Raw genomic sequence first — 110,283 nt, forward strand, 5'->3', positions numbered from 1 at the left:
CACCCATCCTTCCTTAGCCACCCCCAAAACATCCTCACACCATGACACCCCCACCCCCAACACACCAATTCTTCTATGAAACTCCACTCCCCAAATCTCACCATGCCCAAGACATACCCGCCACTCTTTGACCTCCTTTCTGCACCCTGAGAGAGCGTCCCCAGCACTTTCAGCCTCCCTGGGAAATGATCCTGGCAGAATGGCACACAGTCACCAAAGGTCTCTGGGAGAACCAAGGAGTTGGTGATATTTCCCCAATCAGTTCCTTTAAGTCTTGATCATCATCCTCAAGAGCTAGGGGATGCTGAATGAGGGCTTTCTCCAGGCCAGTCCTGTGCTCAGCATTCCCAGTAACCTCAGGAGGTGGGGCTGCTACAAATTGCCCAAGAGAAAACTGAGGCACAGAGAATCTAGGTAACTTGCCAGCAATTGCTTGGGGGTTGAGCCCAGGCAGAAGAGATTAGGGGAACTCCATGCCTTTCCTGCTCTGATGGCCTAAGTGTCCCTTCTGTGCTGAGGCCTCTAACAACTTTCTGCATGCCCAAATGGCGTCTCAACTTGGGAGGGAACTGTGGTTTCACAACAAGTAGGGATGGACCTAGAACAGGTGACCAGTTTCTGAAAATCCAGCTATCTTCTCCAAAGACCAGAAATTGCTGCTCCCTAAACTCATGAAGGGATTCTGTCCAGAATTTTCTAAAACTTTCCCAAAGCTCCCCAGATTCTAGACTCCCTCACACTTCCCTGAGATCCCACACAACAGGGTCCTTCTCCCATCCCATTGTACTAACCCTTTCCAGTGGAGTGAAGGTGAGCCCGACTCACAGAAGCACTGTGGTGGAAAGTTGAAGACTTTGAAAGTAAGATTGTCCTGATACGTTCAGGGATATAAAGTTACTTGAGGTGGGCAGGCTGATGGAGATGCCAGAGAATTGCCTTCAGAGTAGAAGATCTGTGGTGAGTGTGTTTGGTAGGTTTCCAGAGGTCTTGGAAGCCTTATGCAAGTTGTTTCCTCAACTCAGAAGTATTTCTTCTGCAGTCTCACTTACTCTGGTTTGGCCAATCCTATTTTCTCATAGACGGTACCAAGGAAACTTCACCTTGGTCAGTCATGATTATAAATAGAGTTGGGAGAAACCTCAAAGGTCATCTAACCTTTCCTCTAGACACCTATTTACTTGACACCCAAGGGCGTGATGTACATTAATACCTCCTTTACCACCCTCCCAGGTACACTTATTATACCCATTTTACAGATGGGAAAACTGAAGCTGGCAAATGGCATGGCTGAGGTTCTGGGAGGCCTGCCAAGTGTCTGATCTTGTGAAGTGCTCTTTTTACTCCACTCCTTCAAAATTCCAGAAGACAAATTCTTAATTAGCTGGGCTAAATTTAATGACATTTGTTGTGCTACCCCTGGTGGAGAGGGTCCCTTACCAACTACCAAAGATAAGATGGCAGGATGAGTCCCTGCTGGGATGAGGGGCACCTGGTGGTGACCTAGGTCTAGAACAGATGAGGTCCACTGGGACCTCCTGCTTTCTGGGCAGAAGTCCATGCAATGGCCCGGGTCGAAATTCTGGTTCTGTCCTATGTTTGCTGGTGGCTTTGGTCGCTTAGTATGTCTGAGAGTTTCCCCATCTGTGATGTGGGCACCCTAGTACCTATCTGTTAGTATGATGTCGATATTAAGAAGAAGAAAAGCATGCTCACTCCCTAACACAGGGCTGGTCCCTAGTAGGCATACAATCCATGTTAGCTGCTGTCATAGGAAGAGACGGCTGTCTGAGGGCTATCACAGGGATGCCCCAGTAGTAGAGAGAGGAGATGCTGCTGGTAGGGAGTTAATCCCCTACCCCCACAGCATTAGCTGCTGACCTGGGCCAAGAGGTGGGGGATTCCCACCATCTAGCAGCGCCAGTCTACTGAGGATGAGGCGCAGTCTTGGACCTCCCACTGGCCCTGCTTCGGGCCGGGGACGATAAGCCGATAAGCCATGTGATGGCACATTAAAGGCGTGGTGCAGGGCTTGGAGCCGGATGATAACCTGGTGGAGGGCGCTATCTGGAGAGGAAATAGGCTGGAACTGGGTGGGGGGGCGGGTAGGTAAGGGAGGCCCAACCTCAGGAGGCCGCTTACAGCCCCAGGGCTGGACCCAGCCCCAGGGGTCATGTCATCCATTCTCTGCCACCAGGCACAATTGCACTGAGTAATCCATCACTGACCTCTGGCTGTCTTTTTTGTTTCTCCCAATGCATTAATGCATTCTCATACTAAAAGTCTGGAGCAATTCGGAAGAACAGCATAAAACGTGAGTGCCCTCCCTTATCCGCTTTTGTCCCATTAGTCGCACCCCACCCCCGGAGGTCACTCAGGGCTCTCCTGGGTGGGTATCACATAAATCCCTTTGGGGCATATTTATAGACACATAAATGTGCATGTGTGATAAATATAAAATTGTGTGTATGTAGAGTCATGCCATATGTGAAGTTTTCCTCCACCTTTCTCCTCTCCTTGACGTGTCTTGGCCATGTTTCTGTATCAGTAACTAGAGAAGTGCCCCATTCATTTTAATGCCAAAATAGTAGTTCATGAAATGATTGTGTCCTCCTTGACTTATACCTTCCCCACTGCTGTGCCTTTAAGTTGTTCTCAATGTTTGCTGTTTGGTATGGCAAACATGTTGCTGTGAAAGGTATGGTACATGCACCTTTGGGGCACGTTTTAGGGTAGAATAAACTTCTAGGAGGACAACTGCTTTATCACTGAGTATATACATCTCCAATCTGGGGTGGTGCTGTCAAAAATGCCCCCCCAAAAGACTTTATCCAATTACACTTCCAACAACACTTGATGAGGAGGGGAACCATTCTCCCACATCATCCCCAATATGGTTGAATATTAGCAGTATTGCCATTTTGCCATTCGGATGGCAAAAAAATATTGCATTACTGTTTAATTTGCATTTTTCCATTTATTGCTGTGGTTGGGCACATTTTCCTATGTTTATTAGGTGTTTGAAGTTCTTTTTCTATGCAGTCCTGTGTCTCATCATTTGTCCATTTGTTTTAGGTTGTTGAGACCAGGAAGAGCTCCTTAGGTTTTCTTTGCAGTAATGCTTTTGATATAAGTACCATGAATGTTTTTTCCTGTCTAATACTTATTTTTAACTTGTTCCTATGTCCTTCATGAGGGTCTCCTCTGTATCCTATGTTTCTGAATGTTTAACCCACATTTCTCCAGGGGAAATCTGGTAAAAATATTAATGGTTACCCTTATGTTGACTGTCCATCATGTAGAGGGCTAGAGAGGCACCATCTCGTCCACTTTGGGCAGGGACCCTGACTGGTGGATGCACCTGATGGGTGAGGAATCAATCACTCAGCTGAGCCGAATTTGAGCCTCTGGAGCCTTGACCACTGTGCTCTTTTCTTCCCAGTCTCAGCCTCCTTGGCTAACGTGGCTCAAACCATCCTTGCCTGACTTTCATGGAGCATGTTTTGGCTTGTATGTTACTATCTAGGGGCATGTGGGCAAAGAGCAAAATTTGTCCCCAATCATTCATATATTTGACAAATATCCACTGTGCCCTTCCCATGTTCCCTATGTGTCTTCCTGTGCCAGGAGCTGGGGACATGGTGGGAAATGACACAGCTCAGCCTAACAGAGGGGACTGTCTGGCCAAACCATTCTTTGTTTTGCTTTGTCATTTGCTCCCTCACTTAAAAAATATCTGTGAATCTCCTGGGATTCAGGTGTGGTGCATGTGGGTGGACTGGGCCTACTGTTTAAAGCTAGAACTATGCAGGAGTGAGATGATGTCACCAGATGTCACATGGGAGCCTTGGAAGTAAGAAATAAACAGCACAATCAAAGAATGATGCCAGGGGTGCCTGGGGGGCTCAGGTGGTTAAGCAGCTGACTCTTGATTTCAGCTCAGGTCATGATCTCAGGGTCCTGGGATGGAGCCCCATGTTGGGCTCTGCACTCAGTGGGGAATCTGCTTGAGGATTCTCTCTCTTCCTCTCCTTCTCCCCCCCATCCCCCACTCACTTTATCTCAAAAAAAAAAAAAAAAAAAGAATGATGCCAATGATTAGAAGCTTGCATGACTCTAGGGTTTAGACTTCTTCCTGGGTCCCCTGGTTTGGTTGGTTATATATGCCTGCATACATGTGTGAACACTCTCATGCACACACCCCACCTCCTGTCCAGTCTCCTGAATGGAAACAGGTGCCCTGTTTGCTCTCTGGAGAATAGAGAGCACAGCCCAGCCCCTGTCTGTACAAGGCCAAGTCCTGGTGGTTCATGGGAAAAGGCCATTCAGTCCAGAGTAATGAGCAGGAAGCTAATTTTAACTAAGAGATGCAGTGATCTTGGCACAGAAGGGAAGGTTCCAGCGGCGATGTCCCCAGATGGTACCCTTTCCCTTCCAGAAGACATCAGGTGAGATTAGGGATTCCCCCTTACCCTCTTGCCTTCCCATCTTGCCAGGCAACTCTGTTAGCTCATGGCAGCTGTCCCTCTTCACCTCATCAGTCCTCAGTAATCTGCCTTCAGACCCCTTGGGACTGGCTCCCATCAGCCCCTGTCAGTCTCTGCTAGCCACAGAGATGTGGTAGCCTTGGGGCCAAACTGCTGATTGGAGATGGAGGCAGATGGGGTCGGGGTGGGGAGGCAGAGCTCCCACACTGGCTCCCAGGTGACCCAGGGAAGACGCTTTCTGGCCTGAGCTCTAACAGGGGTACGGGAACGTGCATGTGCTGCTATCCTACTGTGGGCACAACCCTGTACCCAAAGGTTCATGTACATTATCTCAGTTCATCCCAGCTTCCCTTTGAGGTACGTTTGTGTCCACTTTAGAGATGATGAAACTGAGTTTCAGAGAGTTTAAATAATTTGTCAGGGAATTCCATAGCCAATAAGAGGCAGAGCCAAGAGTTAAAGTGAACACACTGCCCAATTCTTCCAAAACCTCTCCGTCCACAACATGATTGGTGACTGGCAAGGGAGAGAGGCCAAAGGGGTGTGGGCAAAGCCCCTACCAGTGGGTTCTGGGGGCAGCTCCAGCTCTGCCTCCGGCTTGCTGTATGGTGGGCAGCCTCAAAGTCTCAGCTAGCGCCCTCTCCTAGGGAATTCTAGCTGGGAGAGGCTCTGCTCAGAGGCTGATCTGGGCTCGAGCCTTAGTTGCGTGTTCTTGGCAGATGACCTCACCCGCAAGAGCCTGAGAGCCTTGGTTTTCTCATCTACAAAAGGGGACTAGTATCAGAGCCTGCTTCTGATGGTTGTCTTGTGGGCTAAATGAGTTTGTGCACATAAAGCTTAAGGAGAGCGCCTGACACGTAATGTCGGTAAATGGCATTGCTACCAGCATCCTTGATCATGAGCATGAGTGGTATGAGACTTTAGCTTCCATGGATGAGGGCAGACTTAAGGGTTCTTTGGGTGTAGCTTCTCATCTTACCCATTGCTGGATCCCTTCACGGTCAAGAAAGGACCTGAAAGGTCGCTAGTTCTCTGCAGGTGCCAGTGAGACATTTTCCATGTGCAGCCACTATTCTGCCCACAAATTTTGACTTTCCCCCATTATCTTCTGGACATTCTCTGGTGGCTATTTTTAGGTCTCTGGCTGATGTCAGGCGGAGTTGTTACTCTATGAATCATCAGCACAGTTCCTGACCTCATGCCTGGGGGCTGTGGCCACCTCACCTCTCCAGGGGCCACATTGCTGTCTCAAGGATGAGAATCCATTAAGCCTGGTGGCCTCATCGGTGCCAGATGTTTCTTTCCCCTGCTTCTTTTCCACCAGGCATTCACAAAACTTCCCTGTCATCCTCTTGGAACGGTTTGCTTAACCTTATTAAAAGGATTGCCCCTCGAGGGCCACTCAGCGGGCCCTGCACAGGCTGTGTCTGCCCTGTTCCTCACTTCTCAAGAGCACATTTAATCTCAGTGCACTTGCTGGGTCCCTCAAGTGCTGGGCATGGAGCCAGGAGCCCGGGATTTGCGTTCCAGCCCCTCCACTCTCTCTGATGTGATGGCGGGGAATGTGCCAGCATCACTGCCTTCCTCCTGGCCTGAAGGAAGAGAAACCAGGGAAAACATGCCAGGAAACACAAAGCGAGGACACCCCTTTGTAAATGGCAAGTGCTGCATCCATTCTGAGGGTAACTGTGTTAAAGGCTCTATGATCTATTCCAAGAAATAAAGATCTCTTCTGGCATGGCTACGGAATGGGGATTTCTAGGGAATCAACTAACCTGATTTGGAGAGTGCTCGGATATGAGGATTTCTATTTCCAGAAAAACCCGGCGTCAACGAACATCTGCCCACCAGGAATCTGAGTGTGTTGGCTGGACAGGGAAAGGACCTGGCCAAGTGTCTGGAGGGCTGGGCCCTAGTGTGTGGCCTCAGTTTCACATTTGTGAGATGGAGAGGGTGAAAGGAGCGTTGGACTAGGTGACTGACCTTCAAAACAATTTTAAAACCACGCTGTGTTCAAATAACCCTTGTAGGGTAGCTGAACATGTGAAATAGATTGGAAGAGGGACCTTGGTGCCTGAAGTGGGTGAGTGGGGTCTTCTCAACTCCCACTTCCATCCTACTGGGAGCTTCCTACTCCCAAGACCCACCACAGACCCCCAAGGCTCCCAGGAACCCAGTTTGGAACATCTTGACCAGATTCTTTCTGGAAGAATGGTTAAGTAGTGAGTCCTCATGCCACCACTTATCGGCTGTGTATCCTTGGGCCAGTTACTTACCTCTCTGTGCCCCAGTCCCCTCATGTATAAAATGAGGATCATAGGATCTACTTTTCCAGGTTATGATGGCACTTCAGACTCAATAAATGTTGACTGATCAGGAAGGTTTTGTTCAGCTCTCTAAGATTCTCAACATGGTATCAAGGTTGGCTGTCCATTCCAGAAAAATTGAAGAGCCCAGTTTGGCTACAGGATTCACCACAAGCCCGTTGGAGGTCCAGGTGTCTATTGTCTTCCCTGATCCGCCAGGTGGCCGATGCCTTCTGCTCTCTCTCCTACGGCCGAGTGCCCCAAGCTGGACATGTTTCATTCCAGTGAAGACGGAGATGCTGCATGTCCTGCAAACCCTTGTGAACACCTGCACATGTGTCCACCAGGGTACAGGCCCACCTGGGGATGGCTGGTGAGAGTCCTGGGCAAGTCCAGGTCACCCTGAGGTGGTGCTGGGGTGGACTCCCCTGAAAGGAAGCTGAAAGGTTTTTTCCTCAGAATAGAGTGCTATTCCCTACCTCAGGACCTCCACCCACCTGGACCTCTCATCCAGGCCCACAAAGGCCCCTCAGTCCCTGTGTCCCGTAGGAGACAACAGAGGCACCATCCTGGAGTGGTTTGTCATGAGCATACACAGGGAACAACGCACCCCTAGAAACTCAGAGTCACCTGAGGGCATGTCAGAAGGGCCTGAGGTTCTGTGGGGCCCAGAGTCGAACGATGTTGGGTGATTGCTGTTAAATGACAGTGTCCACCTCACACCCAGTAAGAGGGCTGGGTCAAAACAAGCAGAAGACATCAATGGGGAGGAGTTGGAAGCCTTGTGCAGGTGCTGCTGGGAATGCAGAACAGAGCACCTGTTGTGATAACACTACAGCAGTTCCGTAAAAAATTAAAAATAGGGTGCCTGGGTGGCTCAGTCCATTAAGCACCTGACTCTAGGTTTTGGCTCAGGTTATGATCTCAGGGTCCTGGGCGGAGCTCCACCCTCGGCAGGGAGTCTGCTTAAGACCCTCTTTCTCCCTCATCCCCACCCCCTACTCAAGCACATGGGCTCTCTCTCTCTAAAAAAAAGAAAAGAAAAGAAAATAGAACTACTCTATGGTCCTGGCTTGGATCTGGTTTTTTTTTTTTAATATTTTATTTATTTACTTGAGAAAGAGTGAGAGAGAGAGAGAGAGAAAGAGATCGAGTGCACAAGATCGGGGAGGGTCAGAGGGAGAAGCAGACTCCACACTGAGCAAGGAGCCCGAGGTGGGACTCAATCCCAAGAGTCTGGTATCATGATCTGAGCCGAAGGCCGACACTGACTGAGCCACCCAGACACCCCCAGGCTTGAATCTTGAAGAGATATTTGTACCCCCATGTTCATAACAGCATTATTTACAACAGCCAAGAGATAGAAACAATACAAGTACATCAACAGATGAATGGATAAACAAAATGCAATACAGACAACACACAGTGGAATCTCATTCAGCCTCAAAGGAGGGAATTCTGACCCAGGCCATGGTACAGATGAACCTGGAGGCCATCACGCCAAATGAAATAAGTGGACACCAAAGGACACATGCTATATGATTCAAATTTCCATTTACATGAGGTGCTGAGAATAGCCAAATCCCCAGAGACAGGAAGTAGAGTTGAATGGGAGCTTGGGGGGGGGCTGGAGAAGGGGAGTGGGGAGCTGGCACTCGGTGGGGACGCAGTTTCAGTTTGGGAAGATGAACAAGTTCTGGAGGTGGAGGGTGCTGGTGGCTGCACGGCGATGCGAGGGACTGGGACACCGCGGACCAGCACACTTGGAAAGTGCCTTGGCTGGTAGGGACATTTTATGTGAGGGGTGTTTTACCACAGCCAAAACCAAAACCGAGGGCGACAGGAGGCCTGAGGAACCTCGAAGACTGCTTTTTAAAGCACCTGCAGGAATATGTGGTGGACCCTTCTATAAAATAAATCATTTCATTTTAAAGACAGATTTATCTTTTGTGTAAATCTAGGCTGTCCACAGGAAGCCAGTCAGTCCTCTGCTGGGGCTCCTGGCTGGCTCAGTCGGTAGAGCAAGAAACTCTCGAACTCGGCTTGGAGTTCAAGTTGAGCGGAGAGATTACTTAAAAGCAAAACCTTAAAAAAAACAAAAAAGGAGCTGGTCCACTGGTGTTCCAGCTTCTCTGTGGATCTTACTTATTTGTAGATGAGAATTTTACTCACACCAAATAGGCTTGTTTCTGAAACAAGCATCCCAAGCTATGGGTCAGCTGTGGCTGACGTCCCCCGCTCTGTGGTACTTGTTCCGGCAGCACAATCTACCATTCCATTTTTAAAGTACTCTTTAAATCCTTAAAACAACCTTGCAAGGGAGTCATTGTTCTCACCTGTTCACAGACAAGGAAGTGGAGGCTCAGAGAACTTGAGTTATTTACCCAAGGTTGCACAGTTGGAAAGTGCTGCTAAACCTAGGTCCTTGACTTCAAATCCCATGCGTTCTTTTTGAAGTCCTTCCTCGAAGGTGGGAGGGGTGTGAGAGAAGACAAAGAAAAATCATGGCAATGAGTGGAGAACAGAATACTGGTGGTATTAGAAGCCCAAGTCTGGAGACAGATCACAGAGGACAGGGAAACCCAGATAAGGTGTTGGAGGTTGTGACTCAGTGTCTTTAAAGGCCTTTCTTTGGGGGCTATCCTAAGAATAATAATAACAAGAGCTAACATTTCTGAGCATTTGCCAGAAGACAGGCACAATGATAAATGCCTTGTATGTACTATTTTGTCTAAACCTCGAAACAAGCCTATATTTTAGGTGTTTTTTAAAAAGATTATTCATCCATCCATCCATCCATCCATCCACTCATTTATTTAGAGTGTGACTGGTATCGGGGAAAAGGAGAGGGAAGGAGAATCTCAAGTAGATTCTGTGTTAAGCTTGTGAAGCCCAATGCCAGGCTGCCCAATGCCACTACCCCAAGATCACGACCTGAGCCAAAATCAAGAGTTGGAAGCTCTAACCACGGAGCCACCCAGGTTTCCCTATTTTGGGTATTTTTATTTTATGTCCATTTGATAGATGAAGAAACTGAGGCTCAGAGAAATCAAGCCAAGGGTCCAAGGTCACACATCCTGGGAAAGGAAGTGCTTGGATTTGAACCCAGGTCTATGTAACCCCAAAGATCTTGCTGTTCTTCATTTTCCAAATGCTGCAGCAATTCCATTGCGGCACATGTGTCCTGCCTCTGTGGAGGAAGAGCGAAAGGAAGGCAGGGTTTCCATCACAGGCAGGGAGACATCTGGGTCCAAGGCCAGGTGTGCTCCTCACCAGAGCTCTGGGAGACGGGCAGCAATCAAATGTCTCAGGCCTGGGCCCTCCCTGCAATCTGCTCCCATTTGCAGATCCTGGCGGGAGAATATGACCTCCACAGCCCTGAGTGAGCAGCCCTTCCACTCGGAAGACAAATTCCCGGAGCAGGAAATATCGCCTCTGCCCATTCAGGCTCTCTCTGTGTCTCTGTTTCCCTCTGTCTTGTCTCTCTCTGTATCTATCTCTGTATTTTTCTGTCATGCTGCATCTCTCTCCACATCCTCTCACACTTCACTTTCTGGCTGGGAATTGAAAAGCTTCTGGGTCTTTAGAAACTGAACGATTGTCCTAACAAAACCTCCTGGGGCACTCAGGCTCAGTTCTGGGCACCGCTGAGGCAAGGGCGCCTCCTGGTGGTGAAAAGTCTCTCTGGTCCCTCAAGGTTGGGCTCCAGCCTCACCCCCAGAAAACCTCTGTGTGCCTGACAAGGTGGGTCTGAGAAAGCACTGGGCTCATGGGTTTCTTTTCTAGTTTCTGCAGGTTAGGGCTTGCATAGAGAACTGGGAAAAGCAACAGACATGAGCTGGTCTTGCAATTCCAGGACCTGAGCATCAGACTAGGAACCCCAGGTGCCTTGCAGCTTGCCATCCTGGGAAGAGTCCTTCCTAACCCCATGCAGCCCAGCCCCATGGTTCCCAATCCTGGCTGAACTCTAGTATCAGCTGCAAACATCTAAAATGTGCCAATAGTCGGGACCCTCCTGAAATCCTGGCACTGGTATTTTTAGATGTTCCTTCCCCTGTGTCATGGTCTGACCTCTACCACACCGTCATCTGAATCCCTTCCAGGGTTGAGGGGTCTAGGAAAGATGAGGTTTCCAGATCCTACCTTAGACCTGCTGGGTCAGAATCTCAGAGAGCGACTAGAAGCCTGTCTTTTATTTATTATGTTTTCCCAAAGGTTTATTTATTTGAGAGAGGGAAAGAGAGAGAGAGCACCTTGGGAAGGGTGCAGAGGGAGAGAATCTCAAACAAACACCCTGCTGAGCACGGAGCCCAGTGCTGGGCTTGATCCCACAATCCATGAGATCATGACCTGAGCTGAGACCAAGAGTCACTGAACTCACTGAGCTACTCAGGCACCCCAAGAAACCTGTTTTTCAAAACAAGGAGCTGAAGTGATTTTTAGAAGCAGTGCAGTTACAAAGCATTGAGAGAACCCACTTCATCTTTATGGGAAGGTGGTGGGGTCCAGGGAGGTGACAAGCCAGCCCCAGGCCTTGCAGCTCGGGACAGCTGGAGCCCAAGTCACTGGAAACCACTTCAGAGGGGCCGTGAAAGATAGGGAGGTGGTGCCCAGGCTGTAGGTCCAGGCTGCTAAGCAGGAAGGAGGGAATCATTTTCTATCTGGCTGATAGGACTCCTTCCAGTCCTACATCCAGAGTCACATCCAGTCCTACATCCAGTTAGGTCCTCTCAGGACCCTGCTCATCTGTGAGCCTTATGGGCTCAGATCTGTCTGTCTGGTGCCCTCCCCAACCCTCTACAGATTGCCCTGAATTCCAGCTTAGTTCCCTCCAGCCATGTTCCCTCATCTTGGGGTCTGCCCTGACAGCCCCAATTCGCAGAGATTCTGAGGAGATGGGGCGTGGGCACTAGGCCTCCTCCAGAGTGGGGGAGGCTGAGCTGTGAATTTTTTTTTTTCCTGAAAGACTCAGCAGTACTCTCTCCCAAAGTGCCCATGGTTCCTGGGGGAGCTCAGAGGTGATTCTCTGCCCCTCCCTCTCCCCACTGCCCTGAGGACAAGGTTTCTTGTCCCTAGAGCCCTCTACCTCCCAAATCCTGGATGGCCTAGAGGAGATCTGTCCAAGCCCCAATCTGACCATGTTGCCTGCTTCACACACACTCACTAGGCTCCATGTGAGCCTGCCTGACCTCCGCGTACCAGCATCGCCTGCTCCTGGGAGTGTCGTGTTCACCTACATAGTAGTTTGTGGCGAGGGGCTGGGGGTAAAGAATGGGTTCAAATCTGGGGTCCAGCACTGGCCAGCTAAGAGCCTCTTAATAAGCTTCGTGGTGTGGAGTCTCTGTCATTTATTTCTTGTATGGAAAGGAGTATAGGCTTGATAACAATGGTGATGCCTCCCCAGAGCTGTTTGAGAATCCATAGACAGTATGGGAACACACACTAGAAATCCCAAGGAACTTACAGGAATGCATACTGGAAATCCCAAGGACCGTACAGATGTTTGTCCTTCTTTGCCCAGTCACCTCTGTTTCCCTGCAGGGGCAGCTCCTGCGGTGAGGTTCTCCCAGCCCAGCAGCTCCCGGCCAAGACTCTGCTGCCATAATCCAGCAGCTGTGCTTGCCTCCACAACCCCCTCCCATCACTAATAAGCAGTGTGACCTGGGAATACTACCCAATCTCTTTGTGCCTGCCTTTCTTCCTCTGTACACAGCATCATAATATTCCTTGGGTTACTAGGATCAGAGGGGTCAGAACATGGCAAGTTGGTGGCAAGGGGTTCAAAGGGAGGAAGGGGTGAATAAAAGCATAAGGGATTTTTAGGGCATTGAAACTATTCTGTATGGTAGCATAATGCTGGAGGCAAGTCATTATACATTTGTCCAAAACGCATACAACATAACACAAAGAGCGAATCCTAATGTAAACTACGGGCTTTAGCTAGTAATGATGTGTTAATTTGGCCTGTCAGTTGTAACAAATGAACCACACAATTGCAAGATGTTAATAATAGAGGAAATAGAGGGGCGGGGGTGAGGGGTAAATGGACATTCTTTATTCTTTCCACTTATTTTTCATAAACCTAAATTACCAAAAAAATCTATCGTAATAAATCTATTTAATAATAATCTATTATAATAAATCTATTATAAATAAAAACAAACAAACAAACAAAAAAACCATGACAGATAGGGAGCTTCCTGAACAGTGTGAAGCCTTGAATGTTTTCTGGTGTTACCATCCCATCATCGTCCGCACATCGTTGCTGCACCTGGTCGCAGGACTCAGAGCCCAGGGCGCTTGCTCCCCGTGCACGCACCTCCAACAAGTGCGGCTCGCACCCTCCCACTGTCAGTCCTCAGCAAAGGGTCCTGGACTCAGACCAGAAGCCCAGGGATTTCTGAGGTGAGGGCGCCACCTGCCGGCCCCGCTCAAGCCTCCCCTAAAAGGCAATGACCCTTGGGTCTGCGGTGTTGTCCTTGAGGCTTGGGCTCGGTTTCCACGAATCCGCGAGTCCCTCACCGCGTCACTCATTCAAACCACCTGTGCCACGTAGCGAGGTCCAGGCTTGTCCCAAGTAACGACACGGCGAAGGTCAGATCTCGTGACTTTATTATGGAAAAGTCCCCAAAGTGCTGGACGCTTCTCTGAACGGACATCTCAGAGGACCCAGTCCTGCTTCTGGGGTAGCAGAGAGCGAGCAGGACAGGGGCGCGGACGGCGCAGGTGGGAGCAGCGGAACTCCCCAGTCACCTGTAGCCGACTTCTTGCTTACGGCGCCAGCTCAGGGTTGTTACACGATGCCAAACGTTTAACGGTGTGCCAGGCGTTTGCCAGGCACTATTCTTAACATCTTACTGGGGTTAACGAATGTAATCCTCTTGAGGAACATACGAGGTAGGTGCTATCATGGTTCTTCCCTCATTGTACAAGTAAGACAGCGGAGGAACAGAGAGGCTGAGTGACTCACCCAAGGTCACACAGCCAGAGAAGGGTGGGACTGCCATTGGATGTCCAGAGTCCGTGCTGTGTGATCCACCCGTCAGGCCACCTCTATCTCTACTTTCCTCATCTGAGAAATGGGCGTACCAATTCCTCCCTGCCTTTCCAGGCTGCCTGGGGCTGGAATAAAAGCTGCGAGGTGAACATGCCTGGTCAGTTCTACAGGATGGGTCGCAGGTGTAAGCCAACCCCGGGCCTCGCGGGCTCCGGACGCGTGTCCCTGCGCCAGGGCCTAGGGCTGCAGCTCGTACTGCTGCTCCGTGGCCGTGTGGAAGTCCTCGAGCACTGACTGCAGGAACTCAAAGGTGGGCCGCTCCTCTGGCCTGCTCCGCCAGCACTCAGCGATGACACCGCGGTACAGCTCTGGCGGGCACGAGTCGGGCCGCGGCATGCGGTAGCCGCGCTCCAGGCTGCGGATGACCTCAGGGTTGCTCATTCCTGCAGGTGGAGGGGACGCAGAGCGCGGCTGAGCGGTGGCGGGAGCCCGTGAGGCCCAGACCACCACATCCTCCCTCGCAGGTCACTGGGCTACCCAGCTGGTGCCCCTGAGAAACAACCCTTTATTTACATGTCATTCCTCCGACAACAGCTGGAGGGGAGGCTCTGGGTTGTCTCCTTAGTGCGGGCAGTTCCTCCATGTGTGGGACCCTGTCTTGCTTACCTGCCATGGGCACACAGCCCAAGCCCGTCCCTCACTGGCCAGGTGCTCTGTGAAGATGCACCAGCTGGCGGAGGGAGACCGCTGGCTGTAGGCTGCTGAGTTGGCCAAGCCCTTCAGCGGCCCGGTGGGGGGCAGGGCTGGGAAGTTGTACAGTCTGAACACGGCTTCCGGAACTACACCCAAGGTGCAAGGCCAGAGGAGAGACAAGCTGTCCTCAAGTGAGAACCAGTTTGGAGTGAACTTGAGTTCAGACACTGACCTTCACTTAATTCCTGGTTTGGGGGTTTACTGACCTCTCCTGAATGAAGGGGCACAGCCCTGTTGCCAAAAGCAATGTTGAGGAAGGGGCACAGAGCCTCTGTCCCCAGAGTGACATGCATGAGTCTCTGTTCCAACTGCGGGGACCCCATCCTGGCATAGATGTGGGCAACTCCAGGCACCAAGGATGGGATATCTGTCATCGCAGCCATTTCTGGAAGGCAGGGAGCCCATCTAGTCACTGAGGGACCAAGCCACCTACCTGGATAGGGTACACGCCCGTAAGTGACGATTTCCATCAGGAGGATTCCAAATGACCACACATCCGCTTTAATGGTGAACACCCCAAAATGGATGGCCTCTGGGGCAGTCCACTTGATGGGGAACTTGGCGCCTATGAGAAAAGCCACAGGCAGCTTTGTGAGGCCATGACCGACTGTCCCTATGCACTTTCCCTCCTCCTCTTTAGCAGGCCTTGGACCACCATCTCTGTACACAACAGAGATGCTTCCAGAGAACCACTAAGACCCACTAGAACACATGAGTAGGCATGTTGAAGACACTAGGGGTGCACAGCCCAAGAGACAACCTCTGTCACCCTGTTTGTGTTTCCACCTGGGACAGAAGAGTCATTTCCACCTCACATGTTTAATAACAGAAATCCATGGTTTGGGCAAGTCATCTTAACTGGTCCCTGCCTTTTAATCCCTACCTGCAAAATGGAAATGACAAGGGACTTGTGTGCCACCTCGGGTCACGGTGAGGAGGGAATTCCAATCCCGCTGTCCCGTGAAGCCCCCTGGAAAGCTGCAGCCTGGTCAGCATTTAGAGTAGACAGCATACAGCTCAGCACGGGATTACCTCCTTCCTTGCCCTGCTTTCTCGGTTTCCCCAGCCAGCCTGAAGCTTCCTCAGGGAACAAGCCCTATTGATCCTTCTCCTGTGCCAACTGATTAATATGCTCAGCTAATATTGCTTGCTAGCTTACTTGATACATGTATTTGACCATTTTAAATCCTCTCATGAAGAAGTTTTTTTTTTTTTTTTTTTTTCCCCTCATGAAGAAAAGCAGAGTGCTCTGTGGAAACCCTAATTCGGGTATAAGCATTTGCTCCCTGCTCATGCTTCAGAAAAATGCTTTCCATAGTGTGTTCTGGGAAACCCTAGATTTGTGGGAGGCTTATAGAAGCCAAGTGAAAAAAATACCTTGGGCTCAAATTAGTTTTGGAGAGACAGGTGAAGCAAATATATGCTGTTTCTTTGCTGCAGGACTTGTCAGTGCCTTTCACATGTTGGTGTGCACCAGGGGTCTCCAAAGAGGGTCTGAACAGCCTAAGCAGCATCTCCAAACCTACTTCATCACAAAGCCATTCCTCATCAGACACTAGTGAAGCCCCTTTACGGAAATGCTGATCTACCTGGGAGTGAGGCCAGAATTGGGAAAACCACAAAGCTCTGCTCTGAAGTGGCAAGGAGAAGCACAGGGGGTTAAGGGAGTTGGGGAAGGTGAGACCCAAGGTCTCCCTTGTAGATGGGGGCTCCGCCCACCTTCTTGAGCGGTGTATTCACTGTCAATGATGCGGGCCAAGCCGAAGTCTGCGATCTTGCAGCACAGGGTCTCAGACACCAGGATGTTGGCTGCCCTCAGGTCGCGGTGGATTGAATTCATTTGCTCGATGTACGCCATTCCTTCAGCAATCTGAGGGAACAAGCCACACAGTGAAGAACAGCGTAGGGACCTCCAGGCAAGGATGGAGCCCAACCAGAGTGCCCTGCAGAGCTGCTATCAGAAGAGGAGGGACCTGCCCATCTATCTGGAGGGCCGGTCCTCACCCCCTCATAGCCTGGAAGGGGCAGGAACACTTGGAGGTCTGTGTTTGTGTTTGTTGGCAAATGCATAGGGGGCGAGGGGTGCTGCTGGAGAAGGAGAAGAAGCAGATTCCTGAGTGGAGAAAACTGGCTTCCACCACTCTTCAGCTGAGTAAGCCATAGACCCCAGCCCTCGAAAAGCCCAGAAAAGCAGAGACGTGGATGTCAGAGCCAGAGCTGCCTGAACCCCTCACCCACTTCTCTGTCCTTCCAAGTGTCTGCGGGGGAGGAAGACAGCAGAATGAAAGCAGGAGAAGAAGGTTTTTTGAGGGGCCGGGGAAGAAAAGGGCAGGGAAGGAAGGAAAGAAAGGGTTTTATCTCCTTGCCAAGTCAGCAGCACTGTTCAGGAGCAGGGAGCCTTGGATTGGAGCTGCTTAAGCTCTCTGAGGGGTCCCTGTCCTGACCTGGAACATGAGAAAAGGGGTCTCCAGGGTGCGGAGTTGAGGTGGGCATTACACAAGACATGTGGCCAGGGAGCCAACCAGGCCCTCAGATGGCATGCGCGAATTCCAGTGGACCAGAGGCCGTTTCTGTTTCTGTCCCCCATCACCAGCCCTGGGCCAGGAATAGCTGCTCGTGTGGCGCTTGTGTCTTGCAGTCGAGGAAACTCATTTAGGCTTTATTCTTCCCACTCCCGCTTGATGGATGAAGGAATCGAGGCGGAGCATAAAATGCCAGTGTACCCCCAGACCAGCAATGGCAAGAAGGCGGCACTGGATTTCATCCCACTTCTCCGTAAGTGCCCATCTGCCCTGGTTTATTCATGAATCCATTCCCTTAGTCATTCCTGTATTCCTTTGCTAAATCATACATTTATTGGTATGCTACTGTGGGGGCTAGAAAGCTGAATACCAAATATCTTGGATCCGGATAACATTTACCAGTACTCCTCCCATTAACAAATGCGTACTGAGAAGTACTGGAAATCATACCGAAGGGGGGGAAGTTGCGAGCGAACCAGATGGGCTTTCAAGACGACTACAGCACACACAGTGCTAACAGAAACTCATGCAGAAAGTGTTCTCTGCTCCTTTCCCATCCAGGGAAATCTGAATTGAATTTAACTTGGATCTTGAACGTTGGTTAGGATTTTGCTGGATGAAATGCTAGGATTTTGCCCAGGCATTCTGGGTGAAGGGGGCAGCCTGAGTGAGGGCTCAGGGGTGTGACAGGACATCGGCGGGGGGGGTGGTGGTGGTGGTGGTGGTGGTGGTGCTGTGGGGCTGCAAAGTAGGGCACATGAATTATGGTTGTAGGCAGGATTTGCATTTCATCCTGCAAAGCAGGAAAAGGAGCGCCCAGAAGGGTCGTGTGTATGTGTGTGTGTGTCCACACACGTGTGTGCTGAGATGCAAGCATGACTAGAATGGGGTTTAGAAGCTGTTCACTTGGAAGGTTCTGATTTTCTGGTTTCCTAACCCTTAGATTCTTGGCCACCCCTAGGTATAAATGCAGGTGGCTTTTCACATCCTTTGCCCCCGGGAAGACCCAAGATTTCCCCGGGGACTGAGAAAGAGACAGAGGAGAGTGAGAAAGGCAAAGAAAGAAAGAAAGAAGGGGTGGCCACTCTTATCACTGTTTTGTGGTTTGAGGCTGGTTACCAGTGTTAATTTTCCGAGACCACTCAGCACCCTACCCAAACCCAGGTGCGCTAACCTCAGTGGAAAAAGGGCATGGTGACATCAGTTCCTGCATTGATACTAATAACAGATAATACCAGATAAGGTGGGGATGGGGTGGTGGTGTATGGTGAGGGGGAGGTTTCCTCTCTGGAGGCGGATGTGTGAGCGTTTCCGGGTCTCACCGGCTGACCACAGACCAGAGCTTTTCTGCTGAGAGTTCCAGTTTTAGCAGACACACACACTCAGGGCCATCAGATGTGTTTCCCTGCCAGTTAGAACCCTCGGCTAACATCCCCGGGGAGGAACGACCCCTTCTCTCCCTTTCGCTCTTCACCTCATGAAGCCTGGACTGTGATTCACCTGCTGGAGAAGGCATTTGTGGGCATAATCTGAGGAAGAAAGGAGGTCACGACATGCCTGCCTACACTGTCACGTGGAATTCAGGTGAACCCTCCGGGTTTCCCACACCATCCGTTCTCCTTCTCTTTAGGAATAATTGGACTCACCTCACTTCATCCCAATGGCCCAGAATAAAGACTGCATTTCCCAACCTCCCTCGCAGCCTGGGTGTAGCCAGGTGACATGGTTGGGGGCAAGGAAAGAAATGTCAAAGTAAAGATAGTAGGTGACTTCAGGGACATGACGTGTCTTTAGAAGGAAGAAGGTGGGAAGGCTGAGTGGCTCAGCTGTTAGAAGGAAGAAGGTGGGCTTAGATGACATGCTAAGTGCTGAGCAGATGGAAGAAATGTGGGTCCCTGTGTCTTTGAGGGAAAGACCCACTTATTGGCCCCCACACAGAACACCTCTGGATGCTTACAAATTTAAACCGTTATTACTCTGTGTTTTCTGCCCTTCCCAGCCCAGCCTTAATTGAGTGGCTACAACCTCTGAAGAGCCAGTTTCATGAAGCCACAAGGCACAGAGGAGAGGGTGGGGTTCTGGGTCCATTTGGTCATCACTACTCCTGAGCTTTGCTGTACTTGATAGCTCACAAACCTGGGCTGACATGTCGATCAGTCTGGGGAGGGACAATCTGCTACCTTCATCCGTCTTCAGGAAATCCAGCAAGCATCCTAAGGAAAGAGAAGTTGCAACCACTCTTGTGCAAAATGAACCAACCCCGGCTGTGCCGGTCCCTCCCATGTGTGCGCTGCCCCCAACCTGGTGTCAGGAAGCATGGGGCACCCTGTCAGATCTCCGGTACACAGAGAACAAAACCACCCACAGCTGCAGAGTGCTTTCTGCTTTACAGAAATTCTAGTCTCGGTCGTCAGAGCATCCCAGGTGGCAGCCACTGTGCTCCCAGTTGCTCAGAGGAAGTTCAGTTTCAACAAGGGTCAGAGCCACCCAGCCGGGGAGCCAGGAGCAGAACCTGATCTCCCGACTCTGTATTCAGTGCCTGTTCCTGGCATGATGTCCCACAGCGTCTTCCTGTCCCCTTCACCCTTTGTTGGCAGAGATTCTGTCTCTGAGGACCAAGGGTGCAAAAAATGCCAGCACGGAGACCCCTGCCTCCTGGGGTTTGGTGCGGGGGACAAATGCAGCTCCACCGTGACATCTAAGAACTGGGAGGGATGGCCACCTGAGGGGGGGCTGGGTGGGCGGCCGAGGCATTGTGCTCCTAGCTCAATGTGGGACCCCCTTAAGGATGATTTCTAAGGAGTTAGGTTAACATGGCAGGTTAGGATCCTACAGAAGCGTTGGGCAATCAGGGTCACAGGAAGGGTGGGAAGGAGCTCACAGGCTGACCCCCACCCAGTGCTCCATGAGATCTTGGCTCCACTGTGGACTTCCATGGCCAGCTGGCCTGATCTCTCTTTTCACCCATGATGTCATTTATGGTTGTCAGAGGTCCACGGCTAGTGAGTGGCAGAACTGGGGCCAGAACCATCTCTGGATGCCCAGTCGAGCACTCTTGGCAGTGCTCTGCCCTCCCTAGTGGGCATCAAACAATGCTGGGCATAGAAGATGCCTTCCAAAAATGTTGCCTGAAGTGTGTCTGAATGGGGGACACAGCTCTGGAAGAACCATTGACCCATATTGTTTCCCACCGTCCTTCCTTCCTGCCCCTCAGTCCCGTGGAAAACCTAAAATCTGTAGGATATTGGCTAATTGGTGGGGCCCATGGCCCAGGGATCCCCCATGGAGGTCCCCTCACTGGCAGACCCACTGCAGCAGATCAGCCTCAGCCTTCTGGGCTCCTCAAGCCTTGACCCTGCCCCTCCCCACCCCTGTCTGACGATGCAGCCCCATGCAGGGCACCACCTCTGGCCATGTACTCGGTCACGATGTAAATGGGTTCCTTGGTGACCACGGCATAGAGACGAACTAGCCTCTCATGCTGGAGAGTTTTCATCATGTTGGCCTCTGCCAGGAAGGCCTCTGGAGACATGGTTCCCTCCTTTAAGGTCTTGATGGCCACTTTCACATTGTTCTTGTAATAACCTGCGACGGGTCGGAGAGAGAATAAAGAAACCATTCAGAAGACCCGGACGCTATGGGAGGTGATCACTTCACTAAAATGTCTATAAGCTTCCAGGAGCCATCCTTATTCTATAGGTGGAGGACTGAGGTCAGAACTGTCCCCTAGGGTGGAGCCCTGGACTCGAACGTTCAGGTCCTATAGGTGACAGATGAGCTGGCTTTTCCTGCAGGATGCCAGCCTGTCTCAGCCTCTTGTGCCTGACTGGAACCTCAGGAAGTTGAGAAACTTCCCTGCCTGGAGGGAGGCTGTTTTACCTCCTAGCCCGTGCACCAGGTCTGTCCTGGTGTGCCGTGTGCCTTCTGTCCTCCCTATAGCCTGCCTCCTCTCCCGACCTGAGTCTCTTCTACCACACAATAGCTTCAGCATGGAAATGGGCATCACAGCCCATGGCAACACTGCTGAGGAGGCAGAGGTGGCTTGTAGACCTCTTTCCCTCCTTTCTGTGTCCTGAAACTTTCCTTCCCCTGTACCTCCACATTCTCCCCTCCCTCCATCAAGCTCCCCCATCCACACTGAAAGGTAAAAGATAAATCATAATTGACATGCCCTTCTCAGGGGATCTTTGCAAGGACCTATGTAGGGCTCCACACATAGGTGTTTCAGGCATCAGTCCCGGGTGCTGGAGGAGGGTTTGGGGACACAGTAGGATCTCACCTGGGTATCATGCCCCAGAGCTATGGACCGGTCCAGGAATAAAATAAAGCACTGCCTTTCATAGTTTGCTAGTGCTCTTGGTGAGTACAAGAGTGTCGTCAGCTACACGTACAGGGACCGGGGAGCTCAGTGACCTAGCTCGTCACCCAGCTACAAGCAGTGGCTTGGTCTATTATTCGACTTCTGGAATTCCTGGGTCACGTTGACCATGTTGAACAGGTCATTTCCATCTGGCAAACCAAAGCTAAGAGGAGTTAGCCAGATGTTCAAGTTCACACACCAGTTCATGGCAGGCTAGCCCCGGGCAGTGAAAAGTGAGGGAGGGAACCAACTAATGTGTTGGGAGAGCTGGAGTCTGTTCCTACTGCACCACCGTGGTGTCCTGACAGCGGAGGGCAAGTCACTGCAGTGTCTTAGACTTGCCTTCATTACCTCATCTGTAAAATGGGTACCATCGCCTCTGGCCCTTCTCCCAAACAAGCTTTCTGCAGTCAAATGCTCTACCCCTGAGCTATACCCCCCCAAACAAGCTTTCTGGAGAAGCACAATACAGTGTGCATGTCCCGAGCCTTCTGTGCTTCAGGACACAGGGCAGGGAGAGAGAGGCTTCTGACTACCACATACTCACCCATCCAGACATCGCCAAACTGCCCAGACCCGAGTTTCCTGACCAGCTTGAGAGACTGCCGGGGGATTTCCCATTCATCCTGGGCCCAGGGGTTTTGAGGAGCCAGGCTCACACAGGGTTGGGTCAGCCTCTGGCATAAACCATCCCCTTTCTCTGCATTAGGGAAGAAGAGATGGGGCTGGAGATTACCACAGTAGCCCGATCACAGGTCTCCCTCGGGAACCATATCCTTCCCAGCTGTGTCCCCTTCTTGTTTTTGCCAACCACACTCCCATGTCCAAGTACACATATGCCTGTGTTCACATTTGCTATACACACTCTCTGCTATTTGCATTCATTTTGCATAAAGCAAGGCATGCTGTCATTGACCTGCTCTAAGACTGAAAATCCTAGTTATGCTCCAAGTGGTCACATGCTGAGTGAGTCAGTAGAAAGGATTGGGGAAATCGACTTTGAATCACTGTGCCGATATTTGCCCAGCTTTGGGATAACCCCCTACCCTAAGATGGCACCAGTGATTCACATGATCTTGAGATCTAGTGATAGATCCAAGGGCTCCTCTGCACCCCTGTCACATCCTCCCCTCTTACGAGAATAATGTTGCACCAAAGCCTGGAGTGTAGGGAAGGTGATGCGGGGGGAGATGTAATAGCCCCCTTCATCCAGGGAGCGGATCTTGTAGTGTTTGATCATCTCCCCCTGGGTGGTCACATCCTTCACAGTCAAGGAAAAGGCACCTAGAGGAGTAATAAACACACAAGGCATACAGAGGGAAAATCAGGGTTGAGATTTGGGCTTCATTTCAAAACCACCAAAATTCTGCCCTCCCTTTTAACTCTTTCCACCATAAGTTACCTTTCTTTCATCTCAACCTCAACCCTCCAGAAAGCCTTCCCTATCCTTGCCACCCAACTCAGACCTTGATGTTTATCTCCCAAAACTCAGGCAGGGAATCCCAGAGCTCTGAAGCAAACATGCTGTCCCCTACTTGGGCATCTGGTCATCCAGGTACCTCCCCTTTGCCATGGACTATTTATTGAGAAATGTAGAGTTATTGGAGGAATTAGAGGATTGATTGATTCCTGGATTCATTCAACTCACTCATTCTAGCTGAAAAGGCTGGCTCTGCCCCCACAAGGAATAGCAAACACCAAACTTAAGCACTCATGTCCGTGGAGGAGAATATAATAAGCTATTTCCCAGGAATTCTATTCAAATTCATAAACATCTCTGCACCTTGTCATGTATATTACTGTCTGCCTGCAGACAGGGATAGCAGATGCTAAAGGTTAAGATCAATTTAGGAGGCAAGAGTTTCCACTGGAGAAACGTCTTTCCACGACTTGATATTCTTATAAAATGTCTCTGTCCAGCTCTCTGGGTAACACGCCCGCTACTCTTAATGGGAAGATGAGGAAACTGAGGTCAGGAAGAGGAATGCTAGTGGACGGTTGAGGGTTCCCCATCCTCGGGAGAGGACGTTTTTGCGGTAAGCGATACAAAGCTCCACCGCTAGGTGTCAGGCTCGGACGCCTCTTCTTCTGGGTGTGCATGCCTGGTTTTTCCGCGGTGCTGTTAGTCTCCCTCGCAAACCACCTTTCCCTCTCAGCTCCCTTAGCTATTGTGCCTCTCATCACCTACTTACAAACCATGCAAGATGTGTGTGCACCTTGCTGTCGCCAGGCCCATCCCACGCCCGCGACCGCAGCTCCGCCCTGCTCGCTGCAAACTGTCTCCCCTGCCTCGGCCCGGTAAGTGCAACCGGGTCTCACTATCTAAGAAACAGGAGAATGGCTCTAATGAGTTCATTGAACCTTGCACCACCCAGGTAGTGAGGAAGAGGGCCTTTCTTCCCCACTCCTCTTTTTTTTTTTTTTTTTTTTCTCTTTTCAGCTGGACGTCGTGTAGGCTGCATCATAAGAAGCCTAGGAGACCCTGCTCTCCTCCCCACGATGCTGCTACTGGAGCTCATGATTTAGGGCTTCCAGCTTGCCCGGGGTTCATCCAAGGGCCTGTCCCCCTTTTCTTTTCACAGTTTAATATCCTTCTTATTGTTATTCCTCCAAATACTTTCAACTGCTGGTTCAGGGCTCCCAGAGATTGAGATTTAATGCCCGCAGAACTGTGCCTTCAGATTGGGAAACTAGCTGATCCTCACCCAGGTACCCATAAACAGAGGTTTGAGAGGCTAAGAGACGACAGAGGCAATACGGAGTGAGAATTCACTTCCCCAGCTTCTGTGGGCAGTGTTCCTTCCCTGTCTTCCATCCGCTGGCTGCAGTTTTCAGATGCAGAGGGAGGGCACTTGCTTCGGAGTTCTGAGGAGCATGTGTGCACATGTGTCTATGTCCGTCTGTGTGTGTGGGCTTGATGATGCTGGGGCAGTCCTGTAGCCCTGCCTCCAACTGGCCAATTTCCAGCTTGGACTAGCTTCTCCATGGTGGGCAAGGACAAGAGGGGTACCCCCACCTTTAGAGAACCCCTTCCTCTATCCTGAGGTTGGGGGGGGGGTCCCTTTCTTCTGAGGGCACCTTAGCAATAGACAATGACTAAGACATCATGTCCAGGGTGAAATCACATGATTCTGGGACTTGTGTCAACATAGTAGGTGTGGGTGGGAATACACAGAAAATAGGATTGACTGAGAGATCACTGTCCAAGCAGAATGTTACACACAAGGGGTTCCATTATACTATTCTCTCTACTTCTGTACATGTTTGAAATATTCTCTAAAAACAAAGAGGTATGTCATCTCCAGTGATTCCCAAATCGCTTCTTGGTCAAAGGTGCTTTGCCATTAAAATGGAATAGTGGCAATATGGCAATATCCATATATAGATATATATATATGGATTTAATTTATCCACTGGTACATTTCTGGAAATTTTGTATAGACCACCCAACTTACCAATGCACACCTCCTACTCCTCAACCTGGCCCTGACCCTTTGAAGGGCAGGGAGGCATCGGGATCTCCCCTGAGCGTCCCAGGGTGTAATGAGCAGCCCTCTTTGTCCCTTGTTTGCTGCTCTGGGGCTTCCACTCGCTGTGGTTCTCAAGCTGTGATGGAGCTGGAGGACAAGGCTGGCGGGGTGCTCCCACTAAGCAGAACCTCTGTCTCCTCTCATTGCCCCAACCACAGGGAACCAGCTTGCAGCCCAGCCATCATCTCTCCCCTTCCTCCTCTGATGTCACTGTCACCACCTCTCCTCCAGTTAAAAATTGGTCACAAGGATGTACGAGGTCCTTATGTGCCATGTCATGATGAACAAAGGCTTCCTTCATGTTACTCAGGGAAATTTGCCTCCATCAGCTCACGACAGGCCAACTGGACACACTGTAGACCTTGTAAAGTCTCTTAGATGACTTGGGTTCTGATCCTCTGATCCCTGTTCACTGTTGGCCTCATGGGAGTCATTTCTTCCCTTAAAGACTCAGTTTCCTCATCTTTCAAATGGGGCTATTGGCTCAGCATCCCAAGAATGGCAAATATGTACCAGGAAGCATATATAATAAGGTTCAGAGCAGCAGGTTCATAACAGCCACAAGCTGGAAACAGCATATGTCTCCCAACGTTAGAAAGGAGGAACAGCTTACAGAATATTTATATGCTGGGCTCTGTAGAGCAGAGAATGTGAATGGATCACTGTCCTCAACAACACGAGGGCACCTGTTATGGGCTGAATTGTGTCCCTCCCAAATTCCTATATTGGAGTCCTCCAGTAGCTCAGAATGTGACTCTATTTGGCAATGGGATCTTTAAAGAGTAACTACTAAGGTCATTAGCGGGGGTTGGGAGTTGACTAATCCAACATGGCTGGTGTCCTTGTTAGAAAAGATTAGGACACAGACTGAGGACAGACCAGGTCAGGACACAGGGAGAAGGTGGCCATCTACAAGCCAAGGAGAGAAGCCTCAGAAGAAACCAATCCTGCCGCCACCTCTATCTCGGACTGCCAGCCTCCAGCACCACCACGACACAATATATTTCTGTGAAGCACCCCCAGTTTCTGGTACTTTATTACAGCAGGCCTAGTAAATTAATATAGACTGTAACAAACGATGTCAAGTGGAAGGGACAAGACATACAAAAATAAAAATAGGATGATTCCACTTGCATCAAGTTGAAGAATACGTGAAACATGGGTGCTAAAACCATAAGGAAAAGCAAGAAAGGATTTCCCTAAAATTTGGGGCACCTGGGTGGCTCAGTCCGTTAAACATCTGCCTTCAGCTCAGGTCATGATCCCAAGGTCCTGGGATAGAACTGGCATCGGGCTCCCTGCTCAGTGAGGAGTCTGCTTCTCCTTCTGTCCTTTCCTCTGTTTGTGAGCGCGCTCTCTCTCTCAAATAAATAAAATCTTTAAAAAAATAAGAAAAAGAAAAGAGGATTTCCTTAAGAGTTGAGATAGCCATGATTTCTCTTGGCGGGGGGGGGGGGGGCGTAGGTTGAGTCAGAAAGGGGCACAAGTGGAGTGGTGAGAGGGGCTGTGGATGTTTGGAATGTTCGCTCTGCTGTGGCTGCACAGGTGTTTCCTTGTTATGACTCTGTAATTATACCCTCACTTATAATTTATGCAAGTTTTGTATGTTTTATATGTCATAACAAAAGTAACTTTAAGAAGGAAAGAAGGAGAGAAAACCAAATGAAAGAGAAAGAGAAAGCCCGGTGGACTGCGGGCGGTGGCAGAAATGTTTTGGTCAACGGGGGTTTGAATCCATGAGTGCTCCCCATTCTCCACAACGGCTACCCCAGTCTTTCATACCCAGCCACGGGCCTTTCTCCAAACTCTGTCACCTTCCAGGTGACTCTAAGTGCCTCGGCTGAGATGATTTCTAAGGGGTCTATGGGCTCCCAAATCCTTTGATTCCAAAACATGGCTCTGGGTCTCTCCCTCTCTTCAGACCCCGCCAGCCTCAGTGTCCCCACTGAGCCAGAGATGATGCACAGTAGCCTGGGTGGGAGCAGCCCTCTAGCTGCCTCTCCTACTTGCACCCTGTTCATGTCCAGCCCAGCCAATGGAGACCTGTTGAACCATAGCCTCACACCCAGCTTCTGGACACTAGATGGGCTGGCCAGGCAGGGCCTGAACTGAAAGAGAGACAGGAGGCCCGGAAGCCTCTAGGTTCCCCTGGTTGGCATTCCCAGAAGCAGCCTGGGGTGGGGTGGGGGGGCTTCCTGAGGACTACACAGGAAGGGTGCACTGGGCACCATGCTTACCTTTGTTGGTTTCACTCTCTCTGATAAGAAAGGAGCCCGACTTATTGATTGGAGCCAGAAGCTGCCTCTCAGCATCTTTCCGGCTAATTGATCTAAAGAACCATCTGGAAAAGGGAAAAGGCAGGCAAACCTCAGAGGCCGACCATACTCCTTGAAATATTCTTATCCATGCCTCCCTTCTAAGCTGTACACCCCCCCGCCCCCAAAAATAGCGTTTTCCTGTTTTCAGGTTAATCCTGAAATAACAACGCTCCTCACATCTTGATTCATGAAATGCCCTTTGGGACCTGGGCTCCCTTTTCTTTTTACTTCCCATCAGCGGATGGACTTACTGCTTTCTTGAACTGAGAACATTTTTGGGTGCCCTTTGTTAATTCTACTCTGGAAAAATGTACCCAACCACCTTCCCTCAAAGCAGCCCCTCCTTGAGGTCAAGTCTGAATTCCACAAAGTGCTGAGACCCTCAGAGCACAGATTCCTGCCATGTTCCTCTCAAGCAGGGACAAATCAGTGTGGAAGTTAGTGCCCATGACCCCACACACTGTTCCAGGGAGAGGTGCAGGCCTGGGAGTGCCAGACAGAGAACCCTCCCAAGGGCGACCATCACTGGATGAGGGATACCAGGTGAGGCCACTAACCCAGTTCCAGCACTTTGCTCACGAGTTTAACAGACTCTCCGCTCTTTCAGGGAAAAAGCCCCATCCTACTCATTTCTACAGCTTTCTCCACATGTGGACAGAGTCAGAGTCTGGGTTCTGTTTGTTCAGTGCATGTTGTAGGAGGGAATGAGTGACTGGTGCTATGCAGAAGTGGGTTATGAGGGTTCTGGGGAGTACTGCTTTCTGGAGGCCAATTCTGAGCGAGGCCACCATGCTGTGAGTACCCCTAAGTCCTGCCCATCGGAGGCCCTAGAGGAGAGGGAGCTGATCATCATGACTCAAGGTTAGCTTGCAAGGTCACGGGCCTGTAGGGACGTTTACATCCAAATAAATCAGGGGAGGAGCAGTTCCATTTCACAGATGGGAAGAGTGAGGTGAGCACAGAGGAGTGGTTCCCTGAGCACCAGGCTGTCTGGGTCTGTGGATAACACTTCCCAGCAGCCCCAGTTATGCCCCTTTCTAGCTCCCTCCATGCTATGCTCCCAGAGTCTCACCTTTCAGTCCCTTTCCGACCCCTCCCTGCCCAGCAGCCCCCAGGGCAGAAGCAGCAAGTGGGCCTTGGCTTTGAAGGGCCCTCCGTGTGTCCACCTACTTTTCCACTTCCAAGGTCTCCACTCGGGCCACAAAGTTGCTGGGCACATAACCTTCTCTTCCAGTGATGAGAGACCTGGCCAACCACCAGTCTCCAACTCTACAGAGGAGGGAAAACCAAAATGGCATAGTGGCTCCTGTGGGTATCTCTGGGGGGCGCTCACAGCCCTTCCCCAACTCCGATCCCATCTCTGAGGCAGAAGATGCACGGAGGGCAAATGAGAAGGACTGGTACGAGTTGCTCAGTGCGGGCGGGGGGGGGGGGGGTGGTGGTGGTGGTGGTGGTGCAAACTTGCTGAGCATCTCACAGACTGGTCCAGGGAGGAAGGGGTTGGTGAAGACTCCAGAGGAAGAGTTTGTCCAGACAGCCTGACCACGTCAGAGGGCCCCTGTTTTCTTTGAGTAGCCTTCCTCTTGGTTAATGGGACAGATTGAGAGTTTAGTGAGGGAATTGGGACCAGACAGGAAAGACAATAGCAGGAGGAGAGATGCTGCCCAAAGGAGGAGCCGGGCAGCCCACGTGTGTGCCCAGAAGGTCGAGGCTTTTGTGCTTTGGGCTCAAGGCCATCGCAGAACTTCAAGAACAAAAGCAGAACCTCCGGGCTCCACAGAAAAAGCCCGACGTTTGAGAGAAAGCAGATTTTGGAGGAGTTTCTGAGAGGGAGCCCTAGAAATTAAGTAAAGATGATTTCATGAGCAGAATCCTGTGCGAGGTCCTGACTGGCAAGGGAGACACACAAACCTGTGGCGGAGCAGCCAGGCAAGCGCTGTGCCCGTCAGGAGGGCTTTATGGAGGAGGTGATGTTTGAGGTAGTTTTGAAGGAGAAGTACGATTTTGACAGTGGAGTGGGAGATAGTGAATGGAAGCCACCTTGTAAGAAAGACTTTGGAACAGTAGATAGAAGGAGAAAACTGGGTCAAGGTAAAAAGAAATGGTGGGTGACTGGACTGGGGAATGGAGCGATAGAGGAGATACTCATGGAGAGCAGGGATGGGGTGGTGTGAGGAGGTGGATGGCTGGGTGGCTGTCCCACTGTGATAGGGAGGCTCAGAGTCCCCTGACCACAGGACCGCATTCCAGGAACTTACTCCTTCAGTATCTGTAGCTTCTCCCCCTTCAGCATCTGCAGGTCTCTGTCATTCACTGAGCTGTAGTCATACAGGGCCACCACGAAGTGCTCCTCTAGAGGGAACAAGGAAGAGATGTGCACCACTTGGGCCCAGCAGAGTGAGGGCAGGGGCTGGGTGAGTCTGTGTTGTGGGCCATTTCTGGCTGCCATGAGGTCAGGAGGACACAGGGACAGAGGGGAAACTGTGGTGTGCTTTCTTGCTCACCGAGGCAGCAGGGGATCTCCTGTCTACCAGACTGACGTTCTAACTTTGCTGCCGGGAATAAGGACAGGCTGCCCCTAGAGTCCACCCTGTCATCCCTTCTGGTCTCCACATCAAAGCCCTAAGGCCTGGCCAGAGCTACCCTCTCAGGGAGTAGCTAGCCCAAAGATTTAGAGAGATTGGCTGCACTGGGCTGAAGGCTGCCATCCCAAGTTTGGGAATGAGCGTTGGCTGATTCCTTATTGCCTCAAAGTCACATCAGCTTCCTTTCTCTTCCCCTTCCTCAACTGCCCCTCCCTACCTCTATTCCAAAGAGGGTAGTGGTCTTGGGAACGTGGCTGCTATAACCTTGACCTGTAACTGTGGCCTTGTGCTCCTGGCAGGCGGTACCCTGACTTGCTGCTAGTCCCAGGAATGGACATCCAAATGGCCACTGCGAGTAAGGAGGGCTTTTCTGCCAGCTCTGGAGAGCCAAGAGCCACTGGAAAAGGTCACTTGGAGACCACTTTGATCACCTGGGAGCGGATGACTCAGCTTTGTCACCGATGTGTGGTGTGACGGCTAGTCACCTCCCCATGGGGGGAAGAGGGGATTGGAATAGATGACGATGCCCCACACCTCCAGTTCTAAGATTCAAGTCTTTGCATCGAAGGAAGTTAGTTTATTGCTTTCCCCAGGGCTTCCTTGCTGGGGCCGTGAACCGCCACCCCTCCCCCCCAAGTAGGAAATGAAGGACGAGCCTTGTGGTAATCAATCGTGAGTTCCAGCAGGATGAGAAACACCAGGATGAGAAACATCTGGTTTCAGCACTTTGTTTGGGAGCTTGACAGACTCTGAGCTCTCTCAGGTTGAGGAGCCACGTCTTTTTCAATTTTATAGCCTCCCCAGTATTTGGACAGAGTAGGTACTGTTTGCTCAGTGCATGCTGGGTGAGGCCATGAGGGACCCAGGCTGTCAGAGCTCCTCATGCTCCTGCAAGCCAGTTCTGAAGGAAGCGACCATCCTGTGAGCCACACCCGCCCCCCAGGCTCCAAACCCCTGACCCAGAAGGGCCATGGTCACTCATTACATGATCCCCCACTGTCCTACCCACCAGCAGAGACGGGGTGAGGGAGGGTGGCATGAGTGGTCAGAAGGCCAGCAGCAGCTTTGGAAAGTGGGGAAGTTGGGAAGAAAGATAGTGCTTTCTATCTTTCTTGGAACAGACTCAGGGCAGGAGGGAATACTCAGACCCATCGGCCCTCGCCCTCAGTCAGTTGACTGAGTTAGAATCTTTGAAAACTTGGTTTTGGGGGCACCTGGGTGGCTCAGTGGGTTAAGCCTCTGCCTTCTGCTCAGGTCATGATCCCAGGGTCCTGGGATCGAGTCCCGCATCGGGCTCTCTGCTCCGCAGGGAGCCTGCTTCCCCCTCTCTCTCTCTGCCTGCCTCTCTGCCTCCTTGTGATCTCTGTCTGCCAAATAAATAAATAAAATCTTTAAAAAAAAAAAAGAAAACTTGGTTTTGTTTTTTTTTGCTGTTTGTATTTATTGTAACATTTTTCTTTTTGTCTCATTTATAGTTTGTAGCTCTTTTTTGAAAAACAAAACACAAAAACCACCCAGGCTCAGTTACAGGAACTGGGTCTTGGTTCCCGGAGGGGCCGCCGGGGGCAGGTGAAGCCTGGGGCAGAGTTGGGCCACACCCCTCGCTATGCCTGGTTTAGTGGCCTCCCCCCCATAGCCTCCGCCTCTCTGACCCTGGAGGGCCTCCCCTGTCCTCTCCAGGAAGCTGCTCCCAGCTGGGCCCCTGTTCTGCCTGCACAGAGCCTGGGCCGAGGGCAGATGGCCTGGAGAGCCTCGGTTTCAAAAGCAGCCCCTTCTTACCTTGGTCTGGACACGTGTCTGGAGGTGCAGGAGCCAGGTGGTTAAACAGCACCTGCAGCAGAAACACACACACACACACACACACACACACACACACGCTGCAGTAGTTCCACACCCCCAAACCCAAGGCCTGGGCTGGGAGGCTGTTGCACCTGTCACCCAGGGGCTCTGTAGGGCGTATTTCCCTAAAATTCAACAAATACATCCCTAGGTATATACCCTGTAGAGAAACTTCTGTATGTGTGTATCAGGAACCATGCACGAGAATGCTCCCAGCAAAACTACAATAATACAGAAGAATTGTAAAAGGTGGAAATCGTCCTTAGGACTAATGACAGAAAAATAGGCAAACTGGGGCACAGTCATGTAAGGAAATGCTACGCTGCTGTGGGAACTTCTGAGCTCCAGATATGCACATCAACGTGGATGAAGGTCACAGACGCAACGGGAGATCTGACAACCACGTCTCAGAAGAATACATGCTGTTTGATTCGATCAAAAGTTCACAACCGGCTGAAGAAACTAAACAGTCTTTAGGAGTATATGCACATGTGATGATACAACACAGCAAGCTAAGGAATGATGGACACATTCAGGGTAGGGGCCTGGGGTGAGGGATGGACTTGGGTGGGGACAATGGTCACTGCTCCTGAAGACCAAAGGGGCTGTGCTGGGTATTCATTTCATTATCCTTTTAATCTGATGGACATATTATGAGTGTTTTTTGTTTGTCTTCCATATTTATTGAACACAATTTTGAAGCAGCATTTTGCCACATGGTACATACAGTATGGCTCCATTGAAAATATAAACGCGTAATATAAATAACATCGACAATAGGGTCTGGGAACAGGGCTTCTGTAGTGCTAACTCTGGATATCGCTGGCTAGTGGGATAATGAGTGTTTATAATTTTTCTCCACAATTAGAATATATCATATGACTTCTCTTTTTAAAGTTAAACACTCTGGGGCACCTGGGTGGCTCAGTCAGTTGAACATCTGCTATCGGCTGGGGTCGTGATCCTGGAGTCCTGGGATCGAGTCCCGCGTCAGGCTCCCTGCTCAACAGGGAGTCTGCTTCTTCCTCTCCCTCTGACCCTTGCCCCTGCTCATGCTTGCTCTCTCTCTCTCTCAAATAAATAAATAGTCTTTAAAAAAATAAAGTTTAAAACATTCCAGCCTCTATAACTTGTTAGCATGTAACTTTGGCAATATTACTCAGTCTAAGTCATCTGAGCCATCATTCACTCATTCAACAAGCATCTCATTGTTCTGTGCTAAGTTGAGACACAGATAAAATGCCTTGTTTGTCTAAGAAATGGGATTAGCAATCCTAAGTCCCATCAGGTCACTATTGGACTAAATTGATGAGCAGTTGAATGTGCCCCCAGAGGCAGAGAGCAAGAGAGCAGGTTCCAGGCATGACTCCCAACTGCCCCCAACCAAAAAGGGATAGGTGGCCAGGTGGGGGAGGGGAGTGTCACAAACAGACATCTAAAAATGCCTCTTTGGAATGTAGTAGCCTCTGTGGAAGGGTTCTAAGTGTTCTGTAAACAAGCCCAGAACAGCATCTCAGGCTCCACGGGAAGCCAAGGGTTTGCTGGAGAGATGTGGCTAGTCTTAGGGTTCCTCGTTCCTGGAGAGTAACTCCTTGGAAGGTGGGCAGCAGTGCTAGGAAGGGGACTATTGTCCAGGAGCTTCTGGGTAGGGGTGGGGGCAGCAGACGTTGCTACGTGCCTCAGACCCATTCCCACCACACCCTCTTCTCGAGCTGATCTTTTTGATTTCTTTTTCTCTTCAAGGCTGCCCTTGTGAAATGAGAACTGGCTAAGAATTACTGGGAACTACACATGCCCCGTTCTGTGCTAAGGGTAGTATGCTATGGAATTGCATGGTTGTATATACATCACATGTTGTTACCTCCCTATCAGGAAGGCACTTTCACTATACCCATTTTACAGATGTGGAAACTGAGGCAAAGGGGAGTTAGTAACCTGCTTCAAAACACACAGCTATTCAATGTAAACACCGGCACTCTGGCTGTTAAACATCTTCTACTATATTGCCACACCAGCATGAGGTGGCTGCCACGTTTGGTGGCAGGGGCAAGGGGTAGATTTGTCAGAGCCTTGAATTATCTAGAGATGGCCCTGGTGCTGGCTGGAGACAAGCATGTGCTCTCTGCTCTTCTTCCTCCCCCTCCCTTTCCAGCTGGGAACAGCCATCACTCACCAAGGGTGGCGGTGGTGGGGGATCTTTGCTCTGGGTGCTGACCTTCACAGGACTCCATTGGGCCTTACTCTTCTCCTTCATCTGCTTTTTGCTGCTCACCACTCCCATCCTGTCAGAGAACACACAGCAGACTGGTGATGTGAGTAGGCCTTCGGAGCCTCAGTACAGAAGAGCTCCCCCAGCCCCTTCCGGATGGCCAATTAGAGAGAAGAGGAGGAGGGATGGAAGTGGGAGGGCAATGAAAGTCAAAATCAGAACATGGAATCAGTTTAGGGGATCTGGCAGGCTAAGCTTGCATTGTCTTTTTTCCCCCAGAGCAGGAAGAAGAGGTCCAGAGAGAAGGAATGACTGGATTTAGGACACAGAGATCATCTGCCTGAGCAAACTGCCAGAAACTGCTGGGGTGGACCCCAGTGCCCTAGGGACAGGAACCCTGGCATCCGGGAAGTGTTGATGATAATTCTGGTGGTCTGGGTTCTAGTCTTCACTTTGCTACAGTCTGCATTACATGGGAAGGTCACGTTCCTCTCCCAGCCCGTGTAAGAACATGTCTGAGGTTCTTTCCCGCTCAGATTTTCAGGTGAGAGGCTATAAATTCAGGGCCCAGGGATGGTTCAGGCATCTGAGGCCAATTGCCTCGTCTCAGGAATCTCAGAGAAACTTCCTTAGAAGTGAGAGAAATATAGCCAAGATTCTTGGGTAAAGGATCATAGAATGACGGAAGTGGGAAAGATGCTAGAGACCACAGCCACATCACCAAGACATCAGCACTGCCTCCGTTCCAGGGCTGGTTCTTTAAGAGGGGCTTACACTTGACTGGGAACTTCACAAACCCTGTCTCTGTCATCCTTTTCACTTTAAAGTAAGCGTAAATAGGCGCTATCACAGTCCCAGACTGAGGTTTGACATGTTCCGTAGCTGGTTCATGGTCACTTAACCTTTGAAGAGCCAACTCTGGAGTCCTGGCTGACCACTGGCTACTACACTCCACCTCACACCTGGCCCATCCCCAACAGGCAGACATTTAGAGGAAAGGACCTTGCGTTCCTGCTCTTGTCTGAAGGGCCGTGCAGTTGGTGGAGAGTTCCTGACTGCTTTCGGATGTGTTCACAGCATTTCTTTGATTCCAAGTTACACCCCCCCCTTTTTTTTTTCACATTTCAATATCTCTGAAACCATGATGTGTTTTAGTGATGGTTCATAAAGTAATTAGCAGCATCTTTTTTCCCTATGTCAGTCATACATAAAATAAATGCTAGCCTTCCAAACAGTGGTGTCTTAGATTTAATGAAATGCAGTGGTGCTTTTCTTCCAGAAAGGTGAAAGCACATGTCTCATATTACTTTTCCTCAAATCTCCTTGAAGAAAAGGAAGACTATAATAATCTTAAATACAGGACAGAGAGCCACAATAAATTATCCATGAATACTTAGTTGAGGTATGCCTTGGGTACAGGGCTTGCAATACTTCACATTTGTAAAGAACGGGATTTTTAAAATGAAATTTGGTACCAAAGTTATGGTCCAATATTTCAGTTTTCAGAGATTTTTTTTGGTATCAGAATTTTGCATAAGGGATTATGGGTTTTTATTAAGAATTGATACTGAGGCTCATGTCACATCGGGTTCTCTGCTCAGCAGATGGTCTGCTTCTCCCTCTCACTCTTCTTCTGTACTCTCCCTGTCTCTCTCTCAAATAAGTAAATAAAATCTTTAAAGAGAAAAAAAAGAATTGATATTAAATTTTATCAGGTACTTATTGAGTATCTTTTAATATGATAATTTAATTTGTTGATGTGATGAATTCTGTTGATAAATTTTCTGCTACTGAAACTTCTCTTCATTCTGAAATAAAAGCTGTTTGGTTACAGTTCACTAGTCTTTTTGATACATGGATGGATCCTATTTGCCAATATTTTATTTCAAATGAGAATCAGTATTCCTGAACGGGTTCTGTGTATGAGGAGTTAACACCAAGATAATGCTGGCTTTATAACATACAAGGGAGCTGTCCACCTTTTTCCTATGGTCTTGAACTGTTTAATAACCTTGGGACTCTCTTCTTTAAAGGCTATTTGGAACTCCAAGGGGTCCTTTTATAAAAAGTAGGTCTTTAAGTAAATTTCCAATTTCTTCTACAAGAATTTGTCAGTTCCCATTTTTCCTCTCCCTTGCACCATTTTGATGATTTATATGATTTATAGATCTTTGATTTCCTCCATTTTCCAGTTTGTTGCCATAAAGTTTTATGTAGTATTGTCTTGTAATTATTTCAACCTCTTCTCTTTCTTATGTCCTCTTTCTTGTTCCTAATATAAATTAAATTAACTTTTTAAAAAAGATTTATTTATTTATTTATTTGACAGATAGAGATCACAAGTAGGCAGAGAGGCAGGCAGAGAGTGAGGAGGAAGCAGGCTCCCCGCTGAGCAGATAGCCTGATGCGGGGCTTGATCCCAGGACCCTGAGATCATGACCTGAGCCGAAGGCAGAGGCTTTAACTCACTGAGCCACCCAGGCGCCCCTAAATTAAATTGTTTTAATAACAATTACAATTTTTAATTGGATAAAATTATCTGAAATTTTCTCTGACCAAATGAAGTTTTAATCTAGCTTTAAAATAATGATAAAGTAGACTGTAATCAAAACAGCATAAAATTGGAGTAAGAATAGACATATTATCAATAGAGCAGAATAATAAGCATGCAAGCAGATTATAGTGCATTTGGAATTTCATATATGAAAAAGGTACATTTTACTTCAAAGGAGAACTGATGGTTGATTTTAATAAGTGACATTTAACAAGTGGCTGTCTACCTAGAAGAAAAAGCAATCGAACCCCTACCTCACACCCTATTAAAAAATAAATTCCACGTGTACTGAAAAAATATTAAAAAGTTAAAAAAATTTAATTGAAAGAAAATTTAGGAGACTATATATATGACCCAGAGTTTGGAAATAACAATGAACAATGATAGAATAGTCAGAAGCTGAAAGGACAAAAAGACATATTGATAGCAAAAATACAAATTTATAAAAGTGAAAGGTATTCTATAGTTCAGATTTCCTTATTATGAAGTCAGTACCTGAGTAATAGATTGGGAAAATGACTTGCAAGGCATACTGCACATAAATGTGTATTTATAATATACACAGAGCTCATGTAATTAAACAAGAATATGGTCTAGCATACGACCCACTCAATAAAAAAATGAATAAAGATTGTGAATGTCAGTTCATCCAACACAAATCCCACTAGATAAACAAACATGTGAAAAATGTTTAATTAAATGCAAATTAAGATAAAATAAGCACATTACATCAATAAGATTGGGGAAAAATAAAAGGAATGATAATACCAATTGTTGATGGGAAAGCAAGGGAGAATTACATTTTTATACATTCGTGGTAGAAAAGAATTTAATATAATTACTGTTCTTTCATTCATCTCTTCTTCCCCATTGTATTTCTAGGATCAACACTCAGTGAAGGCTGGGATCTTTATCTTAACTCATTTTTGAATCCAAATTGCCTGGCAAGGAGTAAGGACTTAATAGATATTTATCAGACAAATAAAATATGAAATATTACTGACTGTGTAGAAATTTTTCCAGTTTTATTAAAATTAAAGAATACATATATCTTTAAATTTACAGTCCCACTTCTGGGAATCTCAGAGACTAATCGAACATCATTATGTAGGAATATACGCGATATAAAAATGTTTATTGCAGCAATACTGGTAGTTACAAAAAGCAAAACAAAAAAACTCTGTAACTGCTCACCATTTGGGGAATTGTTGAATAAATATGCACTCTAAAAGTCTCTAATATATTATACAACTCTTGAAAAGAATGTACTACACCTTTACAAGTGAAGCTAAGAGAACTTTTCTAGAACATGCTGTTACATGAGAAAAGCAAGATGCACAGAGGTGCATAAAATTATTCCATATTTGGAAATACCAAAGAATGAGAAAAGTAACCTCTATGCAGACACGCATACATTTTTATGTTACATGAAGAGAGGTTTAGGAGGACGAACGCAAAGTTGTTTACTTTCATTATTGGTGGGGGAGGTAGAGACGGACAAGGGAGGTGGAAAATGAAAAAACAAAACAAAAGCAAATTACAAAAATCCTGTGTGTGTGTGTACGCACGTGCACGTGCATATTGTGGCCCAAAAAGATATTTCCTAAAATGTTAATGTTTATTTCAAGTGATAGGACTTCATGTAACTTTTACATTCTTTCATATAATTTTATATGTTCCTTGAATTCTTTAATAGGAAGCATATATTATTTGTACCAGCGGAAAAAGAGAATACCAGTGCCTGGTTCAGCAACAGAGAGGCATAAGGCCTGGAGCCAGGGCCAGCCCCAGTTCTTAAGAACAGCCACTGAGTAGCCACGAGGGCTGCCTGAGCCTCACGCCTTTCCTGACTTCTTCCGACCTCCTGGCTCAATGAAGGGTCAGCAGGCAGCAGCTCCTAGAATTTTTCCAACTTGGACTTCTGCTTCTGCCACGGCCCAAATGATCAGCCATATCTGGTCAGCCATATTGCCACCAATTTTAAACTTCCTGACAAATGTTTTTGTCCACTTAAACAACATAACCGAGTATTTAAACAACTTGACAAAAAGTAAAATTCCTGAAATCAAATCACCCACTACTTATAGTTCTTTGTCCTTCACCTCCTTAGCGGTGTATATACAGATGACTTTCCACGGTTTCTATACATACATAGGTTCTCTATGGGTCCCTCTACCCCAGTGACTGACTGGAGACTAGAGCTACTCAGGAGGCCATGTGGCGACTAGAGCTGTGTCTGGGGGCTGGGGCTGCCCCCCTGCTGTGATATTTTAACAGTTTCAGGCTGGGCGGAGCCAGGAAATGCAGAAGTCCATGCAAAACCAAAGTGTAACACATGCATGTCCTGGGTGGCTCCGGGTGGTTTTCTTGCACTGAGAAGACACTGGCCTCCTTTCCAGTGGCGAAGGACAGAGGATGGGTGGAAGAAATGTGTGAGTCTGTGTGTCTGTGTGGGTGTGTGTGAGAGAGAGACACAGAGAGGGAGAGAAGGTGAGAGGGTGTACACATGTGCACCTGTGCATGTATCAATGTCGCGAGTGTGCCCATATGCGTGTGTGTGTGTGTATGTGTGTGTAGTGGGGGACGGCTAGCAAGAGGATGGGAAGGTGAGGCAAGGAACTTCTGTTTGTTTATTTGGAATGGATTCAAGCCCCCCGTGCAGAATTTGACCAGAGCAGGGAGGTCAGTGTTTGTCTCAGGGGAGATGCTCAAAGCCTGACAGGCCCACAGCCTCAGCCTGACAGGGGATGTGGTGGAGGGAGCAACTAAAAATAGAGAAATTAGAAACCCTGTATTTACAGTTGCCCAGCAGTCCACAGGTGGAAAAACACTTGGCGTATATGACTTATTTGATATTCATGAAAGCATCGATAGGTTGGTTACAAATATCCTCATTTTATGGCTGAAGATAAGAGTGGTGAGGTGGCTTGCTAAGGTCACACTGAGGTGGAAGGGCCAGGAACTGGAGGCTGTTCTCTGCCTGGTACTGTCTGGAACTCACTGTTCAAAGCAGGTGCACAGGTGGCCCTGCCTGAAGCTCCCTCACCCTTGACCCACAGTTCAGGTTCAGGTTCAGATACCCTGTTGTCTTCTCCCTGGGGGCTGCCAGGTGCCTCAGAAGCCCTCTATCCAGAGGAGAAACCTCTGGGGTTGCTACTGGAGTGGAGAGGTCTGGGGGCTGTGTGCCCCTCTGGAGTTTGGGCACATTCAGGCAGATTTCTCCCGACTCCCTGGTGCAGTGCAGGTAGCTGGGGGTTCAAGGAACCTGGGCTCAAAACTACCTACATATGGCCATGTGAACTTGGGGAAACCCCTTTATCTCTCTGAGTCTCAGTCTCCTTATCTATAAAATGGGGAGGTATGAAACTTTTCCTTGTTTCATAAATAAAGGTTTCCTGAAAAAGCGTACTCAACGGTGAATGCTGAAAAAAATCAAACAATTGACTTTGCTGTTCTGTGGGAAAAGAGCAGTTTTCTGCAGAATTAAGCCATGTTATGAAATTCTCAATTATGTCTTGTCTATTTGGCATATCTTCACCATCTATTTTCAGCCTCTCACAGATGTTTTTAAATTAGGAGCTCACCCATCATTATGGACGTAATTTCCATGACTATTTGTGTTAAATTAGAGAAAAATGCACCAAAGTATTAAACCAATTGTGCAAACACTACTACCCAGGCAAAAATGGTTGCCCTGCCAAGACTGAGCTTTTTTTTAGTGATGCTGAGAATGTTCTTTTACCGGCTGATGTGCTCAAGTTCCAATGCAACATATGGAAAATGTTTTGGGATAGTGAAACAAATATGTAGGTTTTCTAAAGGTCAAGACTAACAGCTTGTACATAACTCTCATGGTTGTCATGCAAACCAACAAGATGAGAGCAGGAAAAGAACAGAGGATAGAGAGTGCTAAATAAATATTAACTAGAAGACGCCCAGAGCAACTTGGGTGACACTTTCGCTCTCCAGAGTCTTATGATGCCCAAAGATGGCCCTGGGATCCACTGGGATTACCACCTCTTTTTAGGAGGGGTTTCTGAGGGCCTGGTGTTGGAAGCCAGGGTGTTTGTTGGTGGTGGTGTGCAGGGGCACAAAGCCAAGGTAGATGGTGGCTGTTGTGTGGTCCAGAAGAGTGTTGATGGCTCTGAGTCCCTCCACCTACACTTGTTGCTCCAGAAGCCCAGACATGTTATTTTAGAGGCAGGGGGATGATTTGGTTGGAAAAAAAAAAGTCTCATGCATGAAGTTGTCAGGTTAACTCTGGTTTATGTTTTTAAATAGCAAGTACTATAACGTCTTAAGTATTTCCCGGGTGCCAGACACTAAGCCAGACATGCTACATTTGCTGTCATGTTTGAGGGAGACCACACAACACAGGGGACAAGAATACTGAGCTCTGAATCCTGGTTTTGCTATTTCCTACTTGCATATCCTTGGGCAAGTTGCTCAACTTTTCTGTCTCTTAGTTTTGTGAAAATAACTACTCACAACAGAGTGTTGCAAGGATTAAATTAGTTATTACAGGCTATTAGGTCATCTCAGAAAGTGTCTGGTCTGAAGTCAGTGTCTGATAAATGATTTACTATTTTTCCGCATATACAATTTATCAGTAATAATCTCTTCAGTAAAGGTGTGAGATAGGCACGGCTACTTTCCTTCTACAGAGAGATGAACTTGGGACATGAAAGCGTCTGTCCAGGTCAAGCAGCTAGTAAGCCGTGGGGTGGGCCTTACATGCAGTTCTGACTGGCTCCTAAGTCTGCAGTCTGGAAACCTTGCCTTGTTATTTGCTAAAAACTTTACCTTTCTGACTTAACCTGTCAAGCATGGGTGGGCAGCATCGAGGGGGAACAGGTGAGCCTATCTGCAAAGCCAGGGCTCAGCCCAGGTGTTGCCACCAGGATGAGATACTGGCTTCCCTTCAGTGAGTTCTCTCTTCCTTTATGTCTTTTCCAACATCTAGGAATTTCAAGTCCTGCCCCCATGAAGTCATTAGTGCTTCATCCATTTCCTAGTTGAGAAAAGTATAGTAATGGCCCTGTGACTCTGAATCAGTAAAGGAGCCAAAGAACTTGAATTGAAACCCATTTTCCGAGTCTCAACTTCAAGATAACTCAGCTTGAATGAGGCTGCCTCATATTTCCCTCCACATGTGAACATGAAATAGCAGTAGTGCTGGCTCTTAGAGCTCTAAATTTTTGTGTTCATTCAGTTGCTGTCAACCATGTACTGTGTCAGGCAAAGACGGAGAGAAGAAACGACAGAGTCCATCCTTGTGGCAGGATAGAGGTGAGACATATACCCAAGTTACAACAATCCAAGGTAGACAGAATTACACACTGAAAAGATGTTTTTTGAACTCAAGCAAGAAGAAATCACTTCCACGTGGAAGGAAACACAAGCTAGATCTTAAAGGACAATTCAAATGTAATTTTTTGAGATTAAAATGATTTTTAAAAGATTTTATTTTATTTATTATTTTGACAAACAGAGATCAGAAGCAGGCAGAGAAGCAGGCAGAGAGAGAGGGAGGAAGCAGGCTCCCGGCTGAGCAGAGAGCCCGATGCGGGGCTAGATCCCAGGACCCTGAGATCATGACCTGAGCCGAAGGCAGAGGCTTAACCCACCGAGCCACCTAGGCACCCCAAGATTAAAGTGACTTTTTTTTTTTAAAGATTTTATTTATTTGTCAGAGAGAGAGGGAGAGAGAGCGAGCACAGGCAGACAGAATGGCAGGCAGAGGCAGAAGGAGAAGCAGGCTCCCTGCTGAGCAAGGAGCCCGATGCGGGACTCGATCCCAGGACGCTGGGATCATGACCTGAGCCGAAGGCAGCTGCTTAACCAACTGAGCCACCCAGGCGTCCCTTAAAGTGACTTTTAATGAAAATTCTCAAAGTATAAAAAATATGGAGTATAATGAACACCCACATACTCATCACCCAATTCCATAATTGTACATTACTTTCTTGACATTAAGACAAATCATTTTATAAATAAAGGATTGAAACTTTCTGAAATGAAATGAAACAAATGGCTTGAAACATGCCATGTCACTTTCACATACTTTGCATACATCACTAAAACGTGGAGACATTTCTCACATAACCACAATGTCATTATCACACCTAACGAAGCTGTCAATAATTCCATGGTATTATCTAACAGCCTATCTATATTCACATTTCCCTAACTGTCTCAAAAATGACTTCTTGCTGTTCGTTTGTCCTATTTGGGATTCAAACAAACTTCATACATCACATATGATTGTTCTGTCTCTCCCTCTACTAGAGTAGCCCACACCCCCCACTTTGGTTAGTTTCATGCCATCATTTGTAAAAACCAGGTTGGTGGTCCTATAGAATATTCTGGATTTTGGGTTTTGTTCTCTTATAATGACTTGTTTCTCTATCTCCCTATTCCTTGTACATAGAGTTAACTCAGTGGGTTCCATTAGATCCAGGTTCATCTTTTTCTCGTAGGGATGCCTTATGGAAGGACTATGTGCTCCACATCACATACTATCAGGAGGCTTACACTGTCCGGCTATGCCACTTTAATGATGCTAACATAGATCTGGGTTCAAGTGATGTTGGTCTGATCTCTCCATTGCCAGGTTCCTCATCAACACTTCAACTAATGTTTTCATTAAGGGGTATTAAATATTACTAAATACTGATGCTCTAATTCCAACATTCCTTCCACATTTGTTAGTAGGGAGTCGAGAAATTAAAGGATCAGAAAGAAAAAAAAAATGCCATGTAGAGTTCTACCAGGGTTGGGTTGTATTTGGATATAAAGAAATAGTGCTTTTCCAGAGACATAGAGATAGAAACCTTGCTCAGGAAAGAGTATTTTCCACTGGCTGGATTGTAGAGGGTATGATGGAATTATTCAAGAAACCGCGGTTACCACTTTGGGTGATACCTTTAAGTACTAGGAGCATATTTATCCCGTACTGGTATAGGACCAGATACAGAGCTGTAACTCCTGGCTGAGCACGTGGAGCCCCTGCAGCACAGACGAACCCCTGCTAGGGGGCAAGCTAGAAGTGATTCAACTTGCAACGTAGTTGTGCTCTTGGTCAAACTGACTGCCAATTCAGGCACATTGAGGAGACACACATGTGGCTATTTCAACTTTGTAGAGTAAAAATATTTCCACAGTGGAAATTTACTCCCCACTGTGGTAGGGTTAATAGAAAAGATTTTTGAGTGGTAAAATGTTTGAGGGTGCTGAGCAAGCTTCAGGAAGGAAGACGGCATTCTTGTGAATCTGTGTTAAGTAAAATATAGACACATGTTGACTGAGTCACCCACATTTGATTCTGCTGACATAGAGAAGCTTGAAATTTGGTAGGCATTTATGAGGAAAAATGGCACCGTGTTGATATCTAAGTTCTTGTTATAATTCCTAGCCTGTGAATAAAATTCCCTTATTTGGAGACAGCACGCAAATTTATATTTTTAAAAAACCCACAGTAATGATAATTAAAACATGTCTCTGTTATCCCAAAACATAAATACAACTACTGTTGCCCTTTGTATTGATGGGACTATGGGTCTTAATCTACTTTTTAATTTCTAAACTTGTTGGCATTGTTTTCTTTAAAAAAATTGAACAAAAGATCAAATCATGAGTTCACTACTGCCTGATGGGAGTCAATCATGCTTCCTTAGCACAACTGTTCTCAACCTTGGTTTGCAGTACAACCAACTGGGAGTTTGCAAATTCCTGAGGCCTAGCCCTAGCTAGCAGTTCTGATATTTGGGTCAGGGTGGGGCGCCAGGGTCTCCATTTTTTTTTAAAGATTTTATTTATTTATTTGAAAGAGATCACAAGTAGGCGGAAAAGTAGGCAGAGAGAGAGGAGGAAGCAGGCTCCCCACTGAGCAGAGAGCCCGATGCGGGCCTCGATCCCAGGACCCAGGGATCATGACCTGAGCCGAAGGCAGAGGCTTTAAGCCACTGAGCCACCCAGACGCCCCGGAGGTCCCCATTTTTAACAAGTATCCCCAGTGATACTGATGCAGACAGGTTCACCAAACCCACTTCACAAAGACCCTTTCTTTATTTGGCTACACTTTTGTAGTATTACTTGTAAAAAAGATTAAAAAGATGGCCTGCTTGGATATTTCTTCATATGAACCCCTCATAAATAATGCTTGTAGTTTTCCTGCCGGTGATCTTGTTTTTAAATGAAATGAATTTTTTCTATCTTCCCTACAGATATTCTTCATGTATTAACATATTTTTGCAAGTTTTTGACATGGGGAAATAATTCCTTTTCTGTAATAACAGCTAACCTCCCTATGGTACTTGCCAGTTTGTAAAGCATTTTCACACTCTGTACCTTAGAAACCTCAAAATGACCCTGTGAGCTAAACGGAATCACCATCATCCTCCTCGTCCTCAGACAGGACACTGAAGGTAGGGGGGTAAAGAAATTGAGGTGCAGAACAAGGATTTGAGTCTCATCTCTGTCTTCAAAGATTTGTTCTCTCTTACTGAGTTCACAGGTATTTTTCCATGTCTGTCTATTCATGACTTGCACTTCTTCTTCTTTTTTTTTTTTTTAATTTTATTTATTTATTTGACAGACAGAGATCACAAGTAGGCAGAGAAGCAGGCAGAGAGAGAGGAGGAAGCAGGCTCCCCGCTGAGCAGAGAGCCTGATGCGGGGCTCCATCCCAGGACCCTGGGATCATAACCAGAGCCGAAGGCAGAGGCTTTAACCCACTGAGCCACCCAGGCACCCCTTTAACTTGGACTTCTTTAAAAAGACACTATCTGGGGCCTCCTGGGTGGCTTAGTTGGTTAAACGTTCGACTCCTTGATTGGGCTCAGGTCATGATCTCAGGGTTGTATGATCTAGCCCTGCGTTGGGCTCTGTGCTCAGTGTGGAGTCTGCATAAGATTCTCTCCCTCTCCCTCTGCCTTTCCCAACCTCCCCACCCCATTCCCACTTGTGCATGCACATACACACACACTCTCTCTAAAAAAAAAAAAAAAAGACACTATCCATCATTCAGTCTTTTTGAGCCACCTCTCCAACATTTATTAAGCACAACCCAGAGATGGAATGTGTAAACAGAAGGGAAGGTTGTGCAGAGAAGCACCTTTATCTATCAGGTTTCAGGGGGTAGGGAGCACACACTTGAACTGGAAAAAATTGGCTTTATTTTATGCTTTCAAAGATGAAGCTGGAAAAGATTAAAGACAGAAAAAGAAACAAAGAAAAAAGTCTCAGACCCCTGATGTTTTGGGGTTAATTGTGATTATTGAATGGATTTAGAGACACAGATGTCCAGAGACACAGAGATTTAAAATTAATATATAAAACTCTTCATTGTAGGATTTGCCTATTACATGAACATATGTACTAGTACAGTGCCTAGTACTCCTTCTTTCTCAAGGTTGGAGGCTGTGCCATGTGCTTTATATGTAGTATGTCTACGCCTGACAGCAGACATATTTCCTCCCATTTTACATACAGAGCAACTGAGGTTCAGTGAGGTTTAAGGACTTGCCCAAGACCATACAGGGAACCACATATTTGAAGATTTTATTTACTTATTTGTCAGAGATCACAAGTAGGCAGAAAGGCAGGCAGAGAGAGGAGGAAGCAGGCTCCCCGCTGAGCAGAGAGCCTAATGCAGAGCTCAATCCCAGGACCCTGAGATCATGTCCTGACCTGAAGGTAGAGGCTTAACCCTTGAGCCACCCAGGTGCCCCATGGGAACCGCATATTTAAAAACCAATTCTACCTGGCTTTGAAGTCTGACTGATGCCACTCTGTTCCAAAGCATGGGAAGTAATAAAAATAAGACACTTGTGATGAGATTTTTCAAGTTATTCATTTATTTATGATTCCTGTTGTAAGTCTCATTCTGGGCAAGTTTTGTTATTCCAGGGCCAGGCAAATTTGTCTAAGTAAGCTACCTTACTGAGTAGTGCTAAATAATAGATTACTCTCACATCAAGGAAGGACTATAGTGGCATGCTTCAGGGTTCTAACTTCAGCCTTTCTTAGTCAATATTTTCTCAGCAATTTGTATGCAGACTCAAAAATTTTGTTCATTAGATTATCAGAACATATAAAATGAGGGGGAAAACTAACAGAGCCAGATTAAAAAAAAAAAAATCCCTCAGAAATGAAAGCCTGAAACTAACAAGTTGAATTAAAGTAAGAGGAAAAAAGCATGCAATTAAGGTTCAAAAAATCAACCAGTGAGGCATCATAGCAGAAAGGCCAGATTCAGTAATAGTGTGTGAGGGACAACACAGTGGGTGTGGTGGAGAGAGCACTTCCTGACTTTGGAAACTCACAGAAATGTGTGGAATTCTGGCTTTGCTGCTTAATAGCTGTTTGAAAGGCAATGTGATTTATTTACTCCAAACCTGTTTTCTCATCTGCATAATGGAAATAGTATGCTTACCTTGAATAATTACTGTAAAGAATAAAGATAGTATATATACGAGGTTGGCATGTAGATTGGGCTACATAAAAATAGTAATTTTTGCCTGGAAAAGATTTAGATGTTCTAGTAGGTATGAAGTTCACAAATCTAGATACAACCACCATCACTACCACCATGGCCAATAATAGCAACTAATATGATTATTGGTCCCAGGCAGTACAATTAGCTTTACAAACCTTGTATCACTTTTTAAGGAAGCCAGTCTTATTACCTTCTTACTTATTTCTTGCACCTTCAGAAGACCCCACATGACTTAATCAAAATGCATAGTCTGTCATTCTATTCAAGGAAGCGGTCAATGGAGAAACAGTCTCACATAGCTTCAGAGGAAATCTATATCAACTATCAATACAGAACAATGTCCTTTATGCATAAATATAAACAGTCAACCAAGTGTCAAAAGAATCAGAAGAAATTGAGCAATATTGAAGAGATGATTAACAATAAACAAATGGAATAATTCAGAAGAAAGCAGAGATAGAGTGCAGAAAATAACTTTTAAGAAAACCTAAAATTAGTGTCCTCAGAGAGATTATACATTATATAGTATAAATTTAAAAGGAATATGTTGATGTGAAAATGAAAAATCGGAAAAAAGGAGTTCTTATGAACTAAAAATGTGATTGAAAAATATTAAGATGGATACAGTGGGAGTTCCAAGTTAATGATCTAGATTATAATGTCAAGCAGCATCCTAGAAAACAGCAAACAGTCAAGAATGTTCACTGCCACCATTCCCATTCAACACCATACTATAAGTCTAAGCTAATGCAATAAGACAAGAAAAGAAAATAAAAGGCTAACAGGTTGAGAAGGAAGAAAGACAACTGAAGGTTGCAGAATAAAGATTAATAAACAAAAGTCATTTGCTTTTTTTTTTAAAGATTTATTTATTTATTTGACAGACAGAGATCACAAGTAGGCAGAGAGGCAGGCAGAGAGAGAGGGGAAGCAGCTCCCCGCTAAGCAGAGAGCCTGATGTGGGGCTTGATCCCAGGACCCTGGCATCATGACCTGAGTCGAAGGCAGAGACTTTAACCCACTGAGCTACCCAGGTGCCCTGTCATTTGCTTTCTTACATAACAGCAATAAAGCATTGAAATTTGAAGTTAAAAACACAGTACCATTTACCTCGAACAAATGAAAAACTAAAGTATAAACTGAGCAAAATATGAACAAGATGTATATGAAGAAAGCTACAAAATTCTGATAAAAGAAATAAAAAAAGATCTAAATAATAAATAAATAAATAAAGATATGTTTCATTTACAATGACAGGAAGACTAATATTATTATCATCTCAGTTCTTTCCAACATGATTTACAGATTTAAAGCAATCCCAATTAACAGAACAGGGGACCAAGAAACAGATGGCCACAAATATAGCTAACTAGTCATTGACAAAGGAGCCCAGGCAATTCAGTGAAGAAACTATATTCTCTTCAACAAACAATGCTGGAACAAATGGACATCCACACGACAAAAAAAAAAAAAAAAAAAATATATATATATATATATATATTTATATATATATATATATATTTATATATATATATACATAGACCTATACCTTTCACTATAATTAGCTAAAAATGGATCATGACCTAAGCATAAAACATGAAATTATAAACTCCTAGAAAATAATGTAGAAGAAAATCCAGTTGACCTCGGTTTGGTGATGACTCTTTTTTTTTTTTTTTTTTTTGGTTCAAAATGATGATTTTATTTCTATCTTTAATGCTAGCAGAGGAGTCCAAAACAGACTGATGTACATTGATATGATTTCTAAGAATCAAAAAAGCAAGCCTTGAAATGATCAGTTTGATCCGTAAGAGCCTTAATAGTGTGCCATAATGAAGAAAAACACTCTTTAAATGAACAATATTCAACTTCACTATAAAAATCAGTATCTGGCACCCAATAAAAATTAGTAGGCACACCATCTGCAACAACATAGAGGGATCTAGAGGGTATAATGCTATGTGAAGTAAGTCAGTCAGGAAAAGATAAATACCATTTGATTTCACTCATATGTGGAATTTAAGAAACAAAACAAATGAACCAAGGGAAAAAACAGACTCTTAAATACAAAGAACAAACTGGTGGTTACCAGAGGGGAGGTGGGTGAGGGATGGGTGAAATAGGTAATGGGGATTAAGAGCACACTTATCTTGATGAGCACTGGGTAATGTATAGAATTGTTGAATCATTATGTTGTACACTTGAAACTAATATAACACTGTATTTTAATTATACAATTTAAAAAGAGAAAAAATTACTAAGCCTGCAAAGAAATAGGAAAACATAGCTTGTAACCAGGAGAAACACAAATCAACAGGAACAGAACCAGAAATTATGTCTATATAATCAGTTGACAAGAACATTAATACAGCCATTACAAATTACATAAATAGACTGGAGTGTATAATTGAAAATCATGATATATGGGGCTTCTGGATGGCTCAGTAGGTTAAACCTCTGACTTCAGCTCAGGTCATGATCTCAGGGTTCTGGGATCGAGCCCTGCATTGGGCTCCCTGCTCAGTGGGGAGCCTGCTCCCCTCCCCGCCTGCCTCTCTACCTACTTGTGATCTCTGTGTGTGTGTGTCAAATAAATAAATAAAATCTTAAAAAAAATAATGAAATAGAATAGGAAGAGAAGAAAAGATAAAAAGGACGTGAATCAACCGTCTGGAGATGAAAAATGTGACCTGTAAAATAGACAAAAAAACACCTCTAGAAGATAATAATAATACATTACACCCTGTAGAAGAAAGACCAGTGAGCTTGTGGGCACGGCAATAGAAACTATCCACAGTGAAGCACAGAGAGATACAAAACTGGGAAAAGGGAATTGGGCTCTAGTGAGCAATGAGACAGTATTAAGTGTTCAAAAAATGTAACTGGATTATCAGAGAGGGGCTGGAAGAGAAAAAGAAATCTTTGTAGATATGAAAGATGGAAATTCCAAGTGTGTGAAAACCATAAACCCAAAGATTCAAGAAAGTCAATCAGCCTCGTGTATAGAGAAAACAAAATCAAGTTATATCATAATCAAATTGCTGAAACCCAGTCAAAAAGAAAAAAAATCATAAAAGTTGCTAAAAATGGATATGTTATATTTCTAGAAAAAGATCATAGCAGAAAATCTTTGTGATTTTGGCTTGGTTAAAAAAATCTTTAGGAATATAAAACCATACACCATAGGGATGCCTGGGTGACTCAGTCAGTTAAGCATCTGCCTTCAGCTCAGGTCATGATCTCAGGGTCCTGGGATTGAGTCTTTCGTTGGGCTTCTTGCTCAGCAGGGGTCTACTTCTCTCTCTCTGCCTGCTGCTACCCCTGCTTCTGCTCTCTATCTCACTCCCTGACAAATAAATAAATAAAATTTTTTGGTAAAAATTTTATTTATTTATTTGACACAGACAGAGAGATCACAAGTAGGCAGAGAGGCAGGCAGAGAGAGAGGGAGGAAGTAGGCTCTCTGCTGAGCAGAGAGCCCGATGTGGGGCTCGATCCCAGGACTCTGAGATCATGACCTGAGCTGGAAGCAGAGGCTTTAACCCACTGAGCCACCCAGGCACCAATAAATAAAAATTTTTTAAAAATACACAAAAAACCCCATAAATCATAAAAGAAAAATTGATGGACTTTTTCAAAGGTAAAAGCTTCTACATTTTAAAAGATACTATTATTGGGGCACCTGGGTGACTCAGTCAGTTTAGCATCCAACTCTTGATTTCAGCTCAGGTCATGATCTCATGGTTGTGAGATGGAGCCCCATGTTGGGCTCTGTGCTGAGTATGGAACCTGCTTAAGATTCTCTCTCTCCTTCTCCCTGTGGCCCCCCAGCCCCACTTGTGCACACACTCTCTAAAAAAAAGAAACATACATATGTATACATATATATATATGTATGTGCATATATATATATATATAGAGAGAGAGAGAGAGAGAGAGAGAGGGAGAGATGACTATTATGGAAATGAATATGTAAACCACAGACTGGGAAAATATTTGAAAAATATATATCTGATATAAGAATATGTAAATAAATTTTATAACTTCATAAAAGAAGACAAAAATTCAATTGAACAAATACTAGAACAGAGAAGATAGATGAATGGCAAGCAAGCACGTGAAAAGGTGCTTAATAGTATCGACTTCTAGGAGAATGGCATTTAAAAATCACAGTGGGGGGACGCCTGGGTGGCTCAGTGGGTTCAGCCGCTGCCTTCGGCTCAGGTCATGATCTCAGGATCCTGGGATCGAGTCCCGCATCGGGCTTTCTGCTCAGCAGGGAGCCTGCTTCCCTCTCTCTATCTCTCTGCCTGCCTCTGTCCACTGTGATCTCTCTCTGTCAAATAAATAACTAAAATCTTCAAAAAAAATCACAGTGGGAAATCCCTACACACCTGCGAGAATGGCTAATATCAAAAGACTGATCACATCAAGTGTAGCAAGGCTGTGGAGAAACTGCCACTTTCTTACAATGTTGATGGTAAGGTGAAATGGAACGGAAACTTCAGAGAACAGTCTGGGAACTTATCTTGTGGCCCAGAGATTTCATTTCTAGTTACTATTCAAAGAGAAATGCAACCCTATGACCTCAGAGACTTGTATGCATCTGTTCTTAGGAGCTTTACTCTTATTAGCTCCCAACTGAAAAGAACTGAAACGTGCATTAGCTGATGAATGGATTTAAAACATTTAAGGTTGTAACAGACAACTGATACCTATAAGAACCTGTTTGGGGATGCCTGGGTGGCTCAGTTGGTTGGACGACTGCCTTCAGCTCAGGTCATGATCCTGGGAGTCCCGGGATCGGGTCCAGCATCGGGCTCCCAGCTCCATGGGGAGTCTGCTTCTCTCTCTGACCTTCTCCTCGCTCATGCTCTCTCTCACTGTCTCTCTCTCAAATAAATAAAATCTTTAAAAAAGAAAAAAAGAACCTGTTTGAATCTCAAGAGCATTGTGCTATGACAAAGAAGCCGAACACACATGCAAAAACATGCTGTATGTTTCCATGTATATGAAACTCTGTATGAGGCAAAACTACAGTAACCGAAAGCTGATCGGTGGTTCTCAGGGACAAGGGGATGGCGTCAAGGGATTGAACAAAAAGGGCCTTGGGGAAACTTGTGGGGGTGATGGAAATAGCCCACATTTTGACTGTGGTCTTTACCCAAAGGCATATATTTGTAAACCTCATAATTGTACACTTAAAATGGGCAGATTTTGTGAAATGTCATTTATATCTCATTAAAGCTGATTTTAAAAAAAGAGCATTTGGAGGCCATGGAAGGGTGTTGAGTTGCATATTCCATGGTGTGTTGAGTTCTTAGCATGGTGGAAAAGACTTATCCCTGTTCTGGCATCTTAAGTTAAGCCTTTAGAGCATGAAATCTCCTCTCGTACATGCACGAGGCACACACACCCACAGGGGAAAATTAATGATGCTATTAGGCATGAAACAAATGCCTCTAGAAAAAATGGGGGGGAATATCCAAGAAAGAGGATGGCATGTGAGACAAAAGAAATAGTGGTAGAGGGGCACCTGGCTGGCTCAGTCCATAGAGCATGTGACTCTTTTTTTTTTTAAGATTATTTATTTATTTATTTGACAGACAGAGATCACAAGTAGGCAGAGAGGCAGGCAGAGAGAGAGAGAGAGAAGAGAAAGCAGGCTCCCTGCTTAGTAGAGAGCCTGAGGCGGGGCCCTGAGCATGTAACTCTTGATCCCAGGGTCATGAGTTTGAGTCCTACATTCGGTGTAAAGATTATTAAAAAAATTAATAAATAAACTTTAAAAAAAAGAGAGAGAAATAGTAGTAACTGAGTGTGACTCCAATTACATAAGGGAAAATTAAAAAGACTTCTGGCCGGGGCACCTGAGTGGCTCAGTGGGTTAAGGCCTCTGCCTTCAGCTCAGGTCATGGTCCCAGGGTCCTGCGATTGAGCCCTGCATGGGGCTCTCTGCTCAGCGGGGAAACTGCTTCCCTTCCTCTCTCTCTGCCTGCCTCTCTGCCTACTTGTGACCTCTGTCAAATAAATAAATAAAATCTTAAAAAAAAAAAAAAGGTTTCTGACAAAGGAAAAGGCCCAGAATACATGCTTGTGAAGTGGAAGAGCAAATTGCAGGAGCTTTGTATAATATGATTTCTGTTGTGTTGATCTTTGTTGGTGGGAGCAGGGGAGGGGTGCAGAGGCAGGCCGTGTATAAATATATCTGCAAATGAAAAGAAAATGTCTGGAAGCCCTTCATATAAATGAAACTGCTAACAGAGCCACTTCTTGGGAATGAAATTCACAAGCCAAAGGATTGGAGGACTTTACTTTTATTCTTTTTCTTTTTTTAAGGTTTATTTATCTATTCTAAAGAGAGGAAAGAGAGAGAGAACAAGTGGGAGGAGCAGAGGGAGAGAGAATCTCAAGCAGTCTCCCCTAAGTATGGAGCCCAATGCAGTGCTCAGAGGAGGCTCGATCTCAGGACCCAAAACCAAGAGTCCCGGGCTTAACAGACTGCACCACCCAGGTGCCCCAGACTTTACATTTTTGCTTTACATACCTCAGTGCGATTTGGATTAAACACAAAGCAACATGCTCAAATACATAATACCGTTAAATATTATTTTAAAATGTGAAGTTAAAAATAAAAAAGAAACTAGGCAATTATCTACAAAAAAATAAAATACATGGGAACATGTGCCCTTGAGCAGCATCAGAAAGCATGAATGACATGATGGAATTCTGTCCTTTCTGTGCTCCATCCAAGCTTGGAGCACTCGCCCTCCTCTTATGAATCACATTAAATATGCTTTTCTCTTTACACAAGGAATCTGCTTCTGTTATAGGAAATCCAGTAGCAAGTAGAAAGTAGAGAGGAAGACAGAAATTACTTACAACACTGTCATCCAGAGAGATAACCACTGTGAACATTCTGGTACATAATTTTCCATTGCCATTTGAAAAAAAAAAAAAAGCAGAGCTGGGATCATTATCTACATCCTGTTTGGTGGTGACCTGCTTTTGAAAGAGTGTATCATGTCCATCTGTTCCTGGCATTACCCATTCTGCCTGTAGTATACATTACAAGGCTGCAAGGCATCTTATCAGTAAGTTGTACGGTACTTACTTTACCCATTGCTTTTGTACACACCCAAGCTGTTTCCATCTTTTAGTATCAGAAAGAATGCGGCAAGGGTGCCCTTTGCTCAGATACTTATCCTTGTTCATGTCCCCCGTTAATCTTGGTTGAGGTTAAAAGTTCTGGAAGTGAGATTGCTAGGTGCTGGATCGTAACACTTTGAAGTCTTCTGATCTGTTTTGCCAAATTGGCCTTCAGGCATTTCATACCTCAATATATGAGTATGTATTTCCCTGTACTTTATCTGAAAAATGTTATTATACTCTTCATGCTAAGTTAATTTATTTTTTAAAAGTTGTCCTTTACTTTTTAACCTAATTTTTCATAAGCAGGTAATACATACCTGTTGAAAGTCAGAAAAATTCAGATCCATGCAAAGAACAAAATAAAAATCACCTGTAATCCCACCACATACAGAGAATCACTACGAACAATTTCGTGGTGAATTTCCAGAGTTTTTATAGAGTTTTTCATAGATGTATCTACACTTTTTAAAAACTGGGGCTTGGGGCACCTGAGTGGCTCGGTTGGTTAAGCATCTGACTCTTGATTTCTGCTCAGGTTATGATTTTGCTGGGTCGTGAGATTGAACCACACATGGGGCTTCGTGCTCAGTGGGGAGTCTGCTTAAAGATTCTCTCCCTCTGCTCCTCCCCCTCTTGCATGTTCTCATGCTCTCTCTCCCTCTTGCTCTCTCTTCAAAATAAATATTTAAATCTTAAAAAAAAATAGGGCCAAACTGTGTATACAGTATTATAGTTATTTCAGTAAAGAGTACGGTAAACTATATATAAGTAAATGCAATTTTGGAGCCAATATTAGTAACTACATGCCATTGTGCAGACTCAACATTAATTTATTTAACCACTATCGGTCAAATAAGTTATTTTCAATCTTTGATCATTACAAATAAATCCGTAACAAACATCTTTGTAAAAGATATATTTAGTCGTTGGTCCAATATTTTTAAAGCTGTTTTTCTCTAAGTGGAACTACTAAATCAAGGAAGATACATCGATGTCAGGGTCTTCATCCCTGATGCTGAATTGATCTCTATGAAGGTAATGCTCATTCACATTCTCACAGCGATGAAGGAAGCCCATTTGTCTGGCCTTTTATCAAATTTTAAAGAAATCTTTGTCAACCTGCTCAACTCACAGTTAACATTTAAAATTTAAACTGAGGGTTTTGGAAGGGAGGGGTGTAGGGGGATGGGTGAGTCTGGTGGTAGGGATCAAGCAAGGCGCCTATTGCGTGGAGCACTGGGTGTGATGCACAAATAAGGAATCTTAGAACGCTGGAAGAATAAAATAAAATTTTAAAAAAGAGAGAGAGAAAAAGAAAAAAGAGGAAAAGCTTTTCATAGTTTTTTGGCTAAAAACTAAAAAAAAAAAAAAACCCCATAATTTTAATTTCATTTTCTAATAATATTTATCCTGTATTTATCAACCTCACTTTTACACTGAGGTGTTTATAATGTTCTTTTTTTTTTTTTAAGATTTTTATTTATTTATTTGAGAGACAGAGATCACAAGCAGGCAGAGAGGCAGGCAGAGAGAGGAGGAAGCAGGTTCCCTGCTGAGCAGAGAGCCCAATGCGGGGCTCGATTCCAGGACTCTGAGATCATGACCTGAGCCAAAGGCAGTGGCTTAACCCACTGAGCCACCCAGGCGCCCCATAATGTTCTTAATGATATACAGAATCACTTTCTATGGTAAATATATTTAACTCATATATTAATTTGTCATGTATATTGTAAATATTTTTCTCGACTCATCTTCTGCTTTCTAATTTATGGTATTTATTGTACATAGAAGGGTAACATCTTTATCCAGTCCATCTATTCATCTTACCAATTTTTACCTTTGGTGTTCACACTTAGAAATATCTTCCCCACCTCAAGATGAAAGAAATATACAACTTGTTTATATTATTTTCACTATTATTTATGAATATTTTATGTATTTGCAAAGCACACTAATGTAACAGGACTAATATCAAACAGATACTTATATGATGTACATCTACATCAGTTCCCTTTCCTTCCTCCCTTCTCTTTTTATGTCACAGATAAAACTAAAGCTTGATCATTATTTTCCTCTTCCTTTGTCTCCAAAAATAATAATTTCTTGAAGTTAGTGAGTGCTATTGCCATGTGCAAGTTTATATGTTTGTGACATATGGATAAACAGCCACAAACAATGTATACTTTTGCTTGGTATGTTTTGCAAAAGTGACTTCATAATGTGTGTCACCATTTTGCATTTTTTTGACCCCAAATTGTGTTTTTAAGATTTGTTCAATTTGCTACATAGATCTCTAGGTCTTCTATTTTTTTTTTTATCTTATTCCATTAGTGAATAAACCTCATTTTATTTAACCACTTATTCAGTTTTTAAAAGATTTTATTTATTTATTTGACAGAGATCACAAGTAGGCAGAGAGGCAGGCAGAGAGAGAGAGGAGGAAGCAGGCTCCCCGATGAGCAGAGAGCCCGATTCGGGGCTTGATCCCAGGACCCTAAGATCATGACCTGAGCCGAAGGCAGAGGCTTAACCCACTGAGCCACACAGGTGCCCCCCATTTATTCATTTTTTACTGAAGAGAAGTTGTCTCCACTTTTTCATGATGACAAATTGCACTATGATGATCATGATCCTTTGTGCCCATCTGGGAGATTTCTCTCAACAACATAGCTTTGATTGATTTTGTGGACTTAGAGGGCAGTAAGGCAAGCTCCTTCCTCTCTACTGTGAATTCCCAAAATGGACTTCAATCAGGTCATGATCCCAGCGTCCTGAGATCAATCACCTCACTGGGCTCCTTGCTCAGCAGGGAGCCTGCTTCTCCCTCTCCTTCTGCTGCTCCCCCTGCTTGTGCTCTCTCTCTCAAATAAATAAATAAATAAATAAATAAATAAATAAATAAATAAATAAAATTTTACCCATGAGCAAAGACCCAAAACAGGAAATATATCCCTGAAGAAAGAGAATAATGTAGAAGACCCCTATGAGATACAAATGCTTATTAAAAGCAATTAAGAGTGGAGATGTATGAATAGAACAGGGAAATGGAATGGAGAGACCCAAGCTGACCTTCACCCATTTGGAAAATAGTACGTTCCAGAAGAGATATAGAAGATTACCAAGAAAATGATGAGCCATTCAATGCATGATGCTAGGACAACTGGTTTTCCATACAGAAAAAAAAACATGAAATTCTATCCTTACCTTACAATTGCTCTCAACTGTCCAGTTCAAATGGATGGAAGAACTAAATGTCAAGGGCAAAAATTAAATTTTTGAAAAATATATAGAATATTTCAGGAATGAAGAGAAACATTTTTGTTGACAAATCAAATACTATATGATAAATTGAAAGAAAATACATCTTTCTCGGGGCACCTGGGTGGCTCAGTCCATTAAATGCCTGACTCTTGATTTTGGCTCATGTCATGATCTCAGGGTCGTGGGATCAAGGCCCGCATCAGACTCAGTTCGGAGTCTGCTGGGGACTCTTTCCCGACCTCTCCCTCTGCACCCACCCCTGCTTCTGCATTCTCATTCCCTCTCTCTCCAAAAAAATTAGTATTTTAAAAACCCATCTTTCTCAATGATTTGAAACGCTTACTTGTCCAATATTCAATTTCCACGTATTCATGGGCCTGTTTCTGGACTCCTTTGTTCCTGAGTAGAACCACACATACTAATTACTCCAGTTTAATAATGCAGTTCAATTTCTTCTTTTAAGACTTTCTTTCTTTCTCACTCACTTTTCCGATATAATTTAAGAATAATTTTGACAAGTTAAAAATGGTGGTGCTAATTTTTGTTGGTGTTACATTTAAATCCATACATTAATTTTGGAACATGGGTTTGTTAATGTTAGTATCGAAAAAAGAAATCTATTGGTGTTTGTGTATTTGAGTTATTTTATTAATTCTGATAGTTTTTCCATTACTTGTCTTAGATTTCTCAGGAAGACAAATATGTCGTCTGTTACATCTTTTCCTTAAATATGTAATTTTACTGCTTTGTCTTGTTACATTATACAGGGTAAAATTTCCAAAACAAAGCTAACTGATATCAATATTAGGCATGTCTCATTTATCTCATTTATCTTGGCTGTTGGCTTTCAATAGATATCTGGAAACTTTTCCATTTCTCTAGGTTACAAGAAGCTTTCGCAGGAATGTCACTGAATTCTGTATAATGTCTTTCAAAATATCTATCTGGACAATTATCAACAATTACGTTTCTATTTTGACTTGATGATGTGACAGATTAATATTTTTCTTAATGTTGAATTCTCTCATGATGGAATGAGCTTCACTTAGTGACAATATATTAAATATCATATTTGACTCGAATCCCTTTTTTAAAAATATTTTTGCTTCTATATTTTTTAAAATTTCTTTTTAATTTATTTGACAGAGATCACAGGTAGGCAGAGAGAGAGGAAGGAAAGCAGGCTCCCTGCTGAGCAGAGAGTCCGATGCGGGGCTCCATCCCAGTACCCTGGGATCATGACCTGAGCTGAAAGCAGAGACTTTAACCCACTGAGCCACCCAGGAGCCCCTTTTTGCTTCTATATTGATAAGCCAAATTTATGTATAGCTTTATGTGTGACAACTTATTTTTTAATAAAAAGATAAACTTTGTATGAAAATAATATGTACTCATAGCAACAAATTTAAATATAAGACTTTAAAAAGAAGAAAGTTTCCTATAATCCCAACATGCAGAGGCAACCTCTATTAATAATTTGGGGTATTTCATCTTCATCTTTTTTGGGTGTGGGGGAGGGTGCTTTTCCAAAGCTGAAACCAGTATGGAGCATGGTTGAAAATGGAATCTTTGAAATGGACTTAAATCCTGACTTCATGATTTATAAACTACACCACATTCATCAGTATCTTTGATCTTTTGAAATCTCATTTTCCCAGGCAGTAAAATAATAACAGTCTCACGGGGAGAGAGGAGAGAGGCAGGAGATAGAAGCAAAGTCCGCAGTGCCTGGCGCAAACCGTCTCTAAATACATATTAGCTATGATCCGGCTGTACATACACTTTTGTGTTCCTCTTATCACTAAACACTATGCCATAGGCTTTTTTCATCATTCAGACTTAAAATAAGCACAATTTTAAAATTTTGCCCTACTGTCCGTATGTAGGTGCACACATACATACACGGACAGCTTTATCTAATATTTGTGTAAAAATTGCTGCCTCTATTTTGGGTTTCTTCCACCTCAGTTTAGGCTCTCAGAAGGAACACTAATTTGGACCAATACTGTGTGCAGCTGTTTCAGGATCCCTGATCCAAACTGTCAGATTGCTTTCCAGAAAGAGTGTGACAATGTGGGTTCCCAGAGCAGCTGCGTGGGAGAAGGAGCTCCACCTGACTGCACCCAGGGCAGCCCAGAACCATCTCTCCTCCGTGTGAGGACCTATTCTGTCCCCAGCAAAGACCTTTCTGCACAGACCCTGGACTGTGCTGCGGGGTGAGTGCTAGACACTCACATGACAGCCCAGGTTCCCCCTCCGGAGCTCGCTTTCTAGTTGACAGGTGGCCGGTGAAGGAGAGCAAGTAAAGAAATGACCAGCCGTTTCCAAAACAGATAAGTGCTGGGCAGAAAGTAGAGGACAGTGTGATAGAATTATCTCAGACGCACTGGGTTACTCAGATGGTGAGGAAAGACCTTTCCCAGAGGGTGACATTTTTAAACTGAGGCAACAGCTCTGCAGAGGTTGGGAAGGGCAGTGGGAACAGCAGTGGGGAAGGCCCCGAGGACAGCACGCACTTGGCACATTCTAGGAGCAGGAGGGTGTCTGTGTGCTTGGAACAGGGTGAGCAGGAAGGCCGGGTAGGCGAAGGCAAAGAAGGGGGACAGGCCAAGAAGGAGTTGGGTTTTCTTTCAAAATACCACATTAAAGTATTTTAAACAAGGCTGACTTACCTTTTAGAAAAATTGCTGCAGCCGCTGTGTGGAGGAGATAGTGGGGTGGGAGCCCAGAAGAAGGGTCGCTCAGGAGGAGACAACCCAGGAGGCACAGTGATGAGTAGTGGGACAGGGTGTTGTCAGGGGAACTGGGGGAAGTGCATAGAAATGGTGAGGTGCCAATGAAAAGGCAAGGACCTTCAGATGTGGTGGGGAGGGGAGAGGAAAGAGACACCCCTCCAACCTCCTAAAGAATCAGAACCTTCTGCTGCACCCCCTGCTCCCTGCTGTGGGGCGTCTGCAGAAGTAGAACCCAGTGTCCAGCAGGGATTTGACAAGTCCATTTTTAAACACCGAGTGCCCTGACTAAACACACAGGAAGATGGGTACTTGATCGGGGAAGACGATCGAGAGCCTTAGCTAGAGCCTGAATTCGGACATAAGTTGGTATGTGCCTTGTGGATGAAGGGCCCCCAGGGCCTGTGTGAGGCCACAGGGCTGCTCAGTGGGGGGCTGCCATGTCTTCAGCAACCAGGAGAACCTGGTTCTAGACCTGATGCAACCTTCAAAGGGCTGTGGGCCCTCTCCCAGCCTCTGTTTCCCCTTCTGTAATGTGAGCTCTGAGAGCCTGACCGAAGGTCAGTCATCTGAGGATGGTCAGCCATCTGAGGATGGCTGGCTCCCAATACTTCTGATGACTTTTCCTGGGGCCCCCTCACCCTGCCAGCCCCCTCTGTGGTCATGGGGCTGGGCTGTTCTTGATGCTTCCCCTATGGAGAAATTCAGGGAGTTTTCTCTGGCTTTCCGGGAGTCACTCTCAGCTCTGAGAGGGGGCCCCTGACTCAGAGGGGTCCAGTTCTTGGGGCCTTGGGGAATAAGACCCCACCATGTCACGGGGCCAAGAGCTCTGACTGCAGAACCGGAAACGGGGCAGGGGCAGGGGGTCTCCTGGGCTACAGGCTCGGCAGGGCAAGGAGTATGGTCTCCAGGAGCTGGGTGGTGAGCTTCTATCCCCACAAGGTGCCACTCACTCCCACAGGCCCAAGAGAAACTCTCAAATACACTCTGAAAGCAGGTGAAGCACAGAGGAGCAAGGCAAAAGCGGTGATGGCAGGAGGCGCTCCAGATTCTAGAGGTGTCTGGAAGGTCTGGGTGTGCTTGGAGGCTGGAGGTTCATGACAGTCATGGGTCGCACAACAATGGGAATGTACTTAGTGTCACTGAACTGTGCATTTAACATGGTCAGTTTTGTGTGATGTATATTTTACTGTGTGCAAGACGCATGCGCGCGCACACACACACACACACACACACACACAAATATGCACATGCACACTTCCCACCCCCCAAAGTCCACAGATATCAGACAAAGCCCATGAGCCACACCCTTCTCTTCTCCCTCCTGGTCTCCTTCCGCTCTCCCTGCTTCCAGCACACTGACTTCTCTCTTGGGAGTTCAAAAAACCCACACGCTCCCACCTTCAAGCACTCGTACTCATTCTTCCTCTGCCTGCAGTATCCTTCCTCAGACATTGCTGGCTCCTTGACCCCCTTCTGGCTCTGCTCAAATGTCCCCTGAGTAGCAGTGGGACCTTCCCTGCTCTCCGAAGATAACACAAGCCCGTCCACACCCAACCCAGGCACTTCAGTAGGATTTATTTTGCTCCGTAGCCCTGATCGTCCCTTGACGTTGTATATGTGCAGATTTGTTCAGTATCCTCTCCCCCCACCGGAAGAGAGAGGAAAAGCTGCATGAGGCTAAGCCTTTGTTTTTCCCATGGACGGAACTCCACTCCCTGCATGGAGCCACTGTGCACAGATGTTTCTGAGTGAATGAATGGATGGCCTCTCTTCTAACACGGCACCCATCCTAATATCTACAATGGCAATGGAAGGTGTCATGGAATATGGTCTTTGCAGCAGCCTTGTGAGGTTTTGGAGATGAGGGTGCTGAGCTTGGTGTGATGTGATGATGCGTCAGGAATCCCACCCCCTCACTCTAAACCTTGGCTTTTCTCTTCACCTCATGGCCCAGACCAGTGTTGTCACTTTCCCTGTCGTAGCAGGAAGAGTGAGGATTGTAAATTAGAGTGAATCCATTTCAGCCCCAGCTCTGTGTCTTCTTGGCAGGACTCGGCTCTGCTCATCTGGGAGCTAGTCGGAGAGCTTCTGGCACCTTCTGTATGCAGCACTCTACAGAAGTTATAAACCACGTACTGATGGTATCTCCTTTATTAAACACACGCTCCACACTTTCACTTTCAATAGGCTCCCCTCCATAGTTGCTAGAGACAAAAGAATGTCTCCCTTTGGGCATACTGGTAGGGCAGCTTAGCCACTCTTGTTCCCCAAGAAGAGACCTCCTGTGTATGCCTTGAAGGCCCAGAAGCGTGGAGTGCTTCTCCCTGTTGCTTCTATAAACCAGACCTGAGATTTCAGGATCCCTGTTCCGCCTTCCTTCTGGGAAGCCTTTCAATGAGCCTCTGAGCTTCCTGAGGGTAGAGAGGGTTTACATAAAACCTGCAAGCCTGGGAAATCTGGGAAGCCTGGGAAACCAATACGTCTTTATTCCCCCCCCCATTTTCTTCCTTCTGTAGTTCCTTCCTCCCATCCTTCCTCCCTCCCTCCTTCCCTCCCTCCTTTCTCAGTTACTGAGTGTGCTAAATACTTGTCATTTCTTTACCCTTCCACACCGATCGAGCGTTCTGATTTTAGTTCTTGGGGAAAATGGAAGAAGATGAAGAATGTATAAGACCCACTAGATTATCTTTTTCTCCATAGACATCAATAAGTGTTTCTAGAGTGGATCGGGAAGAACTTGGAAAGCAACGAAAGATCAGGAGCAGCCCTTCTTCTGATGGCTCTGTGCTCCGCCACACGGGGAGGGGAGATCTCTCCACACAGACTGCTGGTGCCCTCCCCGTGCTCTGTGGTCTGAGGTTGTCCACAGCAGTGTTTGTCAAAATTCTTTTCCTTGTTCACCGTGACCCTCAGTAAGAAATACTGTGCATCTGTAAGCCAGGACATACCCAGCCATGCATGTGCACACACACCCATGCCACTATGAAACAAAGGTTCAGGAAACACTTTTTACCCTTACTGCAAGCAATGTGAGTGGATCTTTTCTAGTCTGTTCTACTACATTTCTTTTTAAAGATTTAATTGTGGTAAAATAGGCATAACATAAAATTTACCATCTTAAGTTTTAAGTGTGGCATTCAGTGATGTTAAGTAGATTCACATTGTTGTGGAACCAGTTCCAGAACTTTCTCTTCTTGCAGTATTGAAACTCTGTATCTGTTAAAGAGCAACTCCCCATTCCCCCCCTACCAGCCCCCAGCAACCACCACTCTACTTTTTGTCTTGATGAATTTCACTGTTGTAGGTACTTCATGTAAGTAGAACCATTCAGAATTTGTCCTTTTCTGATGGGCTCATTTCATTTAGCAAATGTTCTCCAGGTTAATCCAGGTTGTGGCATGTGTTTGAATTTCCTTCCTTTGAAGGTTGAATAATATTCCATTGCACGAATATGCAACAATTTGCTTGCCCATTGTTTATCCCTTCAAATATGGCGACTATGAACAATGCCACTATGAAAATGAAGATGCAGACATTTCTTTGAGACACTTTCAATGGGGTGCGTATACCTAGATGTGCAATTCCGGCATCATGGGGTCATTCTATTTTTAATTTTTGAGGAAGTGCCATACCGTTCTCCAGAGTGGCTGCACCACTTTACATTCCCACCAACAGTGCACACGTGCCCCCTTCTCCAAATCCTTGCCAACACGTGTTTTCTATTTTTTTGTTAGTGGCCATCCTAAGGAGTGGGAGGTGATAACTCATTGGCCATTGACTTGTACTTCCCCCAGTGATTAGTAAGGCTGAGCATCTTTTATATGTTGGCTGGCCATTTGTCTATCTCCTTTGGGAAAATGTCAATTTAAGTTCTTTGCCCATTTTTAAATTAGTTTTTTTAGTTCTTTTTTAGTTCTTTAGTTGTAGGAGTTCTTTATATACTCTGGATATTAATCCTTTATCAGATAGATGATTTGCAAATATTTTCTCCTATTCTCTGTTAATTTCATGTTTTAAAGGCTGTGACAATCCACTGAATAGATTTTATGAACAACTAAAGGGCCATGATTTCTCATTTGAAACCACTGATCTAAAGAAAAGAGGTGAATGAAGCAGCTCAGGGAGTTGATGTCCCACCAGCTCCCTGCCTCTTACGACATGACTGTGTAGAGTACAAGGTAGAAAGGAGTGTCCTTCTAAGGAAAAATTATATTTTAAATGCATACACTATTATTCGGAAAGACAAGAACCTGCAAATGAAAGAGGTAAGAAGGAAAAGAATGAAGTCAAAGAAAATGGAAGAGTGGAAGAAACAAAATACACAGATTAGGGCAACAGGAAACAAAGAAGCAACAGAGAGGAAAGTCATGTTGTGAGAAATATGTCCAGTTAGAAGGACCAAGGGGAGAACGCATGGGTCCTAGGACCTACTTGCTCTGGGCACTCTGCCAGGCCCTGGGGACATGGCGTTAAGCCACTGACAAACTCCCTGGGTTCACACTATGTTCCAGCTTCTATTTAATCCTCACCCACAAGCCCCCTTGCCCCCACATAGGCAGGCACTGATGACCCCACTTTACAAAGTTAAAAAAAAAAATGGGGATGACAGAGGGAAGATTTGCCTGCAATCCCTCAGCCAGGTGTAGAGTTCAGTAGGGCTACAAATCGGGCATGTCCACTTTCATTCCTCTGCTATGGCCGCCTCCTAAATATTTCCCTCAGAAAACACCAGTGTGTTAAATACTCTGGAAGGCATAGGCTTTTCCATTTCGGTAAACTCTGAGACCCAGCCTGGCTGGCTGGTGGGTTGTGCTGGTTACCCCAAGTCTTGCTAACACACAGCCTCCACATACAATATAAGATACGTGGTCTGCCAACTGACCAAGTTTGAATAACGTGGAATTTAACAAATGTTCCCAACCTGTTGCAAGCATGTCCTACCTCTTTCTGAGTACTCAGAAGGCACTTTAACATCCCATATGCCTTCAGGGCGTCCCTGGGTCATTCAGTATCCCATTTAGTAACCCATGGCGCAGTCTACAGCCAGTCAGTCACCTCACCTCTTCGCTTCCACCTCCTCATCCGTGGGATGAGGGCTTTAGAAGGATGATCACCAAAACAAACAAACAAATAAACAAATAAATATGATCACCACACAGCCCTCAACCTTCACATCAGTGGGCCGTAATTCCACTGAAGATTTCTGGAGGTGCAGAGGAACAGAGGGATCTGGGGGGAACCCAGGCTTTGCTGACGGCTCCCAAAAATGAGGATGGAATACAGAGATGGTCCAGCCCCTGCATTCTCACTGCCCAATGGAGCCCAAGGTGGTGACTCAGAGATCCCACAAGAAATGTTTCCCTGGTTTCTCTTCCCCTCACAATTCCCGCTGCCCTCATCATGATCCATGAATCACAGGGTCTTCTTTCAGCTGCCCTCTGGCTCTCTCCCCTGCCTGTTAACACTCACTCTAAGATTCAGAGTCCTGGTTCCTGAACCAACCACACAATGATCAACAGCCTCAGCCAGGCCCAAGGTATGGACATCAGGGCCTAATCCAGGCAGTGGGTACGGAGGGAAAGGATGAGGTAGACTGTGATAAAATGTGAAAAGAAATACTCTATCGAGGGCCAAAAAATTTTGAGAGAAACTTGTCTTCTTTGAATAAATACGTTTTTAGAAAGGCAATCATGTTACGTTGCCCAGAAAACCTTGTAAGTGAATAATCTAGATTATCTGTAAGATGAGGCAAAGGCCAAAAATGCTTTTATGCAGGGAGGTTCCTGAACGACTTTATATTAAATAAGATGAAATGTGTAAAGTACTTAGAATAATACCTTACCGCACAATAAGTGTTATTATTAATATTATTATTGCATGGCACAAGAATAGTAGTGACGCCAAACCATCAAAAAACAATAATATTTATTTATTTAGAAGTCTGTGTGATTTGGGACAAGATTTTTTTATTTTATTTTATTTTTTTAAAGATTTTATTTATTTATTTGACAGAGAGAAATCACAAGTCGGCAGAGAGGCAGGCAGAGAGAGAGGAGGAAGCAGGCTCCCTGCTGAGCAGAGAGCCCGACACGGGGCTCGATCCCAGGACCCTGAGATCATGACCTGAGCCGAAGGCAGCGGCTTAACCCACTGAGCCACCCAGGCGCCCCCTTTTTTTTTTTTTTATTTTAGAGAGAGAGCATGCGTAGGGGAGGGGGAAGGACAGAGAGAGAGAGAGAGAATCTTAAGCAGGCTCCATACCCAACACAGCCCCATGTGAGGCTCAATCTCACAACCCCGAGATCATGAAATCAAGAGTAGGACACTTAACCAAGCCAACTAGGCACCCCTGGGAAGAGATTTTTAAGTCTCTCCCGGCCTCAGAGATCACTTTATCTGTACAATGGGGCTAGGACTAGGGTTCCCCACTTGCCTTAAAGGATCAAATGAAATCATTAAGTAATTCGTAAACGATAAAGTACCATAGAAAAATGTCTGTTGAGACCACAGTACAAAGCCTAAAAGTTCAGAACCATCAGTCTTCAGACTATCTGTATCCCTGTCTGATAACGGACATGTTGACAGGTTGATCTCAGCACAGTGTTGAGAATGAGGATTTCATGCTAATGATCTTGACTAGAACATGTCAAGAAATGATAATAGGTTCTGGGAAAGAGCTGAAGAACACCCAGCATGACTTTCATGCATGTCATTCCCTGGGTCTGATTGAAGGACGAGTCTTCATTTAAGACTTAGTCGAGGCATCACCAGCCTTTCCTGGCACTCTGTCCCATCACCTGTCCCCTGTGCCCACAGTGCTCCTTACAGCACCAACCACAGTATATCTGGCCCTAAGTTTAATGCCTGTCTTCTAAATCAGACCCCTTGTGAGTGCCTCAAGGGAAGGGAGGTTTTTTTTTGTTTGTTTGTTTTGTTTTTGTTTTTGTTTTTTAATCTTTGTATCTTCAGGACCATTCTCAGCTTTTGGAACATATGAGATATGCAATAAATCTTTCTTATTTTGAATGGGGTGAGTGAATTAATTAATCAGAGAAACCCAAACATCAGAAAATGCCTTTTTATCCATCCTGCACCCATGAAGAGTAAACAGTTTAATTTACCAGTACAATGGTAGGAAGGTGTCATTTATACCAAAGCCAGTGTTATTCTAAATGCTGATTATTGATCATTAACCAACACTTTGGGACCAAGAAAGCACGCTGATCTAATGTTTAATGTTGTATTACATCTAAGATGCCCAAAATTAAATTATAATTTCCTTTCTTTGACTGCATAATTATTTCCCATATTTCAGGAAGTCTCCCCCTCACCTCTTTTTTTTTTTTTTTAATAGAAGTATAGTTGACATACAATGTTACCTTAGTTTCAGGTGTACAACACAGTGATCTGACAAGTCTATGTGTTCTGGGCTCATGACAAGTCTAGCTACCATCTGTCACCATGCAATGCTATTACAGTATCATTGAGGAAGTCTTTCCCCTTTAAGGGCTCCCCTTTCAGTAATAAGAAGTGGCTAACTTAGCAGAGATTTCCAGAGGAAGCCAGGAGAGTGAAATTAAATCACGTCCCACCTTCTTTGCCTCCAGCTAGCCCTGGAGCTGAAGGAGATTTGGCACAGGAATACTAAGAGAAAGGAAACCAAAGTCACTTACTGTGTCCAATAGTTTGTTGTTAATAAAAACATCTGTTTGAAAGGGCCTATAATATTCAGGGAATCACAAGCCAAAATCTCCCACCCTGTTGGGTTGAACAGACAGATCTGGTCTCTTGAATTTCAGTTGCTTCGGTTCCTTAAGCCTTGAGTGACAACATTTCGGTTTGATCAACACAGTTCACCTCCTGTGGTTAATGCTTGTAGCATGAAAGAACAATTAACCAACTACAAATATTTCTGTATCAGCCTGACTCCCTGGAGAAAAATGCAAGGTTTTTAAAAAAAAAAAAAAAAGCCAAAATATTTCTTTTAGTTAAGCACCATGGATGGCCACAATCACAGCAGAATCTCTCACTAACACATTAGCAATTAGCTTTGGTTAAAGCAATAAAAATAGAAACAATTCTCCTAGAGTCAATTATCATATGGTTTCACTTATTTGTGGAGCATAACAAATAGCATGGAGGACAAGGGGAGATGGAGAGGAGAAGGGAGTTGAGGGAAATTGGAAGGGGAGGTGAACCATGAGAGACTATGGACTCTGAAAAACGATCTGAGAATTTTGAAGGGGTGGGGGGTGGGAGGTTGGGGGCACCAGGTGGTGGGTATTGTAGAGGGCACGGATTGCATGGAGCACTGGGTGTGGTGCAAAAATAATGAATACTGTTATGCTGAAAAAATAAAAAATTAATTAAAAAAAAAAAAAAGTAACAATTCTCCTAACCATAAGGCACTTTAGCATAATGGGTATGCATATACAGACTTGCTGGTGAAACAGACATGGGTTCAAATCCAAGGCTCCCCACATGCTAGGTGTATGCACTTAGAAGAATTTCTGAGCCTCAGTTTTCTCATTCTTAAAATGGGGATAATATGTTCTCTGTCCCATGACTAGACCTCTGGTTAAAGAAACAGATCTTTAGGATCCTTTCATTTTAATCCCACTCTTCCAAAAGGAGCTGTGGGGAGTATGTGGAGTGGGGGAGAAAGAGAGAGAGAGAGAGAGAGAGATCAGTTGTCTTTTAAAACAGTTTTGGAGTCACAGCCTTCTTTGAGAACCTGGCGAAAGTATAGATTTTCCCCAGAAAATACACTTTTATACAAACATGTGCCCTTTCCCTTAAAAAACCCCACAGCAATTAACGGACCTTTGATTAACACCCTTGGGATAGATGAGACCAAACTCTTGGGTTTTACTTCTTCATTTTTTTTTTAAAGATTTATTTATTTGAGAGAGAAAGAGAGAGTGAGGAGATGTGGGGGGAGGGACAGAGGGAGAAGCAGACTCCCCACTGAGCACAGAGCCCTACAGGAGGATCGCTCTCACAACACTGAGATCATGACCTGAGTCGAAATCAAGAGTCCAACGTTTAAGCAACTGAGCCATCCAGGCGCTCTGGTTTTGTTTCTTCATGAGTCATTTCATTTCACAGAGAGGAAAGCCTGTTCTCTAGCCAAAGACCACATGGGTCGCCCCCGCTGGCAAACACAATTGCCGACCACAAGAAGCTGGATGGGAGAGGATGAAGTACTCAGGCCACTATCGCCATGATGTAAAACGCAGTTCAAAGTCCACCCGACTCCACCCTCAAAATGAGCAATTTGGCTCCCTGGATAATTGTCATTCCTTGGAGAGATTAGGGAAGAATAGCCTTCAGCTGCGTCATGGGGCTCAGCATAGCTTTGCAAACTACATGTTATTTTGTTTTTAATCATAGCCCTCTATAATGTAAAAAAAAAGAAGAAGCAGCAGCAGCAGCAGCCACCAACCAAATGTCCAGGAGAAATGGTGAAGTAGAGTTAACACAATGAAACTTTATACAGCCGCAAAAATGACCATCGTGAAGACATGTTGCCATGGAAAAGATGTTTATGTTATGATGAAAAAAAGGAAGGAAGGAAGAAAAGTGGAACGCCTTATGATTCTAGCCATTAAACGCTGTACCATATGAACAAGATAAGTAGTTCTTGGGAAAAAATGTGAGGTTAGTAGAATTATTGATGGTTTGTATCTGCTTTCAAATTTGGGGGGTATTATGTAATGTTTACAGTTGTCAAGTAAGGAGATAAATGATAAATCTGTACAAAATCAGCCTGTTCTTCCACTTGGCTGCAGCCCTGTCCTGCCTCCAAATAGTGGCTCCTTCCGGGGCTTCCCACCTGAGTAGGCTGAGAAGGCAGACAGGGTGGGCAGACCGGGTCAGAGTTCCCCCAGACTTCCCCCGACCCCCAAAACCAAGCCTGCCACTGAGAGCAGTGGGAGCACATTCATTGTCCCCCACCCTCCATCACCCTGGCGGACCCTTTACTGTTTAGGTCAGCATCCGAGTCTAGCCAATGAGGAGACAGCTTCATGCAAGCAGCCCGAGGCCATTTGTGTCTAAATCCAGGTGAGCCTGTGGTGTTCCCATGTGCCATGCACAGGTGGGCTGACTCAGAGAGTCAGAGGTAAATGACTTGTCTGACGATTGCTGGTGCTGGAAACAGACACGGGGGTGACCATGGGTTTCCCACGGGTGCTGGGAGGTTGGCTGCTCTCACAACAGTCACGAAGAGACAATTACAGTAAAGCTTTCTGGGGGATGCCTGGGTGGCTCAGTTGGTTAAGTGTCTGCCTTTGGTTCAGGTCATAATCCTAGCATCCTGGGATCCAGCCCTGCATCAGGCTCCCTGCTCAGTGGGGAGTCTGTTTCTCCCTCTCCCTCTGTCCTTTTACTCCCTTCCTGCTTGTGCTCTAGCTCTCTCAAATAAATAAATAAATAAAATCTTAAAAAGAGAGAGAGAGAGAAGAAGAAGAAAGAAGAAGAAGAAGAAGAAAAAGAAGGAGGAGGAGGAGGAGGGGGAAGAAAGGAAGACAGAAAGACAGAAAGAAAGAAAGAAAAAGCTTCCCATAGTGCAGCTTGCTGGAGGGAGGGCAGCAGCTCCAGCCATCAGGATGCCAGTGGATCTTAAAGGTCATGGTCAGCACACTGCTCATTAGGACTGAGCCTCCCAAGGAAAAGCAGCACGTGCTCTGGCTCCCTTCTCCCAGGCTAAGCGCCTAGCTGCCTCCCTGTCACAGAGATGCCTTCGGCTGGGGGGACGACTGGGGTATGTGAGCAGTAGGTGCAGCAACCCACCCGCAGCAACCTCCCTCCCTCCCTAGCCCTCAGCCCTCCGCCCTCCACCCTTTGCCCGCTATCCGCAGCACTGCACATCCAGTGTTTCCTTCTCAAACCCTCCGCAGGGGGTTGATCTCTTGGGCCTGGAGAAACCAGCTTCTTCCTGAAGCTCCTCCACTGCGGCTATTCCGACCCCTGGATCAATGAGTGGCTCCCTCATCAGATGACCCCAAAGCTCATGGCGGGACCTCAGGGACAGCCCCGTCACAGACAGATGAGTGTGTGGAGGATGGCGGCGCATGCTTGACTTCAGCAACTCTCACGTGTGTCCTTGGTGCCTAGCATGCATCTGGCTGAGTAGTGCATGTCACAATAAGTAACGATAGGCAACTGAAAGTTCCAGGGCGGGGAGACCATGGGGCAGGGGAAGTTTCAGGAGAGGATGGATCCCCAAGGGCGGATGGATGTCGGAGCAACAGAGAAATGAACAGCGATGTCAATGAGGCTTGAGCTACTGAGTAGACAAGGGGTGATGCTACCCAGATGGAGAAAAGCCAAGCTGGCAGGTGCTGACCTGGCCTGCAGGACAAGAGAGGCGTTGTCTGGTGGGCCATTTCTTCAGGTGAGTTGGTGCTGGATGCCGCCTCAGGCGGAGGTTTCTTGGAGGCTGAGTGAGCCCCACCCTGCACTCCTGCACCCTCGGAAGTCCATTTCTGCTCAGCTGCCGTGTGTGGTTCTGCAAGCTGCAATTTCACAGCATGCATTTAGCCTTTGCCTTGACCTGGGTGCCAAGCTTCTCCTATCCTTACTGTAGGCCTGGCTCAGGGCTCTGCTCACAGCGGGCAGCTGACAGACCAAATAATGAGGAGCTAAGAGCCCTGGTTTTTGAGTCCCACAGACCTGAGTCTGCATCTGGGCTCTGGCCTTCTAGCCTCCCCCTCCCGGGGGCCGTTGTGAATTCCTGATGATGTCACAGGGCTTTTTGTGGGAATTAAGTGAGACCATGGCAGAAGGCATCTGACACGCTTCTTAGTACTCACGTACCGACCTCTCTTCCACATCTAACTGTGGAAGTAGTTATGTGCCAAGTAGACAAGCAAAGGGTTGACTGGAAGGAAGGCTCAGAGCCCACTTAGCCTACCCCCTCATTTGGCAGAGTCAGAACCTGAAGCCCAGAGAGAGAAGTCCCCCAGCCAACATGGCGAGACAAGCACCCTGTTATAGAAACGCAGTCTCGGGGACAGAACTAGCTTGGTACAGGCTGGCCCTCTTGGCCAGCCATTCTCTTCTCATCTCTCCTGGTTTCTTCCCCGTCTTGATCTCAGGCTCCTCCTTCAGTGCTAATTTGAGGTCACCATCCTGTCTTACTAAAGTCATCTGTACCCCCTAATGCCTGGTTGAGCTTTGGCACCCTTTCAGCTTTGTCTTCACATGAACTCCTATATCCCCTCCCAAAGCTCTCAAGTCTGCCTACTGGAATTCCCTGACTGGATCCTTCTGGATTCCAAGTACTGGCTGGCCTCCCAACCTGGACCCTTTATTTCCACTGGAGTCACCAACTAGGCTTCTGTCCTTTTAAAGTTTCTTGAGAATGTTGATTTTCCTTCCTCTGAGACGTGGGTGCTGTCTTCTTCTCCAACCAGGGCAATCTGCCCTCCTCAGAGGCAGTGACAGGCCCCACATCTGTAGGATCCATCAGCACCCACTTGCATCTCAACATCCTCCCGGTGATCTAGGCCACACTTAAAGGATCTAGGATCATTCCTGGGGTTGGGGTGGTCTGCCATAGGTAGGAAGCAGGGCTCTCTGCTTCCTTCTCTCCAAGTTCCTGGTCCATTCTTCCCACAGCTAGAACTAGTTGGCAAGCTGTCCTCCCTTCTTTCGCCTGCCTCAGTTCCTTTCCCCTTTGTTTTTCTTGATCAATGGGAGCTCTCACAGCTCCTCAAGTCTGTAGATACTGTTTAGAAATATATTCTATGTTGGCCAAAAAAAAAAAAAAAAAAAAATCAAAGCAACAAGTCCGGTGTTGCTTAGCCATGGTTTCTGTCAGCAGGTAGAGCAGACACGTGTTTTTTGAGATAAGAATGGATTTTTTTCTTCTTTTATTCACTTAATATTGTGTCCCTCACTCTTGTTGAAGCCATCACCACAGGGAGATAAAGTAGAAATAAGAGAATTCTCTTGGCTCAGATTGAGAGAAATGTGGTGAGCCAATCTGGGCAGACAGGATCTCAGGGCATCTCAACGAGTCCCTCAGTCCAGAGTGGCACAGAAGTGGTGTCATGATTCCCCTGACCCATGATGTGGCACAGAAGTCCTGGAAGAAGGCCAGACCTGGGTCAGAGGCTGGCATGAGACATCCTGGCAGTGGCCAGTGTGGATTTCTGATGAAGACCAGATGGGCTCCCCCAAAGTCTTAAGCCCCATGAGCCCCACCCCAGAACTGCGGCCCAACCCTGGAGAAAGGAGGAGAGTGCTGAGTTTACTGGGGTTATTTCCCAATGCCCAGCAGAAATCAAGATGCTCAGATTAGATATTCCATTTTTGTACACCAAGTGTGGACCAAAATGCATATTCACCCCACACAGATCTACTCTGTTATGACTTCCTTGAGCCCTCCGGATGTTCTTCCACAGGAACAGGACCACCTTCGTAATAAACTCGCTCAACCCACTCTTCTACCTTCTGTGAAGCTGATGTCCCTGTCAACAATTTCGAAGATTTCTCCTTAGCCTCTTTGTTCTCACAAACAGCAATTCTCTCTCTTTTTTAAAATGAATGATAAATGAGCCAAATACATATTTCTGTGTGGGACCCTGGGAAGGTAAAAGAGAATAAAGCCAAGGGACAAATTCAGTTGTGTGTTGTCTACCCCTTAAGTTTGCAAAGAGGTCATGGGAGAGTTTCAAGGTCGTTTCACAGATGCCTTGGAGAGAAACCCCATAGTGTGGCCAGGCAGAGTGAGGAGCTAGGAGGTCTGGCCTGAGGGTCAGGTGGGTCGCTGCTTATCTGTGTGACCACAGAAAAGGGATTCTGCCTTCTGGGTGTGCTACTGGGAACTGGGGATACAACCTGATGGTGCACCTGGAGAACAAAGGCAAGAGCCGTGTTCACCTAGCATGAAGCTTGAGGCTGCTGCTATGCTAACCCCCTGCAGGACCCAGTGGCAGAAATGGTGAGACAAGCCTGTTGGTGCCTGGGTCAGGGTGGGTGGGACATAGGAAGGCTTGCAAAGGCTGAGACCTTGAGATTGGAACTTTAAGGATGCCCAGGAGCTCTCCTCAGGCAGATGGGCATTTGAAACAGAGACGAGGGCTCAGCACAAGCTCTGAGGTGTGATGGGCAACAGGGAATGTTGGGGACAGGACTGCTGGACCCCATGCATCTGAAGAAGGATGACAAGAGGGAAACTGGGATGGTAGACCAGATGTCTGGTCCCTCGAGGCCTAGGCTTTGTTCAATGAAGAGTCAATGAAGATTTTTACCCTGGGGGTGGTAGGGCCACATTTGAGCTTCAGACACATCTTGCCAGCAACAGAGAGGAAAGACTGCAATGTGGGTCACTGTAGGCAGAGGCAGGAGCTCTAATGATACGACAGTCATCCAAGCTAAAGGCAAGAAGGGCCTGAACTAAAGCAGTGGAGATCTGGGGACAAATCTGAGAAAGGAGGGGACAAATGTTACCACAGCATTTCCCTCACTCAGGGAAACTGGTGTGTGTTCTCGCTCACCCTCTGGCCTTAGCTAAGACTCCCACTTTGGCCATGTTTTAGTTTTTTTCTGCGGGGAACAGAGCCTCCTTCTAGAGATGCCAGCGGACTTAGTCACCCTTAGCAGGGCGGTGAAAGACCAGGCAGGGATCCTGAGGATTTTAGGCAGACCTGGAGTCTCCTTCATCTCCTTCCTCTACTGCTCCATGGCCCCTCTTGTGACACCCGGACGTCCCCCAACCCTGTGGTCCTGTCAACTTGCTGGCCACCAACACACCAGTCTGGGCCCTGAGGTAAGGGGAGTAGGAAGGGGATGTTCCTTCCCTTCTCAGGACCTGCTTGGACTAGAAGACAGACATTGCTTGCCATCTGACAGCAGAAAACTCTGTTCAATGACAAGAACGAATGAGAAGAACTTTAGGGAAGATGGTGCTTTAGCAACGGGATTTCTACCAAATGGATGAAACCTGGGACTCTCTTTATGGGGCAGATTTATTCCTTCACTTTGTTGCAACAGCATTTGTGATGGTGGGTTTTGTGATGTTTTGTTGTTGATGATAGGTATGCGTGTGTGTTGTCTCTGTGTGTGTGCCTGCATACATCCGTGCTTGTGTGTGTGAGTCTGTGTGTGTCTGTGTTCACGTGTGTGCATGGACCTGTGAGTCTGTGTGTCTGTGTGTGTCTGTGTATATGAGAGACAGACAGAGAACATAACCTATATCTCCTTCCCTGAAGAGATTTTCTTTTTGCCTCTCTAGTTATAAAATCCTTAAAATAGGATTCAAAATGGATGGCTTTCCCCGAACTCCACATGCCAGAGTGCTCTAGGATATCCAAGGCTAAAACCACAAATACTCCCTTCTCAGGCTGAATCTCACAGAGTTGGGAGATGCAGGGCACCCTTAGTCACTCGGGCTGACCTCCAACAGCAAACCACCACACTGGAGAGTTTTGGGCATGTGTTTGGTGGAGACCAGCTAGCAGCCACTCCCACCTGCAAGGAGTTAAAAGCATATAACCATGAAGATTCAAAGACGATCTTAACTATCAAACTTATGACAATAGCATATATGGGCAAAACCATCTCTCAGGGGCCCGTGGTTCTTCCTCACTCCGCTCATGCCTTTACTTCATTCGGTTGTCAAGGGGCTTTCCAATCAACAGGAAAAGAAGGACCAAACACAGAGGCATGGGTTTGCTTACATGTAGTCTGTCTCTCCGTGGCAAGTTTGACAATACACAAATGAATTGGAGGAGGGGAAGGAACCAGGAGGAGGGTGGAGGGCACATCCTAAGAGTGGCTTTATGTGCAAGCAGCCATTAGAGGAAGGTGATTTGAAAGCAGAAGGTCCCAAACCCACTGGCACGAATGTTACAGTGTCATTTGGCAGCAGTGAAGGGAAGGTGGCATTGTCCTCACTGCGTGCCTCGCTCACCCTCCTGAGGGGCCTCCTGCAGGAAGCTTTTAAACCCTTCTCCTATGCCACCAAGAAGTGTGACCTTTCTGCAAGGAAACTATCATATAAGTCAATGAGATCTTTCTAGAGGCCAGGGTTCTAGCTCAGAGGAAGACATCAGTCACAGGGCCTGTCCCCTGTGATGTCTGAGCCAGGAGTACCTCTGGGGTATTATTTTCACTTCCCATTTGCTGGTTCTCAGAGGCCACTTGACTTGTTTGACAGGGTGGAGCAAAGGAACCTGGGAAGATTTATTTGACCAGGAAGACAGAATAAGAACTGGCTCTTTTCTCTGACAGCCCAGGAGGCAAGCAGCTGCAGCTAAGATAAGGCTCTGGCAGAAATCAAGGTACAAGGGACACCCCACTTTACCTCCCCCACACCTGTGATAGAGCCACCAGGCCTGGTTATCAAGACAGTTGGAAACAGGTATTGTCCCACCAATCTCAGCCTCTGACAATTGCCAACAATGAGCCCTCTGTACTTCACTGAGCCCTGACCCACTTGAAGAAATACCTCTGCTTTGTACATCTAGCTGACACTGGTGGTGAAGTCTTCCCAGGAGTCATTCTTGGAGCAGAAAGAGCATCCCATGTTGACCCATGTTCTCATGACATGGGAAAGCTGCATTCACCCCTTGGCAGCTCAGGAGAAGTCAATCTTTTTTGTGCCAGCAGTCCCAACCCCTCCTTAGTTGACGAAATCTGATGAAAGATCTTTGCAGAAATGATCTTTGCAGAGGGTTGCTCATGTCCTCCACAAAAGCTTGCATGCAAGTGTTTTGTTCTTTGTTTTAAGATTTTATTTGCTGGAGAGCACAAGTGAGCACCAGCAGAGAGAGCAGCAGAGGGAGAAGCAGATTCCCTGCTAAGCAGGGAGCCTATGTGGAGCTCAATCCCAGGACCCTGGGATCCTGACCTGAGCCGAAGGCAGAGGCTTAAACAACTGACCCACCCAGACGCCCCTTGCATGCAGGTTTAAGAAGCTCATAAGCTTCAGGAAACTCATCAGAGGTCTATGGTCTCCAAAAGTTAGGTCACCAGCAGCCGGAACTGGTGCAGGGACATGGCCCTTGTAGGGAGAACGTCTCTATCCAACACCACGCACACCCCTCCTGCCACCAAGCACACAGCAGGATTCCCTGGGTATCTGGACCTACTTTGAAAGTCTCAAGACTCAGGAAATCCCAGGAGGCAGGCTCTTCTCCACTTGTCCCTGCTTTGCAAAACCAGATGCAGACAGGATGCTGATCTGTGGTTTGAAACTGATATAGTCAGCTTCTCATCAGCAGTGTGCTGGGGCCAACTTGTACAGGTTTGTGGGAGTCAACTGCTAAATTTGGGGGAATTTTGTGAGCCATTTGCTAAGCACATCACTATTCAAAATTAAACCACACAAAATTAAAATTACATAAAATCTAAATTATATAAAATATAATTAAGTGAATTATTCTAGAAATGAAGGTAATAAACACTTAAATGTCACCATTCCCTGGTTATTTCACTACATTTCACTATTATCTCTGCTCTTGAGGTTGTTTACATCAGTCACATCTGTGGGATGGAAATGCTGTCTGACTGTGTGACTACTGGGTGTCTCTTCCCAGACCCTTGTGTGGCCAGGTCACGTGAGCAGCTTGAAGTTGGCTCTCTAGGAGTGTTTACACCACAGGAATAGGCAGGAGCTTTAAACCTGGAGCTGATTTGTTTTTGTTGTTGTTGATTTTCTGGACTTAATACGGTGACAGAAAAAATGCCCATAATGTAGGTACAACTTTAAAATGTGTCCTGTTCATAGCCTTTAACAGCACAAAAAAATTGAGAAAAAATTTTTGAGTAATTAAAAACTATTATCCAATTTAGCAAAGAAGCCAGTGACGTCACTGCCTATGCCCAGCATGCATGGCTGATATGTCTGTCACTTTGGTCTTCTTGACATAAATGAAACTATCAGGACATCCATGCCACCCCTCTACTTGGGTGTCAACTGAAACCACAGCTTGACCATGGACACAAGAATTTTGCGAAAGTCAGCAAAAGCACTCTATGGTGAATCGATGTCTCTATGGTATCCATAATAAAGAATATTGCATATTTTGTTACTATTTGTGAATTATGTGTTACATATTCTTTATACCAGTATAGTTTATAATTAATACATGTGTATATGTGTGTATATTTGTTTCCGGAAAGCTGGTTGTTGAACGTTTACCAGCATTACCAGCATACCACTGCTCTCAGTCTATAAGATACCTATCTTAACCTAATCTCCCCCATCTCCCCCACCCAACGCTGCACTGACAGATGCCAGGGAACCCATCAGACAGACAGATACCACAACATGGAAATGATTCCTTTCCACGTGAATGCATAGGGAAAAGAGATTTGAGCCTTTCCCATATAGCCACCCAAACAAAATCATGAAATGGATTATCACTTTTACTCCCATCTCCAAATGCAATCTTTAAAAAAAATAATAAATTTCTTTGGGGGCACCTGGGTGGCTCAGTGGCTTTAATGCCTGACTCTTGATTTCAACTCAAGTCGTGATCTCTGGATCTTGAGGTCAAGCCCCGCTTCAGCCCCATGCTGCGCATGGAGGCTCCTTAAGAATCTCTCTCCCTCCTCCTTTGCCCCTTCCCCACCCCAACCCTCCGAACTCATGTACCTCCTCAACCTGAGCACGTGTTCTATAAGTAAGTAAGTAAATAAATAAATAAATAAATAAATTTCTTTGAAAAAATCTGATTGTATTGTAAAAATGGCAGGAATAGGGGCTCCTGGGTGGCTCAGTGGGTTAAGCCGCTGCCTTCGGCTCAGGTCATGATCTCAGGGTCCTGGGATCGAGTCCCGCATCGGGCTCTCTGCTCAGCAAGAAGCCTGCTTCCCTCTCTCTCTCTGCCTGCCTCTCTGTCTACTTGTGATCTCTCTCTGTCAAATAAATAAATAAAAAAATCTTAAAAAAAATATGGCAGGAATAAAAGGAATTGTTTTTTAATTACATAACTTTTATTACTTTTACTAACTTATTGATTATAAATTATTAACAGAAACAGTATTTTTGTAGATGTTTATTTACACCTTCCAGGTTCCCTCTGAAAGAGTTACAATAGTACAAAGGTACAAACAAATTTGTACAAAGTATTTTACAAACCTTAGAAAACTTTGCTTAGGAATAAAGGGAATCTTTTTTTTTTTTTTAACATGTAATGTATTATTTGCCCCAGGGGTACAGGTCTGTGAATCATCAGGTTTACACAATTCACAGCATTCACCATAGCACATACCCTCCCCAACATCCATAACCCAGCCACCCTATCCCTCCCCACCCACCCCCTCAGTTTGTTTCCAGAGATTAACAGTCTCTTATGGTTTGTCTCCCTCCTGATCCCATCTGTTCCATTTTTTTCCCTCCCTAGCCCCCACGACCCGGCCCTGCCTCTCAAATTCCTCATATCAGAGAGATCATGTGATAATTGTCTTTCTCTGATTGGCTTATTCTGCTCAGCATAATACACTCTAGTTCCATCCATGTCATTGCAAATGGTAAGATTTCGTTTTTGTTTTTGTTTTTTGTTTTTTTGATGGCTGTATAGTAAGGAATAAAAGGAAAACTTAACATGAAATAACTATGTATAATCTTTGCTACAATACAAGGTGGAACATCTAAACATAGATAGTGTAACAAGCTGTTTACGCACCTATAATAGACTCACAGCTGAGCATTTCACCGTAGGTTGACCCCTTTGGCAAAACAAACAAAAAAGGAATTGGTTTCTGTTTTGTACACAGAAAGGGAACTAATTATTATGGAGCACCCACACCAGGCACCAAGCTCTTTCAAATATGCTATTCTGTTTTTGTTTATTTATTCATTTTCTGGGGCTTCCAAAAAGATTTGAAGCCACTTATGAAAGCAAACATGAAACCAATAGAAGAGAAAAAGAGGTGAAGAAATGAAGACCAAAGGATAAATTAGGGTAGAGAAACAAATTTGAGGGTAAAGCTGGTTACAAAGAAATACAGACCATAAGATGGGGCTACCCAATTGCTAGTGGTTAGATGCAAATTAGGCTCTAAGTGTCCTGTAGTCCAAAGCACAGAGTGGGTAATCATTAGTTGGAGGAAAAAGTGTCTTTAGGATATCCATTGCTCCAGAGAAGCATGGATTTCCCAAGTCTGGAGCCTGACAGAAATTCTCCTGCAACTCTTAGGGTGGTTCTGAGAGGAATGGTGAACAGCGGTCTTAGTGGCATCACAGTAACAATGACACAGTTCCCTACCTTACTTCTTACAGCAACCTTAGGCTCAAGCCTAGGACGACATGCCCTCACCAGGAAAGTGTGCCTGATCCTGATTCTGGAATGCAATCCCTTGAACACCCCATGCATCTTGGACCGACTAGCTTGATGGTGGGGAAGGAAGGGGAGGGGGGCACACCCAAAATATCTGGATTCATTTCTCAGTCATATTAAATGCATTTCCTCTTTGAGAAACATAACAAAACCATGGTCTCTCTTCTGAAACTTCAAAATAAACATTGTACATAAAAACTAATTTAAAAAGTTACAACGTGGGCGCCTGGGTGGCTCAGTGGGTTAAGCCGCTGCCTTCGGCTCAGGTCATGATCTCAGGGTCCTGGGATCGAGTCCCGCATCGGGCTCTCTGCTCAGCAGGGAGCCTGCTTCCCTCTCTCTCTCTCTGCCTGCCTCTCTGCCTACTTGTGATCTCTCTCTGTCAAATAAATAAATAAAATCTTTAAAAAAAAAAAAGTTACAACGTGCAAAGTGCTCTTTGCAAACTATAGGGACTCTTCTGGTGATCCTCACATTGAGAACTAGATAGAATCTAGGTGGAAATATTGCATACTTTTCAGTTTCAACTGTTACTAACAAATAAAGAAGTAAGACTCCAGGGTAAAATTAACCTACCTGAGTTATGTCAGTATGGACTGAGGTTGAACTACTGTTATTTCATTTGGTGACATTTGGTGACTTGCCCAAGGTCACAGCCAGAAAGCTGCAGGGCAACACCTTGAATTGAAGCGCTCTGGTCCACAGGCTGGCTATCCAACCTCTATCTTAGAGAACCTTTCAGCTGTAGCTGCCTTGTGGTATTCCTATGCCCACGTTTTTTCTAATTCCTGGGATCCACAATACACTGAGAACTAAAATTAAATTATTATTACTAAATATTGGACGTGTTGATTCCAAATATTTGGAGTTGGTATCTTTTTGGGAATGTGATAGAAGCCAGGCATGCTTGGTGTGGGAGTGTACATGTGCATAAAACCTTGCAGACAAGTTCAGAGAGCTCCTAGACCCCATGAAACTCATCAAGGGTCTGCGGTCTTGGAGGTCTGAACTCCTGACTTCATCCATTAAGCGCAGACCACCTCGTATCTTTTAGACACTACAAAAACCTGCACAAACATTTCCTGAGCCCGAGCAACCCTGAGAGTGAGGACTTCCTTAAACTCTGTACCCCAGGTGACTTGCTCCCTTCACCTGGGTCGTAACCTAGCAGTTCAGATACCAAGGTATGTGAAGAAGTCCACAGAAAGAGGTAAGGACAAGGCACCCAAGAGAACCTCTTTATATGACATGGTTTTGAGCATCAGTCCTCTGGTGAGAAAGCACACGGTGGCCTGTGGTGAGCCGAGGTCCTGCAGGGTCAGCAGGGACCAATGCAGAGCCTCTTCTATGCTCTAATCATCTTGCTCTATCTAGTTCTCATATCTGGGCTTAAAGTTGAGTGCACCTGCTCCCAACTTACAGAGACCTGGGTCCTTTGCTCACGCTCATCTAGCTGGAAGTGGCAGAACCAGGTCCTAGAGAAAAACTGGCTGGCCCCAAGGCCCATCGTCTTCCTCTGGACGATACTGCACCTTGCAGCTAGCGGAACACACCAGAGACCTAGTGACAACCACCTTCTTCCACAAGGGCCCCCATTAAAACCCTGGGTGTGGTGATGGCACCAAAGCTCACTGTGCCTAAGGGTGGTCACCACGCCTAAGGGTGGTCACTGTGCCTAAGGATGGTCATTAAGTCTTACGTGCATTTCTGCCTTCAAGCTTTCTTCCTCCTTGCCCTTGTTCCTTTCCCTCAAGAACCATTTCACAGGGCATCCACCCTGCTCCAGATACTTTCCTGTGCTCTGGGACCCAGGGGAGGATGTAAGAGGCCCACCTCCCTATTCTGCGGGAGTACAGATCCAGAACTCCTGCAAACAAGGAGCCCTCAGCATCTGTTGGAAGTTCACGGGGACACAGGGATGGATTTGGGCACTGGGGACAGAAGAGAAGGCAGTGGCTTTGGTCCCAGGAGTTAGAACAGGTGGGACTTGCTCTGATGAGAAGGTAGGGAGGGGGCCCCAGGCTGAGGGAACAGGAGGAGCATGGTCTGGACCTTTCCAGAGCAGCACGGGGCTGACTTAGATAAAGCAGATGGGCTGGTAGTGGGGGAACAGGAGCTGTGACAGGAAAAGGGCCCGAGACCCAGTGGTAATCGCTGCTCTCCCTTCTGATCTTCATCTAACTGTTCTGATTTTCATCTAAGTGCTGTCTTCCTACAGCTTCATGATTCTTTCTTCTTTCTCTAATCTGTCTGGGACATCACCTGTGAACCAGAGCACACCTGCTCTGCTGGGCCTGTTGGGTGGGTGGAGGTGGGTTAGGGATGTGTTGGAGGGGTGGGGTCAGGTTGCTCTGGCTCCACTGCTACCTCCCCACACATGTGACCCTTACAAGCAAGGATGCTGGCCTCTGGAGGCTCTGTTCGGCTGCTGCAGACTTGAGGGTGGCACAGTGGGCTCCCAGGGAATTGGTTCCCAGCTTGGCTCACAGCTTCTTGGCTGGCCACAGGTTCTGTGGGGATGACTGGGCCCAGAGGACAGCAGATTCCATCCTGGTATTCCACACAGGGTCAGGGCCCTCACTTGCCTCCGTTCTGGCCTTCTGCTTCATCACCAAGGAGGAGGTCAGGTTTGGGTGTACTTAGAGGACTGTGAGCCTGAACCAGCACAGTGAGCACTGCTGGGCAGACAGAGGAGGGGGCACTTGGCCCTAAAGCCCCTGACATGCAGTAAGGGCTCAAAAACTGTTCTGAATAAAAGAATACATGAATGATGAGAAATGCCACAAAGAGAAAGAAATATAAGGGCATCTGAGTGGCTCAGCTGGCTAGGCCTCTGCTTTCGGCTCACGTCATGATCTTAGGGTCCCGGGATTGATTCCTGCATTGAGCTCTCTGCTCAGTGGGGAGTCTGCTTCTTCCTCTCCCTCTGTGCGCTCTCTCTCTCTTAAATAAGTAAGTAAGTAAATAAATAAATAAATAAAATCTTTAAAAAGAGAGAGAGAAATATAGAACTTTCTAGGACTAAGGTGGGGGTTGGGGGAGACAATGGTAAAAAATGCAAAAGGCCTGTTGTGTTCCAGAAAGTTCAAAGAGAGGGCAGGAACCACCATGTCATGGATTCCAGTTTTCCCAAAGCAGGCTCACCTTTTGACCACATCTGCTCTGAGGCAGGATGAGTATAATCTTTTTTAGCTTTTTATTTTGGAATAATTTTAGGTTTACAGAAAAGTTACAAAGATAGCCTGGAGACTTCATATATACCCTGCACTCAGTTCCCCCTAATATTACCGTCTTACTTAACCACGGTACATTTGCCAGAACGAGGAAACCCGCATTGACACAATGGTATTAAACTCCAGACTTTATTTAGATTTTACCTATTTTTTCATTAATGACTTTTTCCCCCTAGGACCCACTCCAATCCCAGATGTGAGTTTTGAATTTAGTTGTCATGTCTCCTTACTCTCCTCTGACGTGTAACAGTTTCCCCATATTTCCTCCTTTTCCATAACCTTGACAATGGCAAAGGTCAAGTATTCTGTAGATTTTCCCTCACTTTGGGTTTGTTTGATGTTTTTTCATGATGAGATCAGGGCTAAGGGTTTGGGGGAAGAACAGCACAGAGGGGAAGTACTTTCTCTTTGCACCATAACCAAAGTTATATAATACAACACGACTTATCCCTCAAGACATTAACCTTGATTCACCTGATTCAGGTTGTGTCTGCCAGCATACTCCATTATGGAGTTACTGTTCTTCCGTTTCCATATTTTATTCTAACTCCCTTCAGCACCAAAGGTGAGGGGAATCAAACTCCATCCAGGAAGGAGAAGTATCTACATATATCATGCACAATTTTTCTCTCTAACTGTGGCAGCACGATGATAACCATTCTATAGTCCTTTGATTGTGTGGACAGTTGCTGGTGAAAGCAGTGGCCAATTAGCAAATGACTGGAACAGTTGTCAAAACCCTAGAATTTTAAAACCCCTCCCAAAATGTGTTGTCAACTGTTCATTCCTTCTCAGAAACTGATCGCTTAGCCCAAAAAGTAATCATTAAACCTATTCTATCATGCTACCCCGATGTCTGAAAAATGGAAAACATTGTTTAAAAACAAGCAAAATATAAAGAGGGCAACAATCAGTCATTTGCCTTGAGCCAGACACTCCCCATACATCCCTGCTAGCCTCTGCCGCGTCTGCCTCTTAGGTACCATTACCCTTGTTTATAGAGATGCTGAATAACTTGCCAGGAGCCCCATGGCCGGTATGCATGTGCCCACCCCCTTTCCTACCCCACAGTCTTCTCCTGTCTTTCCTCTGTGGCACATTCACTGGCTTTTCCAGCTTAGAAAGCCCAAGAAACAAAATATCCTTTGATGGATGAGCTTTTTTAAATCAAAAACAAAACAAAACAAAGATGCAGTCTTACCTTGGTAAGGCTCAGTAGCTTGTCACCATAGCTTTTTCAATCCCAGCACCCTCGTGATGCCGCAGCCTTCTAGTTATAACCAGCAATTCCTGATACAATCCCAAAGAAAAAGCCCATCGTGGTTGTCTCAATCGGCTCCCGTAGCTCGTGGCTTCCTGCTGGCGGCAAGCACCAGCAGAGGTGCCATGCTCCCCGGTCTGTGGTCAGAGCTTCACCAGCTTCCTCTAAGGAGCCCCGCCCCTCCCATGGAACACTTTGAAGGCGTCTGTGGCTTCACTGGGTCCAGTGGGCACCGCTGACCCAGAAAAGCCTGGGAGGAAGGACCACAAGCAGCTGGTCTTTCTCAGACCCTGGGCCACACTGGTTCCAATGACCCTCTGCTACTAGAAAGTTTTCTCATGGGGGTTTGGTTTAATGACATGGGTGGTGCTTTCCCGCACCAGACTTGGCAGAGTTAGTAAACCCCCAAGCTAACTCTACAAGGTATTTCTCTCTGCCTTGCAGCATTTATCTGTAAGACAAGAAAGAGGTTGGTCTCTGCTGTCTTTTGCCATCTGTGTGAGCCTGGGCAGCTGTTCTCTCAGCCTTGTTGATTTTGTCTTGTCTTCCAAATAGTGCTGATAATACCTAGCCCAGAGATACCATGGGCACAAATGACAGAATGGGTGTGACGGGCACAGAATTGCCTCTCAACAAATACTAATTCTGATTAAAAAAAAAATAGCAGTCTAAGCAGTCATTGATTCTGATCACAGAGCCTCTTCCATTGTCCCACTGCACTTGGCTCTGAAAACTCAGGGGTGCAGAGAATGATAGAAGTGATTGGGAAAGGACCCTATCATCTGGAGTGGTGAGGTGCTGTCCCGTACTATACCAGCTGAGGAAACAACAGGACCAAAAAAGATTGCTGAGACAACCTTAGGAGAACTGCTGGTCCAGCCAGACATGGTAAGCCGCTGGTCACTTGCTTTTTGATCGAGGGACCAAAGGGAGCCCATGGACTTGCTCCTCTCCTGCCTTTATGTCTGGGAACATTGGCAGGGATGGAGTTCAGACATGCTTGCTTCTACTCCTGGCCTGGAACCACAGTCCAGAATCTCAGTTTCCTCATGGATTTTAGGACTAAGACAGTAATTTGCTGTGAGTTTTGGGTAAGAAAGAGCTTTTTGCAGATGTTCATAGCAACAGCCGCAGCAACACGGAGTTTTTGGGTTCCACGGTTCTTTGAAAACAACCTACCTGATTTCCCCAAAAGTTTTTTGCACAGTACATGGATTAACGCATAAAAATTTGTATTACAGTGTTTAGTACATAATAAACTCCACATAACTTGTAGCTGATGTGAATAGGTCTAATCTAAGTCCCAAACCTAATCCTTAACACTGCTTTTTCTTCTTCTATCCTTGGTAGTGAAGAGCCTGGAACAGTGTCCCGAACGAGTTGTGCTCAGTGAATCATAGCTCTTATTAATTTATTATTATATTCATCTCCTGACACCTGAGAGTCCGATCTAAACATTAAATACAACTTGAAAGAATCCCAAACTCCTTAAACTCTTGATCTAAAGACTTGCTGACTTGAGATGAGATTATTTAGCTTTGTTATTTCAATTCAATTAACACAACAAACTTTTGTGAACATTTGCTCTGTGTTAAGCACATGCCAGAGGCTCGGGGTTGAGGTATAAATAAGCATGATCTTCCCTTGAGGGAGTCAGCCTAGGGAGACTGGAAAGGATGTCTGGTAGATAGACATAATAATGCGGGGTGGGAAATGGGGCCACAGAATCCCAACAAAGCACAGTATTAGAACAGGGGCAGAAGCAATAGGAACATCAGGGATTATTAGAAGAAGTTACCAAGCAGATGGCTTTGAACATGGTTTGTGACTAAGAATCTTTCAAACTCTCAGAGGCAGATACTTAGGTTGAATCTTTTACTGAACAAGCATCCAAATGATTCTGCCTGAGTTATGTACCATTATGTCTAATTAAATAAATGACTAAATAAGTGACTTTTGGACAAATTATATACTTGCACCTGAGCACATTAAAAGTGTAGTGGGAGCAGGAAATCTACCTTCCTAAGGAGAAAATCTATTTTCCTCTGACTCTGGCTCATCTATTAAAAATTGGAGCTCAAGGGGAGGTGAATGTCTGCAGGAAAGGGAGGGTAAGCTAGCCTTTGTGTGGTCTGGAAAAAAAGTGTCATCTTTCTATCTATGTCCAATAGACAGGGGTCGGAAAAAAACAAAAATGGATTCTAGCAGCCACTCAGAAAAGAACGAGGAAATGACCTTGCTCTTGGGTTTCACTTGTCTGAGCAGAAGTGAAAGTTAATTTCAGCCATTTTCACCCTCACAGAGTCATAGAATCCATGAGAAAGGCAGAGAGGAGATGGGGGCAGGACCCAAGGGAGAAGATAGGAAGCTGTGAAATGTGTAAGGTGAGGCTAGGAGTATCCTTTTTAGACACGTCTGTTAAAGAGCCTTAGAGAGGGCTCTTATGGCTACACTGAGATTGGACTCTGGAACCCCAGTTTAATGTTCAGCCTCATTGGCTCTCCCATTTATTTTTGCACTTTTGAGGTGACTTATGCAAAATTTAGAGCTCTCCTTCCATGTTGGTTGCGCCAACCTCTTGACACCAGTACATTTCTGATCAAAATCAAAACCAAGGGCAGTAAAATATTTGAGTAGAAGAAACATTAAAGTAATCTAGTTGAAAATTCACTGGAGGAGTGATGGTGTGAGAAGCAATCAGCCTTTGAAGAAAACAAGCAAAAAACTAGACAAAGATGTCAAAACCAACCATTTCAGGGCACTAGAAAATGACCAAAGCCAAACAACAAATGAAGAAATGTTTAATCTTGAAAAACTGCTACTGCATTAGAATGGCCATGAGTTTGTGGTCTTCTTGCTTACAGGTTCAACCCCCTCCTCTCACCCCTTAGCCTGAGTCGTGAGAATCACAGCTTTTCCAATGGAAATGAAGAGTGAGCTTGGTTTAAGAGCTGTTAGTTAATGAAAACCAGTTGGCTTACCAGCTAGTGGTGACAACTATGTCTGTGATGGGGAGATGAAAATCTGCAGTTTTATGGGTTAAAGGTCATGGAATCAGTTCTAGATAAGAAGTGAAAATCTGCAGCTTTACTTGCTTGAGGTTATAGCCTCTGTTCCGAGTAGGCAGAAAATCACCCAGAAAGATAACGGGGGAGATTCTGAAAGTAAGATAGTCATGAAAGGTCTGAGCTAATAAACACTCCGTACCTCTTTTACTGACTGATATAATATGCATGAGTTGGGAAGAACCAAGAGAGAGAAGCAGAAAGTGAAAACTAAGGGAAACCTAAGGGCTAATGGTAGATTTGAATTTGTTCCTCCAACCACATAAAGTTGAGGCAGCAGAAGGTGGAAGGTTTGCTTTTTCAAAGTGTCTGAGCATAACTTACATTCAAATAACTGCCTGACTATTAAACAATGCAGAACCAGGGGATACCCTTAGAAAGCCAGAGTAAGGGGCGCCTGGGTGGCTCAGTGGGTTAAGCCACGGCCTTCGGCTCAGGTCATGATCTCAAGGTCCTGGGATCGAGCCCCGCATCAGGCTCTCTGCTCGGCAGAGAGCCTGCTTCCTCCTCTCTCTCTACCTGCCTCTCTGCCTGCTTGTGATCTCTCTCTGTCAAATAAATAAATAAAATCTTTAAAAAAAAAAAAAGAAAGCCAGAGTAAAAAACAAAGTAGAAGACTAAGAGATTAAAAACTGCACAGTGATATTAGGTGTTGCACACCATAGAGGAAAACAATCGAGGTGTAGATAAGTTAGTAAAACAAAACAAAACAAAAATCAACAACTTTCAGGAAAATAAAACAGAATTCAGAGTCACTACAATATCTAATTTTCAACTAAAAATTATCATACATGCCAAGAAACAGGAAACTGTGACCAGAAAAAAAAAGTCACTAGATTCTGGTTCCAAATGGGCCCAGATGTTCAATTTAGCTGACGAACCTCAAAGCAAATGTTATAGTTATGTTCAAGGAATTAAAGGACAATATGCTCAAAAAATGAAAGGAAATTACATTAAAGAGCCAACAAAAATAGAATCTCAACGGAGAAGTGGAAATTCTAAAAAAAAGAATCAATGGAGTAGAGAGCCCAGATATGGACCCTCAACTCTACGGTCAGTTAATCTTTGACAAAACAGGAAAAAATATACAGTGGAAAAAGACAGTCTCTTCAATAAATGGTGCTGGGAAAACTGGGCAGCTATATGTAGAAGAATGAAACTCGACCATTCTCTTACACCGTACACAAAGATAAACTCAAAATGGATAAAAGACCTCAACGTGAGACAGGAATCCATCAGAATCCTAGAGGAGAACATAGGCAGTAATTTCTTCAATATCAGCCAGAGCAACTTCTTTCAAGATATGTCTCCAAAGGCAAAGGAAACAAAAGCCAAAATAAACTTTTGGGACTTCATCAAAATCAAAAGCTTCTGCACAGCAAAGGAAACAGTCAACAAAACAAAGAGGCAACCCACGGAATGGGAGAAGATATTTGCAAATGACAGTACAGACAAAAGATTGATATCCAGGATCTATAAAGAACTTCTCAAACTCAACACACACAAAACAGATAGTCATATCAAAAAATGGGCAGAAGATATGAACAGACACTTCTCCAATGAAGACATACAAATGGCTATCAGACACATGAAAAAATGTTCATCATCACTAGCCATCAGGGAGATTCAAATTAAAACCACATTGAGATATCACCTTACACCAGTTAGAATGGCCAAAATTAGCAAGACAGGAAACAACATGTGTTGGAGGGGATGTGGAGAAAGGGGAACCCTCTTACACTCTTGGTGGGAATGCAAGTTGGTGCAGCCTCTTTGGAGAACAGTGTGGAGATTCCTCAAGAAATTAAAAATAGAACTTCCCTATGACCCTGCAATTGCACTACTGGGTATTTACCCCAAAGATACAGATGTAGTGAAAAGAAGGGCCATCTGTACCCCAATGTTTATAGCAGCAATGGCCACAGTCGCTAAACTGTGGAAAGAACCAAGATGTCCTCCAACGGATGAATGGATAAGGAAGATGTGGTCCATATACACTATGGAGTATTATGCCTCCATCAGAAAGGATGAATACCCAACTTTTGTAGCAACATGGACGGGACTGGAAGAGATTATGCTGAGTGAAATAAGTCAAGCAGAGAGAGTTATTATCATATGGTTTCACTTATTTGTGGAGCATAACAAATAGCATGGAGGACATGGGGAGTTAGGATAAGGCATTTGGGGGAAATTGGAAGTGAAGGTGAACAATGAAAGACTATGGACTCTGAAAAACAATCTGAAGGGTTTGAAGAGGTGGGGGGGTGGGAGGTTGGGGGAACCAGGTGGTGGGTATTAGAGAGGGCATGGATTGCAAGGAGCACTGGGTGTGGTACAAAAAACAATGAATACTGTTATGCTGAAAATAAATTTAAAAAATGATTTAAAAAAAGAATCAATGGATTTTCTAGAGCTGAAAACTATAAAACTAACATTGAAAATTCACTAGATAGGTTCAACAGCAGATCTGAGATGACAGAAGAAAGAGTTTGAATTTGAAGAGAGAGCAATCAATAGTAATCCAATCTAAAAGATACCAAAAAAAAATTAAGAAAAATGAACAGAGTTTTAGAAACCTGCCAGACAATGTAAAGTGTTCTAGTATAAATATAATAGGAGCCCCAAAGGAGAGGGGGAAAAAAAAGGCACAGAAAAATAATTTGAAGAAAACATAGTTGAAATTTCTCCACCAACAGTAAATAACACTTGCTCAAAGTGTTTGTGTCTCCCCAAATTTCATTCGGTGAAACCTAATGCCCAAAATGATGGTATAAAGAGGTGGGGCTTTGGGGGGGTGATTAGGTCAAGAGAGTGGAGCCTCATGTAAGTTGGGTAGAATCAAATTCTCTCAGTAGTATTTATCTGGCAAAGAATGAAAATTAGTGCCCAAGAATAAAACAGGCCCAAAAGAGTCCCCCTCCTCCCCTCTACCATGTGAGGTTACAGTGAAAACATAACCACCTATGAAGAGGGTTCTCACTAGACACCAAACCTGCTGGCACCTTGATCTTGGACTTTGTAGCCCCTAGAAGAATGGGAAATAAATTTATGTTGTTATAAGTCACTGAGTCTACGGTAACATAAATACAAACAAAGAGAACCACACCTTGATATCACGGTCAAAATACAGAAAACCAAAGAAAAGAGATAATTTTGCAAACAGCAAGAGGAAAAATAATGCATCATATGTATGGCAACAACAAAACAACTCAAGATTGACTTCTAATTGGGGAAACTAGATGCTGGAGGGCAGTGGAATGCATATTTGAAGTCTTAAAAGAAAAAAAAAAACTGAAGAATTGTCACCTAAGAATTTACTATCTAATAAAACTATCTTTTCCATGTTAAAAAACCTGAGAGAATTTGTTTTTATCTGACTTAAGCTACAGAGGAAAGAAAGAAAGAAAGGAGAAAAAAAGAAATTCTTTTAGCTGAAAGGAAATAGCATCAGATGGTAACCAGTTCACAAAAGGGAATGAAAATCTCTGGGAATGGCAAGCATGAAGGTAAATAAAAAATACATATATTAAAAATATAAATATATAGTACCTTTTCTTCTCATAATTTAAAAAAACATATCGGATTGTTTAAAGCAAGAATGAAAACATCACACTGGGGGTTTATAACACATATAAATGTATATGAAAATAATAATGTGGGAGGAGAGAAGAAATGGAACTATACCAGCGCAAAGTTTCCTTTTTCACACACAAAAAATCAGTTTTAATTTGAAGTAAATTGTGATAAATTGAAGGGCATTGTAATGCCCAAGACAGTAACTAAAGAAAACAAATTCAAAGGAACTTAGCTTTAATTTAATTTAATTTGTTTAAGACACACACACAGAGAGAGGATGAGTGGGGGGACTGGCAGGCAGAGGGAGAGGGAGATGCAGTTTCCTCACTGAGCAAGGAGCTGGTTGCAGGCTTCATCTCAGGACCCTGGAACCATGACCTGAGTTGAGGGCAGATGCTTAACAGACGGAGCCACCCAGGCATCTCTCAAAGGAACTTAGTTAAAAGGTAAAGATGAAAAGTGATCTTAGCAAGTTAGCAGATTAGGCAATCCTAGTACTTCTCCCTCCCATTAAAAAAAAAAAAAGTAATGAATAAAGGACTATGAACAGATAAAAAAGGCACTGAGAGAGCTTTAAATATAATTAAGAACTTGCAGCAACTCAATAGAGCACAAAACCAAGAACGGCTGCATAGAAAAGCATATAAAGTATCTTAACTAGACTACCATATGCCCCACTCTGATATAACTTGGTACCAAGAGAGAGTCCCTCAGCATGACCTCCCCACCTGGGGAAAAAGGAGATCCAGATGCAGTGGCCCTTACCACTCCCAGGTGCCCTGTAAATGTGTTTTTTTAGCAGCCATCCCAAAGTTGACCAAAATTGTCCCTAATCCTTGGGAACTCCAACAGGAAATGGACTTGTTTTTTCAGAAATAGCTCAGTTCAAAACTGGAGCGGGTACAGGGCCTATCATAAATATCATCACCCCTTGGGCCCTAGAGGAGATGCCTGTGAACAAAGGGTCAGGAGAGCACAGACCAATATGTTTTTTTTATTCTGACCCAGAGTTTACATTACAGCTCAGTATACATGTGAATTACTAAATGCCGAGTTTCACCAAAAAATACTTCTTATTTTTGATATTTTCTATTCTATTTTATCTTACTGTATTCTATTTTTATCTCTTCTCCTTTCTTCTGTGTGCTTTATTCTTTTTCTGTTCTATTTCCGTTCTTTATTTTTATTTTTTTAAAGATTTTAAAAATTTATTTGACAGAGAGAAAGTGAGAGAGAGTACAAGCAAGGAGAGCGGCAGGCAGAGGGAGCAGCAGGCTCCCCGCTGAGCAGGGAGCCCAATGCAGGGCTTGATCCCAGGACCTCAGAAACATGACCTGAGCTGAAGGCAGATGTTTAACCAGCTGAGCCACCCAGGGGTCCCTATTTCACTTTTTTAAATGCTGGTTTTCATAAGTGACTCTTAATCTCACAAAACAAACTGAGGGTTGATGGGGGGAGGGAGGTTGGGGGGGGTGGGATTATGGACATTGGGGAGGGTATGTGCTATGGTGAGTGCTGTGAAGTGTGTAAACCTGGCCATTCACAGACCTGTACCCCTGGGGATAAAAATATATTATATGTTTATAAAAAATAAAATTAAAAAAAAAATAAAAATAAATGCTGGTTTTGATGTACTAAATTGATTTTGACCACCATTCAGGCAACAAGCCCCACAGAGTCAAAAACATGACATAAAACCCCTCAAAGGGACTTTTGGGAGCCTAGGAAGCAACTGGATCGAGAGTGCCGAGCACAGGCTTGACCAATGCACAGCTTGAAGGTGAAATCACCAGTTTTATAGACTCACCGTCTGGGAGAATCTAGCGTGTCACCTAATTGTCCCCAACATCAACTTTGCCATCTCTAAAACTAAAAGAACAAAACCCAACCCTGAGGGTTCTTGAGTACCAGATATGCAAAGTGCCTAGCCCTCACAAGGCACTCAGAAAATGTTCATTATCTTTTCTTTTAATCAAAGGCACAATACCTCAAGAATGTGGGTCCTTACAGGTGAGTCTCATGGATCCCTAAAATAGCTTAGTGGCTAAGATCTTGGAGTCTGGAACAGGGCTATCTGGGTCTAATCCTGCCATAGATACTTAAGAGCCCCGAGAACTTGGGCAAGTGTCTAACCTAGCGGGGGAGGGGGTTGATTTCTTTGCCTTAAAATGCCTTAGGGTCTCTTAAGGTTTTGTGAGGATTCAGTGAGCTGACAGTACAAAGCATTTAGAAAGATTCATGACATACAGATCCTGTACAGACATTGACCATCACCACTGTAATGAGACATGAATCCCATGTAGACATTTATCATCTCCATGGTAGCAACACTTGAAGGCTGCGTAGAATCTTACCATCATCGCTGTAATTGTGCTGGTGGATTCATGAAACAAGTGACATTGAGGGCGGATCCAAGTTTCCCCAGGGAGGGCAGGGAGCACTCAACGTCTGGCACGTCCATGTTGGCATAGCTGCACTGACAGTTTGCAGCCAAACTCTATATTGACTTGTCAGTGTTAAATCTTTTAAAAGCAGTGTACTTGTACTATTTGCTCAGAATGGCCTCTTAACACCCTCAGACTGCCTCTCCCTGCTACAGAGGAGAGAGCTGCACATGAGGTAAAACCTAATTTGGAGTAAATGCAAAAACAAGGCTGGGCAGAGCCTTGATGTGGTTGTTTAGGATTTCAGGGTGCTCAGAATGTCCTAGGATCTGAACTGTAGTATGAATTTGTGCAGTTGGCCCACTCACGCATCAGAACCAGGCAAGAAATGAGTGGCAGGTGTAGAGTACATACAAGACACTCATCAAAGCTTTCTGCTAGGGAGAACTGAGAAGGGTTTGGAGAAAAATTTGCACTTATAAGTTTCTCACACCCGTAAGAGAGGGGTGAGGACTCCCATCATTGCTGGACTGCCAGGACTGGGCAGCTGAGAGAGTTGGAAAATGTCGTAAGATCTGCTTCCCCCTTTCCATAAAACTCAGATTTTCAGGGATCCTCTCCTCTCCCTTTCAAGTCCAAGTGATCTGAGGAAACCTGGCCTCAAACTACCGGGGTATAGATCAATATATCCCATCCCTGAGGCCGTAGCTGGAAATCGTTCTAAGTGGTTCCAACCAGGGTGAATAACAGAGCTCATGTCTGGAATTATAAGATAGGAGAGCATGATTTGAACTTCCTACTTTCTCTAGTTACGCCTCTCTCTGCAATGTGGTCTGGGAGCTCCTGGTAGCTACCCTAGGATCATAGAGAAGCAGGATTAGGGCAAAAGCAACACTGCAACTGGAAGAACAGAAAAGTGTGAAGGAACCAGTCCTTTGCAATGTTGTTGGCTTGTTGGGTTAAATGAAGCCTGGAGTCTGTCCTACTTGTAGACTTTCCAGTTTTGTGAGATTGTAAATTTCCTCCAGTTGAGTTTTCAGTTATTTTCCGCAGGAAGTCTTGACTAAAAAAAACAAAACAAACTGAACAGGGATTGCTGGGGGGACCGGGGTGGATGCAGGATAAAGATGACTGGCAAATGTTCAAGTCTTCATGTGATATTGTGAAATATATATTTATTTGGTCTTCATCCCAGTTTTTGTCACAGGGCTCCTAAAATCCTTAAACTTTCTTAAGCTGGGCCATGACAAAGTTGTCTTTTGTTATGTTAATAAGGTAGCTTTTAGAAAGTCCCTAGATAACCTAAGGGTGGGGTCTGGTTGCAGAGGAAACCAACCACATGATTACAGTGTTGGAACTTCCAGCCACACCACCCAAACTATGGGACATGGAGAGGGGCTGAAGATTGAGTTCAATCACCAATGGCCAGCAATGTAATCAATCATGCCTGTGTAAAGATGCCTCCTTTAAAAAACAAAAGGACGTGCTTCTGAGTTCTTCTCCCATAAATGAACACGTGGAGATTTGAGGAGAGTATGGCATTAGGGATGGTATGGAAGCTCCAACCCCTTTCACCATATTTGACCCTGTGCATCTCTTCCATCTGGCTATTCCTGAGTTCCTGCTGGTGATTTCTGAAAACTTCCTCAAGTCTGTGTGTTCTGTATATCTCAGAAGTCTGTGGATGGAGTTAGTTTTAGGCTGCCTCAGAATGTGACTGTGTTTGGGGATAGGGCCTTTAAAGAAGTGATTAAGATGAGGCCATTGAGGTGGGCCCTAATCCAATCTGACTGGCATCCTTATAAGAAATGGAAATTGGAACACACAGGGGTACCTGGGTGGCTCAGCTGGTTGCGTGTCTGACTGTTGATTTTGGCTCAGGTCGTGATCTCAGGGTCCTGGGATTGAGCCCCCACTGGGCTCCGTGTCCAACTGGGAATCTACTGGAGATTCTCTCTCTCCCTCTCTGCCTGCCCCTCCCCACTTGCACATGCTTGTGCTCTCTCTCTCTCTCTCTCAAATAAATAAATAAACTTAAAAAAAAAAAAGAAATTTGAACACACAAAAGAGACACAGGACATGCAAATGAACAAAGGAAAGGTCATGTGAAGACACAGGATAAAGATGGCTATCTGCAAGCGAAGGAGAGAGGCCTTGAAACCAAAACCTGCAAACACCTTAAGCTTGGACTTCCAGCCTCCAGAACTATGAGATAAATGTCTGTTGTATAAACTATCCAGCTTGTGGTGTTTTGTTATGGCAGCCCTAGCTAACCAATACAAAGTTCCATAATACTCAACTCTGGATGGACCCCCACAGGCTAAATGCTGCTGAAGTGTTCATTTCAGTTGACTACTACTATTCCCTAAGACAGTAGAAAAAAATTTTGGGGCAATCTATGGAAGATTGTAGAAGTTGTTATTTTTGTTTTGCTTTGGTTTTTGTTTTGTTCTGTTGGATTTTTCTATCTCCCTTTCAAAATTTCCCATCCCTCTATTTCTGTTAGGAGACATGCTCCTTGGTCTCAGAGAAGGGCAATGACCCAGGGCCTGACCAGCAATAATACCCTACTTCTCTGACAACAAGGATTGGTCTTAGACCCCAGCCTGGCCAACAAGAGCCCCTTGATTGCTGTAGAGATGACAGAAATGACAGCTAACTTTGATTGCTCCTTACTATGTCCACCCCCTGTTTTAAGCCCTTTATGGGTATTATCTCCTTTAGTTCTCAAATAACTCTATAGAATGGTTTCTTTCACTATTCCCTGAGAAGTTAAGTGACTTACCCAAAGACACAAGATCAGCAAAAGGATGAGCTGAATAGATACCCAGAGTCTGGCTCTAGCACCCATGCTGTCTGCAGGGGTCAGTAAGCTAGAGACACTGGGTGTGTGTTTTCCCCACCAGGCAGGGGACGAAGAAGCTTGGTCATTCAGTGTGATCGTGCCCAAAGGATGAGGCGACAGAGACACTGTACTTGAAAATCACCCTGTATGGGGTAACACTGGTGTCCTCTACTCTCCACTGGCCTCCTTTGGCAGCACAAAGATGGCGCTGGCCCCTGAGTCCCATCTCAGTTCCTGAGCATGAACTGTTCCCTGCTAGACCCTTGGGCAGGTCAGAGCTCACCTGCCCTCTTGCAAAGATCCCAGGCCTTGTCCTGTGGGTGAGGTAAAGATTCCAACTTGGCCAAGAGCCCCAGGTCTCTTCCTAATGAACCATCCTGCCCCTCAGTTGTAAATAGAGATGCCAATATCTACTGAACGAATGTATTATGGGGTTTAGAAAGAATTAACAGAGAAGAGGTTCTCATATTGGGCAAGGAACAGAAGTTCATTGGGCACCCCTATCACTTTAGTATAATTTGGAAACAATGGAGATTATTATCTGTAGAGTTGCTAAGATGTTTCCTTATTCCAGAGTTAACCCAATCCTATAATTTCCATGCCTGATGCAAGGATGAGAGCTGCCACGTGGGGTCTTTGGGGCACCCCTTTACAGGAGCCAACAGCCTTTTTATCTTCTAAAGTTCTCTGAGGGAAAGGGGCCTACCCCTGCTCTGGAAAGCTCCTCACACAGAGATCCTAAGGCCTCAGAGGGTACTGAACTGCTCAAATCCAGGCCCCGACCTAAAACTTCCTAACAACTTCATCAGTAATGCCTTTGGACTGTGACGTTGTTCCTTTGCTCCTACGTGAACCCTCCCCCACCCCACCCCCCGAAAAAAAAAGAGAGGGGGGAAAAATACCCTATCAGAGAAAAGATGCCCAATGTCACTGATCTTCAGCATAAAAGATTCTGTGGCTGCTTTCCTACTAGTCGGCTAACTGGGCCCATCGGCCCAGGATGTAACAGGTATGGATTTTGTGCTGAGAAGTGAGAACAGCCCCAGACACCTACAGAAGAAGTCTGGGGCCAGCACGGATGCCCAAGGCATTAGGAGAGGGGACCAGTGAGAGGACATTTGAAAGGGGATGGAATAGGTGGAAAATATGTAAAGAGCCCCAGAAACCTGCACCCACACTTCTGCTAGCCCTTCACCATGTGTGAGCCCTCAGAATCTGCTCTGCATCTCTACACCACACTCTGAAATAGGATACTTGACTGCTTTCATCTTATCCCCACTTGGATATCGACTTAGGATCTTAACATGTCCATGACCAATCTCTCAATTTTCCCTCCCAGACCCACTTCTCCCATTCAATGCATCAATAATGTCATTGACTCTATTACTCAATCTAAAATACCTACTAGTCATCTTAGTCCCAATCAGCAAATCCTATGGGTCCTATCTCCAGTGTGATCTAAAATCTGCCCATTTATCTCCACCCTCATGGCTATCACTCCAACACAAGGTATCAGTGGCCTTCTCTGGCACTTCTAACTCCTCTCTCCCCAGGGTCCTCTTTTGAGCCACCACTTTATTTTCCTGATGGAACTTATCAATAGCTCACATTGCCTTGTTCTTTGGTTTATTTGGTTGCTACTGCCTGTCTTCGCTCACTAGAGTACAGTAAGGCCCACAAGAAGGGGCCTTACCTTCTCATCCATCACTGTATCCATAGCCTTTTGAATAGTCCTTAGCACTGTTATTGAATTGATCACAGTTATTGAATAGTTGAAGGAATCCTCATCTGGATCTTACCATCCCCATTTTACAGGGTTAAGAGAAGGAAAGAGATCTGCTCAAGGCAGCAAGCTGGCAAGCAGTAACATCAGGACTGGATTCCAGCTCTCCTGACCCATGGTCCAGTCCTCTTTTCTTTCCAACACTTGGCTGCTTAGAAAACTTTTCCCAGACTTCCATTCCACAATCCCACTAATGACTGGTTTGAGTTGAGAGCAGATGTTCCAGGAGCTTCAAACCCTGAAGGCTGAGCTGCCACAAATCAGACTTTCTCGGTAGTTTAAAGAGAGGTCAGCAATGTCTACAGCTTGGCAACTCTTGGCCTTCCCCAAACCACCCCCCAAGGGACCCCAGGCCTGCTGGGGGCCTGCTGATGGTGAGTCATGGCTGAGTCAGCGGAAGCTGTTTCAGGGATGTGTGCCCAGGAGGGTCCTGTCCTCTCACAGGACAGTAAGCAGAAGCTGAGACAGATACAGGCAGCTCAGTGGAACACAGACCAAGCCTTAGACAAGCCAGCTCTGGGACTGAGGCTGGGGAGACTCAGTGGCTCCAGAGGTTGGAATCTGGAGAATTCTCCCCATTGAAGTGGAAGAGGCCCCCCACACAACTTCGGAAACTTCTAACTCACTGAGATCAGGCCCCAAATAACTCCCACCACCATCTGAAATACTTTAACTTCTCATTTACAGGTAGCCTTATGACTTTGTTCCAGAAGGGGTTGCAGTCTAACTAAAAAGATACACATCAACAATACACTAAAACATATTAAAAGTATATGGAGAAAGAATAAGTCAAAGGAGAGAATGAGTAGAAAAGTAAGATGGAGCCAGGAATGAGGACAGTAGCCCCAAAGCCTGCTATGAAGTCCTCTCCACTTGCTAAGGAAGGCCACAAACTTGGCCTCAAGTTTTCTAGAACCCAGAGTGAATAACATAGCACCACACCTCAAGAATCACAACATCCAAAAGAGAAAACCAAGCCAGGTACTCAAAAAACTCAGTTCTTCTGAGGCTGAGGTCACAAAAAAGTACATCCAATGCTCTAGAGTTGTCTGAGTTGTCCGGTGGGTCCTTTTGGGTTGGGAGTGTGGGGCGTTATATCATGTAGCACATAACTCCTTAGGGCTACTCATAAAAGCTCAGGGATGAAGCTGTTTTCTGTTGTGCGCCATGTTCAGTTCAGGTCACACCAAAGGGTGGCAAGGCCTGAGGAAAAGAAAACAGGCCGAGGAATCAACAGAACCCCATCTGAAGCCCATGTCAGCCTTGGGTTCTGGATGAGATACACCATGGACAAATCATATTAACTCTCTGGACTTCAATTCCTCATTTACAAAAAGAAGAAAAAAATGATCCTGACAGAATTTCTGTGAGGATTAGCAAACTAATATTAGCACTATTATGGACTAAATGTTTGTGTCCCCACCAATTTAAATTCATATGTTGAAGTCCTAACTGACATTGTGACAGTACTAGGAGATGAGGCCTTTGGGAGAGGCTTGGTCATGAGGGTGGAACCCTCTTGAATGGAATTAGTGCCCTTATAAGAAGAAACATAAGAGAGATTATTTCACTCTCCATCATGTAAAGGACACCATGAGAAGGTGATCATCTGCAAACCAGGAAGAGGGCTCTCAACAGACAGGCCTATCATACTTTGTCCTTGGACTTCTTGTGAGAACCATGAGAAATAAATGTTCACTATTAAACCATCCAATCTATGGTATTCTGTTACAGCAGCCCGGAATAACTGAGACAGATACCTGTATATAATAAAGCTATAATTAATTAGCAATAATCGCGCCTCAGATAAACCTCATTGGCTACGATACTGCCACTGCGCAAAGCTAATAAAGCTATAATTAAAACAGTGTGACATTAATTGATTCAGGAGTAGACAACTTGATCAGGAGAACTGACTAGAATGAGCTATGTATATATGAACATAAAATATACTAAATGCTGACATTTTGAACCAGTGGGAAAAGGATAAATGATTTAATAAATGGTGTTAGAGTATTTGGACATCCAGGTACGGGGGAAAATCATATGCTCGATCTCAGCGGGAACCAGAGAAACAAAAACTAACTGCAAGCTAACATTCTCCCACATCACACAAAAACATCAGACCATAGCAGGGGTTGGCTTGGTTAATGGGTAAATGAGTCCTAGCGGTTGGGGTGTAAGTGGTTACATCTCTATATGGAGAGGAATCTGTCAGTATCTAACAAAAGGGAAAAGGCCTAGTCACCCACAATGTCATCCCCAGCGACCTACGTTGGGGCAGCCCATGTAGATGAGGATGATACTGTACTTTTTCATGGGGAACAATGGGAATATCCATCAGGAAGGGAATGGATCCAAGTGGCTCAGATTCATGTGTATCATCACCAAACCCTGCTGGGGAGGCAAGGGGCAAACTGCAGAACAATACATATAGGATGATGCCATTGGGGACGAAACAAACAAAATGAAACTGTGTGTGTGCACTTTGTATATGTATGAGTACGAAAGTAAAATCATGAATAAGGAAAATGTACTCCCAACTCATGGCAGTGGTTATTTCTGGGAGGAGGGGAGAGAAATAGTCCTGGGGAGGGGCAAGTGGCAGAGGCTAGTCAAAAGGGACTCAGCCTTACCTGTAATGTTCTAATTTTTTTAAAGAATGGGTCTTCTTAAAACCAGTGTACTTGTTAAGATACTATATACTATGAAAATGTAGAAGCAAATATGCTGAAATAGTAATAATAATTATGAGTGGTGGAAATACATATGATTGTTTTTTTTCTTTTTGAACGTTTTGATTTTCTTATTTCTAACATTTCCTACATCTGCAGAGAAATGGGGTCAAAACTAAAACCAAAGTCTCCAAAACCTCTGTCCCTGGACTACCCCGGGAATGGGGGTCTCTGTGGTGACCCCAGCAGGTCGGGGTCTGGCAGGGCTGGGTCCAGAGTCAGCAGCAGAAAGACCCAGGCTGCCTTGGCCTTTGGGCCTCACTTCTTCACCCCTCAGGCTTCTCAAGAAGCCAAACACCACTGTTTTGCCCTTACTACACCGTCCAACCTAGCCTGTTTCTTTCTCACCAACTCTGGCCTGGCCTCAGTCCTAGCCACACTCCAGCCCCAAATAGTCTCCCAAACACATGGGAATGTTTCTGGCCTACACAGGACCTAAAGCCTGAGGGGGCCTAAAGTCCCACTCCCTGGCTCAAAGCCATGAGAAGAGACAACCACCACAGGAACAAATTCGAGGCCTGAAACATATTGGGGCCGCTTTTCCTTGCTCTGGCCCCTGGTTGGCTCACGAACAGTCAGATACCCAGGTGCAAATACCTCAGCTGCCTGGGCCTGGGGGAAAGGTGAGGCAAACTGTGGAATTTTCCCAGGTGGTGACTCCTGAATGGAAAACACTGCCAGGCGCCTTGCTCGTGAGCTCAAGTCTGGAGGGGAAGGAAGTCCCAGACTAGCTACAGGACTAGAGAAGGGCCAGCTTCCCTTCACTTTGGGAAGTGACCTCTCTTTAGCCTGAGCCTCTCTGTCTGCTGATTTCCTGGAAAAGGAAATGAAGTCATCTACTACTCCCTTGTAGCTCCTTAGGAAAGAGGAACAATCGCACTGGTCCATTAATAACAGGGAAGAGTCCCCTCCCTGTCTTTCCCTAAGTCAGAGTGGGTGAGGCCAGTGGTGGCCAGTCCCAGCAAGCTCATTGCTAGGTGGGAGAGGACAAATGGCCTAGTCCTCAAACCACCCATCCCATTGCCAGCTGCCCTTCTAGAACATTCCTGGCATCCCTGACATAGCTCATTTCCTTCCTGTTCCTTCTTTAGCAGAGAAGACTAAGCACAAGGCTTTATAAGAACACATATTCATTCATTTCATTCATTCATTCATTCATTCATTCACTCATTTGTTCACTTACACAAGCATCCCTGATTGGGTGCCCACCAGAGGCCAGCCTGGTCCTAGGCACTGGGAACAGAATTAAGACACCATCTTTCACCTCACAGGGTGTGGGATCTATGGGAGACACAAACCTCAGGGTGAAGTGTTAGAGTAGCTGTCTGCCTCAGGTGACAGGGAAGCACAGACGAGGGGCAGCAGTTCTGGTTAAAGGAGCGGATATTGGTGGTAGGGAAGAGAGAAACAGAATTAATACATTTAGAGAGAGACTGGAGAACCTATGTATTTTAGGATCTACAAATAGGTACCCCTGACCAGATTGATTAAACAAACATCTCTATTCCCTTCTAACACTTAAGGTAAATCACACAAGTGCAAATAGCCTAGAACCTCATAGTTTGCAAATACGGGATATATTTGCATGAGCATGTTTGTATGTGAATGGGTTTTAAAAGTCTAATGGTTTTTGGAAGGGGAGGTGAACCATGAGAGACTATGGACTCTGAAAAACAATCTGAGGGTTTTGAAGGGGCGGGGGGTGGGAGGTTGGGGGAACCAGGTGGTGGGTATTAGAGAGGGCATGCATTGCATGGAGCACTGGGTGTAGTCCAAAAACAATGAATACTGTTACGCTGAAAAGAAATTTAAAAAAAAACAAGCAATAAAAAAAAAGTCTAATGGTTTTTCTGATGGCAAGAAGTCTTTTGTAAAGATGTAGTTCAGAAGTTGATGATGTTTAAAGTTTGGGTCTTATTTTAAACTTGGCCTCTGACTTCTTCCTTTTGGGTTCCATCTGATTTCTTTTAATCTCTGAGATTGCACAGGCCTGAGTCTTTTGCACAGCTGGACTTCAGGGTAAGAAAGGCCAGTGAGGGAGGGCAGGTTGGGGGGTTTTTGAGAGGATTTTATATAGTAGCTCTAAGCTGCTCTCCTCTCCCTACTGCCAACAGGTTGTCTGCCCCACCCCACTGGTAAAATTCTGAGAGAACCCAACCTCTTCAGTGCCATGAGCCCAGACATGCAAGGATGCAGAAATGCCCATGTGGGGAATTAGCTCTTGAAATGGAGGTCAGGTTCAAAGAGAACAGAGTGGGTCCTACAGACAGAAGGCATGGTGAGGCTGTCTTGAGGTGGGGGTATACTGTGGCTAAGGCTTAGCTGTACAACCCTTAGTCCCAGACTGACTCAGCCCTTCCTACAACAGACCACCCGGGGCCTACATGGAGCAAGACTTTCATCAAGGGGTAGGAGGAAGAGTCAGGTTATTAGTTCATTCTGGCTGTGTTGTGTTCACTTGCAGAGGCTCCTGACTCCAAGAGCCCAGGCCACTGAGAAAGAATGTATCCCACCGTCTTAGTTTTTTGGGCTGCTCTAAGAAAATATCACAAGGTGGGTGGCTTCTTAACAACAGAAATACAGGGGCGCCTGGGTGGCTCAGTGGGTTAAGCCGCTGCCTTCGGCTCAGGTCATGATCTCAGGGTCCTGGGATCGAGCCCCGCATCGGGCTCTCTGCTCAGCAAGGAGCCTGCTTCCTCCTCTCTCTCTGCCTGTCTCTCTGCCTGCTTGTGATCTCTCTCTGTCAAATAAATGAATAAAAAATTCTTAAAAAAAAAAACAGAAATACATTTCTCACGGTTTTGGAGGCTGGGAGTCCAAGATCAAGGCAACCATAGATTGGGGGTCCTGGTACGAACCACTTCCTGGTTCGTAGCTGACTGTCTTCTCACTGTGTCCTCACAGGACAGATAGGGAGAGGGAGCTCTCTGGGGTCTCTTTATAACGGCACTAATCTCATTCATGAGGGCTGAACTCTTATGACCTAATTACCTCCCAAGGCCCCACCTTCTAATACCATCACATTGTGGGTCCAGTGCCAATATATGAATTTTGTGGGGATACATGCAGACCATATCACCTTTTCTTTTCTTCCTTTCTCCATCTCTTTCTCCTTCTTCTTCTTCCCCCTTTCCCTCCCTTTCTCCTTCTCCCTCTCTCTCTCCCTTTTTCCCCCTCCCTCCCCTCCCTCCCTCCATTCCCCTCTCCCTGACTCTATTTCTCTCTCTCTTACTCTCTCCTTCCTTCTTAGAGGCTTATGACATCATCACAGACAACCATTTTCAACAAGAGGTAATTCTGTTTGCTAAACATTTTGAGCTGATCTTGAAACATGAGCCTGAAAGTGATTTGTCAGGGAGATCCTGAAGAAGTAATTTCTCTGTGTTCAGCAATCTGTCAATTGCACCTTTGTTTCTCCCAGCCCGGAGTGCAGTAAGGAAGCCCATCTCTGTGTGCCTGCCTCTATTCCCTCTCTCTGTCTCCCATCCGGTTCTCTCTGTGAACCAGGAACAGTCCTGGTCATGAGATGCTAGTCGGTAGAATGACAGCTGACCCTGCTGAGGTGGCTTGCCTCATCTCCCACCAGAAGGTGTTCTGAGTCTGGGCGTGGCCCAGCCATGAGGCATGTTTGCCTGCCCTGTGCTTCGTCCTGTTTTCCTGATGTCAGATTCCAAACAGAGCTACCTCATGTTCAAAGAAGACAAACAAGGCAGCTAAGATATTTGGGAGGACTGCCAGCTTGATTGCTTAACATTTGCTCATGCTGTGCGTTAGACTAGAAAGAGCAACAGGCACGCCTCATTTCAGCTAGTACATGATCGAAGTATCAGTTGGCGCACAGACAACAGAAGAGACATTGTTTCTTGGGTGATTACTCTCTGCCAAATATTATGGCAGGCATTTGATAGGTATTAAGTCTAATCTTTGAGATAACCCACGGTGGAAGATACTGGTACCCTCAATGTTAGAGGAGGAACTGAGCCTTGGAAGGGTTAAATATTGGCCCCAAGCAGACCAACAACAAGTGACAGAGCCAGGACGAGGACCAGGGTCCCCAAAGCCTGAACCACAATATACTTCCTTTCAACCTCACCAGTCAGGATGGGGCAGAAAAGAAGTCGTATATCCCACTTGCTTTAGCACCTGTGGGGGCAGTTGGTTTGAGCTGATGTTAGGAAAGCAGTTACTTATAAGGGGGTTTATGTCCCCAGGTAAGGAGTTCCGTCCTCTGGCTAGAATTCCTGGAAAGGGGCTGAATATGAAGATCCACAGACCAACTTCCCCTAGAATCCCTCCCCAGTGCTCTGTGACCAATGACCAGCACTCTGTTCCCTTCTGTGAGCAGCTCTGGATCTGCCTGGAAAGCCCATGCATACGGTCTAGGTATTCTTCGGGACAGAATGTTTAAGTCCAACCTGTCATCTGAGGGCAACAATGTCTCCTCCTGACACGCACTTCTGGCTGCTGGTACCATCAGACATTGGCTGGTGGAAATGAAAAGAATGAAGTCATTAGCAATAGCTGTTGGCTTGGCCACTAGGCGCACTGTTCAGTTTATGAAGCAGCGGGGTATTCCTGCCTGTGCTCCCTTCCTGAGGGGACAGAGTTCTATTGTAGGTCCTAGACATCTTCATTCTGCCCATGGCTCTGTGACCACCTCATCACCCACCCAGTCCCCCAACCAGTTTAAAGCAGGGCAGAGAACAAGCAGACTCTCCTCTAGGATACGGAGACACGGCTGTTCATGAGTGCCTCACCTGCTAGCTCTGGTCCTGGCCTCTGTCTAGCTGGTTTGGAACCCTTGCTGGCCCAGACATGGAGTATCTGCCAGACCCTCCCACTTTGCAGTTTCTGGCCCTGCCCCCTGCCACTGCCCAGCATGACAGATGGGTGGGGAGTATCATGGAATCATGGGTCAGAAGATGCCAGAGCTTGAAGCCCTCATTTTGGTGAGAAGGAAACCATCCAAGGCAGGGAGAGGGGGTAAAGTAATTTGACAAATGTCTACATGGTTACAAATCCAACACCGAAGTCTGAATCTCCTGGTTCCTATACAGAGTTCTTTCCATCATTCAAAGGAACCAGGCTCGTTGGGGGGGATAATACTTAGAAGAATTTAGAAGGTTTTCCCTTGCCCATCAGGGCTGCTTCACTGGCTTCATTAGTGAAATCATTTCTGGTTTCCTTCAAATGCTATACATGCCCAGGGTGGCTTCCTTCCCATCATCACTAAGACGTGCCAGTGCTGGGCCTAGAAATATTCTCAGCAGCATCTTCTAGATCATGATTCTTAGGTGTCTCCACAAGTCAAAAGGACAAACTCTGCAGAAGACACTGTGACTCCATTATGGGGAAGAGAGTGACCCAGAGAACAGTCGCTCATGTTTGCCTGCGGCGGGCAGCATGCTGGGCGTCTCAGAGTCAACAAGCCAGCAAGCCGGCCTATAATCAGGCCCACCACTAATGCCAGAGAGGTCCAAGGCAAATGGATAAATGGAGGCCCCCGTGTCGTGTGTCTAAATATTTGAGAGTTATAAACCAGGCTAACAAACTGTTGGACAATATTTGTTCTTTCCTCCTGCCTTGACAAATACATCTTTATAACCTCAAAGGCAGATTCTAATTCTGTACCTGTGAATTCCTGGAACAAGGAAGGACAGGAGGAGGAAGGCCTCAGTCCCGCCCACCACCCTCCCTTTTTGTTTTATTACATGAGGACCCTTATGCCAAAGCAGGGGGACACCCTAACCCTCTCCCACATTCCGTAGACCAGGAAAGAGGACTGCACAGGCCAAAATGAGGGCAGGAAAGTCCTGGGTCCTGGATACTTACAGCTTGGAGTAGAAAGGAAGGTGTGGACCTTGAGTAGGCATGGCCACCTTACCTGAAGGAGGCCCAGAGCAAGGGTCTGTAGAGTGTGGGATCCAGGGTGCCTGGGTGGCTCAGCTGGTCAAGTGTCTGCCTTGGGCTCAGGTCATGATCCTGGAGTCCCGGGATTGAGCCTCGCAGCAGGGTCCTGCTCAGTGGGAAGGCTGCTTCTCCCTCTCCCTCTGCTCCTCCCCAACTTATGCTCAACTCACTCTCTCTCAAATAAATAAATAAAATCTTTTTAAAATACATAAATAAATAAATGAAAGTGTGGAATCCAAGGCAGGTCCTCTTCCATTATAAGGACAGTATTATTAAAGGATTTCCATTTTATAGATGAAGTAATTGCAGCTCAGAAAAGTCAAGTGACTTTTTACAGGCATATACCAGCAACCAGAAGAGCTAGGACTTGGACCTGAGTCTGCCTGCCTCCAGACACCTGCTGTCCCCCTTCACTATGCTACTTCCCCCATCACCTATCCTCACCTGGGAAATGCAGTGAGCGTCTCCCTGCCATGGGTCTGGACTTCTATGGCCTCTCACCCCCAGTAAAATGGAAACAATCTCTTTAGTGGTCACCCTGCTTCCTGTCTGACCCCCACATCCACTAGGCCTCTCTGAGATACGAAAGCCATGACACACTCCCTTCTTAACTCCCTGCCTTCTGGACCATGTCCAGGGGCCTAATGTGGGCCCATCATGCCCTCTTATAGTCTGCTCAAGTACATTTCGGTCCTGCACACACTAGTCCCTCTTCTGCCCTCTACCTCAGGCCTCCCCCAAACCTCTCCTAATCAGCACCCACTTATCCTCCTCATCTGGGCTTAGAGGGCACCCATTGCCTCCCTCACTCCAGTTCTAAGGTCAATGCTTTGTTAATTAACTCCCTACACTCAGCAGCTGCAGGCATCACGCCCCAATGCCTAGCACCCGGTGACAGAGTGAGCTGCCCACAAATGCTCTTTGAACTAATGAGGTCCCCATAAGAGGGGACGCTACCCCCAACCCCGGTCTCCCTTCTGTGTTCAGCCTGAATTAACCCCTTCTGAGAGATAAGAGCAGAAGAGAGCCATTACTGTTGCGAGATCGGTGCCAAATGACCAACACTTCCTGGATCCTCTTGACACACTGGGCCCCCGGATGGAACAGTCTCCCCTAAAGGCAGCAGGTGTGAGCTAGCGGACTCTGGCCCAGGACTACAAGTCCTAATTGCTCCCTGGGGCAGGAGAGGGTGTCACCACCATACAATCAGGCCAAACAGAAATTTCTTCCTTCCTTCTCTTATTCAGTGAATGGGGACCAAACCTGAATCACCATTGAGGGATACTCAGGAGCCTTAGACAATGGAGTTTGCCCTTGAGTAGCTTAGAAATGCCAGTGGGCACAAATGAGATGAATTTTGATAAAGGTTTGCCATGTGGGAGGGTTGAGCTGGGTATCCTGTGCTCGCCTTGGGAGGAAGGCGAGACCTTACCAGAGTCTGCCAGGTCCCTCATCTCCTTCAAATCTTTGCTCTAATCTTTGACGAGGTCATCCCTGCCTGCCATGCATGGGTTGAGCACATTGTGGTCACTGAGGCTGCCTGGCCCATTGCTCACAGGGACTGTAGGATCAGAGGGCAGCAACAGGCTGTGCCCTAGACTGTGGGTCCGACAGTTCTGGGAGCCCGGACACTACCAGCTGTGTGACTCAGAGTAAGTCCCCTAACCTCTCCAAGTGTGGCACCCTTAGAGCTAGGAGGGAGAATGTTTCTTGACCCCTACAGAATTTCTGTAGGAACAAGAAAGACATTGTCCCACTCCTCTTAGGACTGCTAGAAAGGAACCCACTCTGTCACCTATCAAGAGCTGGGCTCATGTCAGTGAGGCTGCTGTCGGCTAGCATTCGTGCTCACTAACATGCTCCTGACACCCGGGACGGCCATCTCCTAGATCATCATGTTTTGCCCCTGGAAAGTCAAATTGGACAACTGGACCGACCCAAAAGGCAGCCCTAGCACCAGTGTGCTGTCCTACTTACTCCTGCAGGTTTGGCCCAGTGTTCCCTGGTCCACACGGCCAACTACAGGGAAGAGCCCCCAGATGGCCCCACCACTCTGGGCCATGGGGATACCCACCCATCACCAGACTCCAGCCAGACCTCACAGCAGCCCCCATAAAAGGCATAAAAGACTGTAAAAAGTAGGTGACACAGGTACCCCAAACACAAGGCCAGTTTTAGTTTGTAGTGGTGTTTCCTGATGTTGCTACTCACAAAAACTAGTTGCTGTAGAAAACACAGAAAATTAAGGCAAGTCTATAGAAGGTTTTTAAATCCTGTTAGTCTACCACCCAGAGATAACTGCAGCTCATATATGCATATACCCTCCTAATCTTTTTTTTTACTACATATAAAAAAATTAGACATTAGATATTAGAATTAAAGCTTTCATAATGTCTTGTTTACATAGACGTTTGGTATCCCTGCCCTATTTACTTGGCATGAAATCAGTAGCATTTCCCTACATCATCAAATATTTTTTGAAAATATTTGTATGACTACATACTGCCCTATGCTAGAGGTTTAAACATAACTCATTTGATCGCTGTGTAGGGTTAGATATTAGGCTGAGACTGTTCCAGCAGAAACTTGGTTCCTTCTCCTCTTTTTCACCTTCCTCTCTGACTCTCCCAGTCTTTCATCACCGACTACCCTCCTGCCCAGGCATATGCCAGGCTGAATGGGAGGCTCAGAGTAAGATCCGATCCCTGCCCCGGCCTGTCCACATGAAGACAGAAGACAGTGCACTCTTCAGAAAGCAGAACAGGAGCTTCATGCCAAGTGAGGGGCTAGGGGGGTAAAGGTCATAGGAGGCGTTTCCAGATGGGGTGGGAAATCTCCAGGAAGAAGACATTGGAGCACTTTCCACACTGGGGCCAGAACACACTGGACCAAAGGAGGGCAAATACTCAGAATTCAGCACAGGCCCCTGTGTCCAAGTACACCCCGCCCAAGAAAAGCCTGAGTCCCTGAATCTGGACCAAGTCCCTCTGCCTGCAAACATGGCTCCTGTCCCACTCAGCTGACAGCCTTAGAGGGAGACAGATATTAATCAATCACATAACTTCACAAATGAAGATAAAAATTACAGATG

General features: G+C 45.7%; 1 protein-coding gene and 1 pseudogene across 2 annotated transcripts; both read right to left on the minus strand.

Annotated features, from left to right (window-relative positions):
• Nucleotides 1-12,867: 12,867 nt before the first annotated feature.
• BLK (BLK proto-oncogene, Src family tyrosine kinase) lies at nt 12,868-85,272 on the minus strand. Of its 2 annotated transcripts, XM_047717451.1 has the most exons (13): nt 84,835-85,205; nt 33,868-33,976; nt 31,635-31,686; nt 29,529-29,622; nt 28,441-28,539; nt 27,190-27,293; nt 22,560-22,706; nt 21,970-22,122; nt 20,468-20,647; nt 19,199-19,275; nt 16,260-16,410; nt 14,974-15,105; nt 12,868-14,230 (listed from the first exon to the last, which is right to left on the minus strand). In XM_047717451.1, the coding sequence occupies exons 2-13, from the start codon at nt 33,973-33,975 to the stop codon at nt 14,025-14,027; spliced, it is 1,503 nt and encodes a 500-aa protein (XP_047573407.1). In that variant the 5' UTR covers nt 33,976; nt 84,835-85,205; the 3' UTR covers nt 12,868-14,024. The 2 variants fall into 2 exon arrangements, with proteins under 2 accessions (XP_047573407.1, XP_047573406.1); XM_047717450.1 differs by having other exon boundaries at nt 14,135-15,105; nt 84,835-85,272.
• A 14,969-nt stretch (nt 85,273-100,241) lies between these two features.
• On the minus strand, nt 100,242-100,393 carry LOC125094469 (uncharacterized; annotated as a pseudogene).
• Nucleotides 100,394-110,283: the final 9,890 nt, after the last annotated feature.

The sequence above is a fragment of the Lutra lutra genome, chromosome 2 (assembly GCF_902655055.1).
Source record: "Lutra lutra chromosome 2, mLutLut1.2, whole genome shotgun sequence".
Lineage (NCBI taxonomy): Eukaryota > Metazoa > Chordata > Mammalia > Carnivora > Mustelidae > Lutra > Lutra lutra.

Coding starts and splice junctions, on each gene's coding strand:
- BLK (XM_047717450.1), bottom strand. CDS start 33,975: ATGGGAGTGGTGAGCAGCAAAAAGCAGATGAAGGAGAAGAGTAAGGCC. Junction 31,687..33,867: donor CCCCACCACCGCCACCCTTG/GTGAGTGATGGC, acceptor TTTCTGCTGCAG/GTGCTGTTTAACCACCTGGC. Junction 19,276..20,467: donor GACCGAGTACATGGCCAGAG/GTGGTGCCCTGC, acceptor CTCTTTCCTTAG/GATGCTTGCTGGATTTCCTG.